Source organism: Hyla sarda, chromosome 1, assembly GCF_029499605.1.
Source record: "Hyla sarda isolate aHylSar1 chromosome 1, aHylSar1.hap1, whole genome shotgun sequence".
NCBI lineage: Eukaryota > Metazoa > Chordata > Amphibia > Anura > Hylidae > Hyla > Hyla sarda.
The window spans coordinates 223441542-223563437 of NC_079189.1; the positions used below are offsets into that span (position 1 = coordinate 223441542).

At 43.2% G+C, this 121896-nt stretch overlaps 1 protein-coding gene across 3 annotated transcripts; it reads right to left on the bottom strand.

The window, feature by feature from the left end:
* Positions 1-43401: 43401 nt before the first annotated feature.
* Positions 43402-121521, bottom strand: LOC130364845 (tyrosine-protein phosphatase non-receptor type 9-like). 3 transcript variants are annotated; one of them, XM_056568817.1, is made up of 14 exons: positions 120723-121521; positions 93912-94035; positions 93323-93463; positions 89677-89766; positions 87909-88033; positions 85563-85668; positions 75560-75670; positions 63165-63817; positions 61956-62046; positions 56239-56308; positions 51555-51633; positions 48535-48685; positions 47950-48157; positions 43402-44955 (listed from the first exon to the last, which is right to left on the bottom strand). In XM_056568817.1, the coding sequence occupies exons 2-14, from the start codon at positions 94011-94013 to the stop codon at positions 44732-44734; spliced, it is 2151 nt and encodes a 716-aa protein (XP_056424792.1). In that variant the 5' UTR covers positions 94014-94035; positions 120723-121521; the 3' UTR covers positions 43402-44731. The 3 variants fall into 3 exon arrangements, with proteins under 3 accessions (XP_056424792.1, XP_056424791.1, XP_056424793.1); XM_056568816.1 differs by lacking the exon at positions 120723-121521 and adding an exon at positions 94155-94258; XM_056568818.1 differs by lacking the exon at positions 93912-94035 and having other exon boundaries at positions 43403-44955; positions 120723-121512.
* Between the last annotated feature and the right edge of the window lie 375 nt (positions 121522-121896).

A 121896-nucleotide genomic window follows, 5' to 3' on the forward strand; every position in this document is an offset into this window, starting at 1 on the left:
GGTTCACACTACGTTTTCTCCCATACGGGAGCGCATACGGCAGGGGGGAGCTAAAATCTCGCGCTCCCATATGCCTTCATATGCGCTCCTGTATGTCATTCATTTCAATGAGCCGGCTAGAGTGAAACGTTCGGTCCGGTCGGCTCATTTTTGCGCCGTATGCTCTTTTACAACCGGACCTAAAACTGTGGTCAACCACGGTTTGAGGTCCGGTCGTAAAAGCGCATATGGCGCAAAAATGAGCCGACCGGACCGAACGTTTCACTCCGGCCGGCTCATTGAAATGAATGACATACAGGAGCGCATACGAAGGCATACGGGAGCGCAAGGTTTTAGCTCCCCCCTGCCGTATGCGCTCCCGTATGGGGAAAAACGTAGTGTGAACCCAGCCTAATTTAGCTACTGGACTCCACTCTTGTCCTACATAGTAAAACCAAAGTGAGCAGAAAGAAGCATCACTAACCGAAGTAATAACTATCTTTGTAGCTTATGCTGCCACCTGCTGTTTGCATGAAAGTATGTTATTTAGTATACAACAGACTGCAAAGAACATTAAGCCAAGAACACCGTTTTCATCTCCTGTATTCTTACCGAAGGGGGGCACAAATCATGGTGTGAACGAGGCCTAAGTGTTCCATGTTCCTTAATTGTATGATGCATTGGTACCTCTGCCACAATATGTGAACAAATAAGTTGCCTTTTGTCCCTGAATTACGCAGAATGTGCAAAGTGACGGTGAACTTTGTGCAACTGCTATGAATGAGTCTTCTGTGCAATCTAAGGATAAGTATTTTTTTTTTCTTACTTCACACTTGAAGCGTTTAGAAAGAGTCACAATCGCACAAAAGTAAACACCAAAAGGTTAATGAATCCTTCTGCTCCAAATCCTGCTCTTCTTTGCCCCTTAGTGTACAGCTTGTATCTGAAGGGGAGGTAAATTGTCTATTTCCTCTGCCCATAAATCTGATGGTTACTGTCTCCAGCCAAAAATAACTTAATCCCTATCCACAGTTTTTATAGGTACTACTTTGCTTATTTGTGACTTTTTGATTACTTTTTATTCTTTTTTTCTGGGACTTGATGTGACTGAATATCAGCAATCTTGGACTTTTTGATATTTTCTTAAGTTTACTTCGATCACTGTCCGGGATCATTAACATTATAACATTCAGACTTTATGTTGATTTGTTTAATGTTTACATATCTTTTTATTTATTGCAAAATCTGAAAAAAAGGGAAAATGTATTATTTATTGGGGGAGGGGCTTATTCACTTTTATTTTTTTTTAAAAAGTACTTTTATAAAAAAAAGTTACCTTTTTTTTTAGTCCCGAAAGGGGGCTATTAACTGTAATCTTTTGATTGCTTTTACTGTTCAGTGCTATGCATAAGCATAGCAGTGATCAGTGTTATCGGCAAACTACTTCTCTGGTCTGTCCGAAGGCAGACCAGAGGAGAAAATCGCAGCAGGCGGCTAGGAGCAGGTAAGTGAAGCTCTGACAGCCATCTTGATTAATCAGGTCCCCACAATTGCATCGGGGGGTGGTCTGATGAATCCCCCCGAGCCCCACAGATGCTTCAGATGCTGTGATCGGCATTGATCACAGCATCTGAAGGGCTAATGGAGGGCATCAGCGTGAACACTGACGTCTGACAGTCGGCGCTTACCTGCTGTGTAGCAAGCACTAGTCTTGTCAGGCTGTTGCTGCTTGATTGATATGTGGCTGATAATGAAAACATGGGGTACCCCACATTAGAGATGCAGCTAGCTCCTTAACTAGCTGCACTTTAACTTTCCCACAACAACCCATCCACCCTCCTCAGAAATTAAAAAATATTAAAAACATACTATGCCGCACCATGAATATCCGTACTCTGGAGGCTTTTTTGTTTAATTTTGAGCCTGGATTTTGTGATGTTGGTGGGCGGAGTGGGTACGCCATCATGTACCGTATATACTCGAATATAAGCCGAGTTTTTCAGCACGATTTTTCGTACTGAAAACGCCCCCCCCCCCCCCCCCCTCGGCTTATACTCGGGTGAACTCTCCGCCTGTCAATTCCTTCTCAGTGGTCTTCAACCTGCGGACCTCCAGATGTTGCAAAACTACAACTCCCAGCATGCTGGGAGTTGTAGTTTTGAAACATCTGGAGGTCCGCAGGTTGAAGACCACTGTGGCCTTCGTCATCATCCAGACCCCCCTTTTGTTTTCTACTCTCCTCCCCTCGGTGGGAAGGAAGGGTGAGCTGTTCCGGGCCATCTATGCTGCAGGGACCGTCTGGTGGGGAGGGTTAGTCGTTCCGGGCTGTCCATCTTCCCCGGGAGGCCCTCTTCTCCGCTCCGGGCCGGCCCTGGACTAGTGACGTTGCCTTGACGATGACGCACAGGGACGTCCGTGCGCAGCAGACGTCCGTGATGTCCCTGCACATGAACGTCCCTGTGTAATACATATGCGACTTTTAAATGGAGATGCAACTTTTTTTTCTTCATAAATAACGACTATCACATTTGATAAATACATGACCACTGCAAAGTAAAAAAAAAAAAAAAAAAAAAAAGAAATTACTACGTGAGCAGATTTCAGAAATGTGCTTTGGAATAAGCAAAAATCAAAAAGTAGCAGCATGAATAGAAAAATGTATGCAAAAAAAAAAATCGACTATGGAGCTTGATAAATCTCCTTTTATTCTTTTCTGGACACTCAATCCCAGTCTCTAGGCTCCTTTCCTCGTCCCACCCCGTTCAGGGCCAGATTAAGGCTGCCTGGAAGACGGAGCACTTCAGTATGATGGGGCCCCCAGTATGATGGGGCCCCCAAACAGTCCCCCTCCCCTCCCACTGAGACTTGTTGCCGGCTAGCAGGGGTGAACTGACAACTCATAGGGCCCCCCCATGCACCCACATACATATAGATGCCCTGCCCACATACAATAAATACATTTTTCAATTCATAAAGAAAGTATAGCAAAATAACGCAATTTTGGAAAGTTTTTGGGGGTGTGGTTTGTTTCTACACAATGGCCCTCATTTACTATTACAAACCCGATATGTTTTGTCGGGTTGTACGCCAGATTCTGTTGCATTGCGCAAGAAATTCTGTCTGCGCCAGAATTTGCGCCAGAATTGGAAAAACCCGATTAACTCTCCATTTTGCTACGAAAACCCGAAAAAGGGGCGTGACCGCCGGGAAAAGGGGGCATGGTCTCCGAAAAGGGGCGTGTTCCCGACATTTTCACATAAACCCAACATATTTACTAAGGGTTCCACATAAAATGTGGTGGATTTCAGCTGAGGAAAACCAGACAGATGAGAGCATGTGTAAGAAAAGCAAAGTGTAGGGAAAGTGGAAAATGTAGGGAAACCTTAGTAAATACCGTGGAAAATAAATTGTAGGGAATTAAAACCCACAAAGAAACCTACACAACACTCTTAGTAAATGAGGGCCAATGTGTAATTTTAACTGTAAAATATATTGTCCCTCATTTACTAAGAGTGGAGTGTAGGTTTCTTTGTGGGTTTTAATTCCCTACAATTTATTTTCCATGGTATTTACTAAGGGTTCCCTACATTTTCCACTTTCCCTACACTTTGCTTTTTTTACACCTGCTCTGATCTATCTGGTTTTCCTCAGCTGAAATCCACCACATTTTATGTGGAAACCTTAGTAAATATGTTGGGTTTATGTGAAAATGTCGGGAACACGCCCCTTTTCTGAGACCACGACCCCTTTTCCTGGCGGCCACGCTCCCTTTTTCGGGTTTTCGTAGCAAAATGGAGAGTTAATCGGGTTTTTCCAATTCTGACGCAACATCTGGCACAGACAGAATTTCTGGTGCAATGACACAGAATCTGTCGCACAACCTGACAAAACATGTCGGGTTTGCAATAGTAAATGAGGGCCATTATCTTCATTCTGTATGTCCACAAATTACGATACCTAATTAATGTAGGTTTTGTTATATTTTACTACTTTTTGTGAGAAAATGAACATGCATAAAATTTTCCCATTCTGAACCCTATAACACTTTTTTATTTTTCCGTATACAAGGCTATATGAGGGATCCTTTTTTGTGCCATGATCTGTAGTTTTTAGCAGTATCATTTTTGTTTAGATGGGAATTTTTTATTGCTTTTAATAAATTTTTTATGGTATATGATGTGACCAAAAAGCAAATCATCCCCCAACATCACCACTCAGATGGTGCTCAGATATCACCCCCTGACTTCACCGGTGACATCACCCCCAATATCACCACTAAGTGCTCACTGACATCAACCCCCAACAAGTAATGCAATGTATGTACACAGTGACCCTACCAGCAGAATAGTGAGTACAGCTCTGGGGTATAATACAGGATATAACTCAGGATCAGTACAGGATAAGTAATGTATTGTATGTACACAGTGACCCCACCAGCAGAATAGTGTGTACAGCTCTGGAGTGTATTTTCCCAATTACCTAAATAATTTCTAAAAGTGCGATCTTTATTGTTTTTTTCTCTGCACATTCAACTGGTTTAAAAATCACATTCGCCATATTGTCCTGATGTGATGATCCTTTGAATTTATGACAACATAGGGTGCCTGCAGACACACCCGTTTGTCTTTGATAGCAGGACAATGGCGTCTGAATAAAATCTAAACGGCCCTCCTCAACATGTTTCACTACCGAAGTAGCGTTGTCAAGAGGCTAGTGGGCACTGGTTAAAAAACGCCTTGTTGGGGGTTCTTATAACCTCCCTTCATGAGGTCACAGGAAGTGGAACCAAGACAAGATCAAATGTGCTTTAAGTATTTGAAGATTGACAGGTGAACCAGCCCATCCACCGGGGCGTGTCTGCTGTGCCTCCTGAGCTCCAGGGGATTTCCATCTGTTCCACCTGGAGCCTGCTTCCTCCTCCCCAGGGAGGGAGTGAGTTTCCAGGGATGAGTGAGGAAGGCGAGGCCCAGGCAGCAAGCGGCCTGTATGTCGGAGGATTTGGGGGTGAGGCGCTTCACCCGGAATCGCAGCAATTTGGCTCTGACTCCCCCCACTGAGGCGAAAAGCCGCAAGGTTGAATCAACCTCAGGAAAGCTGGGTTTTTCAGAGAGAAGGCAGAGTGCTCATGGAGGTGAAGCCGACCTCAGTGAGGAAGGCCGGGGAATTATGAGAGCCCGGGAGTCTATTTCCACCTATGGCTCCCGGGTAATGAGTCACCTCCGTGAGTATGAAGACACCTGTAAAGCTACCAGGAGACTCCGTGAGGAACTGCGGTGCCCGTTCCAGGGCTGATGTTACCTCTAAACGGAAAAGGGCAGAAATGCAGGCACAGATAAAGGAATTAATGTCTGAAATTGAAGCTTTGGAGGAAAGAAAAGCGGTATTAAGAGAGATGAGTGGCCCATTCAAGAAAAAACTGGAAAATGAAGACCACTTCAGGGAAATGGCTGACAACAGTGAGAAAAGCTTGATGGGGCTGCAACCTGAGAGCCACACGGAGGAGATGGACGGAGAACAACAGTCAGATCCACCTGGTAGCCTGCAGCAAGACCAGCAGGTCCCGTACAATGGGCCCCCTGCACAGCAGCCAGCAGCGTCACCTGCCGACTCAGGCGAGGACAGTGACAGCAGTGGCCAGGGAGGGGCGCCGATGGCCCAGATCAGATTGCTGGAATCCCCAGTGTGTCCTCAGAACCTGGTATTCGGAGGTGAACTTCCACATGAGGCACCTGGGGGTAAGAAGAAGAAAAAGACCAAGCCAAAGCAGCAAGAAGTGATGAGTTACATCTACACACATCTCCCTATAAACCCTGAGTCGGCCGCAGGATCAGTTCATTGTGCGAGCACCATTACCCAGCCCATCCTGTGTTCTGTGGTGGACTCGGTGCAAAGGTGCGGGCAGAGTACAGGTACTAAAAGGGTGCAGAACTCCATGCCTGTTTGTAGTAGCAGGGATGGAGCAGAGAAGGCATCGGCCAAAAGGCCAGACAGTGAGGGCGTCCCAGCGGTGGGCAGAGAGGCAGACTCCGGTGCTGTAGTTTGCTCCCCTGTGGGAGTGGGGGGTGACTCAGCCTCGAAGGTAGACGCGGTTGCCAAGGACATTGTACCAGACGCTCCTAAAAATAAAGGTAAAATATTGTTTTGCATTGGAGCCGCTGATCCCATTGATCAGCGGCGCCCTGATAGGACTGGAGAAATTTCTTATGAGGCGGAGGGCACTAATAAGAACAGGGCTGGGGCCTCCTCTAGACTGGGTAAGCATGCTGCCGGGTCCCTTAAAGGGCCAGCGGAGGTCGTTCCAGCCCTAGTGCCCTGTGATGCCGAGACAAAATGGACTGGAAATTCATCCTCATCATCATCTGCTGCCGGTTTCTGTTTCTGGTCCAGCCAGTGTGAATGAGAAGGTAAATGGGGGTGCGGGGTGTATGACTGGGGAGAGGATGGAAGGTGATATTACCAAGGAAAGTGTTTTGGGGGGAAGTGGTGGTGTTGCTCTTGTTGGGGGTGGTGGTGATGGGGCTAGAAAAAATGTTGTTGGGGACCATGTTATTGGGGTTGGTGCTGATGATGTTGTTGGGGGTGGTGGGGATGTTGTCATTAGTGGTGTAGGGTCTGGTCCAGTTTTCCCCCCCAGTGGGGACAGACTCTAGTACAGTGGTTCTTAACCTTGTTGGAGGTACTGAACCCCACCAGTTTCATATGCGCATTCACCTCTAAATTGGAAAAATAAAAAAGCCCTATCTTTTTACAAGTTGACAGGTGGTCTTTGGAGGTGACTTTTAATGCTGTCACGAGGCCCCAAGACAGGGGAGGTTCCATAGACAAGCTTACTTATGATAGCGTCGCCCTTAATAGCATAGAGGGTGAGGCTTGCCTGGTGGATATCCACATCCGGCACACCCCAGGTCATGCGGGATTCACCTATCATAGGGGTTGTTGTAGGTCCAGAATAGACAGGTTTATTTAAAGGAGGAAGCTGTCTCTTCAGCAGTGTCTTTTGTTGAGGTGGAGTTCTCCGATCACTGTTTAATTTTGTTTTCTCTGAATGTTACAGAGACCCCTCGGATGGGCTGAGGCTATTGGAAGCTCAATTCGTCTCTCTTGGAAGAAGTGGATATAAGACAGTCCTTTGAGGATTTTCTTCAGAGCCAGGTACCATTGCTGGGCCTTTGTAGCAGTAAGTTAGAGTGGTGGGAGATGCTCTCGCAGGGTTGCGAGATTCTTCTGCCAGCTCTCAGGCCTCAGAAGCCTAAATAGGTACCGCTTGTACCAGGGCCTGAGGAAGAAACTTGAGCACCTTGTCTTGACTGGAGGTAGCCGAGAGGATATCTCCAGAGTGAAGTCCTTGCTGATGAAGTGCCAGTATGACAGACACGAATCTTTGGTTTTTGAGAGGGATTACGGGAAGTACCGCTGTCTCCCAGGAGCGACTTTCCCCAGAAGGAGAGTTTGTTTCCTGGTATGAGTGAGGAGTGGAGAACCCCAACACCTGCCCCCTGAAGTAGGTCCGCGGGGGGCAGGGGGAGCTAGAGACCAGTTGCAGAGGGACCAGCCTCATGAACGGCACCAGAAGTCTCTGGGTTAAGGCGCTCTGCCAGGAGATGCAGCGAAGTGTCTCCAGCACCTCCTGAGCCCATGGGGATAAAGAGAAGCTGCAAGGCTGCTCTTAAAAGCAGAAAAGTTACAAGTGCTACAAGTTCTGGAAGTGCAGGTACTGTGAGAACAAGCCTGGATAATGTGGACTGTGATACTCCTCGTGGAGCAAAGCTAAATGCCCATGGAGATGTGGAGGAGGATTGGGGAATACCAAGGGCTTGGGAGCCTGGAGTTATCTATAGCTCCTTGGTGGCAGAATACATCCGTGGTTATGAGGAAGCAAGGAGCAGCTTGTATAGGCTCCAGGAGGAGGTACGGCAAAAGCCTTGATGGACACTGTGCCCAAATGCCAGAAAGCTGAGCTGTCAGCCAGGATTTAACTACTGAAAAATATTAGGAATCTGGAGAAGATCAATAATCATCTGCTTATAGATAGATACAAAAACTTAAACAAGCTTATTATTTCCCCACCTAATTGGAAGCAGTTTAACAAAAACTGGGGTATAGAATTATTAAAATATAGCTTTTATTAAATTGCCTTTAAAAAATTAAACACCCAAAGATAAAATGTATTACACTGACATAGACCGTCAAGGTCCTAAATAGACACACAAGATTATATATTTGCACCTGGCACAAAGAATTGCACGATCATATGAATAATAACACTCTAAATAATTAGTCACAAAAAAGATACAATAGAAATAAATGTGAGCTAATATTAGTACAACAAAGAGCACATAGGAGATATAAATAGAACAGTGGCTCCAGGAGGTGGTAAGAGCAGGATGCCGTGTGATATAATGGCTTTCCCTACGCTCCCTATTCCTCCCTATAGTGTAGTGCACGGATACCCTATAACAGTCTGTCCCTAGCTGTGCGGCACGTAGCTAGGGCACTCGCCCTAAAAAGGGCATCCCACGTGCCTCAGGAACCTGTGTGCTACACTACACAATCCCTATGTAACCACACAATAAGTGACAAAAGATATAAGTGCAATGTGCAAAGATAAGGTGCAGTCCACAACTGTGGACTTATAACCTGGGTGTTTAATTTTTTAAAGGCAATTTAATAAAAGCTATATTTTAATAATTATATACCCCAGTTTTTGTTAAACTGAATCTGGAGAAGAGAACTTGTATTTTAGAGAACAGTGGGCCATTTAAAGAAAAACTTTTAAATGATGACCGCTTTGAAACAATGGAGAGAGAAGCAGAGACAGCTGAGGGGGCTTCAGCCACGGGTGGAGGAGGAAGGAGACGCTGTGGAGGCCAATAATGTTGAGGCAAATTCACCCGGGGGTCTGCAACATCTGACCCCATACAGTGGGTTCCCTGCAGGGCAAGTGGTGATGTCATCTAGCCATGGCTCTGGCGGTTCGGGGGATGAGAGCAGCACCAGTCACTGGGGAGGGGCGCTGATGGCCCAGATCCAGCTCCTGGAGTCCCCAAGTCGCCTCCAGGACTTCACCTTTGGGAATGGGTTACCAGAGGAGGCACCTGGGGGAAGGAAAAAAAAAAAGATGCTTAAGAAGACCAAGCTCCAGGAGCAGGTAACATTTGTATATACCCCCCTCCCTGAGCCCCCCGGACTGGCCGCAGGGTCAGCTCACTATGTGAACCCTATTTCTCATCCCAGCCTGAGTTCTGTTGTGGACTCAGCGCAGGAGAGGGGGGAGAGTATGGAGTCTAGTGTGGTGGTGAGCTCCGTTGCTGTTTGCAGTCAGCCAGAGTTGGCTGCGGGAGCTCCGGTGGCTCTGAGCATTGACACTGTTGTTCCTGTGGAGCAGCGGTGTCGTCTTGAAAGAGCTGACGGGGCTAAGATGTCTTCGCCTCCCAGAAAGACTGGACTTAAACCTTTATTTTGTATTGGAGCTGCTTATCCGGATCAGCGGCTCCCAGGAGCAGAAAACTCCAGTACTGATGAGGCGGAGGGTACCAGTAGAAACAGGGCTGGGGCCGCTAATAAACAGGCTAGGAAGGCTTCCCGGTCCTTGTCTAAGGGATCGGTGACCTGTCCTGTGGCGGTGGCTCCAGCTCTGGTACCCAATGCTGACGGTACAATATCTGCACTAGAACGCTTCGGTCCAGCCAGTATGAATGAGAAGGTTAATGTTGGAGTGAATGAAGGAGCAGATGTGTTGGAAAATTCATATGTTAATAAAAATCTGTCTGGGGCTTTAAATGGTAGTATGGGCTATAGCACGGGTGGAGGTAGGGGAGGGGGGGGGGGACACATCAGCTAAAACAGGTAATAATGGTTTGAGTATGGATTATGTGGAGTAGGGTGGTGAAGGGGTACAGATTAGTGGTGGGGATGTAGGGCCTGAACTAGCCCGGCTGGCGAGACTTTGCCATTCAGGCTGGGTCTCGCAAAAACAATGTCAAGTAAGTGACAGTTTTAACCCGTAACGAATCACTCTCTTGTATTGACATCATGATGTGGCTAGGTCGGTATGGAGAGGTAGTGGAGGTCCCAAAAAAGAACAAGGATGAATATGGCATCTGGTCAGGGGACTGGATGTTTATGGTCAAGCTTAGGCATTCAGGAAACACTGTTACCCATATACCATCTGCAACCTTCCTCGGAAGAGATCGTATCCAGATTTTCTACCAAGGTCAGCTGAAGCTCTGTCACAGATGTGGCTACCCCACACATTTTTAGTGCCAGTTGCACAGTGCAGAAGTGAACTCTGTGTGGGGAAGTAGGCCATCTCGCTGCATTTTGCACGGAGATTAGGTGTCACCTTTGTGGTGACTTAGGTCACCCATTCACTCGCTGCCCTCGTTCTTTTGTCAACACGGTTGTTGCCCTGGTGGGAGTAAGCCATGAGGTGGAATCTGCTGGGGGGGGGATGGCTGGCAGGGATGATGGTGTGCAGGGGCCAGGGAAGAAAAGTAAGCAAAAGAGGCCTGCCCAACTGAGGCATCTCAAGAAGTGCCAAAGGGATAGGGAGATTCGGGAGTCACAGGAGCATCAGCCAACTGAGGTGATTTCTGATCCTGTCCATGCGGCCAGTCTTCCTGCTGAGGCCCTGGGGGATAGTGAACTGGATGAGGAGATTGGGAGGATCCACAAAGAGGAGGATGCTGTCTGCTCGCTGTCCTCCCATGGTGAGAGCACGGATGAGGACAGTGGGAGATGGGCAGAAACAAAGTGGGGTACTCGGAGGAATAAGAAAAAGGGTGATTTAAGATCATCTCCCACCCACCAGATGCCAAAGGAAGGTACAACTGACCTCCCTCTGATTAGTCTCTCCAACAGGTTCCGAGCCCTCCGTGACTTTTCTTCTTCGGGGGAGGAGGCTGGGGGGGTGAGGTTCTGGATGTTGCGGTGGAGCCCACAGGAGACACGGAGTCCTCTCTTCCTGGGGAACCTATGTCTTCAGGGGGGAAGACTGGCCCAGAGTCAAAGGACAAGGAAAATGTAAATAAAGGGAAAATGGACACATCCATCTCACTAAAAAGGGGTGAACGATTATCTGATGAGGAGGGTGGTGGGGTGAGTGGGAAGGATGGTGGGAAAAAGAAAGCTGTCTAACTCGATCACCCTCCATGGCGGCACACTCTCCATTGACTCTGGGATCCATCAATTTTGCCAGCATTAAGTCAGATACGGCTTGATTTGCTGCCTATGATTGTTTTGCCCATATTAATAATGATATTTTATTTTTGCTGGAGACCAGGCTTACAGACATGTCATCTATATATAAGGCTGAAAGAGAGTGGCGGAATGGGCCCTCCTACTGGTCTCTTGCCGCAGAGCCATATAGCGGAGTGGCGGTCCTTTTTACCGCAGCGGTAAAATGCCCACGGGTTATCGAGTTAGAAATGGGGAAGTGCCTGATCTTATGATGTCCTCATGAAGGGACAAGAACTTCGCCTTATTAACATGTACGGCCCACAGTCTACAGTGGGACCGGAAGTGATTCTTTATGGGGATCAATCCCTATCTTTTTACAAGTAGGCAGGTGGTCTTTAGAGGGGACTTTAACCCGATAACGACCATGGACGTCTATACTCGTCCAATGGCCGTTACCGAGGTATGACACGGGCTCCCGACTCGAGCCCGCGTCATACCGGCCAGCCCCCAGCTGATTCCTGTAGCTGGGGGCCGGCGTTAATAGCCGACCTGTGGCGATCGCCGCGGCCGGCTATTAACCCTTTAGATCGCCGCTGTCAAAGTTGACAGCGGCGTCTAAAGGTGCCTGTATACAGTCCCTGGTGGTCCAGTGGGGTGGATCGCTCCCCCGCAGCGCGATCGCGGGGGAGCGATCCACTGCTGAGGTAGCCTGAGGGCTTACCTCTCCTCCTGTGTCGGCTCCGGCTCTCTGAATGATAAAGCCTGGCAGGACCAGGCTTTATCAATCGAGCGCAGAGCACACAGATGAATGGGATTGTATGCAATCCCATTCATCTGTATGAGGAATCAAATGATTCCTCCTAAAAGTCCCCTAAGGGGACTAAAAGTGTAAAAAAAAAAAAGTTTAAAAACACACACATTAACCCCTTCTTTATTAAAAGTTTAAATCACCCCCCTTTTCCCAAATTCCATATTAAGAATATGTAACCATAATAAAAATAAACATATGTAGTATTGTCGCGTGCGTAAATGTCTGAACTATAAAAATATATCATTAATTAAACCGCACGGTCAATGGCGTACACGCAAAAAAATTCCAAAGTCCAAAATAGCGTATTTTTGGTCACTTTTCATACCATAAAAAAAGGAATAAAAAGCGATCAAGAAGTCCAATCAAAATAAAAATGGTACCGATTAAAACTTCAGATCACGGCGCAAAAAAATTAGCCCTCAAACCGCCCTGTACGTGGAAAAATAAAAAAGTTATAGAGGTTAGAAAAGGACAATTTTAAATGTATAAATTTTCCTGCATAGTGTTATGATTTTTTCCAGAAGTGCGACAAAATCAAACCTATATAAGTAGGGTATCATTTTAACCGTATGGACCTACAGAATAAAGATAAAGTGTAGTTTTTACCGAAAAATGTACTGCCTAGAAACAGAAGCCCCCAACATTTACAAAATGGTGTTTTTTCTTCAATTTTGTCGCACAATGATTTTTTTTCCCGTTTCGCCATAAATGTTTGTGTAAAATGACTCATGTCATTCCAAAGTAGAATTGGTGGCGCAAAAAATAAGCCCTCATATGGATTTTTAGGTGCAAAATTGAAAGGGTTATGATTTTTAAAAGGTGAGGAGGAAAAAACGAAAGTGTAAAAACAGAAAAATGCTTGGTCCTTAAGGGGTTAATGCTGTCATGAGGCCCCAAGACAGGGGAGGTTCCAGAGACAAGCTGACTTATGATAGCAATAAAATTCAAAGAGGAAAAGGATGCACTCACCCAAGCCTTTAACTTGCAGCAATCTTTATTCCGTTTTCATAAAAGTGGGTAGACGCAGAAGAGCAGCCTTGCAGTGACAGAACTGTTTCCTGCGCTCTGCGCCGCCGCCCACAGGTGAGTATTAAATAGACAACCACAGGGTTACTGTGTTAACATCTAAACAAATACAGGTAACAGCACAGATCGAAATAACAAACAGACCAGTTATAAAAATGAACTTAGATCGTTGCGATCATTCAGTCCAGTCGGCCTTAGGGCTTCTAGTCTGATGATCCAACATGCTTCACATTGAAGCAATATTTTAGGACGATCACCTCCATTTTTTGGACACTCTATTTTATCAAGACCTGCGAATTTCAATACTGATCCATCTCCTTTGTGAACTTCGTTCATGTGTGAAATGAGCCTGGGAGCACCTTTACCTGTGTGTAGAGATCACAGGTGCTCTCTGAATCGTGTGAACAGGCTCCTAATCGTTTTCCCTACATAAATGAAGTTACACGGACAGACCAGTAGGTACACAAGATATGAAGTTCTACATGTAATCTGTTGCTGTACTACATGAAGAATACCTCCAACTGTGAAATATCTTTTTGCCAAATTCTGTGCACAGTAGGAGCAATTTTTACAAGCAAAATTGCCCCTAGGTGTGCATTCCGTTAACCATCGACTTCTTTTTTGCTCATTCACGTGTGCACTATCTCTAGCGTTTTTTCTAAAAATATATCTCCTAGTGTCGTGCTTTTTCTGAAGGTGATTAGAGGCTGGTTACTAGGTACTTTTGCTAGTGTAGGGTCCCTTTGCAACATGAACCAGTTGTTTCTGATCGCAGCATTTATTACTGAATTTATGTTGCTATTGGCAAATGCAAAAGTAAATCGTTTTGTTTCTGAATTTTTTTTATTTTTTTTCATTTTACTCACTAGTAGGGTAGATCTTTCTATTTTTTCAGCCCTCTGAAAACAGTGCTCAATCATATTTTTGGGATAGCCCCTCTGCAAAAAACGATCCTTTAAATCTTCGGCTTGCTTGTAATAATTCTTTCTATTGCTGTTAATTCTTTTGAGATGAAGGAATTGACTATAAGGAATGCGACTACAAACAAGTAGCAGGTGTGAGCTCTCAAAATGAAGGATCAAATTTTTTGCAGTGGGCTTCCTGAACCCTGATGTAGATAATTTTCCGTGGACAATTTGGATTTTTACATCGTGGAAATTGATCTCCTGATCCCCGAAGACCGAAGTGAAGAGCATGTTCATATCATTAGAAGTATTTAAATATTCCACAAAACTATTGAACATCCCTCACCTCCCTCCCAGACAACCAGGATATCATCCAAGTAGCGCAACAGCAATTTAACATTATTGCAGAAGGGATTTTTATTAGTAAAGACAAACCTCCTCTCAAAAATTGGTTTGCATAAGTACAGGAGACTAGAGTCCCCATGGCTGTACCTCCTATCTGTTTGTACCACATGTTGTTAAAAGTAAAGGTGTTATTACTGAGGACCAGCCATAGGGACTCACAGATGAAATTGTTAAACTGGGGGAAATTTTCTGTGTGGGAGAGGAAATCTCTGATTGCCTGTAAACCCGCATTAATTGATGCTAGGTGGAAACCAGGTTGCCAGTCAAAATCAGAGAGGTGCTGTAGGAGATGGTTGGTGTACTTAAGATATGTGGGTACTGACTGGAGTAATGGTCTTAGAAGTCAATCTGTGTATTGGGAGAGAGCCAATACACAGATTGGCTTCTAAGACCATTACTCCAGTCAGTACCCACGTATCTTAAGGACACCAACCATCTCCTACAGCACCTCTCTGATTTTGACTGGCAGGCCATCGGCGCTCAAGGATTGCCCAAGTCGGGATCTGGAGGTTGGTTTAGGGCTTTTGAATTCTATCAGGATCCCCTTGAAGTTTGGGGACTTGACTTGGTGCTGCTTCCATGGGAAACTGTGTGTGAGGGACAATCTGAAGTGTAGGAGCTCTAAGGACTGGGGATGTCCCCCGTCAAGAGTGTGGAGGCATGCTGGAAAGCAAGCAGGATTTTCTGCTTCATTGTCCCTTTAACACAGAGGTTTACAACAGGGTGGGCACTTCCATCGGTTGGCCTAGGCTGGCCAGTCTTTCCTATGCGGAATGGGCCTATTGGGCATTCAGAAACCTTGGAGGCTGGGACCAGTGCACTTTATTCCTAGTCAGCTCAGTGGTCAGGTACTACACATGGAACGCACAGTTTTTAGTGTTGATGCAGTGCAAAATCCTCCCTGTGGATGAGGTGGTTAGGAACATACTGGGTGACCTGGTGAAGGTGCGTTCTCTGGAATACGAGAGGCTGGGTGCTGGCAGGGCTTCTTGTCTGTGGAGGGGCTCTGCCTTTAAAGTGCCTTAGTCTGTTGTCTCCCCCTGGTGGTGGGCTGATGCTGACACAGTCTTTTTGTTTTGTGCTGTAGGTATATGGTAATATAGTGCTTGCAGGTACTGAACTTGAGCTTTTTGGGTTTGTGTGGCTGAAAAGCCTCTTTCCTGTTTAGTTTTTAGTGTTATATGTATTTGTAATGGTATTTATTGTTGTAATGTATACTTATGTACTGTATGTATTGTTAGTCTGTGTATATTTTATGTACTGTATATATTTTGTGATGCCACCAGGCTTCTGGGTTTAGTTTAGGTTGGGTGGTGGGTTAAAAAGGGGAGGGGATTTCTATGGGACTTTATATATACACACGGAAAATCCTGGACTGGTTCACGGACGTCTGGTAACATGTACTGGGGGCATGGCATACGGGACCAGCTCAGGGCCAAAAAAAAAAAAAAGTGATGTATTGTTTTTGTGTATATTATTGTTGTTGATAGTATTCATTTTGGTATTCAGTTTTGCTTAATTATTTGGGTTTTGGTATTGCAACTGGGCCTGGGAATTATGGTTATCATAGGAAAATGTATTGTGAATATTTTATATATTTGTTTGTGTGGAGGAATGAGTGTGGGGTGGACCGGTGTTGTATATTATGCTATGGTGTTAGTTTTATGATTCATTATATTGATATGTTCTGTCAGATATGGTATGTTTATGTTTTGTACTTATTTAATGTTATGTTTAAAAATTTTATAAAAGATTTACAGGATATAACTCAGGATCAGTACAGGATAAGTAATGTAATGTATGTACACAGTGACCTCACCAGCAGAATAGTGAGTGCAGTTCTGGAGTATAATACAGGATATAACTCAGGACCTCACCAGCCTCCAGATGTTGCAAAACTACAACTCCCAGCATGCTTAAACACCCTTTGACAGGCTTTGGCTATCCAGGCAAGCTGGGAGTTGTAGTTTTGCAACACTTGGAGGGACTCTGGTTGGGAAACACTAATGTACACAGTGACCACACCAGCAGAATAGTGAGTGCAGCTCTGGAGCTCACATGTATATACTGTTTATTAGTGTCTTCCAACCAGGGTGCTTCTAGCATGCTAGGAGTTGTAGTTTTGCAATAGCTGAAGGCACCCTGGTTAGGAAACTCTGCTGTATACAGTGACTTCCCACCAACAGATTGCAGTAATAACTCACCACATTACTCTCCTGGCTGCTACGGGAACTTTAGCACTGCCCCCCCCCCCCCCCCTCAAAGTCACATTATCGTGACATCACCACAGGTCGTCAAAGCAATCACCATCTCCAGCATTCAGAAAGTACAAAGCAGGACCTGATCGGGCAGTCACTGCCATTATGTTCTGAGTGGAGATTCCTGTTTTTTAGTGGCTGCCGACCAGGATCTGGGCCCCCTTTCTTAACTGGCCGTACGGGGCTCGGAGCATGAGCTCTAAAAGCTCCAATGATAATCTGGCCCTGGTTCCACTACATGCACTAGTGACCCAATCCCCAGTCTCTCTTCCCCCGCTCTCACCTGTCATTTAAACATATTAAAAAAAATCTTAATCCTTCCAGTACTTTTTCGGGGCTGTATACTACAGAGGAAATGTTTTTCTTTTCTCTTATGTCACGACCACGGTGCTCTCTGGTGACCTCTGCTGTGCATTTTAGGAACTGTCCTGATCAGGAGAAAATCCCCATAGCAAACATATGCTGCTCTGGACAGTTCATAAAATGGACAAAGGTGTCAGCAGAGAGCACTGTGGTCATGACATAAGAGAAATCCAAAAGGAAAAACCTTTCCTCTGTAGTATACAGCCCCTAAAAAGTGCTGGGAGGATTAAGATTTTTTTTTTATAGAAATAATTTACAAATCTGTTCTGGCACCAGTTGATTAACCCCTTAAGGATCGGGGGTTTTTCCGTTTTTGCATTTTCGTTTTTTGCTCCTTGCCTTTAAAAAATCATAACTCTTTCAAATTTACACCTAAAAATCCATATGATGGCTTATTTTTTGCGCCACCAATTCTACTTTGTAATGACATCAGTCATTTTGCCCAAAAATCTATGGTGAAGCGGGAAAAAAAATCATTGTGCGACAAAATTGAAAAAAAAAACGCTGTTTTGTAATTTTTGGGGGCTTCCGTTTCTACGTAGTACATTTTTTGGTAAAAATGACACCTGATATGTATTCTGTAGGTCCATACAATTAAAATGATACCCTACTTATATAGGTTTGATTTTGTCGGACTTCTGGAAAAAATCATAACTACATGCAGGAAAATTAATACGTTTAAAATTGTCATCTTCTGACCCCTATAACTTTTTTATTTTTCCGTGTATGGGGCGGTATGAGGGCTCATCTTTTGCGCCGTGATCTGAAGTTTTTAACGGTACCATTTTTGCATTTATAGGACTTATTGATCACTTTTTATTCATTTTTAAATGATATAAAAAGTGACCAAAAATGCACTATTTTGGACTTTGGAATTTTTTTGCGCGCACGCCATTGACCGAGCGGTTTAATTAATGATATATTTTTATAATTCGGACATTTCCGCACGCGGTGATACCATATATGTTTATTTTTATTTTTATTTACACTTTGTTTTTTTTTTATTGGAAAAGGGGGGTGATTCAAACTTTTAATAGGGGAGGAGTTAAATGATCTTTATTCACTTTTTTTTTCCACTTTTGTTTTGCAGTGTTATAGGTCCCATAGGGACCTATAACACTGCACACACTGATCTTCTATGTTGATCACTGGTTTCTCATAAGAAACCAGTGATCAACGATTCTGCCGCATGACTGCTCATGCCTGGATCTCAGGCACTGAGCAGTCATTCGGCGATCGGACAGCGAGGAGGCAGGAAGGGGCCCTCCCGCTGTCCTGTCAGCTGTTCGGGATGCCGCGATTAGCCGCGGCTATCCAGAACAGCACGACTGAGCTAGTCGGGAACTTTCACTTTCACTTTTAGCCGCGCGGCTCAGCTCTGAGCGCGCGGCTAAAGGGTTAATAGCGCGCGGCGCCGCGATCGGCGCTGCGCGCTATTAGAGGCGGGTCCCGGCTTCACTATGACACCGGGCCCGCCGTGATATGACGCGGGGTTACTGTGTAACCCCGCGTTATATCAGAAGAGCAGGACCAAGGACGTACCGGTACGTCCTTGGTCCTTAACCCCTTAAGGACATAGGGCGTATCCATACGCCCCCGTTTCCAAGTCCTTAAGGACCGAGGGCGTATGGATACGCCCTGAGCATTTCCGGCCCCCGCCGCTAGCCGGAGGGGAGCCGGGGCCGGATGCCTGCAGAAATCGTTCAGCAGGCATCCCGGCATATCGCCCAGGGGGGTCATTATGTCCCCCCATGTCGGCGATTGCCGCAGATCGCTGGACAATTCAGTCCAGCGATCTGCGGCGGATTCCGGGTCAATCGGGTCTCCAGTGACCCGATGACCCGGAATTACTGGCTGATCAGAGACGGCCCCGAACAGCCATAGCCAGCAGGGGTGAGGTGGCACTGGTGCCACCTCACGATCGCCCTGATTCGTCGGCCGGATTCCCGGCCGACCAATCAGGGCGCCTGCTGCGGGTGTCACTCCCGCAACCCGCTCCGCCCCTCTTCCGGAGGACGTGAGCGGGTGCGGGAAGAAGACCCCAGGTGCTGGGGACCCCGATCCCCGGCGTCCCTGTTGGGATTGGGGCCCCAGAATCGACGGTGGCGGCGAGGGACTGACCTGTGCGGCGGCATCGTGGAGCAGCAGCAGGAGGTGAGTGACAGCCTCCTGCTGTTGCTTAGCAACAGCTCCCAGCATGCAAAAAGGGCATGCTGGGAGCTGTAGTTATGCAACAGCAGGAGGCAGACCACCACAACTCCCAGCATGCCCTTATGGGCATGCTGGGACTTGTAGTTTTGCAACAGCTGGAGGCACATTCTTTCTATGGAAAAGTGTACCTTCAGCTGTTGTATAACTACAACTCCCAGCTTGCACAATCAGCTAAAGTGCATGCTGGGAGTTGTAGTGGTGCATCTGGTGGTTGCATAACTACAACTCCCAGCATGCCCGTTGGCTGTCGGTGACTGCTGAGAGTTGTAGTTTTGCAACAGCTGAAGGCACACTGAGTTAAGTAGCAAACCAGTGTGTCTCCAGCTGTTGCATAACTACAATCCCCAGCCAATGTAGTATGCCTCCGGCTGTTGCATAACTACAAGACCCAGCATGCCCTTCCGCTGTCTGTACATGCTGGGGGTTGTAGCTTTTGCAACAGCTGAAGGCACACTGGTTGCAAAACACTGAGTTTGTTACCAAACTCGGTGTTTCACAACCTGTGTGTCTCCAGCTGTTGCAAAACTACAACTCCCAGCATGCACTGATAGACCGTACATGCTGGGAGTTGTAGTTTTGCAACAGCTGGAGGTATTTCCCCCCCCCCCATGTGAACATACAGGGTACACTCACATGGGCGGAGGATTATAGTAAGTATCCGGCTGCAAGTTTGAGTTGCGGCAAATTTTCTGCCGCTGCTCAAACTGCCAGCGAGAAACTACTGTGAACCCTCCGCCCGTGCGACTGTACCCTAAAAATACTACACTACACTAACACAAAATAAAATAAAAAGTAAAAAACACTACATATACACATACCCCTACACAGCCCCCTCCCCAATAAAAATGAAAAACGTCTGGTACGCCACTGTTTCCAAAACGGAGCCTCCAGCGGTTGCAAAACTACAACTCCCAGCATCCACTGATAGACCGTACATGCTGGGAGTTGCAGTTTTGCAACAGCTGGATGTTTCCCCCCCCCCCCCCAATGTGAACGTACGGGTACACTCACATGGGCGGAGGATTACAGTAAGTATCCGGCTGCAAGTTTGAGCTGCGGCAAATTTTCTGCTGCAGCTCAAGCTGCCAGCGAGAAACTACTGTGAACCCCCGCCCGTGCGACTGTACCCTAAAAACACTACACTAACACAAAATAAAAAGTAAAAAACACTACATATACACATACCCCTACACAGCCCCCCTCCCCAATAAAAATGAAAAACGTCTGGTACGCCACTGTTTCCAGAACGGAGCCTCCAGCTGTTGCAAAACAACTACTCCCAGTATTGCCAGATAGCCACTGACTGTCTAGGCATGCTGGGAGTTTTACAACAGCTGGAGGCACCCTGTTTGGGAATCACTGGCGTAGAATACCCCTATGTCCACCCCTATGCAAGTCCCTAATTTAGGCCTCAAATGCACATGGCGCTCTCACTTTGGAGCCCTGTCGTATTTCAAGGCAACAGTTTAGGGTCACATATGGGGTATCGCCGTACTCGGGAGAAATTGGGCTTCAAATTTTGAGGGGGATTTTCTGCTATTACCCTTTTTAAAAATGTAAAATTTTCTGGAAAACAAGCATTTTAGGTAAAAAAAATTTTTTTTTTTTACATATACAAAAGTCATGAAACACCTGTGGGGTATAAAGGTTCACTTAACCCCTTGTTACGTTCCCCGAGGGGTCTAGTTTCCAAAATGGTATGCCATGTGTTTTTTTTTTTTGCTGTTCTGGCACCATAGGGGCTTCCTAAATGCGGCATGCCCCCAGAGCAAAATTTGCTTTCAAAAAGCCAAATGTGACTCTTTCTCTTCTGAGACCTGTAGTGCGCCAGCAGAGCACTTTTCACCCCCATATGGGGTGTTTTCTGAATCGGGAGAAATTGGGCTTCAAATTTTAGGTAAAAAATAAAAAAATGTTTTACATATGCAAAAGTCGTGAAACACCTGTAGGGTATTAAGGTTCACTTTACCCCCTGTTACGTTCCCTGAGGGGTCTAGTTTCCAAAACGGTATGCCATGTTTTTTTTTTGCTGTCCTGGCACCATAGGGGCTTCCTAAAGGTGACATGCCCCCCAAAAACCATTTGTCGCTCCTTCCCTTCTGAGCCCTCTACTGCGCCCGCTGAACACTTTACATAGACATATGAGGTATGTGCTTACTCGAGAGAAATTGGATTTCAAATATAAGTAAAAATTTTCTCCTTTTTATCCCTTGCAAAAATTCAAAAATTGGGTCTACAAGAACATGCGAATGTAAAAAATGAAGATTTTGAATTTTCTCCTTCACTTTGCTGCTATTCCTGTGAAACACCTAAAGGGTTAATACACTTACTGAATATCATTTTGAATACTTTGGGGGGTGTAGTTTTTATAATGGGGTCTTTTATGGGGTATTTCTAATATGAAGACCCTTCAAATCCACTTCAAACCTGAACTGGTCCATGAAAAATAGCGAGTTTGAAAATTTTGTGAAAAATTGTAAAACTGCTGCTGAACTTTGAAGCCCTCTGGTGTCTTCCAAAAGTAAAAACTCCTAAATTTTATGATGCAAACATAAAGTGGACATATTGTATATGTGAACCCAAAAAAAAAATTATTTTGAATATCCATTTTCCTTACAAGCAGAGAGCTTCAAAGTTAGAAAAATGCAAAATTTTCATTTTTTTCATCAAATTTGGGGATTTTTTTTCCGCTTCCTGCGGGTCGGTGACATTGCTGCGGCCGCTGATAGGCTGAGCGCAGAGTGAAGTCACCGACCCACAGGAAGTGGAAGAGACCGGGACCGGAGAACGGGACGGCGATATCGGAACAACGGGGGATCGTAGGCAGGTAAGTGAAAGTTTATTATGTATAGTTTTACAGCCCGGGCACAGCGGGCTTAGCTTAGAGAACTCCTTTAACCTCTGAAGGACGCAGGGCGTACAGGTACGCCCTGCGCCCGGTCCCGGTATTTAAAACGGGGTCACGCCGTGACCCCGCGTCATACCGGGTCGGTCCCGGCGGCTTATGATAGCCGGACCCTGGGCTAATAGCGAATGGCACCGATCACGCCACGTCTAAGATGAAAGTAAAAGCTTCCTGGCAGCTCAGTCGGGCTGATCGGGACTATCGCAATAAAATCGTAATGTCCCGATCAGCTAGGACGCGAGCGACCTTACCTTGCTCTGTCGCGTCCGATCGGCGTTTGATTGCTCCAAGCCTGAGCTACAGGCTTGAGCAATCAACCCCCTATAACACTGATCCATGCAAAGCTGTGGCTTTGCAGGGATCAGTGTAAAAGATCAGTGTGTGCAGTGTTATAGCCCCCTATGGGAGCTATAACACTGCAAAAAAAAAAAAAAAGTGAAAAAAGAAGTTAATAAAGGTCATTTAACCCATTCCCTAATAAATATTTGAATCACCCCCCTTTTCCCATAAAAAAAACTGTGTAAATAAAAATAAACATGTGGTATCGCCGCGTGCGGAAATGTCCAAACTATCAAAATATATCATTCATTAAACTGCACGGTCAATGGCATACGCGCAAAAAAATTCCAAAGTCCAAAATAGCGTATTTTTGGTCACTTTTTATATCATGAAAAAATTAATAAAAAGCGATCAAAAAGTCCGATCAATACAAAAATGGTACCGATAACTTCAGAACATGGCACAAAAAAGGAGCCCTCATAGAAGCCCGTATATGGAAAAATGAAAAAGTTATAGGGGTCAGAAGATGAGAATCTTTAACGTATAAATTTTCCTGCATGTAGTTTTGATTTTGTCGTACTTCTGAAAAAAATCATATCTATATAAATAGGGTATCATTTTAACCGTATGGACCTACAAAATAAAGATAAGATGTCATTTTTACCGAAAAATGCACTGCGTAGAAATGGAAGCCCCCAAAATTACAAAATGAAATTTTTTCTTCAATTTTGTCGCACAATCATTTTTTTTTCCGTTTCGCCGTGGAATTTTTGGTAAAATAACTAAAGTCACAAGTAGAATTGGTGGCGCAAAAGAAAAAAGCCATCATATGGAATTTTATGTGCAAAATTGAAAGCGTTATGATTTTTTGAAGGTGATGAGGAAAAAATGAAAATGCAAAAACAGAAAAATGCGGTTAAGTGGTGGGTGGGGATCGGACCAGGGTGACTGCCGATATCGATCAGCAGGCACCCCGCGCAAATGCCCAGGGGGGGTGTCATCAGACATACCCCCCACCCCCCCAGTTTGCGGCTATTCCGGGTCATACGGGTCTATGGTGACCCAGAAAATAAGGGGGATCGGGGTTGTTCAAGACACTCACGATCCCCCTTAAGGGATAGGAGTGAGGTGGCAGGGGTGTCACCCCTCCTATCCCTTTTATTGGTCATATAGCAGCGACGACCAATGGCAGATGGGGGCGGAAGGGTTAACTTTTGTTATCCCCGTTCTGCCCACCCACAATAGATGGGGCAGAAGGGGGAAACCAACAGGGACCGGCGCCGAAGATCCACTTACCCATCGGCGGAGGCTGTGGACGGTGATCGGCTACGGTGATCGGCGGGCGGCGATATCGTGCGGCTGACTCCCTGGATCCTACGGAAGCCGGTGAGTTGCCTAGCAACATCTGGAGGGCTAAAGTTTGAGATCACTTTACAGTGGTCTCTAAACTGTAGCCCTCCGGATGTTGCAAAACTATAACTCCCAGCATGCCCAGACAGCTGTTTGGGCATGCTGGGATTTGTAGTTTTGCAACAGCTGGAGGTCTACAGTTTAGAAACCACTGCACAGTGATCTCTAAACTGTGGCCCTCTAGATCTTGCAAAACCACAGCTCCCTGGGCATGCTGGGATTTCTAGTTTTGCAACATCTGGAGGGCCACAGTTTGTGCAGTGGTCTCTAAACTGAAGCCCTGCGGATGTTGCAAAACTGCAAATCCCAGCATGCCCAAACAGCTGTGTCGGCATGCTGGGAGTTGTAGTTATGCAACAGCTGGAGGTACGCAACTAAAACTCCCAGCATGCCCTTTGGCGATCAGTACATGCTTGGAGTTGTAGTTTTGCAACAGTTGGAGGCACACTGGTTGGAAAATACTGAACCTAACTGAAGGTTTTCCAACCAGTGTGCCTCCAGCTGTTTCAAAAGTACAACTCCCAGCATGCACGGTCTGTCAGTAAATGCTGAGAGTTGTAGTTTTGAAACAGCTGGAGGTGAGTTTACAGTAAGTTTCCTGCTTGAAGTTTGAGCTGCGGCAAATTTTCACCACAGCGCTAACTCCTAACGGTAAACTCACTGTAAACCTCCGCCTGTACGAATGTACCCAAAAAACACTACACTACATTACACTACACTAACACATAATAAAGGGTAAAACACTACATATACACCCCCCTTACACTGCCCCCCCCCCCCCCCAATCAAATTGAAAAATGTATTGTATGGCAGTGTTTCCAAAACGTAGCCTCCAGCTGTTGCAAAACAATAACTCACAGCATTTCCGGACAGCCACTGAGTGTCCAGGTATGCTGGGAGTTTAGCAAGTGCTGGAGGCACCCTGTTTGGGAATCACTGGCGTAGAATACCCCTATGTTCACCCCTATGCAATCCCTAATTTAGTCCTCAAATGTGCATGGCGCTCTCTCACTTCGGAGCCCTGTCGTATTTCAAGGAAACAGTTTAGGGCCACATATGGGGTATTTTCGTACTCGGGAGAAATTGCACTGCAAATTTTTGGGGGCTTTTTTCCTTTTACCCCTTATGAAAAGGAGAAGTTGGGGGCTACACCAGCCTGTTATTGTAAAAAAAAAAAAAAAACATTTTTACACTAACATGCTGGTGTTGCCCCATCATTTTTATTTTCACAAGCGTTAAAAGGAAAAAAAAGACCCCCAAAATTTGTAGCACAATTTCTCCTGAGTACGGAAATACCCCATTTGTGGGCGTAAAATGCTCTGCGAGCACACAACAAGGCTCAGGAGTGAGAGTGCACTATGTACATTTGAGGCCTAAATTGGTGATTTGCACAGGGGTGGCTGATTTTACAGCGGTTCTGACATAAACGCAAAAAAATACATACCCACGTGTGACCGCATTTTGGAAACTACACCCCTCACGGAACGTAACAAGGGGTATAGTGAGCCTTAACACCCCACAGGTGTTACATTGCTTGAGGGGGTGTGCTTGAGGGGTGTTGCTTGAGGGGTGTTTGAGCGGTGTAGTTTCCAAAATAGTATGCCATGTGTTTTTTTTTTGCTGTTTTTAGCAGCATAAGGGCTTCCTAAATGCGACATGCCCCCCAAAAACCATTTCAGCAAAATTTGCTTTCCAAAAGCCAAATGTGACTCCTCTTCTGAGCATTGTAGTGCGCCAGCAGAGCAATTGACGTCCACACATGTGGTATTTCCATACTCAGAAGAGATGTGATTACAAATTATGGGGGGCATTTTCTCCAATTACTCCTTGTAAAAACTTGAAATTTTGAGGAAAACTAGCATTTTTGTGAAAAAAAAAATAATTTACACATCCAAATTTAACGAAAAGTTGTCAAACACCTGTGGGGTGTTATAAGGCTCACTGTACCCCTTGTTATGTTCCTTGAGGGGCGTTGTTTCCAAAATAGTATGCCATGTGTTTTTTTTAAATGTAACATGTAACATTTCTTAAATGTAACATGCCCCCAAAAAAACATTTCAGAAAAACTCACTCTCCAAAATCCCACTGTCGCTCCTTCTCTTCTGAGCCCCCCCTAGTGCACCCGCCAAACACTTGACATACACATATGAGGTATTTCCTTACTCGAGAGAAATTGGGTTACACATTTTAGGAAGATTTCTCTCCTTTTACCCCTTGTAAAAATTCAAAAATTGGGTCTACAAGAACATGCGAGTGTAAAATATGGAGATCTTGAATTTTCTCCTTCAATTTGCTGCTATGCCTGTGAAACACCTAAAGGGTTAACAAACCTTTTGAATGTCACTTTGAATACTTTGAGGGGTGCAGTTTTTATAATGCTGTATTTCAAATATGAAGACCCTTCAAATCCACTTCAAAACTGAACTGGTCCCTGAAAAATTTCGATTTTGAAAATGTTGTGAAAAATTGGAGAATTGCTGCTGAACTTTGAAGCCCTCTGATGTCTACCAAAAGTAAAAACATGTCAACTTTATGATGCAAACATAAAGTAGACATAGGGGGAGATTTATCAAAACCTATGCACAGGAAGAGTGGAGCAGTTGCCCATAGCAACCAATCAGCTTGCTTCTTTTATTTTTAAAGAGGCCTGTGAAAAATGAAAGAGGCGATCTGATTGGTTGCTATGGGCAACTGGAGAACTTTTCCTCTGGACAGGTTTTGATAAATCTTCCCCATATTGTATATGTGAATCAATATATAATTAATTTGGAATATTTATTTTCCTTATAAGCAGAGAGCTTCAAAGTAAAAAAAAAATGCAAAATTTTCTATTTTTTTTATCAAATTTTGGAATTTTTCACCAAGAAATGATGCAAGTATCAACAAAATTTTACCACTACCATAAAGTAGAATATGTCACGAAAAAACAAACTCGGAATCAGAATGAAAGATAAAAGCATCCCAGAGTTATTAATGCTTAAAGTGACAGTGGTCAGATGTGCAAAAAATGACCGTGTCCTACACTGAAAATTGACTGGGTCCTTAAGGGGTTAACCTGTTAAGGACCCAGCCAGTTTTCACTGTAGGACCCGGGTATTTTTTGCACATCTGACCACTGCGACTTTAAGCATTAATAACTCTGGGATGCTTTTACCTTTCATTCTGATTCAGAGATTGTTTTTTTTCGTGACATATTCTACTTTATGTTAGTGGTAAAATTTTGTCGATACTTGCATCATTTCTTGGTGAAAAATTAAACAATTTGATGAAAAAATTTGAAAATTTTGCTTTTTTTTTTTTTTACTTTGAAGCTCTCTGCATGTGAAGAAAATGGACATCCCAAATAAATTATATATTGATTCACATAAACAATATGTCTACTTTATTTTTCCATCATAAAGTTGACATGTTTTTACTTTTGGAAGACATCAGAGGGCTTCAAAGAAGTTCAGCAGCAATTTTCAAATTTTTCACAACCTTTTCAAAATCTAAATTTTTCAGGGACCAGTTCAATTTTTAAGTGGATTTGAAGGGCCTTCATATTAGAAATACCCCATAAAAGACCCCATTATAAAAACTGCACTCTTCAAAGTGCCATTCAAAAGATTTGTTAACCCTTTAGGTGTTCTACAGGAATAGCAGCAAATTAAAGTAGAAAATTCAAAATCTTCATTTTTTACACTGGCATGTTCTTGTAGACCCAATTTTTGCATTTTTACAAGGGGTAAAAGGAGAGAAATCTTCCTAAAATGTGTAACCCAATTCCTCTCGAGTAAGGAAATACCTCATATGTGTATGTCAGGTGCTCTGTGGGTGCACTAGAAGGATCAGAAGGGAAGGAGCGACAGTGGGATTTTGAGAGTGAGTTTTTCTGAAATGGTTTTTGGAGGCATGTCACATTTAAGAAGCCCCTATGGTGCTAGAACAGCAAAAAAAAAAACCAACAACACATGGCATACTACTTTGGACACTACACCCCTCAAGGAACATAACAAGGGGTACAGTGAGCCTTAACACCCCACAGGTGTTTGATGACTTTTTGTTAAATTTGGATGTGTAATTGATTTTTTTTTTCACTAAAATGCTAGTTTTCCCCCAAATTTTACATTTTTACAAGGGGTAATAGTAGAAAATGAACCCCAAAATTTGTAACCCCATTTCTTCTGAGTATGAAAATACCCCATGTGTGGATGTCAAGTGCTCTGCTGGCGCACTACAATGCTCAGAAGAGAAGGAGCGCCATTGAGCTTTTGAGATTTTTTTTTTTTTTTTAAATCGAAGTCAGGGGCCATGTGCGTTTACAAAGTCCCCTGTGCTGCCAGAACAGAGGACCCCCCCACATGTGACCCTATTTTGGAAACTACATCCCTCCAGTGAGTATTTACACCCCACTGGCGTTTGACAGATCTTTGGAACAGTGGGTTGTGCAAATGAAAAATGGGGGGTATAAATGCTCACTTTACCCCTTATTACATTACATGAGGGGTGTAGTTTCCAGAATGGGGTCATATGTGGGGGGGGGGGTCCATTGTTCTGGCACTATGGGGGCTTTGTAAACACATGTGGCCTTCAATTCTGGACACATTTTCTCTTCAAAAGCCCAATGGCGCTCCTTCTCTTCTGAGCATTGTAGTTTGCCTGCAGAGCACTTTACATCCACACATGGGGTATGTTCTAACTCAGAAGAAATGGGGTTACAAATTTTGGCTTTTTTCCTATTTTCCCTTGCGAAAATGAAAAATTTTGGGTAACACCAGCATTTTAGTGAAATATATATAAATATATATATATATATTTTTTTTTTCATTTTTTCATCCAATTTTCAAGAATTTTCATTAAACACCTGTGGGGTGTTAAGGTGCACTATACCCCTTGTTACGTTCCGTGAGTGGTGTAGTGTCCAAAATGGGGTCACATGTGGGTATTTCTTTTTTTTGAGTTTATGTCAGAACTGCTTTAAAATCAGCCACCCCTGTGCAAATCACCGATTTAGGCCTCAAATGTACATAGTGCACTCTCACTCCTGAGCCTTGTTGTGCGCCCGCAGAGCATTTTACGCCCACATATGGGGTTTTTCTGTACTCAGGAGAAATTGCGTTACAAATTTTGGGGGTCTTTTTTTTCCCTTTTAACGCTTGTGAAAATAAAAAGTATGGGGCAACACCAGTATGTTAGTGTAATTTTTTTTAATTTTTTTTACATTAACAGGCTGGTGTAGCCCCCAAATGTTCCTTTTCATAAGAGGTAAAAGGAGAAAAAGCCCCGCAAAATTTGTAGTGCAATTTCTCCTTAGTACGGAAATACCCCATATGTGGCCCTAAACTGTTTCCTTGAAATACGACAGGGCTCTGAAGTGAGAGAGCTCATGCACATTTGAGGACTAAATTAGGGATTGCATAGATGTGGATATTGGGAATCACTGGCGTAGAATACCCCTAACAGGGTGCCTCCAGCTGTTGCTAAACTCCCAGCATGCCTGGACAGTCAGTGGCTGTCCAGAAATGCTGGGAGTTGTTGTTTTGCAACAGCTGGAAGATCCATTTTGGAAACACTGTCATACAATATGTTTTTCATTTTTATTGGGGGGGGGGGGGGACAGAGTAAAGGGGGTGTATATGTAGTGTTTTACCCTTTATTATGTGTTAGTGCAGTGTAGTGTTTTTAGGGTACATTCGCACTGGCGGGTTACGGTGAGTTTCCTGCTAGGAGTTCGTACTGAGGCGAAAAATTAGCTGCAACTCAAAGTACAAGCAGGAAACTTACTGTAAACCTGCCCATGTGAATGTACCCTGTATGTACATTCACATGGGGGGGGGAGGGGCAAACCATCCAGCTGTTTAAAAATTACAATTCCCAGCATGTACTGACAGACCGTGCATGCTGGGAGTTGTACTTCTTGCAACAGCTGGAGGCACACTGGTTGGAAAACCTTCAGTTAGGTTCTGTTACCTAACTCAGTATTTTCCAACCAGTGTGTCTCCCCAGCTGTTGCAAAACTACAACTCCCAGCATGTACTGATTGCCGAAGGGCATGCTGGGAGATGTAGTTATGCAACATCTAGAGGTCTACAATTTAGAGACCAGTGCAAAGTGATCTCCAAACTGTGGCCCTCCAGATGTTGCAAAACTACAAATTCCAGCATGCACAGACCGAAAACTGCTGTGTGGGCATGCTAGGAGTTGTAGTTTTGCAAGATCTAGAGGGCTACAGTTTGGAGATCACTGTGCAGTGGTCTCTAAAATGTAGACCTCCAGCTGTTGCAAAACTACAACTCCCAACATGCCCAAACAGCTGTCTGGGCATGCTGGTAGTTGTAGTTTTGCAACATCTGGAGGGCTACCGTTTAGAGACCACTGTATAGTGGTCTCAAACTGTAGCCCTCCAGATGTTGCTAGACAACTCACCTGCTTCCGTAGGATCCAGGGATGTTAGCCGCATGACATCGTCGCCAGCAAATCACCGTCGCCCGCAGCCTCCGCAGATCGGTAAGTGAAATTTGGCGCCGGTCCCTGTCGGTTTCCCCATCCTGCCCCGCCTATTGTGGGTGGGCTGAACGGGGAAACCGAAAGTAACCCCCCCTCCCCCAATCTGCTATTGGTCGTCACGCCTATATGACCAATAGCAGGGATAGGAGGGGTGGCCCCCCTGCCACCTCACTCCTATCCCTTCAGGGGGGATAGTCTGTGTCTTGGACAACCGTGATCCCCCTTATATTCCGGGTCACCATAGACCCGTAATGACCCGGAATCGCGCAAGTCAAAAGTGTGAATTCACTTGCGATTTGCCGCAATCGCCGACATGACCCCCCTGGGCATTTGCACGGGGTGCCTGCTGATCGATATTAGCAGTCACCCTGGTCCGATCCCTGCCCGCTGCGCGGCAGGGACAAAATTCCCATGCCCGTACATGTACGTCATGGGTCCTTAAGTACCAGGGTCCCATGACGTACCGGTACGACATGTGTCCTGAAGAGGTTAAAAGAGGTACTCCAGTGGAAAGCTTTTTTTTTTTTTTTTTTTTTTTTTTAAATCAACCGGTGCAAGAAAGTAAAACAGATTTGTAAATTACTTCCATTAAAAAATCTCAATCCTTCCAGTACGTATCAGCTGTTGTTTACTTTAGAGAAAGCTCTTTTTTGTTTGAATTTCTTTTCTGTACTGGAAGGGTTAAGATTTTTTTATTTAGAATTTAGAAGTGATTTACATATCTTTATAACTTTCTGGCAGAAGTTGATTTAAAATAAACCGTTTTCCACCGGAGTACCCCTTCAATCCTTCCAGCACTTAGCTGCTATATGCTTCTTTTCTTTTTGAATTTCTTTTCTGTCTGACCTCAGGGCTCTCTGCTGACACCTCTGTCCATGTCAGGAACTGTCCAGAGCAGGAGAGGTTTGCTATTGGGATTTTGTCTGCTCTGGACAGTTGCTGACATGGACAGAGGTGTCAGCAGAGAGCTTCAGATATTCAAAAAGAAAATAACTTCCCGTGGAGCATACTGGAAGGATTAAGATTTTTTTTAATAGAAGTCATTTACATATCTGTTTTACTTTTTGGCACCAGTTGATTTTATATATAATTTTTTTTCCCACTGGAGCACCCCTTTAGGTTAAATTTTTACTCCTCTGGTATCTTTCCCTCCTCCTTTTAACATTCGGTCATAAACCTGAAATCACTGAAAAAAAACATATGTGGATCAGTCATATACAGCTATTGACCAATCTCTAATCTCACCTTCATCTCCAAACATTCTCCTGGAACGCTTGGTCTCTTCCCACATTATCTATCTCTCTGAAAACTTGCTCCATGACTCCTTACAGCCTAGTTTCTGCTAGAGATCAGCAAATTTACAGTAATTCAATTAGTCACAAACTTCTCGGCTCGGCAGTTGCTGACTTTATCCTGCATAAATGAGTTCAGCTTTCAGGTGCTCCAGTGGGCTGGAAAAGGTGGATACAGTCCTAGAAGAGAGTCTCCAGACCACCGGAGCACCTGAAAGCTGAACTAATTTATGCAGGATAAAGTCATCAACTGCCGAGCTGCGAAGTTTGTGACGTATTGAATCACTTTAACTTCGCTCATCTCTATATCTTACACTTTATAGAAACAGCCCTAACCAAAGTCACATATGATCTTCTGCCAAATCTAAAGGCAGTTTTCCTTTATTTATTCTTCTCGATCTCTATGCGGCTTTTGACACTAGATCAGGGCTCCTCAAACTTTTTAAACAGGGGGCCAGTTGACGGTTGGAGGGCCGGACAATAGATTTAAAAAAAAAAAAAACAACAGCCTATGAACAAATTCTTATGCACACACATATCTTATTAGTGGACTACCCCTTTAAGTATGCAGCACAGTTTTCCCCACATTAGGTAGGCAGCATAGTTCCCCCACATTAGGTTGTAGTTCCCCCACATTTAGTTGACAGTATAGTTCCCCCACATTAGGTTGTAGTTCCCCCACATTAGGTTGGCAGTATAGTCCCCCCCCCCCACACACACACATTAGGTTGTAGTTCCCCCACATTAGGTTGGCAGTATAGTTCACCCCCACATTAGGTTGTAGTTCCCCCACATTTGGTTGGCAGTATAGTTCCCCCCCACATTAGGTTGTAGTTCCCCCCAAAATTAGGTTGGCAGTATAGCTCCCCCACATTAAGTTGTAGTTCCCCTTCATTAGGTGCAGTATAGTTCCCCCCACATTAGGTTGTAGTTTCCCCACATTTAGTTGTCAGTATAGTTCCCCCACATTAGGTTGTAGTTCCCCTACATTTAGTTGGCAATATAGTTCCCCCACATTAGGCTAGCAGTATGTTCCCCCACAGACATACAGCCTCCAGCCATACAGTGCATGGCTGGAGGCTGTATGCCTGTGTACTGCCCCCCTTCAGTGCTCCGACCACCCCTCCTCCGGGATCGGAGGAGCGGTGGTCGGAACACTGAAGATGACGTACATACTGGTAACTTACCATGCGCGCGCACATCCTCCTCCTCTGCTGTTGCTATGGGCGCACACAGGGACGTCAGTGACGTCTCTTCGTGCGCTACCTCCCGGTGGCCCCTGCTTTATTAAAGTTAAAGTAGGAGCACCGAAGCTGACGTGCCGTTGGTAACACTTACTAAGCTGGCCAGCGCACGTCCTGCTCGCTGCTCCGTGCTCTGTTGCTATGGGCACACGCACGGGATGTCAGTGACATCCCGGTATGCGCTACCTCCCAGTGGTCCTTAAGTTTTTAAACGCGGGGCCGCCGAGAGCGCATCCCTGTGTCCCGAAAACATCTTTCGGGAGACAGGGATGTCCTTAGGCAACGGCGGGTCGGATAAATGCCCTCGGCGGGCCGCATGTGACCCGCAGGCTGTAGTTTGAGGACCCCTGCACTAGATCATCAACTTCTCCTCAGTAGTCTTCACTCCATTGGTCTTAAGGACTCTGCTCTCTGACCACTCCTTCAGTGTCTTTTTCCTTAGGGAATCAGTCCTGGGTCTTTCCCTCTTTCTCTGTACACAGCCCCATTGGAAAAAGATCAGTAGATTTGGTTTCCAATACCATCTCAATGCTGATGACACACAGCTCTATACCTCTTCCCATGACATCACCCCTGCACTCTCTCTAAACTGTTCCCTCTTCAGTCCATCCTAAATGCTGCAGCCAGATTCATCTTACCTTCCAGCTGTTGCACTGATGCCTCCATCACTGTGCCAGTCACTTCACTGGTTAGGGTTCGTTCACATTGCCGCCACACTCTGATTCGGATTTCCAAATCAATTGGCCAGATTGACGGGAGTTTAGCTGAGAAAAAAAAATAGTGCAAGCACTATGTTTTCTTTCTTTGCTAAATTGCTATAAAATTACCAGATCACCGATGGACCCCATGTGAGTGAATGGGGTCCATCAGGACCCATTTGCACCCGACCCGTTTCAGGGTACATTTGGCTCAAAAAAAAAAAAAAAAAAGCCGATCAGACCCTTAACGGGTCGAATGCAAATGGTAATGTGAACCTAGCCTTACCTATTCAGTCCAGAATAGAGTACAAAATCCTAACTCACACAAACTCTCCACAGTGCTCCACCTCCCTCATCTATCTACCATCTCTGCTAATGATCTAAAACAAATAGCTTTTATAATCCAAACCTCACTTCACTCTACAAGACTTTGCTTGTGCTGCAGCAGTTCTCTGGAATACGATACCTCAAATCCTTCGATGTCTACCCAACATCCAGCTTTAAACATGCCCTGAAAACACCTCTCCTGCAGGCTTATAACATTCCCTAATTGGATTTCCCTATGATCACTTTGCCCCCTTTCCTATCTTATAATCAATCATCCTACTTATAAAACATGGCTGGACCATTTAATTGGTGATTTTATATATATATATATATATATATATATATATATATATATATATATATATATATATATATATAATTTGATAGTAAACTCCTCTTTGGTAACATTAGAACAAAATTTCTTCATTCCTTGCTTGATGCTTTCGCAAAATTTACACATTACTATGCCGACATTTTAAACATCCTATTGTGTCTAGGAATATCTGTTATAATTTTTTTTTTTTTTTTTTTTACTTATTTGGTGCTAAAATATATTTTTTAGGGAACAGGCTGTAGGGAATGTTAGTTGGGATTTATCAGGCAAGCAGGGGCAGAGAAAGGGGTCTTTCATTAGGATCTTCTAGTGACCAATATGGACCTGAATTGTTTGTTGATGCAATAGGTCATAATAAATTTTAATCACCATTTTGAGTCTGTCATATTTTGGGGGGATATTTTCAGAATAAACCGCTGTTGAGTAAGGTTTGCAGCACAGCTTTGAACCTAGTATTTAATAATTTCCCCTTATGAGCATAGTCCAATTAAAAGTGCAATTGCAATCTTACAATTTGTGGTCAATATGGACATGAATTGGTTGTTGTTGCAATAGGTTGTAAAAAAACTTAGTGGCCATTTTGAGTCTGTTTTGGGATTTTCTTTTCATAAGACATTGCTGTTAAAGGAGACATCCGACAAAAATAAACCTATCCCCTATTCATAGGATATGGGATAAGTAGCTGATCAGGGGGGTCAGAGCACAGGGACCCCCTGCGATTACTGGGACAGGATTTGGCTTTAAGAGAGGTGCAGGTGCCACCTGCATTACAGCACTCGGGCATCATTGGTGCTCTCACAGAAATGAATGAAGGTGTGCCATCTACCAGTAGACGACACACACTACACAGAATAAACTTTTTGATCTATTAATGAGTATACCTTTTTTTTTTTATCCATTAGAGTCCTTTTAATACAATTAGGTATTTTTCTATATATAGCAAGTATTTTATATTTGTTAGTCTTCACTAAATTGATAGCGGATCCAGCATGTCACAGTCAGAGGCCATATGCCCAGAAGAGGTGAGCGAAATGAAAGTTAGGGTCCCATTAGAAATGAGGCCACCTCCGCGTGGTCATGTTTTGATTAAAAAGTGTGCTGAGAGCCTGCATTTTTTTGACCAAGAGTGCTGCTGCAACCTTCTTTTTGTATACCTGTATTTGCCACAACAGCGTGCACCCGTGTATTAGGTAGTTGTGCTGGCTATTTTTCTTTGTTTTTGCTGTGCAATTTCGGGGGAGTGGCCCCCTCTCTAACCGTGCACCCCTCCGTTTCACAGGAGGTTTTATAAATTGATATTGGATCCAGCATGTCACCCAGCCAGAGGCCATATGACCAGCAGAGGCGAGTGAAATGAGTGTTAGGGTCCCATCCGAAATGAGGCCACCTCCGCGTGGTGGATGGGGGGACACGTTTTGATCAAATAGTGCGCTAAGAGCCTCCATTTTTTTGATAGAGTGCCGCTGCAACCTTCTTTTTGTATATTCTTCAACCACCATTTCTATCGATCCATCTATTTATTTATATAATATACATGTACCTATTTATTTCTCCAAGGTATCCTAGCTATTAACACTTTATAAAACTGATAAACTACTAACGCTTACATTTATGATCTTCACCATCTGTTTGGATTTGATCAGTTGCAATGGTAATGGAGGGAATGTAGATGGCCAGAAATGGTGAATTATACTCACCGATAATTGGATTTCCTGGAAGTCTCCATGACAGCACCCGGAGATTGCACCTGCCTAATTGGGACAGGAAAAACACCTGAGAGAGTTTAAAACCCCACCCCTTCCTCTCCATTCCCAGTGTATTATAAAGAACACCGAGTAGAAAGGAAAAGTTATCACCAAATGACCAAACAAGAAAGAAAAACCAAAAGGGTGGGTATTATGGGTGCTGTCATGGAGACTTAGGGCTGTCAGGAAATACAATTATTGGTGAGTATAATTCACCATTTCCCAAGTCGTCTCCATGACAGCACCCGGAGATAATATTAAAGAATAGTATTCAGGGAGGGATCACAGCACTCAAGACTTTGTGTCCGAACACCATGTCCTGATTAGAAAGAACATCTAATCTATAATGCTTGGAAAACGTATGTACATTTTCCCAAGTGGCTGTACGACAAATCTGCTCCACAGAAGCAGATACTCTCTCTGCCCATGAGGACAAGACTGCGTGGGCAGAATGAGCCTTTAATTCAAGAGGGGAATTTTTCCCTTTGCCGAATAGGTGTCTGAGATGGCCATACGGACCCATCTCGCAATAGAACTCTTGGAAGCCTTTTTCCCTTTGTTAGGACCTGCAAACTGGAGAAAAATGTTTTTGTCTTTCATCCGGGGACGGGAGGATTCAACATATTGAAACACTGCTCTCCTTATATCTTAACAGTTGAATGATCTTAGGAGGTGAGCAGAAGGAAGGAATAACCATATCCTGGGATCTATGAAAAGATGCCGATACTTTTGGTACAAAATTAGGGTCTAATTTGAGAAAGATTCTATCATCTCTGACTAGGGATCGACCAATATCGTTTTTTTTTTTCAGGGCCAATACCGATAATCTGTGGAGGTTAGAGCCGATAGCCGATAATTTATACCGATATAAGTTATCGGCTATTTATCCCCCTGCGACACCGCTGCAGATCATTGATTTAAAGCGGGCACTTTAAATCAATGAACTGCAGCGGCTTTTGCGGTGCCATAGACCACCGCCGCCGCCACCCTCTTCTCTCCCCCAGCCTGATCGTGGGTCCTCCCGAGTCCTATCACCACCGCCCCAGCCCCATTGCCTCCCCCATCCCCGGTTTTATAATTACCTGTGCCCGGGGTCCACTCTACATCTGGCTCTGGTGGCGTCCTCCTAGGCTGTCACTGTGCGCACTGACGGTGACGTAGCGTCACGTCACTAGGCATTGCGCACAGCGTAGCGTAGGACGCAGCAGGAGCCAGAAGTAGTATTGAACCCCGGGAACAGGTAATTATAAAACCGGGGATGGGGGAGGCAATGGGGTCGGGGCGGAGCGGTGGGGGGTGCGGCGGGTCGGCCGCGCATTATCGGCAAGGTAATTGCCGATACCGATAATGCCCAAAATCGTGATTATCGGCCGATAATATCGGCCAAACCGATAATCGGTCGATCCCTATCTCTGACTATAAAAAAAGGCTGTAAAGTAGTGAGCCTGAATCTCACTGACTATGTGCAGATGTTATTGCTACCAAAAATACAGTTTTTAAAGTAAGTCATTTATGGACTCTATTGGCTCAAAGGGAGCTTCAGTAAGGGCCTCAAGGACTACATTAAGGTTCCACGGAGGTTAGTTTGTAATCCTAGGCCTAACTTTCTCAGAGGCTTTAATAAACCTAGACACCCAACAATCATCTCCTAATTTCATTTGGAAAAGAGCACTGAGGGCTGAAACCTGCACCTTTAACCTCTTAAGGACCCATGACGTACATGTACATCATGAGTCCGCTCCCGTTCTGTAACTCGCATCTATAGCAGGTCGGGCCCGGCCTCCAACAACGGCCGGGGCCCGTGGCTAATTAGACACGAGGAGGGTCTCCTACCTTGCCTCCTGTTGTCCGATTGCCGAATGACTGCTCAGTGCTTGAGATCAGGGAATGAACAGTCAAGCGGCAGAATCATCGATCAATGGTTTCCTATGAGAAACCATTGAACAATGTAAAAGATCAGTGTGTGCAGTGTTATAGCCCCCTATCGGAGCTATAACACTGCAAAAAAAAAAAAAAAAAATTTCAAAACAAGTGCATAAAGATCATTTAACCCCTTCCCTAATAAAAGTTTGACTCCCCTTTTCCCATTTAAAAAAAAAAAAAGTGTAAATAAAAACAAACATATATGGTATCACCGCGTGCGGAAATGTCCGAATTATAAAAATATATCATTAAACCGCACGGTTAATGTCGTACGCGCCAAAAAATTCCAAAATCCAAAATAGTGTATTTTTGGTCACTTTTTATATCATGAAAAAATGAATAAAAATCAATCAAAAAGTCTGATCAATACAAAAATGGTACTTCTAAAAACTTCAGATCACGGCGCAAAAAATGAGCCCTAATACCACCCCATACGCTGAAAAATAAAAAAGTTATAGGGGTCAGAAGACGACAATTTTAAACGTATACATTTTCCTGTATGTAGTTCTGAATTTTTCCAGAAGTACGACAAAATCAAACCTACATAAGTAGGGTATCATTTTAACCATATGGACCTACAGAATAAAGAGAAGGTCTTACTTTTACCGAAAAATGTACTGTGTAGAAACGGAAGCCCCCAAAATTTACATGGTGTTTTTTTTTTTTTCAATTTTGTCTCACAATGATTTTTTTCCCGTTTTGCCGTAAATTTTTGCGTAAAATGACTGATGTCATTACAAAGTAGAATTGGTGGCGCAAAAAATAAGCCATCATATGGATTTTTAAGTGCAAAATTGAAAGAGCTATGCTTTTTTTAAAGGTAAGGAGGACAAAACGAAAATGTAAAAATGGAAAAACCCTGGGTCCTTAAGGGTTTAAAGTGTCTGGAGAAAGACCAAGTCAAAGCCATCCGGCAGAAAATTATCTGAGGAATGTTAGGGGATTCAAGTGAAAAGGAAGAAGCACGCCAGGAAACATATTTTTCCCCAAACCTTAGAATAACTCTTACAGGTGGAAGACTTGCGACTGGCTAGTAGGGTGTTAATTACTCTTTCAGAGAAACCCTTTCTTCCTAGTAGGAGCTTCTCAGTTTCCAGGCCGCTAAGATGAGGGTATGAACCCGACTGAGCTGGACTGGAGCTTGGGTTAGTAGATCTGGAGGAGGAAACCATATTGGTTTCCTCTTCTAAAATCTATGAGTGTGGAAGAGTGGATCATCAGCTTGTGTAGTAATCTGGGTATTTAGGACTATTGGGGAAGGCATATCCCAGGCTGAAAGATCATTCCTGAACTAGAGCATCCACTGCCACTGGAGAGTCTCTGGGATTCAAAGAGAAGAAACTGCTCACTTTACGATTCTTCCTGGAGGCAAACAGGTCTATCTGGGGTAGACCCCAGGCGTTGACTATTGACGAAAATGCCCAGCCGGCTAGCGTCCATTCCCTCGGATCTATAAAGTGTGGACTTAGAAAGTCTGCTTTGATGTTCCATATCCCCCTGAGATAAACTGCTGAGATGGAAAGTACAATCTGTTCTGCCCAACAGAATATATGACCTGAGACTGACTGTAGGGCTGAGTGGCGAGGCCCCCCTGATGATGGATGAACGCCACTGCGGTTTGTGTTTTCTGAGTAAATGAGGACGTGTCTGTCTTTGCAATAAAGTTCCAAGTCCTGTAGAGCCATCCAAATGGCTAACAACTCTTTCAGATTCCCTGACCTGTTCGCTAGAGTGGGACTCCACTCAGAAAAGCTTTCGGTACAAGGGAAATGGACTCCCCAACCCTGAGCCCTGGCATCCGTGGTAATGATCCTGGGGTCTGTTTGATGCCAGTGTACACCCCTTACAAGATTTTGGAGGGAAAGCCACCATCTTAGCTGGCTCTTTAATTCTGATGGAGGCGAAATTTTTTTGTCTAAGGAGGTTTGCTTTTTGTCCCATACCCCTAGAATCCACTTCTGGAGGGGTCTGGAGTGGTACTGAGCCCAAGCCACTGTTGGGATTGAAGATGTTAACAATCCTAGGACAGACATGGCACATCTTTGAGTACAACTTTTGAGAGTAAGAAGTAGATTAATCTGATCCTGTATCTTTTCTCTGGGAAGAGAGGACTGTTGGGCTACTGAATCCAAGATGATTCCTAAAAAGACCTTCCTGTAACTTGGTAGCAAGTCAGATTTTTCTAGGTTCCAGATCCAGCCGAGATCCTGAAGGACCTGAGCCGTTCTTTTTATATGTTCTTTTAGGTAAAGACCAGAGTCCGCCACAATCGATATGTCGTATAAAAAGGTATTACCAGAATTTTCTACTTTCTGAGTACTGCCACCACCTCCGCTATCACTTTTGTGAAATGCGGGGGGCTGAGGAGAGCCCGAAGGGCAGACAAACAAGTTGAAAATGGCAGACTCTTCCGTCCCAATGGACGGCGAATCTTAGAAGGGTTGTGTTCAGATTGATAGTCCTGAATTTCCCATTTGGCTTCTTGATTAGAAACAGATGGCAATAATTACCTGAACCTCTGTTTTTTTGGGACTGCCCCTAAACTCAATAGATTCTGGACCCCCTGAATGATTAAGGCTAGGGAACCTGGGGATTTGGTTACCACAAATCTTGGGGGAAGGGGAGAACTCTACCCTGTAACCCTCTTGGATTATGTTGACTATCCAAGGGTTGGGAATCATTGATTCCCAAATGTGGGCGAAGGATGACAATCTCACCCCTACCGGAATGGCGCCATTGTTTACCTCCACTAGCGCTAGACTGGTTGGGGTTAAACAAGAAGCCTTTCCCTCCTTTTCCATAGGACCAATGGCCTATTTTGCCCTTACCTCTATAGGGCTGATTAGTTTGAGAAAAGAGGCGAAAGGGGGTCTTTTTTGGTTGAGCTTTCTCTTTGGGAAAACGTATTTATTTATTTATTTTGTCCGAGGCTTTAGCCAGGATATTATCTAAGTCAGCTCCAAAAACAAATTGTTCATGGAATGGAAGGACGGCCAATTTGTTTTTGGAGGTAACATCCCCTGTCCAGGATTTTAACCAGAGCACCCTTCTTGAAATAGTTGACAGGACAGCAGTGCAGGCAGATAATCTGACAGATTCTGCAGATGCATCTGCCAGAAAACTGGTAGCCATTTTAAGAATAGGGAGACTTGCAATTATATCTTTAGGGGTATTGCCCTGTGAGTGTAGCTGAAGTTGGTAAATCCACACACCCAAGGTTCTAGCTACACAAGTGGAAGCTAAATTAGGTCTAAGCAACGTAGCTGCTGCCTCCCAAGACTTCTTTAAGAGACTCTGTTTTTCGGTCCATTGGATCCTTTAACTGAGAGGAGTCTTCAAATTAAAAGGAGGTATTTTTGGCCACCTTAGCTATGGGAGCGTCGACTTTTGGAATAGTGTCCCAGTTAGATGAGTCAGTCTTAGCAAAGGGATAACATCTCTTAATGCCCTTAGGAATAAAGGACCCCTTATCCGGTCTAGCCCATTAGTCATTAATGATCTTATGAATGTTCGGATGAACAGGGAAGGAGGGAGATTTACGGTCACCTAGGCCTCCGAATAACCCTGAATGGTTTTAACCTCTTGTACCTCCGCAAGGTAAAGGGTGGCTCTTAACGCTTTAATAAGGTCCTCAATGTTCTTCGGATTAAACAGAAATTATTTAAAACCCGTATCCTCTTCTTCTTGTGGGCTGTCTACACATTCACCCTCCTCAATATCCTGATGAGACAAATCATCATCAGAGTCGGAGAAAGATCATTTTAGTTTTTGATTGGATCTTTTGAGATTTAGACGGGACTGCCTGACTTGAAGAAGAGTATTTAGAAGCCTGGATTTAAGACTGAATCATAGATCTAATATCTTTCATAATATCAGGAGTTTCCTCCAACTAAATTGGCAACACATTGGCAACCTTATTACAGATTACACATTTTCTACGGAAATCAAAGGAGTATCCTTTTCTCCCTAAATATAAAAGGGAGGAAAGGATCAGACAGTAATTCTGAAGATAGGCCAGGGTATAAACCCTATAGGCCCTCATTACTCACGGTTACTCTGATCTGCACGGGTTCAACCTCAGCAGCCCTGACCGGTGTAGACATCCTGGAAAAACAACTGTAGAAGCAAAAATAGCTTTGGCTGTGACAGAGAACACAATATATCCTGTGGTGGGTAACAGGACATGGCACTGCAGTGCTGTAGCTGGTCCCTGCGGCGTTGTGCTGCAGTAGCGGAGTGGTTTCTCTATAGAGCTTACTCCTTTAGAGTAAGCATCCTTTCAAATCTTCATGCTTCCAGTATACATTGGGATTTTGAAATCCCCACCTCTTACGGCCAGGCGTGATGTCAGACGCCATACACTAGGCCGGATGTGCGCTCCGGAGGACTCCTACGTCACCGGAAGCGACGTTTTACCATTGAGTCCTCCGGTTTAGCGATGCCGCCGCTCACCGGTCGGCGTGGGACCAGAAGGCAGGACCTGAGGACCGCGATCCGGCCCCTATTGCGTCTCCCCTGTATAAGCCCGCCTGGGTGCTGCAAGGGGAGACAGAAAAAATAAATCATTTCGGACATGAACCGCCGGCATAAAATAGGTATTTAGCAGAAGAGAGCTCTCCTGCACTCTCAGAGGTTCCTTCCCTAATCGGGACAGGAAAAACACTGGGAATGGAGAGGAAGGGATGGGGTTTTAAACTCAGGTGTTATGTGTATTGTATGACTATATACCAAATTGAGGAAAAGGGTTGTATCCCTCAAAACATGTCATTTCTATATGCCTGTACAGGAAATAAAAGCATGTACTACACTACCCACAGACTGTTTCAGTTTGCTTGAGGATCGGTGCCCATCTTCTAGAGGTCATGGTGAATTTACCAGTGAGTGTATAGATGGTAATAAATAACCCACTTAGGGACTTACATATTTTTTTTTTTTTTAGCACCTGACTGGAAAGTCCCTTTGAAGGAATAAGCTGTAATCCTTTTTTTATTTTTATTTATTTTTTTATTTTTTTTTTTTAAACAAGGGTACTCCAGCATCCACAAAGCCAGTGAAATTAAATTCAGATATCTATTTCCGGATAAAAACAGCATAGAACGTACCATCTATGGGTATACATCGATAGCATATACTTTTAGGTAGCAGACACTATGATACATGCTGTTTTATCATGAGAAAAATAAAAGATATCTGGATTTTATTTTACTTCTTGCATTACTTTGTTAGCTTACTAAATTTATTGTCTGGTCGGCACTATCCTGTGCATCCTAGTTAGTGGGAAAGGTAATACACCTGCACTAGAATAGTCTAGGAGTCAGCATTCACCTTTTTTTTGGGACTAAGCTGTAGTTTATCATTAGTTCAATTAAGATTTCAAATAAAAATGTAGACACTTTGAAACCATGCTATGTTATTATACATGCATGTAGTCTTACTAAAAACATTCTTCTAATCCAATCAATGTACAATTCCCTGTGTTAACAGACAACAGGAAATGCTGTGCAGTGAGACTGGGCTCCGGACACAATGGAGAAGGCGAGTGTATTTTTTTTTCTCTCATAGCAGTCTGCACATTATTATCTATAAAATACACAATCGAATAGCCTTATAACTATTGAAAGTACTATGTTTAATAATATGGTGGAATTGTTTCTGTTTATGTTACAACCACAGTACAAATTGGATAAAAAGAAAACCCACAAAACATTAAGGCTAAAGAAATATTTAATCTGACATACAAGTTCATCCTAGTTTTCCATGTATTTGCCAGCCTCGTACCAACGTGTCCTGTAACTTTAAATACAGCAATGAAATAAATGCATTCTATCTTTGCAATCCCAAAGCATATATAACATTTACAATGATTACGTAAGCTTATAAATACAGTAGCTGGGTTCATTTGTCTTTTATGCCGCCACTGTCATGTAGTTGGTCGTACCAAACTGGAGGAAAAAAGTAATACTGTTAAAGTACAAAATAATTAAATTAAAGAAACATGTTATCAATATTCAAATAATATAACTGTTAAAGAATTCTGTTCTCAAGTACATGTAAGGGACTCAAGAAAAAATAATGATTCCTTTCCCCCTAATAAACATGGAAATTAGAAAGAGGCCCCTGAGAATATAAATGCAAGCATTTGTCTTTTTAATTTGGATAAATTATGACTTTTGTGCTACACATAATACATTAAAAAGGCACATCAATGCAGGCAGTGTAATATTGTACACAAATCCATACACTACATGTAGTGTCTGGCAAAAGGAAAAAAACAACAAACAAAACAAAAAAATACTAAACAAAACAGCTTTTCATAACCATCAGTTTTAGCATCCCAAAGGAAACCAAACATAGCTTAAGGCCTTTGTCTTAACCCTCCCACTGCTGAAAGAAGGGAAAATGAGTAAGAGTTTGCATAACACTTCTAACCAGTAATTCGTTTGGACACAACCTTCAGTTCTCCCATGAGGATTTATCCAATTGTAAAACTCGTATCCTGTTAGCTATATACATCAGTGCCAAAGTGACCAGGTATGTGGACCTTTACTTTGTGGCATTGGTTGAACGTTACAGACTTTGAAGCAATCGTTCAAGGACACATTACAATTTACATACAAAATCATAAAAATGAGGACTAAACAAATCTACAAGATACTACACACTTTACAAAGGGATCTGTGACACATTGTACATAGTTCTTTCTGCACAGAACAGCAAAGGAAAAAAAAAAAAAAAGTACAATTTAGTTCAAGTCTAGAAATTGATGTGCAAGTTACTCCATTGCATTCATGCTACAATAAATTATGACACTTTCCAGTGCATTAATAGCTCAAACCAGCGGTGTACTGAAGGGACCTGCACTTTACTGCATGGCAGCAAGGGAACAGAGCCTTCCAGCACCACCTAGTTTACAATGGACCAGCTATGGCCAAGTACCATGGAGAGGGCATAATTACTCGCTATCTGTCTCAAATTCAGTGTCTGACCATTCCACAGGGGCAAGGAGGCTTTTTCTTTGTGCGTATTCAATAATTGCCATGTAACAAAAGTAATATTGATCCCATGTTTGAATACTAAAAGCGCGTTGAGTTCTCATTCTCTTCACGGTCTGTAGTACATCCACTGTTCCAATGTTTTCCAGCCTGGATAAACAAATATCCAGAGTACAAAAAGTACCTAGGTATATAAGAAAGAACCAGAATTAGTCACAACAAATCCATAGCAACTTGTTTCTACCTATATATGTGCATCATTTAACCCCTTAAGGACGCAGGACGTAAATGTACGTCCTGGTGCGGTGGTACTTAACGCACCAGGACGTACATTTACGTCCTAAGCATAACCGCGGGCATCGGAGCGATGCCCGTGTCATGCGTGGCTGATCCCGGCTGCTGATCGCAGCCAGGGACCCGCCGGCAATGGTCGACGCCCGCGATCTCGCGGGCGTCCGCCATTAACCCCTCAGGTGCCGGGATCAATACAGATCCCGGCATCTGCGGCAGTGAGCGATTTGAATGAATGATCGGATCGCCCGCAGCGCTGCTGCGGGGATCCGATCATTCAGAACGCCGCACGGAGGTCCCCTCTCCTGCCTCCGTCCGGCTCCCGGCGTCTCCTGCTCTGGTCTGTGATCGAGCAGACCAGAGCAGAAGATCGCCGATAACACTGATCTGTTCTATGTCCTATACATAGAACAGATCAGTATTAGCAATCATGGTATTGCTATGAATAGTCCCCTATGGGGACTATTCAAGTGTAAAAAAAAAAATGTAAAAAAAATGTAAAAGTAAAAAAAAAGTGAAAAATCCCCTCCCCCAATAAAAAAGTAAAACGTCAGTTTTTTCCTATTTTACCCCCAAAAAGCGTAAATTATTTTTTTATAGACATATTTGGTATCGCCGCGTGCGTAAATGTCCGAACTATTAAAATAAAATGTTAATGATCCTGTATGGTGAACGGCGTGAACGAAAAAAAAAAAAAGTCCCAAATTCCTACTTTTTTAATACATTTTATTAAAAAAAATATATATAAAAAATGTATTAAAAGTTTTTTATATGCAAATGTGGTATCAAAAAAAAGTACACTTATACAGAAAAATAAAAAAGTTAGAGGTCATCAAAATAAAGGGATTATAAACGTACTAATTTGGTTAAAAAGTTTGTGATTTTTTTTTAAGCGCAACAATAATCGAAAAGTATGTAATAATGGGTATCATTTTAATCTTATTGACCCTCGGAATAAAGAACACGTCATTTTTACCATAAATTGTACGGCGTGAAAACGAAACCTTCCAAAATTAGCAAAATTGCGTTTTTCGTTTTAATTTCCCCACAAAAATAGTGTTTTTTGGTTGCGCCATACATTTTATGATATAATGAGTTATGTCATTACAAAGGACAACTGGTCGCGCAAAAAACAAGCCCTCATACTAGTCTGTGGATGAAAATATAAAAGATTTTTAGAAGGTGAGGAGGAAAAAATGAAAACGTAAAAATTTAATTGTCTGAGTCCTTAAGGCCAAAATGGGCTGAGTCCTTAAGGGGTTAAAGGAGAACTGCAGTCTTATACACTTATTCCCTATCCTGCAGATAGGGGAGAAGCATCTGATTGCGGGGGGTCCGACCGCTGGGACTCCCCGCAATCTCCTGTACGGGTACCCAGCATTGTCGCGGCTAATGAGAGTGTCGTCGACCTCATGAAGGTCAATGACATGCCCTCTCTATACAGCTCGTTGGAATGCAGGGATGCAGCATCTCTGCCTCTCCCATAGAGAAACATGAAAGGGGTGTTTTGGCTTATATAAACATTTACAAAGATTATGAAAGCCTATAAATACAGTAGCTGGGTTCATTTTTTTTATTTTTTTAAGCAGCCACCGTCATGTAGTTGGTCGTACCAAACTGGAGGAAAAAAGTTATACTGTTAGGGTACGTTCACACGTATAGTATCCTGCGCAGGATCTTCTACTGCAGATCTCAATGTAAACTAAATGACTGAACACTTCTAATCTGCAGTTACAAATCCTGCACATCAAATCTGCGCAGGATACTGTATGTGTGAATAAACCCTTAAAGACCATTGACATAAATGTACGTCATGGTACTTACCGCACCATGACGTACATTTACGCACCGCCATGACCATGATTACTGGAGCGGTGCTCGCGTCATGTCCCTGCTGCCATCAGCAGCCAGGGACCCGCCGGTAATGGCGGATATCCGCAATCGCGCGGATGTCCGACATTAACGCCTCAGATGCCGTGATCAATACAGATCACAACATCTGCGGCAGTGTGGTACTTTAAATGGATGATCGGATCGCCCGCAGCACTATAATGGCGGACGGAGGTCCTCACCTGCCTCCATCAGTCTCCTTGGATCACCGATAACACTGATCAGTGCTATGCACTATGCATAGCACTGAACAGTATTAGCAATAAAAAATAAAAAGAAAAATCCACTCCCCTAATAAAAAATTTTAATAATCCGTTTTTCCCATTTTACCGCCAAAAAAGCGTAAAAAGAGAATATAATAAACATCTGAACTATCAAAGGAAAACCTAAGCAAACTTGGTACCAAAAAAAATTACAGATCACGGCGCAAAAAAATTAGCCCTCATATCGCCCCGTATACGGAAAAATTAGAAAGTTATAGGTGGTCAAAATAGGGCAATTTCAAACATACTAGAGAAAAGTATATAACATGGGTATCAATTTAATCGTATTGACCCACAGAATAAAGAAAACATGTAATTCCAAAAACCTTCCAAAATGTGCTAAATTGCGGTTTTCTTTTCAATTTTCCTACATAAATAATATATACATTTTATGGTAAAATAAGTGATGTCATTACAAAGTAAAATTGGTGACGCAAAAAACTAGCCCTCATATGGGTCTGTGGATGGGAATATAAAAAAGAGTTATGATTTTTAGAAGGCGAGAAGGAAAAAATGAAAATGCAAAAATAAAATTGGGCTGGTCCTAAAGGCCAAAATGGGCCTGGTCCTTAAGGGGTTAAAGTACAACATAATTAAAAATAAACATGTTAATATTTAAATAATATAACTGTTAAAGAATTCTGTTCTCAAGTACATGTAAGGGACTCAAGAAAAAATAGTATATGGTGAGGCACCATCTGAGTAATCTAGGTAATGTCTACAGTAGTGGTCACCTGTTCTCCCAATGCCTGCACTGCAGTGAATCACTATGGGTGGCCCTGCAGGATGTCCAGTCCACTCAGACCCCAATGCTTCAACAGCCATGGCTTGATGTTGCTTTACTTGGGCTCTAAAGTCCAACATGGCAGAAGCAGATTTAGGCACGCCAAAATCAGGCCAACTCATGTACTGGTAATGGGCAACACTTCGGCTTTCATTGGTCTAGAAAAACAAAAAATAACAGACATGGAAGATGGTCAAGTGGAAAAAGTACAAACCTAAAATAAAATATGCGATCTAAAGCTGCCTATTTGTTCAAGACTTCACTTGTTATGTACCAAACAAATGACAAAGTCAAAGATTGGTTTTGACTATACTTGTTTCTAACTTCATATTTCACCTCTCAGACACTGGACAGTCATTTTCACACACCACAAAGCCTAAAAAGACTTTTTCTGACATAGTTTTGGTAAACCAATTCACACATACAGTAGTAATACAGCCTATTTATGTACTGCACAACTTGTCCTCGATTGTGTCTGAATTACAAATCTGGGACCACAGTGCCACATCAAACACATGGAATATTCATTAGGTACCTGTTTATTATAGAGATCCAGATGGGTTAATTTGAAGTCTTGGAAGAGATCTATATGAATGTTCCTAATAATAAAGTGCCCAGAATCTTCACTTCTTCCAGCTTCAAGAGGCCAGTACTGTCCACATTTTATACGACCTCTTTCTATTACCCTTGCAAAAGAAAAAATATATATCATACATTAGAGTACACGGCAGTAGGTCATTTTCTAATAATAGAAAAAATATATAAATAAGTGCAGCTCACAATCTATCAGCCAAGGTATAATGATTTTACACCTACACCCAGGTGTGACATAAATACAAGAAAAATGAAAAAATATAAATCATCGCCTCAAGGCTAATACCAGGCAACCTGATACATGATATCAACATAAGAAACATACAGTAACTACCCGACATGCGATGACCCCGACATATGATCAAATCGACATACGATGCTTTTATATGTTGGGGCCATCGCATTAACTGCTATTTGACAGCGCAAAATGTTTAAGCTGCTGTCGGATAGCAGTTTAAGCATCCCGGACAGGTTCACTTACCTATACGCGCTGCTCCGGGTCCACTTCGCGATCCTCCGCTGTCTTCTGCATCTTCTCCGGGGTCGGGGCCTTGCTTTACGGCGTCGTTATTACGTCTCTGCGCACGCCGTGCGTAATAATGGCACCAGAAAGCGAGGCCCGGACCCTGGAGAAGATGCGGAAGAAGCCAGAGGATCCCGAAGACGACGCCGGAACAGCGAGACAGCATCGGGAGCCCCTGGGACAGCATCGGGAGCGGTGAGGACGCGGTCCGGAGCGGCGGGGACAGGTGAGTATTAAAGGGGTACTCCAGGGAAAACCTTTTTTCTTTTAAATCAACTGGTGGCAGAAAGTTAAACATATTTGTAAATTACTTCTATTAAAAAATCTTAATCCTTCCAGTACTTATTAGCTGCTGAATGCTACAGAGGAAATTCCTTTCTTTTTGTAACACTGATGACATCACAAGCACAGTGCTCTCTGCTGACATCTCTGTCCATTTTAGCAACCATGCATAGCAGATGTATGCTAAGGGCAGCATGGTGGCTCAGTGGTTAGCACTGCTGCCTTGCAGTGTTGGGGACTTGGGTTCAAATCCCACTAAGGACAACAATAAATAAAGAGTTATTACTATTATTATTATTATAATAACGTCAGCAGAGAGAACTGTGCTCGTGATGTAATCAGAGTGCATTCCAAAAAGAAAAGAATTTCCTCTGTAGTATTCAGCAGCTAATAAGTACAGGAAGGATTAAGATGTTTTATTAGAAGTAATTTACAAATATGTTTAACTTTCTGTCACCAGTGGATTCGACAAACAATGGGTCGTTTGGAACGAATTACCATCGTATGTTGAAGGACCACTGTATAGGAATAAAAAGGAGAAGAAAATCGTGCTTCAATTTTAAGAAAAAGAATTGCAAAATGTATTTAAAATACATAAACTTAATAAAATTATGCAAATACAATATACTATATTAGACCTACTTCCACAGGGCCCTTGTGGAAGCTGGTTGGGATAATAACTTAAGCTGGTAACTATACATTCAACTTTATATACTTATTTGTATGGACTGGGATACACTAACCAATACATATGGTATTGTGAACTGTAATTACATTATTCCGAACCATCAAATGCCGGACTATAGAACATATCAGTGAAATTTCACATTTAAAGTGCGGGACAATACTACTATTCCACAAGGGCACTGTGGAAGTAGGTCTAATATAGTACCGTATATACTAGAGTATAAGCCGACCCGAATTTAAGCCGAGGCACCTAATTTCCCACCAAAAACCCAGTAAACGTTATTGACTCGACTATAAGCCTAGGGTGGGAAATACATCATCCCCGACCCCTCCATCTCCACCGCCTGTCAATCCCTTCAGTGGTCTTCAACATGCAGACCTTCAGATGTTGCAAAACTACAACTCCAAGCATGCCCGGACAGCCATCAGCTGTCCGGGCATGCTGGGGGTTGTAGTTTTGAAACATCTGGAGGTCTGCAGGTTGAAGACCCCTGCGGCCTTCGTCATCATCCCCCCCTTTTAGTTTTCTACTCATCTCCCCTCAGTTGAAGGAAGGGTGAGCTGGTCCGGGCCATCTATGCTGCAGGGACAGTCCGGTGGGGAGGGTTAGTCGTTCCGGGGTGTCCATTTTCACCAGGAGGCCCTCATCTCCACTCCTGGCCCGGCCCCGGACTAGTGACGTTGCCTTGACGACGACGCACAGGGAGATTCATGCGCAGGGACATCCCTGTGCGCCGTCATCAAGGCAACATCACTAGGCCGGGGCTGGCCCAGAGCGGAGAAGAGGGCCTCCCGGTGAAAATGGACACCCCGGAACGACTAACTCTCCCCACCAGACGGTCCCTGCAGCATAGATGGCCCGGACCAGCTCACCCTTACTTCCCACCGAGGGGAGGAGAGTAGGAAACTAAAGGGGGGGGGGGGGTCTGGATGATGAGGAAGGCCGCAGTGGTCTTCAACCTGCGGACCTCCAGAGGTTTCAAAACTACAACTCTCCCAGCATGCCCGGACAGCCGATGGCTGGCTGGGAGTTGTAGTTTTGCAACATCTGGAGGTCCACAGGTTGAAGACCACTGAAGGGATTGACAGGCGAAGAGTTCACTCGCGTATAAGCCGAGAGGGGGCGTTTTCAGCATGAAAAATCGTGCTGAAAAACACGGCTTATACTCGAGTATATACGGTATATTGTATTTGCATAATTTTATTAGTTTATGTATTTTAAATACATTTTGCAATTCTTTATCATAAAATTGTAGCCCGATTTTCTTTTCATTTTTATTCCTATATATTTCTTATGCTGATATCATGTATCAGGTTGCCTGGTATGAGCCTTGAGGTGATGATTTCTATTTTTTCATTTTCTAATTATACATGCCATGTAAACAGACAAGTCATGTCCAAGGTGAAAGCTAGCATCTCCTAGAACATGCTATACTATATATTGTGGACTGCTATACACGTGTATTTACCTTGTCGTCATAACAATTATTAAAACTCTCTGTTCCCACACCATCCGCCAGAAATCATCAAAGGTTTTTGGCAAGGGACCTGGTTAGAGGAAAAAAACAACTTATGGTTACTTGTGCTCATAACTGTAACAAATCCAAAAGAACAAAAACAGCTGTTTTATGCAGTGAGCATGCTCCCTACAAATGACCAGCAAGAGTTGGTTGGGGAGTTCACACATGGCAGATATGCTGCAGAAATTGTGGAGAATCACATTCAGTTACATTCATCTAACTGGGTATATTTCAGATGAATAGGACAATTGCAACAAATAGGACAACAGAGATGTGTCTGAACAACCTAATGTAAGTTCAATAGGTACCTTTACTTATGTGTCCTATCCCATATGCCTCCTCTAATGGCAAACATCTTTTCTGTAGGATTCTGTATGGTATAAAACCGGTACATTCAATTTTATCCAGTTTTCTTTAGCTTCCTTTTTTTCTTTGAGGGTCACACTTACAGGGGGCAATACAAGGAAATTTAATGTGGATAAATGTAAGGATATGCACTTGGGCCGTAAAAACAAAATCCGGGATTTATCAAACCGTGTGAGAGAAAGTGGAGAGACTTTTCCACAGTAGCCAATCACAGCTCAGCTAACGAGCTCTGGTAAAGTGAAAGCGGAGCTGTGATTGGTTACTGTGCACTTTTTCTCTCACACAGTTTGATAAATCTAGGTGAAAATGTACAAGTATGTGCTTAATAATAGGACATGGGGGTACTAGTGGACAGTTAGCTCAACTTTAGTGATCAGCGCCAGGCAGCTGCTGCCAAGGTTAACAAAGTCATGGGATGTATCAAGAAAGGCATAGAGGCACGTGACAAGGACATCATTTTTGCTGACTTTGGTCTATATCATTAGTCAGACCACATATGGAGTATTAAGTCCAATTTTGGCACCTACATATAAAAAGGACATGGCAGAACTGAAGAAGGTGTAGAGGAGGACAACAAAGATAATGAATGGTATGGGAGGATTACATTACTAAGACAGGTTATCAAGCTGGGAGTTATACAGTTTGGATAAAAGACCTCTTAGGGGGGATATGATCACAATATACAAATATATGAATGGACAGCACAGAGATCTTTCTAGTGAACTTTTTATACCTAGGCTGGTAACCATGACAAGTGGGCATCCTCTACATCTAGAAGAAAGAAGGTTTTACCATCAAAGATGGGCATTCTTTACTGTAAGAGCAGTGAGGCTATGGAACTCTCTGCCATATGATGGTGTGAGGTCTGACACAAAACAAGTTCAAGGGGGACCTGGATGTAAATCATGCATATTAACCCCATAACGACCAAGGACGTATATTTACGTCCTTGGCTGGCTCCCACAATTTAACGCGGCCCGTGTCCTATCGGGTCGGTCCCGTCATATAACTGAAGTCGGGACCCGTTCAAAGTTAAACACTGCATCTAAAACGAAAGTAAAAGCTTCCCGGCTGCTCAGTGGGGCTGATCGGGACCAACGCAGTGAAAATGCGGTGTCCCGATCAGCTAGGACGCGAGCGGAGGTCCTCTTACCTTCCTCCGGCACGTCCGTTTGGCGATTGATTGCTCCAAGCCTGAGATGCAAGCTTGAGCAATCGACCGCCGATAACACTGATCAATGCAAAGCTATGGCTTTGCAGTGATCAGTGTAAAAGATCAGTGTGTGCAGTGTTATAGCCCCCTATGGGAGCTATAACACTGCAAAAAAAAAAAAAAAAAAGTTAATAAATGTGATTTAACCCTTTCCCTAATAAAAGTCCAAATCACCCCCCTTTTCCCCATAAAAAACAAACCTGTAAATAAAAACATATAAACATATGTGGTATCGCCGTGTGCGTAAATGTCCGAACTCTAAAAATATATAATGAATTAAACCGCACGGTCAATGGCGTGCGCGCAAAAAAAAGTCCAAAGTCCAAAATAACTTATTTTTTGGTCACTTGTTATACCATGAAAAAATTTATAAAAAGCAATCAAAAAGTCCAATCAATACAAAAATGGTACCGCTAAAAACATCAGATCACAGTGCAAAAAATGAGCCCTCGTAGCGCCCCATACGCGGTAAAATAAAAAAATAGGGGTCAGAAGATAATTTTAAATGTATACATTTTCCTGCATGTAGTTATGATTTTTTTCATAAGTACGACAAAATCAAACCTATATAAGTAGGGTATCATTTTAATCGTATGGACCTACAGAATAAAGATAAGGTGTCATTTTTACCGAAAAATTTTACTGCGTAGAAAAGGAAGCCCCCAAAATTACAAAATGGCGTTTTCTCTTCAATTTCGTCGCACAATGATTTTTTTTTTCCGTTTCGCCGGAAAAATTTTGGTGTAAAATTACTGATATCACTGAAAAAGTAGAATTGGTGGTGCAAAAAATAAGCCATCATATGGATTTTTAGGTGCAAAATTGAAAGGGACAATTTTGTATTGTTCTATTTTGTTAAAAATTTTTCGTTTAAAGGGGTACTCCACTGGAAAAACTGTTGCCAGAAAGTTAAATAGATTAGTAAATTACTTCTATTAAAAGATCTTAACCCTTCCCGTACTTATCAGCTGCTGTTATGATCCATATAAAGTTCTTTTTTTTAAATTTCCTTTCTGCCTGACCACATTGCTCTCTGCTGACACCTCTGTCCATTTTAGAAACTGTCCAGGGTAGGAGAGGTTTTCTATGGGGATTTGCTTCTACTCAGAAGTAGACAGTTCCTAAAATGGACAGAGGTGTCAGCAGAGAGCACTGTGGTCAGGCAGAAAGGAAATTCAAAGAGAGAAGAACTTCCTGTGGATCATAACAGCAGCTGATAAGTACTGGAAGGATTAAGATTTTTTTTAATAGAAGTAATTTACTAAGCTGTTTAACTTTCTGGCACCAGTTGTTTTTTTGTTTTTTTTTTAACAGGCAGCAAACTGATCTTCCCATGACATGTCCTTTAATATTTAGCTCCCACTTGTGGGTAACTTGAGCAAAAGGAGTGAAAAAGTCCTTCAGTACTTTAATACAAAACATTCAGCTGGTCACTACGAGGCATATGACAAAGTAGTATTTTACCTTTTTGTCTACTCTCAAATAGAAAACAATTTTAGGGTATTTGCTGCTGTGTATTTTCCTACCCAGTGAAGTCAATGGGTAGCAAAATCAGTTGCAGGAAATACGCAGCAAAATGAATGGCATGTGACCTTACCCTAAGGAACAAAAAGCATGACAATTCCATACATAGATCATTATAGAACTACTTTTATGTTCGTTACATCAGAGATCTCTTTCAATAATACAGTTTTTTAGCTGACCCCAGCAGGACACATTACATCCAACAAAGACATAGTGACAGGTAAATTTGGCTTAACACTTTCTTTCCTCATGTTCATTGTGTATGTTGGGAAAGGTCACAATGGATGTTTTTCTGGAAAAATATAATATAACAGGTTATGGATAATAGATTTAAGGGCATAGAACATTGATCCAGGGATTTGTTCTGATCGCCATATTGGGATTGGGTAGGAATTTTTCATCTGTCATGAGGTAATTTGCATCAGCCTAATTGGGTGTTTTTGCCATCCTCTGGATCAACACAACAGGGTTTTAGGTTGAACTCTATGTACTTTTTTCAATCTTACAAACTATGCCACATGTACACAGGATAAAGGCTTTTCTAAAGTGATTAAGAATCGACAGTTCACATTTCTCAGCTGCAATGCTTTTTGACTAGCTAATATGCCATCTTTATGATTTCCAAACAATGCAATGGACAGGCCAATGGGCAGTTTTGGCTTATTGGTACAACTCTTGCTGCCTTTCCCATCTATATTCTTAGTTAAAAAGGGAAAATGACAGCAGGGTCACTCACAATAACCTGAATACACAGGTAGATAATGTGGGAAAACCCTGTTTCTAGTGCTTCTTATCTGGTAAAAATGGGTGCAGACATTCAGGAGATATTCCATCTTCTTGCTTAAATCCCACAATTTTTGCAATTAATTCTATCTTGTTGCTAACCCTGGCAATTTCTTCTTAAACGCACTGAAGGCGGCTGCTTTCTACCGCACACTCAGGTGATATTTCCACCATCTTCACGGACATGCCGAGGTAGAGGGGATGAATATTATCGAGGGGGCGGAGTTATCAGCTATTGGCTGGATGGAAGAAAGCATTGCACATACAGCAGCAGCCCTACCTCAAGTGCACTTAAGAAGAAATTACCATATTAGCAACATGATGAATATCTCCTGAACTGCTGCATCGATTTACAATTGGTAAGTACTAGAAACAGTTTCCTCCACACTATCTACCTGGATATTCAGGTTGGTGCGGGTGACCCTGCTGTCCGTTTTCCCTTAATATAAATAAAACAAAAAGGTTTAAAGCGGCTCAAGTGCCCGCAGGCCATTCCAATGCAGCAGGAGTCCAGGGTTAGTAAGCCCATCTCTTCCTACAACTCCGTGCCCACTGTCAATCAAAGACAAGGTAGATGCATGCAATTGGGCAAGGAGGTGATGATTAAGAAGAGACGGGCTGGCTATCCCTTGGCTCTTGTAATGCTGGGGAATGCACCCTGGGCACTTGAGCCTTAGTTACATATTAAAACACAGGCTGCCCGTTTTAATCACAAAAAAAAATATATATATATATATATAATAATACCTTGAGTAGCTATATAGGCATTTTTTCTTTTGTATCCATCCATAAAACTGGCATTAATGTAGTCAGTGGTCTATAAACGCAAGATCAAATAAAAGGTTACTGCTTATAACATTACAATTCTAATTACATTATACATTTATATATGGTAGATTTTTATCACACACACACACACACACACATTTATATATGGTATATTTATATTACACACACACATTTATATATGGTATATTTATATTACACACACACATTTATATATGGTATATTTATATTACACACACACACATTTATATATGGTATATTTATATTACACACACACATTTATATATGGTATATTTATATTACACACACACACACATTTATAGATGGTATATTTATATTACACACACACACACATTTATATATGGTATATTTATATTACACACACACATGTATATATGGTATATTTATATTACACACACACATTTATATATGGTATATTTATATTACACACACACACACATTTATAGATGGTATATTTATATTACACACACACACACACACATTTATAGATGGTATATTTATATTACACACACACACACATTTATAGATGGTATATTTATATTACACACACACACACACACACACATTTATATATGGTATATTTATATTACACACACATTTATATATGGTATATTTACATTACACACACATTTATATATGGTATATTTATATTACACACACATTTATATATGGTATATTTACATTACACACACATTTATATATGGTATATTTATATTACACACACACACACACATTTATAGATGGTATATTTATATTACACACACACATTTATATATGGTATATTTACATTACACACACATTTATATATGGTATATTTATATTACACACACACACATTTATATATGTTATATTTATATTACACACACACATTTATATATGGTATATTTACATTACACACACACACATTTATATATGGTATATTTATATTACACACACATTTATATATGGTATATTTATATTACACACACACATTTATATATGGCATATTTATATTACACACACACACATTTATATATGGTATATTTACATTACACACACACATTTATATATGGTATATTTACATTACACACACACATTTATATATGGTATATTTATATTACACACACACATTTATATATGGTATATTTACATTACACACACACACTTATATATGGTATATTTATATTACACACACATTTATATATGGTATATTTATATTACACACACATTTATAGATGGTATATTTATATTACACACACACATTTATATATGGTATATTTACATTACACACACACACACACACATTTATATATGGTATATTTATATTACACACACACATTTATATATGGTATATTTATATTACACACACACATTTATATATGGTATATTTATATTACACACACACACATTTATATATGGTATATTTACATTACACACACACATTTATATATGGTATATTTACATTACACACACACACACACACACACACATTTATAGATGGTATATTTATATTACACACACACACATATATGGTATATTTATATTACACACACATTTATATATGGTATATTTATATTACACACACATTTATAGATGGTATATTTATATTACACACAAAGGCAAAAGAAAAGCTGCAAGGACTAAACAGACTGCTAATAGTTCATAGAGTGGTATGTTTGACAGTATCACACTTACAGGGGGGCAATACAAGGAGAGTGGTCAGACCACTAAGAAGCAGAGAAACTGATCATACATACATGACAGGACATTCTGGATCGCAATATAAATTTTTAGGGGTGCAGCCAGCTGCAAATGGAGGCATTTCTACCTCTGAACATACAGAAGCCTGCAATGCAGTTGGGGATAATGCTGCTTAAAAATGTTCTCTAAAACAAACATTGATGGCCTAAAGTATAATACAGTGACCCCCCCCTCCCCCGACCTACGATGGCCCCGACATACAATCATTTCAACATATGATGGCCTCTCAGAGGTCATCACATGTTGAAGGCAGTATCAACATACAATGCTTTTGTATGTCGGGCCATTGCATAAACGGCTATCCGGCAGCGCAGACTGCTTTAGCTGCCACCGGATAGCAGCTTACGGTGCCCCGTGTGCTCCGGTGATGGTCTCCTACCTGTCCTCGGTGCTCCGGACCGTCCTCTTCGGGATCCCCTACATAGACGGCGCTCTCCATCGTAGTCATCACGTCGCCGCGCACGCCATCCCGTCATCCAATAGGAGCGGCGTGCGTAGAGACGTGTTGGCGGCGACGCGAGAGCGACGATCCCTGGGAAGCAGAGACGCCCGGAGCGTCGGGGACGCCGCAACAGCGATGGAGGGCGACATCCAGTGCAGCGGTGATGGGTCCGGAGCGGCGGGGACAGGAGAGTACTACTTTCTATTCTTTACATTGCATGGATCCCTCAACATACGATGGTTTCAACAAACAATGGTTTGGAACGGATTACCATCGTATGTTGAGGGACCACTGTAATGAGATAAAATGAAGAGGGCATCTCCTTCATTGTTTACACAGGCACAATGGCTCACACACAGGGGAGTCTTTGTCTGGTACTGTAGCTCATCTTATAGTTTTATATGCACTGAACACTTCAGTGAACACAGTGTTTTCACATGTGGAAAATTGGAGCAGACTCCTGCAGTAGGTCAGGTGATTGACATAAGTCATGCATACTATAAAAAATAAACACGATTTTATATTGCTCTATTTTGTTATATATTTTTTTGTTTAACCCCTTAACGACCACAGACGTATATTTACGTCCTGTGGCCGGCTCCCGATCTGTGAAGTGCGCTAAGAAGCTGTGCTCGCTTCGTGTCTGCGGGGTCCAAGTTGCTATCAGCAATCAGGACCTGCGGCTTATACCGGACATCGCCGATCGGGCTGATGTCCGGTATTAACCCTTTAGACGCCGCAATCAAAGTTGATCGCAGGGTCTAAAACGGGAGAATACACTGCTGGTTAGCTCAGCGGAGCTGTTCAGGACCGCAGCGGTGATATAGCAGCATCCTGAACAGCTGAGAGGACAGCTGGAGGTGTTTTACATTCTTTCTGGCTGTCCTATCGGCGTTTGATTGCTCGAAGCCTAAAATGCAGGCTTGAGCAATGAAGTGCAGAAAACACTGATCAATGCATTCCTATGGCATAGCATTGATTAATGCCTGAAATCAGTATATACAATGTTACAACCCCTAGAGGGAGCTATAACACTGCATAAAAAAAAAGTAAAAAAAATTAATAAAAATAAAGTTAAATGTGATATAACACCTTCCCTTTTCCCATTTAAAAAAAAAGAGTGTAAATAAAAACAAACATATGTGGTATCGCCGCGTGCATAAATGTCTGAACCATAAAAATATATTGTTAATTAAACATTCAATGGCGTATGCGCAAAAAAATTCCAAGGTCGAAAATAGAGCATTTTTGGTCACTTTTTATACCATAAAAAAATGAATAAAAAGCGATCAAAAAGTTTGATCAAAACAAAAATAGTACCAATATAAACTTCAGATCATGGCGCAAAAAATGAGCCCTCATAGCGCCCTGTTCATGGAAAAATAAAAAAAGGTTATAGGGGTCAGAAGACGACAATTTTAAACATATTAATTTTCGTGCATGTAGTTATGATTTTTTCCAGAAGTACGACAAAATCAAACCTATATATGTAGGGTATCATTTTAATTGTATGGACCTACAGAATAAAGATAAGGTGTCATTTTTACTGACAAGTGTACTGCGTAGAAACGGAAGCCCCCAAAAGTTACAAAATTGTGTTTTTTCTTAAATTTGTCTCACAATGATTTTTTTTTTTCTGTTTCACCGTAGATTATTGGTTAAAATAACTGATGTCATTACAAATTGGAATTGGTGTCGCAAAAAAAAAAGCCATCATATGGATTTTTAGGTGCAAAATTGAAAGGGTAATGATTTTTAAAATGTAAGGAGGAAAAAACTAAAGTGCAAGGGCTCATGGCTTTGTTCTTTTTTCTCTTAACCAGCAAACTGATTTCCCTGTCCTTTAATATTTAACTCCCACTTGTGGGTAACTTGAGCAAAATGAGTGAAAAAGTCCTTCAGTACTTTAATAAAAAACATTCAGCTGGTCACTACGAGGCATATGACTCAAAGTAGTATTTTACCTTTGTCTACTCTCAAATAGAAAACAATTTTAGGGTATTTGCTGCTGTGTATTTTCCTACCCAGTAAAGTCAATGGGTAGCAAAATCAGTTGCAGGAAATACGCAGCAAAATGGCATGTGACCTTACCCTAAGGAACAAAAAGCATGCCAATTCCATACATAGATCATTATAGAAAGAAAGGTTTCCATATAACTACTTTTATTTTAGTTACATCAGAGATCTCTTTCAGTAATACAGTTTTTTTAGCCGACCCCAGCAGGACACATTACATCCAACACAGACATAGTGACAGGTAAATTTGGCTTAACACTTTCTTTCCTTATGTTCATTGTTTATGTTGGGAAAGGTCCAAATGTATATGCTACATGTCTCTATAGGGGGTCAATAAGTCAGACAGGAGCTGTAGGTGTGTCGTCCTGGTTGGCATGTATCAGTGCTCTGTAAAAATGAAGTATGGAATGTGTAGACCATGCTACTTCCAGAGATGGGATCAATAAGGAAACCCCATTCAAGTAGGTACCGTATTAGCCTATAGGTGATGGATACCACTACAGCCGTCACAGACATAGCATCATCTTTTTACAACATATTCCTTAAAAATATGTCATTATAGTCTATGGGTGATGCCTTTGTTAAGTAAATACCCAATAATGGCATTTGTCACCCACAGGCTATATTGGCATCTACTTAAAGGATACGAAGCTCACAAAGTATTTTTTGAATGGATCTCATTCGTTAATGGGTGACAGATGACACAGTTAGGCATCTGTCACAGCCTTCATTTAACATATACACTGAGATTCTGTTACACAGAATCACTGCTGTACTCCGGTAGGCTCATTTTTAACCAGACCATGGTTTTTAGTCCGGAAACAAAACGGGACACGGTCCAAAAATGAGCCGACCAGTCAATATCTGACTCCATTCAAATGAGTGGGGTGCAGCACGGGTCCGGCGGAGATACGGCAGTGTTCGGTTTTTAAATTCCCCTGACTGGATTCTGGCGAGCATACTGCACAATTCCTTTGACCGTATTGCACAAACATGGTCTGAATGTACCCTAAACCTCGAGAAAGCTCTGCATTCCCACTACTATAGCCTAAGGGTACAAATTCTTCCCAACAAAATCTGAAAGCATAGGAAAAATTTTTTTGTGTGACTATTATACAAAAGCATAGTTGACTATGTCTCTACATACAGCAAAATGAATGTGATGTAGGAGAAACTGAAATCGCGAGAAAAACACGGTATGAACACAACTGATAAGAATAGCACATTGGCACTTCCTGGACCATTCCATAAAATGCAGGAGAGGAAACCAGAGGAGAGAACAAGAGCTTTAGTCTGTTTCCTATTAATTTACCTTGGAGGCACAGACAGAGGCTCCTGACAGTATGGATGCCCATGAGATAGATAAAAAATAAAATTAAAATAAATTGCAATAGATAACATATAAAAGAAAAGGCATATAGTATGTTTCATGTTCTAGTAATCATTAGTTGAAGGTTACCTCATCTGTGCCAATAAGTCCCAGCTTAACTCTGGACTGGTCTAAGCACAGGACATCACTGTATCTGTTCTTGGCTTGATTGTAAGGCTTCCTGTGGGAAGAGGGGATATATCAAAATGTAAAGTAATTTCTTCATGAATAATATTTCAGGAACACTATTAATTTTAATGAATATGGAAAAGTTGAAAGAAACCCCAAACACAAGACCATAAAATTCATCCTGTGAGCTTCTGAAATCAGCAGTCTTGTAGCCACCTTGAAGAGTAACTGATTTATTTATATTTAGTTACACCTTATTGACTATTTTATAGCCCCCATAGGGGACTAATACCTGCAATCTTCAGACTGCAAACACTGGTCAATGATGTTCCATAGAACAACATTGATCAGTGTTATCAGTGCTCCATTGCTATAGTCCGCTGTGGCTGGCTGGATGGAAGGGAAGCAGGTAACATACTTCCTCGTGCCTTACAGGTTATTGGGATGCTACGAGTGTACCCACCAGCTACAGGCACTACATTATGCCACTTTTAGACAATGCAAACTTTGATTGTGATGTCTAAAGGGTTAATGCCAAACATCAGCCTGATCGGCTATGTCCGGCATTACCCACGGGTCCCCGGTTGCTGATAGCAGCCGGGACGAAGTGGGTATGAAGTCGGCTCAGCTCTGCTGCTGTGCCATTTAAAGAGAGCATTTTGTGGCAGTCATAAATTAAATACCTGATGTGAAAGTATGAATTTAACCTTGCTTTAATTTACATTTCTTACAATTCTCCATTAGGCTGTGTTCACACGGCAGAATGTGTGTGTGAAATTCCGCAGAAGAATTCTACACAGAAAATCCACTGGAATTTATGGCTTTACTTCAATATGATTCTGCTGTCCCATTCACAGCGAAATTTCTGTGGCAGAATCTCACTGATGTCAATGAGGCTTTGAATTTCAGCAGAATTTTGTGTTTTGAGAACACAGAAATTCAGCTGCAATCTTTGTAGTATGGAATTTGAGCAGAAATCTGCCATGTGAACATAGCCCAAGATGAAAACCTAGTTCTGTCTACATCCCTAAGGGTTTATCACACTGCAGCCAGTACATTATTTAGCTCTTTAGTGCCATTTTCAAGAAATCAAGCCCTGACATGTTCTCTCTCTGTGTTATTTGTCCAATTCATGGCCTGCCTCCCTCTTATCTGGAAGTTCCAACTTACTTTGATAAATCGAAAGAACTGACTGGTGGCTCTTTTCTAATTTCTTCATACTCCTGAAAAATTCCCCTCTTTTTCATCCTCTTGACGTGCTGTACCAAAGCTAGTACGGTCATTCCTCCTTCTTCAGGCATATGTATGGATTGCTCCATGTCTGCAGGCAGTGGTCGAGATTTCTGGGGTAAAGGTGGGATGGAAGGATTGTCAGCAGGCTGTTTATACAATGGAGTGTCCGGAGGAGTCTCCGATTGGGGAGGCGGCCTCCTGCAGTTTGTATTTGCGCTGGAGCTTTTATCACAACAATCGTAGTTGCCACTAACAGCAGAACCATTCCAGTGCACACAGCCACTTACTCTGTGTGTCTCGGCATAATTCTTAGTCCTGTTTTCATGGTAATGATTGTGAAGAAGTCTGGTATTGTCAGTCACATTCTGCTGGGTGCAATTCGAGTTTAGTCTATCACTAACAGGATTTTGCTCAGTTGAGTATATAACAAAGAGGTGGTCCATGCAGTCTCCATTTTCTTGGCCTTGTCTAGAATTGACACATGCCTGTATCCAAGCAACGTGGCTTATTTTGGATGTTCCTCCCAAATGCTCTGGTAAAGATTCCTTCGGTATGTGGTTTACCAACTCATGGGCTTTTACTGTGCGCACCTGCAGTGGAAACATAAAAAAATGCCAAGAATTACTTGTATGGGGTCAGGTGAGCTTCAATCCAGTTTTAGGCAATAAAAACATAAAACATTGCTACTTGTTGACTTCCGGAACACATTAAGCCTAACTTTACACAATGCAATTGATTGGGGTCTTTTGACTGCCTAAACAAACAGGTTTGGAAACAAGACAATACACAGACTATTCTAATAGTTCTGTTCTCTGCACATATCTGATAGGGTGGGTAATTGCTTCAGAAAATAGACTACTCTAATAAACATTTCATCATTGCAAGTCTGTTTATATATTATCACCTTTAAAAGAACTCCAGTTATGAAAAACCTATCACCATCTCCCAGCCAGAAGGGACTCCTTGGAATCTCCAGAAAGGGCCCTGTATTTTACTGGTCAGCCCTCCAGCCTCCACCTTCTGAGAGGAACTGGTCTCAGCATTGACAGGCTGCTCAGTTAATCGCTGGCCACAGTGATATCACACCTTAGCTGGCGATTGCCCAAGTGGATCATCACAAGAGACACCAGTTAGTCTTAGAAGCAGGGCTGTGGAGTCGGTAGATAAATGTTCCGACTCCTACGTTTTTTGTACTTCCGACTCCTCTGTATTACTATGCAAATGTATTTTATACATTTCTTGAAGGAAAGAAAGGCAACATACATGTCATTACCACAGGACTACTGTCTAGGAAGCTAACAGTCTACTGTATTGAACAGTTTGTGTGCTGATCTGCTGCTGAAGTTAGGGCAGTGGGAGGATCCAGGAAGGGGCATTTATTATAAAACATGATTTCCCTAGTAGAATCCCATAGTCATGTTTAAAGGGGTACTCCGCCCCTAGACATCTTATCCTCTATCCAAAGGATAGGGGATAAGATGTCAGATCGCCGGGGTCCCGCTGCTGGGGACCCCCGGGATTGCCACTGCGGCACCACGATATCATTATTGCAGAGCGAGTTCGCTCTGTGCGTAATGACTGGCGTTACAGGGGACGGAGCAGCGTGACGTCATGGCTTCACCACTCGTGACATCACGACCCGCCCCCTTAATGCAAGTCTATGGCAGGGGGCGTGACAACCACCACGCCCCCTCCCATAGACTTGTATTGAGGGGGCGGGCCGTGATGTCATGAGGGGCGGAACCGCGATGTCCCGATACTCCGGCCCCTGTATTGCCAGTCATTTAGTGCAGAGCGAACTCGCTCTGTGCAGTAATGATAGCGCGGTGCCGCAGCGGCGATCCCGGGGGTCCCCAGCAGCGGGACCCCGGCGACCTGACATCTTATGCCCTATCCTTTGGATAGGGGATAAGAGGTCTAGGGGCGGAGTAGCCCTTTAAGCTAACAATCGAGTTTACAAGTTTTTATAGCCTTAGCAGAATGGCAGCAGTTTTTCCAATGATTTACAGCTTCAGTCTTGAACTATTGACCCTTCATTCCCTTCACTTATACAAGTGTCTTTAGTCCTGCAAAAAACATTATCGGTGAGAGGCTAGGTTACCCATGGGTTCCCTGTAACAGCAGAACACAACACTACGGAAAGTATAAGTATTGCCGCTCCTAATTGTGCAATACGTGCCATATAGTGAAGCACATGAAAAGTATGCTTCTCCACGGTCACTTAACGTGTTCGGTTTGCGGTTACATGAGGCACTACATGCATTGGTCTTTATTCTTAAAGTAGAGAAGTCATTAATTATAACTTTTTATGAATTGGGACATTTAAACTTGCTTTTTTAATTTTTTTTATTCCAATCTAAATTTAGTAGGAGTCAGAGTATTGTTTGCAGACTCCAGGTACCCAAAATTTCGTCCGACTCCGAAGCTCTGCTTAGAAGGGGGCGCCAGAGCGCTTCGTGGCAAGAGACAGGCCCCTTCCTGGAGTCCGTAATGGGTCACACGCAGATCGAGGATACATTTTTCATAACTGTTTAGAATATATAACCAAAAATGTGTAATACCACACACCAACTGAGGACAACTTTTGGAAGAAATTAGCTCACAGTTTTTCTGCTCTTGGATAACCCTTTTAACCCCTTAACGACGCAGGACGTATATTTACGTCCTGCGCCGGCTCCCGCGATATGAAGCGGGATCGCGATGCGATCCTGCATCATATCGCGTCGGTCCCGGCGCTCATCAACGGCCGGGACCCGCGGCTAATACCACACATCGCCAATCGTGGCGATGTGCGGTATTAACCCTTTAGAAGCGGAGGTCAAAGCTGACCGTCGCTTGTAAAGTGAAAGTGAAAGTGACCCGGCTGCTCAGTCGGGCTGTTCGGGACCACCGCGGTGAAATCGCGGCGTCCCGAACAGCTGATCGGACACCGGGAGGGCCCTTACCTGCCTCCTCGGTGTCCGATCGACGAATGACTGCTCCGTGCCTGAGATCCAGGCAGGAGCAGTCAAGTGCAGATAACCCTGATCGCAGGCATGTTAATACACGCCTGTGATCAGGATGAGAGATCAGTGTGTGCAGTGTTATAGGTCCCTATGGGACCTATAACACTGCAAAAAAAAAGTAAAAAAAAAAGTGTTAATAAAGGTCACTTAACCCCTTCCCTAATAAAAGTTTGAATCACCCCCCTTTTCCCATAAAAAAAATAAAACAGTGTAAAAAAATAAATAAACATATGTGGTATCGCCGCGTGCGTAAATGTCCGAACTATAAAAATATATCATTAATTAAACCGCACGGTCAATGGCGTACGCGCAAAAAAATTCCAAAGTCCAAAAAAGCGTCTTTTTGGTCACTTTTTATACCATTAAAAAAATGAATAAAAGGTGATCAAAAAGTCCGATCAAAACTAAAATCATACCGATAAAAACTTCAGATCACGGCGCAAAAAATTAGTCCTCAGACCACCCCGTACGTGAAAAAATAAAAAAGTTATAGGGGTCAGAAGAGGACATTTTTAAACATATAAATTTTCCTGCATGTAGTTATGATTTTTTCCAGAAGTGCGACAAAATCAAACCTATATAAGTAGGGTATCATTTTAACCGTATGGACCTACAGAATAATGATAAGGTGTAATTTTTACCGAAATATGCACTGTGTAGAAACGGAAGCCCCCAAAAGTTACAAAATGGCATTTTTTTCGATTTTGTCGCACAATGATTTTTTTTTCCGTTTCGCCGTGCATTTTTGGGTAAAATGACTAATGTCACTGCAAAGTAGAATTGGCGACGCAAAAAATAAGCCATAATATGGATTTTTAGGTGGAAAATTGAAAGGGTTATGATTTTTAAAAGGTAATGAGGAAAAAACGAAAGTGCAAAAACGGAAAAACCCTGAGTCCTTAAGGGGTTAAGCATAAAGCGGGTTTTGGCCTTCGAAACACAGTAAATTTTCAATATTGAGTGCTTGTTTTTTATGTGATCAGTTGAACTTTGTAATGACATGTTTCATGTATAGCAATATAATGTATAGCAAAACAAAAAAATTAAGATTAGTTGTGGGTGAAAATCTGCAATTTTGCAACTCTAAATGGCCACTATCACAAACATTAGTGGTCATTTAGAGCACTATAAAATATGAATATTTGTAAATGCATTCAATAATTTTTTTTCATTGATTTAACTTAAATCGCATTTATAAAAGTGTCCACTAGGGGTCCTCACAAAAGAGCCCCACGCTGATCTCTGGCCGTCGCTATATGAAAACAGATGGTGGCAACGGTTCTGGCCCGTCGGAATACAGGAAGTGAGGGCAGGCTTTAGAAGGCTCTGTGCTCGCTCCTGGTCTGTCACTCAGCACAAGGAGAAACAGAGGCATGTATTCCCATGCCGCGCACCGTGCTGCAGCTGCTCATCCATCCACCCACCCATCCATCCATCCCAGGTACTGCCTGGGGCTATAGCTCTATCCCAGTCAGAGTACAAGACTGGTTGGGATTTGTAGTCCCATTATGCAATATGTAAGAGGAGCAGAGGATTATATATATTATCCTCTGCTCCTCTTTCATATTGCATAAAATATTGTGTGTAGGGGACTACAAATCCCAGCCAGTCGTGCATTGCATTTTTTATAATATATATACATATATACACATACATACATATACATACATACATACACACACACACACACACCGTATTTATCGGGGTATACCACGCACCGGCCTATAACACGCACCCTCATTTTACCAAGGATATTTGGGTAAAAAAAAGTTTACCCAAATATCCATGGTAAAATGAGGGTGCGTGTGTATACCCTGATACACCCCCAGGAAAGGCAGGGGGAGAGAGGCCGTCACTGCCCGCTTCTCTCCCCCTGCCTTTCCCGGGGTCTAGAGGCCTGCTGCCGGTCCTTCTCTCCCCCTGGCTATCGGCGCCGCTGCCCCTTCTGTCCCCCTGACTCCGGCGTGCGTCCCCTGCGTCGTTGCTATGCACGGCGCACTGACGTCATGCGCCGCGTCGTGCAGCGCATAGCAACGGCGCAGGGTACGCACGCCGGAGGCCTGCAGCAGCGCGGACCCGACCCCAGCAAGAGGTAATTATGCCACCGGGGATGGGGGGAGGCAACGGGGCAGCGGCGCCGGCAATGGGTGCCGCTGCCCCTTCTCTCCCCCTGGCTGTCGGCGCCAGCACCGATAGTCAGGGGGACAGAACGGGCAGCGGCGCTGATAGCCAGGGGGAGAGAAAGGCCGGCAGCAGGGCTCTAGATACCCGGGAAAAGCAGGGGGAGAGAAGCGGGCAGCGACGGCCTCTCTCCCCCTGCCTTTCCTGGGGGTGTATCGGCGTATAACACGCACATAGACTTTAGGCTAAAAATCTTAGCCTAAAAAGTGCGTGTTATACGCCGATGAATACGGTGTGTATGTATATGTGTATGTATATGTATATATATACACATACACATATATACATACACACACACACACACAAACAAAAAGAAAAATAACCAGCACAACTACCTAATACACGGGTGCACGCTGCTGTGGCAAATACAGAGTATACAAAAAAAAAGAAGGTTGCAGCAGCACACTTGGGTCAAAAAACGGAGGCTCGCATCTTAGTGCACTTTTTGATCAAAATTTTATTTAAATTTATAATGGATCCAGCATGTCACCGAGTCAGAGGCTATATACCCAGCAGAGGTGAGTGGATATGAGTGTTAGGCTCAGAATGTGTGTTAGTGTCCCATCCTAAATGAGGCCATCTCCGCATGGTGGATGGGGGGGGGGGGGGGGGGAGATCCTCTGCTCCTCTTTCATATTGCATAAGATAGTGTTTAGGGGACTATAAATCCCAGCCAGTCATGCAATATGTAAGAGGAGCAGAGGATCATACTATATATATATATATATATATATATATATATATATATATCTATCTCTCTATATATATAATCATCTGCTCCACTTAATAATGTGTGTTGGGGACTACAAATCCCAGCCATTCGTGCATTGCATTATAAACACACACACACCGCTATCCCAGTCAGAGTCACTGCACATAATGGATGAATGAAAAAGACCTCCGAGTGGCGCTGCTGGTTCCGTGGATAGTAGTAATAAGCCGAAGTCCGGAGAAGAGTAGGTATAAAGCTGGGAGGTTTATTGCAAATTCATAAAACAATAAAAAACAGTACAGAATAGGATTAAGCATTTCGAGGGAGCCATACAGAGCCACACTGTATGATAATACTACAACAGTGTAGAGACAGGGTCCTGAGGCATGGGTGTCATCCTTATTATGACGAGTGCCCCAGTTACATGCCGCACAGTGAGGGGAAGGTGTGAATAGGGGTTTCATTGCACCACACTATAGGGACTGATAGGGAGTGTAGGGACAGCACACATCAGTCTTCAGATTTACTGTTATCTCCCATTATCCCGTGCAATGAAAGGGCCCGGTATTTGTGCAATAATAAATATATCCACCTCAACTGACTAAAAGGTGGTATGTAATTTTTGTGCAATAATCACTAAATTGAGTACTGAAGTGAAAATTATATATGTGCAATAAATTTAGGAGGTGGATACAATTATATGTTTGCTATTCTCTGTGAATTATAAATTTTCCCTTTGCGGTCACAGGAGAATATCTGTTTCTGTGTGTAGGGGTATGTGTGTTTTATCAGTATATACAAAATAAATTGCAATTTTTTATTTGTAAGTCATACCCCAGTTTATTTGGGTTTTTTTTATTTATTGTGATGGGGCAATAAGGCTAGCCCATATCTGACTATTTGAGCTATTTATCTTGTGTTAGAACAGACAACAGGTGGAAATTATAGGCAATTAGCAAGATACCCCCAATAAAGGAGTGGTTCTGCAGGTGGTGACCACAGACCACTTATCAGTTCCTATGCTTCCTGGCTGATGTTTTGGTCACTTTTGAATGCTGGCGGTGGTTTCACTCTAGTGGTGTCATGAGTCTAAAAACCCACACAAGTCTCAGGTAGCGCAGCTCATACAGGATGGCACATCAATGCAAGCTGTGGCAAGAAGATTTTCTGTGTGTCAGCGCGTGAGAGTCTGGAGATGCCGTGGAGAACGTTCTGCTGCCTGCAAAATCCTCCAGCATGACCGGTTTGGCAGCCCAGAGCATGGATGTGCTACCAGGAGACAGGCCAGTACATCAGGAGACCGTAGGAGGGCAACAACCCAGCAGCAGGACCGCTACCTCAGTCTTTGTGCAAGGAGGAACCTCCGTCTTTGTGCAAGGAGGAACAGGAGGAGCACTGCCAGAGCCATGCAAAATGACCTCCAGCAGGCCACCAATGTGCATGTGTCCACTGAGTCAGAAACAGACTCCATGAGGGTGGATATCCAGATATCCACTAGGTCCTGAAGGAGAGTCCCCGACGATCACAGGTGGGGGGTTGTGCTTACAGCCCAATACCGTACAGGATGTTTGGCATTTGCCAGAGAACACCAAGATTAGCTAATTCGTCTGGAGATGCCGTGGAGAACGTTCTACTGCCTGCAAAATCCACCAGCATGACCGGTTTGGCAGTGGGTCAGTAATGGTGTGGGGTGGCATTTCTTTTGGGGGTCGCACAGCATTCCATGTGCTTGCCAGAGGAAGCCTGACTGCCATTAGGTACAGAGATGAGATCTTCAGACCCCTTGTGAGACCATATGCTGGTGCGGTTGGCCCTGGGTTCCTCCTAATGCAAGACAATGTTAGATCTTATGTGGCTGGAGTGTGTAAGCAGTTCCTGCAAGAGGAAAGCATTAATGCTATGGACTGGCCCACCCGTTCCCCACACCTGAATCCGACTTAGCACATCTGGGACATCATGTCTCACTCCATCCACCTCAGACTGTCCAGGAGTTGGCAGATGCTTTAGTCCAGGTCTGGGAAGACATCCCTCAGGAGACCACCTCATCAGGAGCATGCCCATGCATTGTAGGGAGGTCATACAGGCACATGGAGGACACACACTATTGAGCCTCATTTTGTCTTGTTTTAAGGACAGTACATCAAAGTTGGATCAGCCTGTAGTGTGGTTTTCCACTTTGATTTTGAGTGTGACTCCATATCCAGACCTCCATGGGTTGATAAATTTGATTTCCATTGATAATTTGTGTGTGATTTTGTTGTCAGCACATTCAATTATGTAAAGACGAAAACATTTCATACGATTAATTCATTCAGATCTAGGATGTGTTCTCAGTGTTCCCTTTATTTTTTGAGCAGTGTATGAACATTATATTTTTATAGTTTGGACATTTACACATATGACTATTCCCCTTATAAGGGAAGCAGTTAATTCACATTTATAAACTTTTTTTTTTTACATCCTTGGATTGCATACACTGTTCAAGGCTATGCCATAGCATAGCATTGATTAGTGTTATCGGTGCTCGATTGCTCTGGTATTTGCCGCAAGTCACTGGCATTTGTTTATTTATTTTCAAACTCTATTCATACAGAAACAGTGAATTTTACAGTTTTTCCAAAAATAAATAAAACACGAGTGAGGTAGAACTCAAACGGGATAAATTGTCCATTAATAAGAAAACAAAAGCTACGCCATTTTTTAAAAACGTTTATGAGGTTTATTGTGAAGGATAAAACAAAATGTTTATAATTCGGACAATTCCACACATAGCAATACCAATTTTTTTTGTAAAATGTGAAAGGGGAGGGAAGTAATTGACATTTATTACAGGGAGATTGATGCTCTATTGATACAGCTTCTGCTCTGGCAGATTATCAGAGGAGTGACAATTGGGGGTATGCAGAGAAGGGCAAGAGACCTTTAGCCACTATTTTTTATTTATTTTTATACTGTAAGCAGCCATCATTCACCACCTATGAAGCAAGCACAGCTCCCAAGCTTGCTTTATAGACAGTAAACACTTCATTAAGCATATGTACATCCTTTGCGTTAGGACCAGACAACCTGAGCGTACAGGTATACTGTGTTGTCTAGGGGTTAAAAGCCACAACTTCTTTTCCCATCTACAGACCCATGAAAGCTTGTTTTTTTGCTGGACCAAAAGTACTTTGTAATGGCACCCTTTATTGTTCCCAAAATATTTGCTGCAAAACCGGAAAAAAAAAAGAGTGAAACTGAAAAACAAAATTTTGCTACTCTTTTTTTTTAGGCCAGTATAATTACAACAATATCCAATCTGTGCTGTACGGCTTTGTATCTTCTTATGATTATTTTTTTTTCCTTTTTTTTTTAAAATGACTATGCCAAAAACTGCCCTGTTAGTCTATAACTAACCTCCCCCTCCTGGAGCTGTGGTGGGGCTAATCATTTGCCCAGCATCTGGAGTTCTTATCGGTACCAATTCAGAGTAGATTAGACTGTTATTTAAGTTTTTTTTTTTTGGGGGGGGGGGGGGGGGATGTAAGTCATAACAGAAAAAATAAATAAATAAAACCCCTGAAAAAAATACCTGCAATGGCATAATTTGGATTTTTTTCTCTCCATTTACCATATGGGATTAATAAGGTTATATTTTAATCGTTTGGACAATGCTGTACGCAGTAACACCAAATAGGTTTTTTGTTTATAATTTTTTTTATTTACATTTTTTATGGGGGATGGTTTTTTAGTTTTTGATGACAATCATTTGACTGCTATAGCATTACATTGATACATTCAATAGGTGATCTGCTTATACAGTCTGCCTATGTCAGTCTATAGCAGTAGATCAGACTGCATGTAAAGAGGCATTCAGATTGCCTTGGCTGCCATTTCAATTAATTGGCTTCCTGCGATTGAAATGTGTGGAGCCGATCCATTCTTTTAACTACCAATTATTTGTACCAAGTACTGTTAACCCCTTAAGAACCAGGCCCATATTTTCCTCCTTACCTTCTAAAAATCATAACTCAAAAACTAATTTTTATATACAGACCCATATGAGGGCTTGTTTTTTGCATAACCAATTTTACTTTGTAATGACATCACTTATTTTACTATAAAATGTATGGCGCAATAAATAAATAAAAACACACATTTATGTGGGGAAATTGAAAAGAAAACCACAATTTATGAAAGTTTGGAAGGTTTTGTTTTCATGCTGTACACTTTACGGTAAAAATGACATGTTTTCTTTATTCTGTGGGACAATACAATTAAAATGATACCCATGATATATGCTTTTCTATTATTGTACCACTTAAAAAAAAATATCTCAAACTATTTTAACAAAATTAGTATGTTTAAAACTGCCCTATTTTGACCACCTATAACCTTCTCATTTTTTCCTATAAGGGGCGGTATGAGGGCTCATTTTTTGCGCCGTTATCTGAAGTTTTTATTGGTACCACTTTTGTTTCTAATTTTCCTTTTTATTCACTAAATTTTTTTGGAATAAAATGTGACTAAAAAGCAGCAATTTTTGACTCTTTATTTTAGGTTTATGCCGTTCACCATACGGTATGATTAGAATTATATTTTGATAGCTCGGACATTTACACATGTGGAAATACCAAATATGTTTATTCATTTATTTTTTTACGCTTTTTGGGGGTAAAATGAGAAAAATGGACGATTTTTATTGGGGGAGGGGATTCTTCAAATTTTTATTTTTTTTATTTTACACTTATGTCCCCATAGGGGACTATTTATAGCAATCAGTTGATTGCTAATACTGTTCAGTGCTATGTGATGTCATGTGATGTTAAGGGGTCATGCAATTAAAAATGCAATGCAACGTGTGAACCATAACAGAAACTGATGGCAGTTTTACTATTTCAGGATTATGTACAGTAAAAATAGTGTTGAAACAAGCACCAATGAGTAATGTTTGGTTGGGTCCAAAATGCGTTGGTTGATGATCATGTTTTTCCAGTGCTTTATGTGTGTGCACAGAAGGTTGCTGTAACCATCTATACGTTTTAAGGAAAAAAATGTATGTACTGCTACATGAGTGCTAGCCATAGATTCTTTTGGGTGACTATATACTGTGGGGGTTTAGGCTATGCTCTATTTAGCCCACATAAGCTTTATATTGAAATGATTATGTATGCAAGGCCATGCAAAGGATTGCTGTATTGTTCACGAGTCCTGTTACTTCGAACATTGTCATCTGCACATCCCCTACTACATGAGGAGATGTGAGGCTAGTGAACATTTTATTTTACTGCTTGAAAGATGTGATCAGATGAAAAACAAGGGTTAGCTCAGTTGTCCGCTGATGACTGGGACCATTACACAGGGCAATATCAGCTTATCTGGAAGATAATTGCCCCACATAATAGTGACTTATGGAGTTTACAATCAAGGGGGGGGGGGGGGAGATTGCAACCAATCAGATCGCTTCTTTCATTTTTGAAAAGGCCTCTAAAAAATGAAAGAAGCAATCTGATTGGTTGCTATGGGCAACTCAGCAACTTTTCCTCTGGACAGGTTTTGATAAATCTCCCCCACGGTGTTTGGAGTCTACAAGGATTCTCATTAACAAAAAAAAGACAATGGGGGAGATTTATCAAAACCTGTCAAGAGCAAAATTTGCTGAGTTGCCCATAGCAACCAGATAGCTTCTTTCATTTTTGAAAAATCCTCTGAAAAAATGAAAGTAGTGATCTGATGTGCAACGCAGCTACTTTTCCTGGACAGGTTTTGATAAATCTCCCCCAATATGACTGTCAAATTGGAAGCACGCTGGCTCAGTGGTCAGTACTGTTGCCTTGTAGCGCAATTGGGTCCTAAGTTTAAATCTCAAAGGACAATATCTGCAACGTTTTAATGTTCTCTCTGTGTTTGCGTGGATTTCCTCAAGGTACTCCGTTTTTCTCTCACACTCCAAAAACATACTGATAGGTGAATTTAGATTGTGAGCCCTAACAGGGACAGAGGCCAATCTGAGTGGACAGTGTTGTGTAATGTGTGCTGTGCTGTGTAATGATGCTCTCATGCATTAACAATGTGGACAGCATCAAGATTAAAGACATTAAAGTAAACACTACAGAGGAGATTTATCAAAACAGCTGCTCATAGCAACCAGATAACTTATTTTTAAAAAGGCCTCCAAAAAATTTAAGAAGCAATCTGGTTGCTTTGGGCAACTGCACCATTCTTTTTATAGAGAGGTTTCGATAAATTTCTTCCTATGTATTTCATAAATAATCCAATCATTTGGTTAAATAGAAGCTGTAATAAAGGTTTCAATAATACTTTTTTGAGCCCCTCAATGGAAAACCAAACAAAAATGATATATTTAAAAAACAAAAATACCCAAAACACTGCATAACAAAAAACAAAAAGGAGCAAGCAAGCAAATCAAAACGTATAAAAATATAATACGCTACCCGTTCTCTCAGCTTTTCTCTGACGAAAAGACGTAAAACAGCAAATGGTGCTCGAAACCAAAGAGGAGAGGATACAATAAAAACACATTTTAACCGTGCAGGAAAAGCACCCTAGGGACAAAAGAAAGGAATAACAAATTGAACGTACATAAAAAGAATACGGTAAATATATATCCTTCAAAATATTTCGTTGTAACTCAATATCAAATCAAGTCATAAAACATTTTTATATACATTAGAATGAGATAGTTTGTAATATGGGCAAGAGATCACTAAAAATTCTACCGTCATATTTTCTTGATAAATCCTTCCATACCTATATTATGAATCATATGAAATACATATGACAAACATTTCTAGCACTATATGCAAAATGGTATAATGGGCAAGAAACTAGACATCCTAAAACAGCATTCCAGAGAAGGACCTGACAACTAAAGGTTGAAAGTCTCCCAACATAACGAGAAAACACTTGCCACAGCAACTAATACCCCAAGGGAAAGATATCTAAGGCCGGGTTCACATGGACGGCTCCGCAGCGTATTTTACGTTGCGGATCCGCCGCCATTGGACTACATTGTGACATCTGCGCCTGCTTGTAGCGGCAGTCTGCTGCTACGAGCAGATACTCGCACACATCGTGGCTGCTTTCGACCTATGAATGAGAGCAGCGACTCACACATCGCAGCATGTCTGAGCAGGCACAGATGGAGGCACAATAGCCCACATTTATCATTGCAGTGCAAGTGAAGCATTTTCTTTTTTTTTTTTTTACACTTTTTTTGTGTGCTGATAATGTGTAGGAGCACCAAATTTATTAAAAGGTAAAAGAGCTTTGATAAATTTTGTGCCGGTCACATTTTCTGAAATTTCTGTCTACACATACACCAAAAAGCTACATCATGTCTGGGCTGGTGTAGTTTTAGAGACACTGCAGTGGCTTTGCGCCTTTTTTTGCTCCTTTTTACAAAAAGGGGCAATGATAAATCCCTTCCATATCATGTCTATTGCCAAAATCAGTGGATTGCAACTCAAAATCAGCAGAAATGTGTAAACAAAAAGGCGCAAGCAAACTCTGCTTGTGCCTTTTTTGCCGCTTTTTTAGACACAAAAAAACAGTCTAAAGACAATGATAAATGTGGGCCAATGTAGGGAGGGATCTATTGTCGGCGGATCCGCAGCATAAATACGCTGCAGATCCATCCGAGTGAACGTGGCCTAACAGTGAGATTTACATTCAGTGATAATTGAAAGTTTTGGCACCACTGTGGTACTTTAGGACAGTTTAATATCTATCAAATGTAGTAAAGGGGTTAAATCTCATTTACTACACACAGCCCTTTCTGGCCTTGAGAACACAGCCAATTTTTATCTAAGGTATTTTTTTTTTATTTGTTTATTTACAAAAATCAGTATGCTTATAACTGCTATATTCTGGCCGCTATAAAACTTTTACATTTTTCCGTATACAGGGCTGTAGTTTTTAGTGGTACCATTTTTGTTTTGATGGGACTTTTTGTTCTCTATAATTTTTTTCTGATACGACATGAATAAAAATCCGCATTTCTAGTGTGTGGTAGTTTTGCACATTTTCAACATTCAGCGTACAGGATCATAAACATTTTAATAGTCCAGACAATTCAGCACATCGAAATAATAAAAATATTTATTTGTAAAATGCTGGAAGGGGGGGGGGTCATTTTTAATTTTTATTAAGAGAGGAGCTTTTACATATTTTTTTAAAACATTCTATTTTACACTTTTAAGTCCCCATAGTAGACTATTATATGCAATCACTAGATTGCATTCCCAGTACAATGTTATGCATATTGCATAGCATTGTCCAGTGTGATCAATGCTCTACTAAGAGAGTCTGGCACTGCCAAACTGAATCATTGGAGCAATGATCCTGCCTGCAGAAGAAGGGTAAAGGGATCTACTCGATCACATTGCGGGTGTCCAATGAGCAGTACATAACCACCTGTACCTGTTATTCTTTTAGGCGCAGTTATTGGCATTGATCACAGTGGCTAAAGGGTTATATAGTTCATAAGGTTGAAAAAAAAAAAACACAAAGAGTCCATCAAGTTCAACATATATCCCTATTGTGTCCCTACTGTGTTGATCGAGAAGAAGGCAAAAACCCCTTAGGAGGCTAATACCAACTGCCCCATACCAGGGAAAAAGTCCTTCTAGATTTCAATGACAATCAGAATAAATCCCTGGATTACAGTTCAGACTCTATTAATCTAGTATTCATAACCTGTAATGTTAGTACTCTCCAGAATAACCTCCAGGCCTCTTTTGAACTCTTATTTTGTTCACTATGACCACTTCCTCTGGGAGAGAGTTCCATAGACTCACTGCTTTTACAGTTAAGAACCCCCCATCTATGCTAACATAGAAACCTTCTTTCCTCTAGAGCATGCCCCTTTGTTATAGATACAGTCCTGGGTATAAAAATAGGCCATTGGAAAGATCTCTGTACTACTACCAGATACAAAAGATATTAGGTTGTCCCCAAGCCATTTTTCTAAACTAAATAACCCCTCATTCTGATAACATCTCTGGGTATCATTTCCTGTATTACTCCGATTGCCCATCTTTAAAACCCTCTCCAGTGCCACTATATCTTTGTTATACACTGGTGCCAACAACTGTGCACAGTATTTCACGTGTTGCCTGACAAGTGATTTGTATAGTGGCAGAATCATTTTTTTCATTAGTTTTTTTTAATCTATGCCTCTTTTGATGCACCCCATTATTTTATTTGCCCTGGCAGCAGCTGCGTGACTGGTTGCTCCAGTGAATTTTACTGTTGACTTAATCCTAAATTACCAATGCCCATAATTAGTAGAGAGTGCTTGGCTACTGATCCTACCAGTCATTCAAACTATAAAGCGACTGCAGCTCCTGTGTACAGTTGTGTCTATGGTTTTAGCAAAAAATAAAAAAATAAATAATAATCAAAAATAAATAAATAGTCTTTGCCTGTAAGTGTTTATTGTAGGGCTGCATGATATGGGAAAAATGTGAGATTGTGATTATAGAGGTAAATATTGCGATTTCGATATGCGATCGCGATATAATAAACAAATTGGGAAATCCCCCCTATTTAATGTCCAATCCCTCTATTTCATTAAACCAACTTGCCAAATTTCATGTTCATTGACTGAACATAAAATAGAGGGGTTGGATATGAAATGGGGAGAAATTAGCTTAATTCCTCCTCCGCATTTCATGTGCCTGGCCTCGTATAGTGTAGTCCGCACACACTCTCCTGGCCTGGTATAGTGTAATCCGCGTACTCTACTGGTATAGTGTAGTGTAGTCTGCACACACTCTCCTGGCCTGGTATAGTGTAATCCGCGCACTCTACTGGTATAGTGTAGTGTAGTCTGCACACACACTCCTGGCCTCGTATGGTGTAGTCCGCGTACTCTACTGGTATAGTGTAGTCCGCACACACTCTCCTGGCCTGGTATAGTGTAATCCGCGTACTCTACTGGTATAGTGTAGTCCGCACACACTCTCCTGGCCTGGTATAGTGTAATCCGCGTACTCTACTGGTATAGTGTAGTCCGCACACACTCTCCTGGCCTGGTATAGTGTAATCCGCGTACTCTACTGGTATAGTGTAGTCCGCACACACTCTCCTGGCCTGGTATAGTGTAATCCGCGTACTCTACTGGTATAGTGTAGTCCGCACACACTCTCCTGGCCTGGTATAGTGTAATCCGCGTACTCTACTGGTATAGTGTAGTCTGCACACACTCTCCTGGCCTGGTATAGTGTAGTCCGCGTACTCTACTGGTATAGTGTAGTCCGCACACACTCTCCTGGCCTGGTTTTTTTTCCTTCCTATGATTAAAATAGTCCTCTTCTGACCCCTCTCTCATTTTTCCATATACCAGGCTGTAGGAGGCTAATTTTTTTTCCACTGTGATCTGTAGTTTTTAATCGGTACCATTATTGTTTTGACTTTTTGGTCACTTTAATACATACAATAATATTTTCTGGTATACGAAGTGATCAAAAATTTGCAATCCTATTAATTTACGCCACTGACCGTGCAGTTTCATTTAGTTATATTTTAATAGTTCTGACATTTACAAATGCGGCAATACCACTTATGGTTATGTTTATTTTGTTTACATTAATTTATTTCAAAATGAGGAAAAAGGGGGGACAATTAAAACTTGTATTAGGGGAGGGGCTTATTAACATTTAATACATTTTTCTTTTTACTTTTTTTTCCTCACAATTTTATTAGTCCCCATAGGGCAGTGTTTTCCAAACTGTCTCTCCAGTTGTTGCATAACTACAACTCCCAGCATGCCAGGACAGCCAAAGGCTGTCCAGGCATGCTGGGAGTTGTAGTTTTGCTACAGGTGAAGGCACACTGTTTGGAAAACACTGCCATGGGGACTATTCGATGCAATCATGTGATTGCAGACACTGAACAATGTTGTGCCATAGGAGCCCATAGCACAGCATTGATCAGTGTTATCGGCGCTCCATTACTACTGGCTAATGACATTGCCAGCATTATTAGAGCGCAGATCGGACGAGCCAGAGGCAGGTAGGGAACCTCAGCCTGTCCTCTTAGCTGATTGGGACCCCACAGGTGTCCCAATCAGCTTCGCTTCATTTACCTGCTGCACAGCTTTTATTTATGGTGGCCGGGCGTAGTGAGGTTAACCTCCTAACCTAATGTACGCTGCCAATCCTCGCCGCTAATGAAGGTACGGGAGTGCAGTGAGGTGCTTCTGCTGCGACTACCCTCGCCGCCACCACAGGAGCCCATGCTGCCGTCAAATGAGCCCCTGCTGCTGTCACCAGAGCTCCTGTTGTTGGGCCGCCGTTACCGGAGCAGAATTTTTTTTTTAGAAATGGCCAAATTGCAATTGGCAAAAATAGAGATATATTGTGCAGGCCTAGTTTATTGGCATGCCTAAGCAAACTGGAGATAAACTCCATAGTTTTGGCTTCATAATTTTTTTTGTCAACTACCAAATGTCTTTTATGGCCCCGGCATGGACTTGTGTCCTTAGGAACCATTGCACTACTTGAATGTACATCATTGTTATTTGTTCTGTTCCTCTTCTATAAAGTGTCATATTACTTTACTGGCAGTGTAGACTGGTTAAATGCATTTTTAAAATTAAAATGTATTGTCCAGAATTTATACTTTAAATATGCTGCTGATACTGCACAGAAAACAACAAAGATAGATATTTCACGCAGCATAATATTAAAATATAAAATTACAGGAAAATACCCTTGAAATACAATGCATTCGGAAAGTCTTTCACACAACAGCACATAGTATAAAAACAGAATAAATAAAAATATATGGAAAATAATTAAACTTTTTGGCCTCAACTCTAAATCTAATGTCTGGAGGAAACCAGGCACTGCTCATTACCTGCCCAATGCCACTCATACAGTGAAGCATAGCGGTGGCAGCATCATGCTGTGTATTTTTTACAAACCATGCATAGCACTATTGCTTTAACATGAAGCATTTAACAATAAAAAAAATTCAAGCACTATATACAACATTTTTTATTCGTACGGACAAAGGAGAACAATAATCTTATATGGAAAATGTATGATTAAAGATGGCATAAACAACTACTTACCTTGATCGATTAGATATTTTATCACTTACTATATTTTTTGCACTTTTTAGGTTATTTTGCAAGACCATGTTATATGATCTTATTTTTTATTTTTCTGGTTTGTGTATAATTGTGTATAATTCCAACATAGGATGTTTTTATCTATACCTCACTACATAGATTAACAAATTTTTAAGAATATTTAATACTAATTTTTTATTTTATTCTTACTAAAGTACACTTCTAGGACCGCTCTCTTTTATAATTATCAGATTTTTCGCACATTTGGACATTCAAAGATGCTCCATTAACCCCTTAACAAAAATGTACGTAAATGTATGTCATGGTGCGGTGGTACTTCGCGCACCATGACGTACATTTACACCATGTACATGACGCGAGCACCGGACCGATGCTGGCATCATGCATAGCAGGTCCCAGCTGCTGTCAGCAGCCAGGGACCCACCAGTAATGAACAACATCAACGATCAATACAGATCACGGCATCTGCGGCACTTAAAACAGATGACTGGATTGGGTCTTCTGCTCTGGTCAGGGCAGAAAATCGCAGATAACACTGATCAGTGCTATGCCTATACATAGTACTGTACAGTATAAGCAATCAAATGATTGCTTTAAATAGTCCCCTATGGGGGCATAAAAAAAAAAAATAAATAAATAATAAAAGTTAAATGGGAAAAATCCCCTCCCTCAAAAATGTAAATCGTCCCTTTTCCCCCCGAAAAAGCGTACAAAAAACTAAATAAAAAAATTTATAAACATATTTGGTATTGCCGCGTGCACAAATGTCCGAACTATTAAAATGTAATGTTAAAGGGATACTCCCGTGGAAAACTTTTTTTTTTTTTTTTTTTTTAAATCAACTGGTGCCAGAAAGTTAAGCAGATAAATTACTTCTATTAAAAAATCTTAATCTTTCCAGTACTTTTTAGGGTCTGAATACTACAGAGGAAATGGTTTTCTTTTTGGAACACAGAGCTCTCTGTTGACCTCATGACCACAGTGCTCTCTGCTGACATCTCTGTCCATTTTAGGAACTGTCCAGAGAAGCATATGTTTGCTATGGGGATTTTCTCCTAGTCTGGACAGTTCTTAAGATGGACAGAGATGTCAGCAGAGAGCACTGTGGTCATGATGTCAGCAGAAAGCTCTGTGTTCCAAAAAGAAAACCGTTTCCTCTGTAGTATTCAGCAGCTAATAAGTACTGGAAGGTAGGGATCGACCGATTATCGGTATGGCCGATATTATCGGCCGATAATCACGATTTTGGGCATTATCGGTATCGGCAATTATCTTGCCGATAAGCCGATAATGCCCCGCCCCCACCGCACCGCGACCGCCACCCCCTCGACCCGCCGCACCGCACGCCCGACCCACCGCACCGCGTCGCACCCCCCACCGTGATGCTAGGCGGTATACCGGTATGGATTTTTGACCATACCGCTATACCGGTCGGGCCCCACCCTCCGAGTCAATAAAAAAAATTATACTTACCCGTAATGGGGGTGGTCCGGGCCATCCATCCTTCCTTCCTGTAGTGTCCGGGGGCATTCCGGGTGAAGAGTGAACCGGTCCGGGCTGTCCTTCTCCCACGGTTTTCTTCTCCACTCCGGGCAGGCTCCGGCCTAGTACGCTGGATAGACCCCGCTACGCCGTGACATCAGGTGCGTCGCTGCGCAGCGGCGTCTATGCAGCGTACTAGGCCGGAGCCTGCCCGGAGTGGAGAAGAAGACCGTGGGAGAAGAAGGACAGCCCAGACCGGACCACCCTCCAGCCGGAACGCCCGCGGACACTACATGAACGATGGATGGATGGATGGCCTGGACCACCCTGACAGGTAGGGGAGAGAAGCGGGTGGTGGCGGCGGCGGCCTATGGCCCCGCAAAAGCCACTGCAGATCATTGATTTAAAGCGCCTGCTTTAAATCAATGATCTGCAGCGGTGTCGCAGGGGGTTAAATAGCCGATAACTTATACCGGAATATCGGTATAAGTTATCGGCCCTAACCTGCACCGATTATCGGTATCGGCCCTAAAAAACGATATCGGTCGATCCCTACTGGAAGGATTACGTTTTTAAATAGAAGTAGTTTACAAATCTTTAACTTTCTGGCACCAGTTGCTTTAAAAAAAATATATAAAAAAAAATAAAAAATAAAGTTTTCCACGGGAGTACCCCTTTAATTATACCATATGGTGTACGGCGAAAATAATTAAAAAAAATAAATAAATAAAAAAGGCCAAAATATTTTTATTTTTTTTTACTTTCGGTTTCCCTGTTCTGCCCACCCACAGTAGGCCGGGCAGAATGGGGAAACCGACTAGGACCGGCGCCGAAGTCCACTTACCCATCAGTGGCGGCAGCGGGCGGTGGCAGCAGAGGACGGCGATGCAGCTCCCTGGATCCTACGGAAGCCGGTGAGTTGCCTAGCAAAATCTGGAGGGCTACAGTTTGAGACCACTATACAGTGGTCTCTAACCTGTAGCTCTCCAGATGTTGCAAAACTACAACTCCCAGCATGCACAGACAGCAAACAGCTGTCTTGGCATGCTGAGAGTTGTAGTTGCGTACTTCCAGCTGTTGCATAACTACATCTCCCAGCATGCCCTTTGGCGATCAGTACATGCTGGGGGTTGTAGTTTTGCAACAGCTGGAGGCACACTGGTTGGAAAATACTGAGTTAGGTAATAGAACCTAACTGAAGGTTTTCCAACCAGTGTGCCTCCAGCCGTTGCAAAAGTACAACTCCCAGCATGCACGGTCTGTCAGTACATGCTGGCAGTCGTAGTTTTGAAACAGCTGGAGGTTTGCCCCCCATGTAAATTTTCAGGGTACATTCACACGGGCGGGTTTACAGTAAGTTTCCTGCTTGAAGTTTGAGATGCTGCAAAGTTTTTGCCACAGCGCAAACTCCTATCGGAGAAACTCACCGTAAACCCTAAAAACACTACACTACGACATAATAAAGGGTAAAACACTACATATACACCCCCTTACACTGTCCCCCCCTAATAAAAATCAAAACGTATTGTACGGCAGTGTTTCCAAAACGGAGCTTCCAGCTGTTGCAAAACAACTCCCCCCAGCATTTCCGGACAGCCACTGACTGTCCAGGCATGTTGGGAGTTTGGCAACAGTTGGAGGCACCCTGTTTGAGAATCACTGGTGTGGAATAACCCTTTATACACCCCTATGCAATCCCTAATTTAGTCTTCAAATGCGCATGGCACTCTCTCACTTCGGAGCCCTGTCTTATTTCAAGGAAACAGTTTAGGGCCACATTTGGGGTATTTCTGTACTCAGGAGAAATTGCACTACAAATTTAAAAATGAAGATCTTGAATTTTCTCCTTCAATTTTCTGCTATTCCTGTGAATCACCTAAAGGGTTAACAAACTTTTTGAATGTCATTTTGAATACTTTGAGGGGTGCAGTTTTTATAATGGGGTATTTCTAATAAGAAGGCCCTTCAAATCCACTTCAAAACTGAACTGGTCCCTGAAAAATTTCGATTTTGAAAATTTTGGGAAAAACTGGAAAATTGCTGCTGAACTTTGAAGCCCTCTGATGTCTTCCAAAAGTAAAAACATGTCAAACAAAGTAGTCATATTGTATATGTGAATCAATATATAATTTATTTGGAATATCCATTTTCCTTATAAGCAGAGCGCTTCAAAGTAAAAAATAAATAAAATGCTAAATTTTCAATTTTTTCATCAAATTTTGGAATTTTTCACCAAGAAATGATGTAAGTATCGACAAAATTTTACCACTAACATAAGAGTAGACTATGGCACAAAAAAAAACTCTCGGAATTAGAATGAAAAGTATAAGCATCCCAGAGTTATTAATGGTTAAAGTGACAGAGGTCAGATGTGCAAAAAATGGCCAGGTTCTACAGAGAAAATTGGCTGGGTCCTTATGGGGTTAATCCCAGTCTCCCTCTCTGCACCAGGTAACATCCATCTGTTATACGATAAATGGATGAATAAGGCCTGTCTGTCTACGTATACAAATAAGGCTGGTGAGTGCAGGAGGTCTCTTTTTCGACTATTCGACTAGAGGCTGTAATAGCTGCCAAAAAGTAATTCAAGTACAAATTGCTGCCAAAGCTGCGTAAAATGTCAGAATAATGTATGTCAATACAATATTTTCCTTTTCAATAAATTAGCAAAGATATATACAATTCTGATTTCATATTTTCACTATGGGGGATTTTATTTATTTTAGCACAAGGCTGCAACATAAAGCTTGAGAAAAGTAAAAAGGGCTGAGGACTTTCTGAAGGCATTGTATGTACCTGGACAATTTAAACAAGCCTGTAATATAAAAAAAAAAAAAAAAAAAGTCCTAACTTACCTTTAAAAGGTTCAATATCTTTACACAGAGTTCATAATCAAAGTTTCCATAAGTGGAATTTATCATATCATAAATAAAAATTAGCCCATTCCTCTGTGTCTCTACCCTGTAAACAAAAAACATTAAATTAAGACTAAAATTTTAAGAAAGTTACCATCAACAATTTACAAAATACATGCATAAAAAATAACTTCTTTTAAACACTGTACCAGTAGCAACAAAACTTTGAACTAAAGATATATTTTAATGCTGGTCAAAAATGTCTACATGCTTTGCACGAACAACAGTTTTATTCATATTGCAACATATACACAGATCAGCCAGATCATTAAAATCTCCTTATTAACATGGTTTGTGTTTTCTGTCCCCCAAAACAGCTTGTAACATCATGGCATATAGACTCCACAAAACCTTTGACCTCTCCTTTAAAAAGGGGTACTCAACCCCAAGATATTGCTTGTCGGCCTTTTGGCTAAGATAAAGTGTAGCATCTTTTCTTATCAGTTAGGGGATAATATGTCTGACCCCCTGCGATCTCTGGGCAGGCCGCACAATGTTTAGAACACGGAAGCTTGGAGCTTCTGTGTTCATGACATCGGGCAACACCCCCTTCATTTATGTCTTTTGGAGAGGGCGTGACGGCTTGTACATAGCCACCTCCCATAGTCATAAATGGAGGGTGCGTGGCGGCTGTGGTCGCCCATCACCCGACAGGGGGGCGCAGTTTGCTCCGTGCACCTGATGACTGGGGTGCCGGAAATCACAGGGGTCCCAGTAGCGACTCCCCCACCCCCGGCACACATCTTATCCCCTATGCTTTGGATAGGTGATAAGATGTCTAGGGTGGGGTCTCTCTAAAATACTTGTTTCTCCAGCACATCCATCCAATTCACGACAAGACTGAGATCTGGGGAAACTCTATGCAAAAATGTATTCAGGAATGGTTAAAGGAACATGGCAGTGTGGCAAGGTTATTCTAAGGCTGGGTTCACACCACGTTTCGTTAAATACGGTTCCCGTATACGACTGGGAGGAAGGGTGGAGGGGCTTAATCGCGGCGCCCGCACTCAGCCGTATTGGGCAACCGTATTTAATGCATGTCTATGAGCCGACCAGAGTGAACCGCAGCCTCCGATCGGCATCGTTTTCGGCCGTATGCGGTTTCCCGACCGCAGGCAAAAACGTGGTCGACAGCCTTTTTGCCTACGGTCGGCTCATAGACATGCATTAAATACGGTTGCCGAATACGGCTGAGTGCGGGCGCCGCGATTAATCCCCGCCCCCTACCAGCCAAATACGGGAACCGTATTTAACGAAACGTGGTGTGAACCCAGCCTAAAAGTTCACTGATATTAGGAATTACTTTTGCCATGAAGGCTGTACTTGGTTTACAACAATCTTAACTAGATGGAAACTGTCAGAGTAAAATCTAAATGAATGTTAAGACCCAACATTTCCCAGCAGAACATTGCCACTGCCATTTAGCCTCCTTTCTAGTGCATACTAGTAACATCTATTACCTAAGCGAAGCACATGTACCAGGCCATCCAACATGATGTAAAGGAAAACATGATTCATCAGACCAGACCACCTTCTTTTATTACATTTATTCAGGGATATAGTTCTAATGTGCCTATTTTAGATGCTAGATCACCTAGTCCTGCTGTTCCAGCTGTAGTCATGCCCCCTCAGTGTGATCGACAGCCTCGTCACCGCTCTGCTCTCTAAGCAGACGGTACAGAGCGATGAGGCAGGCCGTGCCTGGGCTGTCAATTACCCTGAAGGGGCATGATTGCAGCACAGACTGGGAGGGTAGAGCTACCCGCACAGGGGACATTTTTAAACATAATTTCCTCACCATTCCTGACGGCAGGAATGTCTCCCAAGTATGGTGAGGAAGAAGATTTTACATGTTGCATGCAGTTACATGTTGCAACGCATTATTTATGGTAAAAATCTGATTTAATGTTTTGGCTGTGCAATGGGTCCCGGGGAATAGAGCTTGTATCTACTTTAACAAAATAATCTTTCATTTATGTGATTGCAAATGTCTTATTCATTCATATGGTTTTTAACGGAGAAGCTTTCTTCCAGAGAGTAATGTTAGCACAGAACAGGCAGGAATACAAAATCAATAAGGTAATAAGAGATCCGCATACCAGCAAATGTCATTCAGTGAAATATAATATCATTCCAAATCATAATCAAACTCCACATACAAATAAAACATTTGCCTGAAACAGATTACTTATTTCTCTCTAACAGATTATCACAAAGCTTCCCCTTTTATGTCATCTTGCTCTGATGGGAAGAAAAGAATTAAGTGATCACTCATCAATAAATTACCTCTCAATGGCTTTATCTAGCTGGTAGATAATAGCCTGGAGAACTGCCTTATGTGTGGTTACATCCGGCCGATGAAGTCTAGCAGTGAACAAGGCTAGTGCTGCTCCATTTGCATCTCTTCCGGGCTGTAATTGAGAAGGACAAACTATCATTATGATACCCTAGGAAAAGGAATGTATTCATTTTACAGCTTTTATCTAACCTATACTAACACTTGAAAGCCTTAGACCCAAAGAACACACTTTTTTTTATAGGCAAAAGAATGAATGACTAAATACACACATTACATTATTTTATCTAACCCATAAATTTCAAGCATTAAAATCGGTTTTCCCACAAATGATATGTTCCTATACACAGAATTGGTAATAAACATCTAAATCATGGGTAACTCACCAATTACTAGTACGCGGCTCTTGAATCACACCTCCAGAATTAATCAAGATGACATTTTATAAAACCAATAATTTATATATTAATATGTCACTCTTGTCAGAGGACCACATATCCAATTCCTCAAGAACTAGCACAGATGACAGACTAAGGGCCTCTTAACACTGTTAAATTTCCGGCAGGAGATATTCGGCGCTGCACAAATCACTGGGTGCTAGGACCCTGAGGACATGCACAGTTACCATTGACACCAATACAGTTTAGGCAGAATGCCGCCCAAAAAAAAAAAATCAATAAATATAGATGAATATGTTCATCCTTTTGGCAGGTCTGAAATCCTGAATTTCCTCAGTGTGAACAGTGCAGCAGAATCTCATTGAAAACAAGCTGCAAGCGGAAGAATTTTTCGAGCAGGAATTCAGCAGTGTGGACTGGCCTTACTCTCTCAGTTTGTTTACAGAGAAAGTCTAGTTTTTGGCTAAAGATGTACATATGGAACAATGACCATGAATACAGCTATTAATAAGCTGTGAGCACACCCTAGGCGTGGAAAGCTAGCATCTTCATAATAGTGCTAGATGCCAGCCACAATAAAGCTAACATCTCCTGTGCCCTACCATCCAATGAACACAGGCTACAACCAGCTCTTGGGTTACCAGTTTTGCCTCTCTATCATAAATAAAACATGCAGTCTCCTACACTAACATAACACAGCAGTAGCTCCTTTAGTAATTCCTAAAAGTAGGAGTACCAAAGAAAGAAAGAGACCAGAAATATACAATAGCAAACATAAGTAAAAAAAAAAAAAAAAAAAAAAAAAGCCAAAAAAGGATCCGGTGAGAGACAGCAGGATGAATGGAAAAGGTATGAGTTGTATAGACACATCTGGGGTGGCCAACCCAGGAATTCAATGCTATTTTGAAAAACCAACCAACTACTATGAGTTAGTCCCAAAAATGTCATAAAAGTTAATCAATGAAAGAAATCAAAATTGATTAAAACGCAACTCCAGCAACACAGTGCCACAAGCTCTCCCCAGTCTGACTTGGAGAGACGCAGTGGTTGAGAAAACTGTACCATGCATATCTCAAACTTTGGCGAGCATGTGGCACCATGTGATGCTTTAAGTTCTAGAATACCCACCTCAACCCCTGATAAAACATAAGTGACTGAGGTAATCTCGATCAGATATCAGCATTCATGGCCTAACCTGCTGTCTCATTAGCTCTTCTTGCCACAAGATTTTAATTAGAGTATATTAAGAGTGAAGGTTGCATGACAGTAAAGCCAAGTGTATTCCGCCATTACTAAACCCCTTTAAATTTGTTTTAGTAGCGACAACATAGAACTTCTTTAGAATAACTGCAATACTTACTAAAACCGTAAATTTACCACTAAGTAGCTCAGAGCGTAAAGGTTCTTCATCAGGATTTATGTTGTAAATCCCTTCCTTAAGTCTGGTGTTCTGTTAAAGAGAAACCACAGAAAAAGCACATGAGTATAGGACTTTCTTATTTTACCTGTACCGTTCAAGCCATCGGCGATCACTACTGTAAATAAGCCATGATCTCTCTCAATTATACATATTTATATGTTTCTTATATTCAGTTGTAAACAGCTGACTCATTTCATTACATGACAAATCATAGGTCATAAAAATTCACCGGATGACTGACAGAATGAATGATTCATTTCAGGCTACGTTCACACACAATTTTGGGCTTTATTGACAGCCCCAAAAAAAAAAAAAAAAATGCTTAAAGAGTGCTTCCCACAAAAACATACAAGAATTTCAGAAAATGTACTGTTTGAGATATTTACTAATTCCCCATGGACTTTTTGGTTTTGCCCTGTTCCCCTTTGCTACGTCCATCTTATGGCATCCCATGAAACGGTCAGGAATGCTTAGTTCAACTGCATATGGCTCAATAGCTTCAGTAAATGCAAGCAATGAGAATTGTGGGAGCACGTGTGCTTTGTTACAATGCAACAGCAGCACCACAGTTCAGCAAGTGATCAGATCCATTGGGGAGAAGAAGAGTACAGGGATGTAAGTTACTTTATTAAAAAAAATGGCACAAATGTGCTCATTTAAATATACAGTACACAACTAATTTTACCAACTTTGTCTCTAGAAAAGCTTAAAAAATAAAACAATAAATTATGTGGGAAGATAACTTCAATAAATAGTGACTAACTAGAAAGGGATATAGGTACTATGGGGAGATTTATTAAAACCTTTGTAAAGGGTGGTGCAGAAGGTATTGACTAAAATTTACCACTAACAAAGTACAATTGGGGTCATTTATAAGAATCTGTGCAGAGGAAAAGTCGACCAGTTGCCCATAGCAACCAGATTGCTTCTTTTATTTTTCAGAAGCCTTTTTAAAAATTAAAGAAGCGATCTGATTGGTTGCTATGGGCAACTGCATCACACTTCCTTTACCCAGTGTTTGATAAATCTTCCCCATAGTACATGGGGAGAGAGTCCACCCAATGCTACCCTTTTTAAGGGAGGTTTGCCAAAAGGTGCCTATGCTACCAAGGCACTGTCCATCAAGCACGTCACCCAGATTATTAGGTCAAAGATGGGTTGAGCAGATGCATTTCATGGCGCTATACAAGGATAAAGACAACTCTTAAAGGGGTTATGTAGCATTAGAAAAAAAACAAAAAAAAACGATCTGTTCAAAACAACTGTAACATTTGTCTGTAGGTTGGGTGTGGTTTTGCATATTAGTTCCATTAAAAGAAAATGAGCTAAGTTGTAATACCACACACAACCTGAAGAAAATGTTGGTGTTTTAGGAAGAAATAAGCTTTGTTTTTCAATTCCTGGAAAACTCCTTATAGATGGGCTGATGACCTCCTAAAACAGATTAACAATCTTTTACTAAGCTTTCACAAGGCTCAAATAGAAAGGCTCATTCACCCAAAATCAGCCTGTGTAAAAAGGCTTTTAGTCAGCAACCTGGGAGGTGCAGTGTAAGTAAATGTCTACCGGCTCCAGGTTAGTCAACATTCACAGGACACTTGTTGGTGTTGTCTGACTTACATGCCACCACCAAGAATGACAGCATTTCCTCGTAAATTGTGTTCGTATAGAAAGACGTAAAATTCTGAAGTTAACCCTTGAAGAAAATCTCGGAAATAACCGTGGCTTAAGAACTTCTTCCTCATGATATCACATAACTTTTAAAAAACAAACGAGAGAGAACCAAAGGATGGCTCTGCTGCTCTGGAATGAGAGGCTTATAGCCAGCAGCTCTTTTTATCTTCATGGGAAAACACTTCTGCAGCAGAAATTTTGCTGTGTGCACTGTGTAGCAGAATCACATTGAAAACAATGGGACTTTGCTGCAAGGGAATTTAAACTGAATCTTTACGTCCGATTCCGCTCAGAAAATCCATTGTGTGAACATGGCCTCAAACTCTCAACATAGTAACCTTAAATTGAAGGCTAATTTTCAGTCAAGAACAGCACACTGCTATATCTGTTTACATACATAAAGATTATTAGCTGGTCATAAAATAAATCTTAAAAATACCGTATATACTCGAGTATAAGCCGAGTTTTTCAGCACGATTTTTCGTGCTGAAAACACCCCCCTCGGCTTATACTCGAGTGAACTCTCCACCCGCAGTGGTCTTCAACCTGGGGACCTCCAGAGGTTTCAAAACTACAACTCCCAGCAAGCCCGGGCAGCCATCGGCTGTCCGGGCTTGCTGGGAGTTGTAGTTTTGAAACCTCTGGAGGTCCGCAGGTTGAAGACCACTGCGACCTTCGACTTCATCCAGCCCCCCCTCACCCCCTTTAGTTCTGTACATTACTCGCCTCCGCTCGGCGCTGGTCCGGTGCTGCAGGACTGTCCGGAGAGGAGGTCGTCCGGTGGGATAGTGGTTCCGGGCTGCTATCTTCACCGGGGAGGCCTCTTCTAAGCGCTTCGGGCCCAGCCCCAGAATAGTCACGTTGCCTTGACGACGACGCAGAGGTACGTTCATTACCAACGTACTTCTGCGTCATCGTCAAGGCAACGCCTCTATTCTGGGCCCGAAGCGCGGAGAAGAGGCGCCCCCGGTGAAGATAACAGCCCAGAACCACTATCCCACCGGACGACCTCCCCACCGGACAGTCCTGCAGCACCGGACCAGCGCCGAGCGGAGGCGAGTACTGTACAGAACTAAAGGGGGTGAGAGGGGGCTGGATGATGTCGAAGGCCGCAGTGGTCTTCAACCTGCGGACCTCCAGAGGTTTCAAAACTACAACTCCCAGCAAGCCCGGACAGCCTATGGCTGCCCAGGCTTGCTGGGAGTTGTAGTTTTGAAACCTCTGGAGGTCCACAGGTTGAAGACCACTGAGGGCAGATGATGACAAGAGGATGATGATGACAAGGGGATGATGAAGGGGGGTGGGGATGATGACAAGGGGATGAGGGATGATGACAAGGGGATGATGACAAGGGGATGATGAAGGGGGGTGGGGATGATGACAAGGGGATGAGGGATGATGACAAGGGGATGATGAAGGGGGGGTGGGATGATGACAAGAGGATGATGATGACAAGGGGATGATGAAGGGGGGTGGGGATGATGACAAGGGGATGAGGGATGATGACAAGGGGATGATGACAAGGGGATGATGAAGGGGGGGTGGGATGATGACAAGGGGATGATGAAGGGGGGTGGGATGATGACAAGGGGATGATGAAGGGGGGTGGGGATGATGACAAGGGGATGATGAAGGGGGGGTGTGGGATGATGACAAGGGGATGATGACAGGTGATGATGATAGGGTGATGATGATGAAGATGTTAATGACGTGGGTCTGGATGAGGACAGGGGGGGATGATGTATTTCCCACCCTAGGCTTATACTCGAGTCAATAACTTTTCCTGGGATTTTGGGTTGAAATTAGGGGCCTCGGCTTATACTCGGGTCGGCTTATACTCAAGTATATACGGTACTTGACAGGAAACAATTCTTCCTGACCGGTAAGAATGAAGAACTAAACCTGGACTTACTCTGTAAGCCTGAAATAAATCAACTGCTCTAGAAACATCAAACTTCCGAGCCATTAAAAATTTCACAGCAGTGTTAGGAGGCACTGTAACCACTTGCGGTTGTTCCTGGTTCTTCAGTTCGGAAATAAATTCCTCAATTGCCTGTGGGATGAGAAGAAATTATTAAAACGATGAACCCATCAATACATTTATTTTATCTACTAAAAGTCTAACAATTTTGCCTTTAAAGGAGTAGTGCAGTGAAAGATAACTTGTCCCCTATCCAAAGGATAGTGGATAAGTTTAGATTGCGGGGGCGGGGGGGGGTTGGTGTCCGTCCGATGGTATTCCCGCAATCTCCTGAATGGAAGGAGGCGTGCCGCCCCCCCCGCACCGAGCGGCAGCCGACACGCCCCCTCATAGAGATACATGGAGGGGGCATGTTGGCTGCGGCCTCCTGCAGGGTTCGGAACGGCTGCTTTCAGCCCCAGCGGTCTGACCCCCCGCAATCTATAACTTATCTGCTGTCCTTTGGATAGGGGATAAGTTATCTTTCACTGCACTACTCCTTTAAGCAGCCAAAAACAACATGCTGTTCCGGGAAACCCACCGGAATATGTCTGTGTTCTTGAATATGCAGCTCATAACTGAAAAGGACTGGATGCACTACTTTCATGGTCTGTCTCAGATCACTTTGCTCTTGGTTTTGCATAATCCAACCTTGGTCTGAAGAACTAAGTAGGGGCAAGGAGGATGGGTATCACTGAAACCACATAATTTGTCTATACTGTTCAGCTCAGATAAAAAAAATACATTTTTGCTAGAGAAAGGAGAAGAGAGGTCATGAACGTACACTGAGCTCTTTTTATCTACGTGTACATACATCCATGCTGCAACTTCTCAGACACAGAAATCTCCCATGGGTCCCACAGAAAAATAGAAAGTAGCATGAGCAGCTATAGAAAGCAGAATTGATTCAGTCATTTCTGCAACAGAAACAATAAGACTAGTTAGTCAATAACCAATTTACTTACTAAAATAAAGAATTTCTGGTTCTCATAGCTAGGTCTGCTCTCATAGCTAGGTCTCATAGCTAGGTCTGCTCTATAGATCAGCCTTATTTTTAGGGCACCTACTCACAGTCATCTATGGGGTTCGAATGTAAATCATATCCATATACTTTACATGTAAAATGGCATGCAGCACCAGATAACTGATTACGCATCTATCATCCCATAAAAGAGCAGCTATGTTGTGTACAAGATAGGTGTTATGCAAAGTTTATCCGCTGTATCACTGAAGAGCCCGCAACTTCCAAAGACCATAGGGGAAATTTATGCGCAATGGGTCTAGTAGTTGAAGACTTTAGCAATGCATTTGAACTCATTCAAGAAAACACCTGGATGTAGTGTGGCATGTTTGGTTTTTGCAGAAGTCAGGGATTTATTAATTGCGACTTAATAAATTATCACAAGCACTCACAATTGCATGAACCTCACTTGTCTACATCTAAGCTACTTTGCTACTGATGAAGAATGCACAGATTTGATAAACGTGGGGAGAGTGAATAAACAACATTTGCCCAGCCAAAAAGGGGGTGAAAATAACTTACACATAACGATAAATTCCCCCCTTGGTGTTTCAATTCCTCCCCATTTGTTTTATAGAAATAAAGTGACAGTATTAAAGTTTTACTGAACACAAATCCCCAGGTAAGTCTGGGATTCTACTAATAACTCAACACAATTACCCCGTAGGCAGTATTGCCCGGGGTACAAAATCCCTATATAAGTGGACTACCTAAAACTTACCTTACATGTCCCCAATGGTATACTAATATGCGTGGCCACCCACTGATAGAGTCAAACGCAGGACACGGTTATGTGCGCTTTTAACCGGGATTATATATGGTTTAAGTGATTAATTAATACGTTAACAATAAAAGTTAAGTTTTAGGTAGTCCACTTATATAGGGATTTTGTACCCCGGGCAAAACTGCCTACGGGGTAATTGTGTTGAGTTATTAAAGTTTTAGTCAAATTTAATTAAAATCTAAAATATTCTAACAAATTGTTATTGATAACAAGACAAGGTATGCAAAGAGACAATATCATTATGTGCTGAAAACAAATGCCCTATTCTTAGTCTCTCAGTATACTGCCTGGGGAAAGAATCAATGAACGATCTTCGGGAGAAGAAGGAAGTCATCTTACAATACAAGGAATAAAAGTCTATTTATTGGGTCATTTGGTTCCCCATGAGAGTGGTCGGAAATATTTCAATATGCAGACACAGAGACAGATGAGAGCTGTCAATAGAAAGGGGAAGCCAGTTATAAATGATAAAAGCCTGACTGTGGCCTAAAAATCAATATGGTAGGTCCAGCAGCAGTCTATGTGAAATCCACTGTGCCTGACAATAAAGTAGCTCTCTATCGCAGCCATTTATTGTATAGGATGTGCTTCAGGGTCTGCTGGTGAAGTCTTATGTTCACATTTCTGCAGCGTTCTACTTAAAACATTCCGGCAGTCCCAGGCTGACCTTGTTTAGGGCTATGACCATAAGTACAAGTGTAGATTAAAAATGTAAAGTAAAAGCAGCGAAGAAAAACCAAACACCAAACTTATGTGGTGTGAACATATGTCATTTGAGCATGTTACAAGAAAAATATTCTTATGAATAAACCAAAATGTAAAAAAAAAAGTGATATGTCTGAGATCGAGACAGAATTGCAGAGATGAGAAATGTTTCCTACAGACAATATGTGGTTTCATGGTGGTTGAGGAATCACTGATCCAAGTCTAACCACAGCTGTATCACTATATGTCACATACAAAATACCAAATAAAGTAGGTTTACACACAGATTTCATATAAAAGACTTAGGGGGAGATTTATCAAAACCTGTGCAGAGAAAAGATGCCCAGTTGCCCATAGCAACCAATCAGCTTGCTTCATTCATTTTTAAAGAGACTTCTGAAAAATGAAAGAAGCAATCCGATTGGTTGCTATGGGCAACTGGACAATTTTTCCTCTGCAGTTTTTTTTTTTAAATAAATTTCCCCCTTAGTGGTTTCTTGCTGTGTGACTGATCTGAACTGAACCCTCCTCATGGCTTCCACTACAACGAAAATAATTAAGGCAGTGCTGGACCAGTCGAATGACAGACAACTACTGTGCCCAACAGACTCTATTGACTTATAATGGGGTCAGTGCTGTTTTGTTATGGTATCTGTCACTGTAACAGAAAGAAGATTGTAGCATGCTGCACTTTGTTCTCTTCAAATCTAAAAGAACTACTTAAAAAGGCTCCAAACAGAGATAGGGTGGACGAGTAGTCAGTAACCATGAAGAAACAAAGCTATGCATAGAAGCAGTATATAAAACACACAAAAGTGGTAGGACATGATCAAAACTACTTGCAAAGCTGATTTATTCCTTTATTTAGGTGCATTTAGAGTAATAAAAAGGCACACAACTCAGGAACCTAGGAGAGGAAGTAGTTAAAGGGTAGCTCCCACCATCCTATTTTTTTTGTTGCTAGCCCGTTCCCCCCGCTACGGCACTAGCCCGTTCACTCCAACACCCCCCCCCCCCCCGCCCCGCATACCCCCTTCCCTCATTACACTTGCAGTTACTGCAGAGTCTGGCAGCGGGCGTGCATGGACAGCGACGTCCGGCCGGGGAGCCAATGCGCTCGCTCCCGCCTGCCTGATTCAGGCAGGCAGGGAGCGAGTGCAGCCTAACTGAAAAAGGACTGATTGCCACTCCAAAATCAGTCCTTTTTCAGTGGCCGGTTTTTAAATGTAAATTAAACCTTTTTTAATGAAAAAATAATAATAATAAAAGTATATTCGAGATATGTTGTAGTACAAAAGTACTACAACATATCAAAAAATAAAAGTTGGTGACCGTGCCCATTTAAGTGTAATACTAAGAAGGTAAAACTCAACCAGTGAGTAAGTATATAAAAAGGCAGAAGCTTGCCAGCTATGCTCCTAATACAGTCATATCATCTAAATGCAGGATGTAGATGTACAGGCAATGACCATGCCAATTACCTACTAATGACCCAAAGAATGGGACATATGCAGAGAGTGACAACCATCAATGGCATGTAAGCCGATAATTCTGCTTCATTACATTAGCTATCCGACAGGACAGGTCTGGGAAACAATAGTCAGATTATAAAACTAAATTGTGTCCAAAGAATTTGGACCAAATCTAAAACCTGCCCAAACAAATAAGAATAATATCCACAATTTATCAAGAGTAGTGTAGATGACCATCTTTTACCCCTTGTGTGGTGGAAACTGTGCACGTGCGCCAAATTTATTACATGGTGATGGGCAGGTGATAAATATGGTATTGGTAAAAAATTTTTACTTCTGTACTCCACTTTGTATGGTGTCTCCTCTGCGGCTTTTTAAAGGGGTATGGAACTGTTGCGAACACTGGAGCCGGTGCTGGGAGCTCGTGACATCATAGCCCCACCCCCTCATGACTTCACGGCCCGCCCTCTCAATGCAAGTTTATAGGAGGGGACATGAAGGCAGGGTGTGACGTCATGAGGGGGCGGGGATATGATGTCACAAGCTCACGTCGCAGAACAGTTTGTTCCAAACGCTGAGCAGCTGAGTACCCCTTTAACATGCGCACCAATACGTGCAGCTTTTTAAAACTGATGATATTTACAGTCAGATTTGTAAGCCAGGTAAGGGCTGGTGTAGATCTGCAACAAATTGAGGGCTTTGCGACAAATCACCATGATAAATTCGTGACCACTGCAAATACAGTGGTCCCTCAACATACGATGGTAATCCGTTCCAAATGGACCATCGTTTGTTGAAACCATCGTATGTTGAGGGATCCGTGCAATGTAAAGTATAGGACAGTGGTCTACAACCTGCGGACCTCCAGATGTTGCAAAACTACAACACACAGCCGTTGGCTGTCCAGGCATGCTGGGAGTTGTAGTTTTGCAACATCTGGAGGTCCGCAGGTTGTAGACCACTGTTAGAGAAAGTTGTACTCACCTGTCCCCGCCGCTCCGGACCATCACCGCTGCCCGGGATGTCGCCGTCCATCGCTGTCGCCGCGTCACCGACGCTCCGGCAAGGCCTCTGCTTCCCCGGCAACTGCGCTCTCCGTCGCCGCCATCACGTCGCTACGCTCGCTGCTCCTATTGGATGACGGGACGGCGTGCGCAGCGACGTGATGACGTCGATGGAGAGCGCCGATTAATCAGAGGATCCCGAAAAGGACGCGCCGGAGCCCCGAGGACAGGTGAGTGACCATCACCGGAGCACACGGGGCACCGTAAACTGCTATCCGGTGGCAGCTGAAGAAGTCAGCGCTGCTGGATAGCCGTTTATGCGATGGCCCCGACAAAAAAAAAGCATCGTATGTTGATGCTACCTTCAACATGCGATGGCCTCTGAGAGGCCATTGCATGTTAAAATGATCGTATGTCGGGGCCATCGTAGGTCGGGGGGGGGGGGGGGGGGGGGGGGTCACTGTAGTTAACCAGACTATAACACAGCTACACAAACTTTAGTGTATAAACAAAAACTGAGAAAGCTACACGGCAAAAACAGGGTAAAACCAATAATAAATTCCCCCCAATGACCTTAAATTTAGGTCATGCTGCCAGCTATATTAGAAGCCAGCCAAAGTCCACACAAAGTGTCCTCTGCTGGTGAACAAACGTTGCGACTATTCCTATAACTATTTTGCTTTGCGCGCACACACATAGTTGACTTGGTACGAAGCATTACAATACAGATTTAACCTACAAAATCCCTGTAATGAGGCAGAACTGGAAGAGCCAGCAGCAGCAGCTTCCATTAGTCATTCAGCCCTCTATTACTTTACTTCTCCTCCTCTTGGCAAACACATGGCACACTTAAGATGTAATTACTCTTACTTGTGTTTAAAGCTGAGAAATTCTATTAAGTGAAGGAAAAAATAACAATCCATACAAACATCTGCTATATTGTAAAAGAAATATGACAGACGGCTATATTAAGCATTTACCAGTTAGTAGAATAAACATCCACGGAGTCTACAGACGTCAATATAAAGAGCAGTATAAAAGAGGACAATAGAATGAAAAGATTTAGTCCTGCAGAGATCTCCTTACTGCACTCCTGACACCATTCTTATTTGGGTTGATTCTAATTAGAATGTGGGGTCACATTTGTCGTAACAAAACTATCTTGGTAGGGGTGAAGGGGTATCGGCTCTTTGTAGAGCCCCATTACTTGCCAAGTTGTACGAGGAGACAATGGACTCACTTAGACCAGAGGGAACATTGGAGGAGGAGAACTGGATAGAGCACAAGCAGAGGGAGATACTGCAGACAGTTGTGCTCAAAAGTTTGCATACACTTGGAAAATTGTAATACAAGTACAAAAAGAGGAGTGAAAAAGCAAGACATTTGTTATGGGATTCATATTTAACTGTAGGATAATAAAATTGCCAACTTTGCCAAAATGAAGAAAAAAAATTACCATTTCATAAGTCTGCATACCCTTATTATTGCCCCCATTAGTATCAGTAACATCATGCAGTTTTCTATGAGGCCCCAAATGCAGGCACCCTGGCAGGTGGTATAGCTGACCATTTTTCTTGGCAAAATGCCTCTAGGTCTTGCAAAATCTTTGGTCATCTTGCATGAACTGCCCATTTCAGATCTCCCCAGAGCAGCTAGATGATATTAAAGGCAATATTAAGGTTATGATATAAACAAGGACAATGGGGAGATTTACCAAAGGATTTAGACTGTTTTTTCCTGTCTAAAATTGTCGCACAGAAAGTTGCAGTCTAAATACGTGCAACTTTTTTGCGACTTTTGCTTTAATCCCTTAAGGACATAGTGTTTTTCCTCCTTACATTTTAAAAATCATAATCCTTTCAATTTTGCACCTAAAAATCCATATGATTGCTTATTTTTTGCGCCACCGATTCTACTTTGTAATGGCATCAGTAATTTTACCCAAAAATCTACAGCCAAACTGGGGGCTTCCGTTTCTACGCAGTAAATTTTTCGGTAAAAATGACACCTTATCATTATTCTGTAGGTCCATACGGTTAAAATGATACCCTACTTATATAGGTTTAATTTTTTCGTACTTCTGGAAAAAAATCATAACTACATGCAGGAAAATTAATGTTTAAAATTGTCATCTTCTGACCCCTATAACTTTTTTATTTTTCCGCGTATGGGGCGGTATGAGAGCTCATTTGTTGCGCCATGATCTGAAGTTTTTATCAGTACCATTTTTGTTTTGATCAGACTTTTTGATCACTTTTTAATTTGTTCAATTTTATGGTATAAAAAGTGACCAAAAAGACGCTATTTTGGACTTTGGAATTTTTTTGCATGTACGCCATTGACCGTGCGGTTTAACTAACAATATATTTTTATAGTTCGGACATTTACACATGCGGCGATACCACATAATTTTATTTTTTTATTTACACTTTTTTTTATGGGAAAAGGTGGGTGATTCAAACTTTTATTAGGGAAGGGGTTAAATGATAACTTTTTTTAAATTTTTTTTTGCAATGTTATATCTCCCATAGGGGCTATAACATGCAGTACTTTGATTCAATACACTGAACAATGCCTTTGCATTGCAATACATTGATTGCTCAAGCCTGGATTTCAGGCTTGGAGCAATCAATCGCCGATCGGACACGCAGGAGGAAGGTAAGGCACCCTCCTGCTGCGTCCTAGCTGATCGGGACATCTCGATTTTAACCGCAATGGTCCCGATCAGCCCGCCTGAGCAGCCGGGAAGCTTTCACTTCAGACCCGGCAATCAACTTTGATCGACGCGTCTAAAGAGTTAATGCCGGACATCTGCCGAAACGGCAATGTCCGGCATTAGCCACGGGTCCTGGCTGCTGATAGCAGCTGGGACTGTGCAGGTATGATGCGAGCTCAGCTCCTGAGCTCACTTCATAACCCTCCCGTGCCGCAGCACCCTATAAACCCGGCGTTTTGCGGCAAGGGGTTAAAGGATTTTTAGTACATGATGCATTCTAGGCTATTTTAGACAGAAAAATGCATTGGTGCTGAATTTATCAATAGCGACTTTTCGGTGAAAACTTGCATCGGGCGAAAGTACGCTGAAGTGTCAGACCATGCTGGAGTAGATTTAAATAAAGTCTAAACCGTAGATCCCGTAGTCTATGTGCAGAATTTATCAAGAGCCGTGCGCCTTTTGATATATTAGGAACACAATAGACCGGCCTAACCATCTGTAGGTTGGTCTATATTGATGCGGGAAATAGACAACTTTGATAAATCTCCCCCAAAGTGTTGGCAACTCTAGAACCTTCAACTTTTCCAGCCATAACCATTGCAGGGTCAACTTGGCAATGTGCTTAGGGTCATTGGGGGAGATTTATCAAAACCTGTCCAGAGGCCAGATTGCTTCTTTCACTTTTCAGAAATTAAAGAAGGGATCTGATTGGTTGCCATGGGCAACTCATCAACTTTTCCTTTGGACAGGTTTTGATAAATCTCCCCCATTGTCAAGCTGGAAAGTCCAAGAGCATCCCATGCGCAGCTTTCCTGAAGAATGCAAATTGTCGGCCAGAATTTTCTGATAACATGCAGCATTTTCACAAGATTCCCTGTGCCTTTGGAGCTCTCATCCACTAAAAGCCATCAGAGAGCCACCACCAGGCTTTACAGTGGGGATGGGATTCTTTTTGCTACTGGCCTTGGTTCTTATGGTTGTGACCATAAAGCTCTATTTTGGTCTTGTCGCTCCAAATTACAATGTACCAAAAGCTGTTAGGCGTGTCAAAGGGTCCTCTGGCATATTGTGGCAGGGCTTTTTTGTGGTGTTTCCAGCAACGACAATGAACTTCATTTTTGTCCATGTATTGTCGTATTGTGACGCTTGAAAACCAACCATACCATCTTTTTCCAAAAGCAGCCTGTGTTTCTTTAACCCCTTAACGACCAAGGACGTATATTCACGTCCTTGGCCGGCTCCCGTGGTATAGCGCGGGGTCACGTGGTGACCCCACGTCATATTGGGTCGGTCCCGGCATGTATCTGAAGCCGGGACCCGGGGCTAATAGAGCGCAGCAGCGATCGCGGTGCCGCGCGCTATTAACCCTTTAGATGCGGCGTTCAAAGTTGAACACTGCGTCTAATACAAAAGTGAAAGCTGCCCGGCTGCTCAATGGGGCTGATCGGGACCACCGCAGTGAAAATGCGGTGTCCCGATCAGCTGGGATACGAGCGGAGGTTCTCTTACCTTCCTCTGGCGTGTCAATTCAGCGATTGATTGCTCAAGATTGCATCTCAGGCTTGGAGCAATCGACCGCCGATAACACTGATCAATGCAAAGCTATGGCTTTGCAGTGAACAGTGTTGGCAATCAGTGTATGCAGTGTTATAGCCCCCTATGGGAGCTATAACACTGCAAAAAAAAAAAAAGTGTAAAAAAAAAATTTGTGTAAATGTCCAAACTATAAAAATATATCATTAATTAAACCGCACGGTCAATGGCGTATGCGCCAAAAAATTCCAAAGTTCAAAATAAACGTATTTTTGTTGCTTTTTAGATAATTAAAGAATGAATAAAAAGCGATCAAAAAGTCCTATCAATACAAAAATGGTACAGCTAAAAACATCAGATCACGGCGCTAAAAATGAGCCCTCATACCGCCCCATACGCAGAAAAATAAAAAAAAGTTATAAGGGTCAGAAAATGACAATTTTAAACGTATACATTTCCGTGCATGTAGTTATGATTTTTTCCAGAAGTACGACAAAATCAAACCTATATAAGTAGGGTAACATTTTAATCGTATGGACCTACACAATAAAGAAAAGGTGTAATTTTTACCGAAAAATGTACTGCGTAGAAACGGAAGCCCCCAAAAGCTACAAAATGGTGTTTTTTCTTCAATTTCGTCGCACAATGATTTTTTTCCCGTTTCGCTGTAGAATTTTGGGTAAAATGACTGATGTCACTGCAAAGTAGAATTGGTGGCGCAAAAAAGCCATCATATGGAATTTTAGGTGCAAAATTGAAAGGGTTATGATTTTTAAAAGGTGAGGAGGAAAAAATGAAAGTGCAAAAAACGAAAAACCCTGCATCCTTAAGGGGTTAAAGGTTACCTGTCGGTTTTTCTTTGTATCCCAAATAATTTTTCTGGCAGTTGTAGCGATTTAACAGCACTGCCCGGCATGTTAAAAGCTTCGGATATATTTCGAAATAGGACAATAGGCAATAGGACCCAGGCAAATTTTACCATTTCTAGGAGCAAGCCTAACAAATGTTCAGTTAATAAGTAATAGGAAACTACATACACATTATAATTATAAAAAAATAAATGCACAACTTTTTCTTTGCACTACAACACCACCATGGCCGGATACTTACTGAAATCTATGGCCCGCTATGTGAAAATGTCAAACCCCTTAGGTGCTGAAGAACTTGATTTACCCTTTGTTACTGATAAATGGGGAGTCCTGATAACCCGCCTTTCAACATAATGCAATCGGCACTATCTGCCACTATACAGAAAACACAAAATAAGAAACTTAATCCACAGAACAAAAGTACATGTGGTGTCCCGGTACCGCATCCTATCCGGTACCTGTGTATATAGGTCCCCATAGCCAGAGCCCCTAGGACGTCGGGTCCTTATTGCCTAGTCCACCCCTAGTCACCTCTCATCTAGGTATTAGTTATCTAGTAATTATTTAGGATTTATATGTAAAGGATTGTATAAATGTATATAAATAGTTAATTACCTGTCCGGAGTGTAGCAGGACCTCGGATCACGTGATCAGGTAAACTCTATGGTTTTTGCTTAAGGACCTTTGGAGGTCCCTGTGACGTATTGCGCCCACCATGCTTTGTGACTGTGATTGACAGATATTCGGAGCAATCAAAACAACCCCGCCCCTGCCCATATAAGGGAGCGGCAGTCATTGTTTGCTCTCTTTCCTCGTGGGCTGTTGACAGGGAAGAATCTGCGCTGCTGTCATCAGTGAGTTTAGGCCCGAGCCTTGCGGCGACGGCTGATCTCTTCTTAACCGTGAGTGTATCAATCCCTAAGCACTCTGCAAGATCACCGGACCTTATCTATCCCCTAAATCCGGACGGATCTTCAAAATTAACCCTAAATTCAGAGACTTATAATACTATTCAAGGTCCGCAACAACTGTCAGTCACTGAACTATATAGAGACTGTTTGCATGAGACTGTTACTGTTCATTGGATGTACCGCAAGCATTTAAGTAAAGTTATCCAAGTTCAAGTTCAACTACCTTGTGGACCTTCAGTCATTTTATGCATGCACCTATCCTTACTGTGAAGGGCGGCGATAGGCCGGAGAGTTACCTCAGCATACTAGCCCTCAGCCTGGTGTCACGAACTATAGGGTTAACCTTAACCCCTCATCTACCGAAACACCCCCCCCCCACTACCATACACCCCCCAAGGGCTACCACATACATGTAGTTTCAGAACAAAAATCTTGTTATCCCACAAAAGACAGACAGGCAACCCAAGAGCTAGTAAAAAGTAGATGAGAATGCCAGGCTTTAAACCAGAAAACTTCTACTAGTAAATTTGAATAAAGGAGCCGAACATGCCTGTACAGTATAGAAAATAGGCCTAAAACTGTAGTGCAAAACTTGGAAGCTGTGTCACAGACGTGAACAAAGATGTATTTTTTACAAATTATATTTTTTTTACCCTCATTTTATAGGCACTAACCTATACAGCCAGACGTGGCTCCTTTTTGTAGCATTTGCTGTAAATCTTATGTATGACCAGCACAGCTATGAAATAGTCTGCAGATCTCACTATGGATCTGCCAATGGTATGTAGATATCTCGTCTGTACATAGCCAACTCTAAAAAGACATTTCTCCTGACTCCTACACTCCCATGCACAACTTGCCAAGCCTGCACAGGTTCACAATTAAGAAAGACAAACAAGCCGCTGCCAGACATTTCTCCTATGGGAACACAGGATTGGAAATGTGGAGAAGTAACATGTCAGATCCTTCCTCCATTCAAAGGAAATGTTCACCTGGTCCTACAAAATTCAGTCTCAGCAACTGGAAGTATGTTGCAGGGATGTGGAAATTGTATATGCATGTCCCAGGCATCGGGCAGGTGAAGTCTTCAGGCATTTAGCTCTGCTTCGGGCAAGCATGGCTAAATATCTGAGGAATTCACATATCGGGGCAATCATTCTCGCCCCCTCACTAAACTCCTAGAGACTGCAGCTGTATGCTGCAGCCTATAGTGAGCCACGCAGTAAGTCTGTTTCCTGACGTAGGAGTGTGTGATGACGTCACTCATTGCGCGCACCTCCGACAGGACCGAGGATGTGGTCCAGCAACATAACTGCCAACCCCCCTGAGTCTGCCAGAGCACACATGGGGACAGAGGACAGGCAAAAGCAGGGGGAGGGGATTTGGTGAATCAGTGAATGATGTGATGATGTGTCAAAGGAGGGGAGGGTGTAATATAATGGCACGGGGGGGGGGGGGGCGCTGAAATATAATGGCACTTGGGGGGGGGGGCTAAAATATAATGGCATGGGGGGGGAGGGGCTAAAATATAATGGCACAGCGAGCATCAGAGAAGGGGGCGTATAATGGCACAGGGGAATGATATGGCACAAGGTGTGATAAAGGGGGGGGGGGTGAACTGGCACAGGATGGTAGCAGCTTTTCTAATGCTAATACTGGTACTACATTGTGCATTGTCAACGCACAACGCGATGCATGCAATTGGCAGTATAGCAAGCAGTGTGTCATCAAACTATGTAAGGGCATCACCATGAAAAGTTTGGAAAGCTTTGACTTAGGGAGTATAATTGTTTAAATGGGAGCCCTACCTGATGGGGGTCATATCTATCTGGGGCCTGTCTACCTACTGGGGGAGCTCTACCTAATGGGGGTCATTTCTATCTGGGGCTCTGTCTGGGAGCTCTACCTTTTTTTTACCAACTGGGGGACATATATATATATCTAGGGCCCTATTTACATACTAGGGGAGCCCTTTGTGCCTGCCTGAAGGGGGGACTACCTATTTAATGGGGCAGACTTATCAGGCGCCCTATCTACCAAATGTGGTGACATACTGGTCTGCCTATTAAGTTTCTATTAATAAAGACCTTATTTATGTACTATTTTGGTTGAAATTATTTTGTGTATCAGGACAAGTGGATCGTCATGAGGGACAAGTAGATTGCGTTCCGTTTTAGTCCCTTGGACAAGTAGTTTATTTTTTAATTTCCACACCCCTGATGTTGTATTTCGTTATTTCACATCCCCTTGCTGGGTGTCATATTTGCGCAACCCAACCACCCAGTATCAGTGGCATCTCTCCACACCAAACTGTAAAGAGCGTGTGGGACTGAAGCACTCTTCACTATTGTCAAGAATTTGTGCAAACTGATGAATGATAATGTTAATCTCACCAAGCTAAAGGGGCCATACACAGATGAACATTAACTACAGTAGAATTTATATTAGGGCAGCACAATTTTAAATATTGCAATCTAACATTGTGAAATCCACCCATTTTATATAGCTATTCCCCTCATTTAATAAATGCTCTGGTAGAAGACCGTTTTAGGCAGTTAAATCTGGACCAAGAAGTATAAACTTGTTGACTATTTTACACTTTATGGCAATTTGAAGACAAATGTAGGATGATGAGCTTCCTTACTGCTCCTGCTAAGATGCTTGATGGAAAAAGAAAAACCTGACAAATAGTGCAATAAAGTCAGATACACTGAACACTGGTAGAAGGGGATATGAATACACCCAAAATACTCATTTTAGAAAGAGGACATAGAGTAAAAGGGAAATGAAAGCCTGAAGTTAATGTAGTGGTCTTGAAAAAGACATTCACATGAAGCTTTTCTATTAACATGGAAAACATTACATGTATTGCCTTGCATTTACTAATACTTGTGTGAGAAATACACCCTGCTCGGAACATGCACTAAGGGAACAACAATCCCCTTAAATAATCAGTGAAACATCATGTCAAAGAAATGAGACCTAGTCCCCTAGTGTATTCATACAGTTTTTCAAAAAGTAGAACATTAAATATTATCAAATGTTCATCTGAAGTAATAAAACTCTTGCCAGCACTTACTAATCCCTGCTGTACAGCTTACATTGTGAGGACGTGGGTGTGAGAGACAACTCTGCAGCAGTTTTTTGACCACTGGGACTCCACCGCGATCTCCAGAATAAGGCTCCGGCTCTCAGACTCGTGATGGAGACGACCTGTGCTCCATTCATTTATATGGGAGCGCCGATAGGGGATAAGTTGTTTTCCACCGGGCAAGCACGTTAACCCCTTAACCAGGCGTATATTTACGTCGGTGGCTGGCTCCCGTAATGCAACCGGGACCTACGGCTAATACTGGACATCGCCGATCGAGCTGATGTTCGGTATTAACCCTTTAGACACTGCGATCAAAGCTGATCGTGGAGTCTAAGATGGGAGAATACATTGCCGGTTACCTCAGCCTAAGCGGCGTCCCATACATGTCCTGGGAGTCGGGCGATAGGATTTCCACATCCCTGATGTAGTTATAATTTTTTTAAAGCAGTAAAATAAAGAAAAACCTATATAAATTGGCTATCATGGACCTACAGAATAGATACATGGTGTCATTTTTACCGAAAATTGCACTGTGTAGAATCGGAAGTTACAGAATGGCGCTTTTTTCCAAAATTTGCCCCACAAATATTTTTTTCTGGGTTTGCCGTAACTTTTGGGGCTTGAGCAATCAAGCACAGATAATCAATGCAATGCATTACACTGATTGCAGGCACTGTTCAATGCATTGCCATAGCATTGATCAGTGCTATCTGCGCTTGATTGCTCAAGCCTGGATCTCAGGCTTTGAGCAATCAAATTTCAATCGGACACCGTGGAGCCAGGAAGGGAGCCTCCCCGCTGTCCTCTCAGTTGTATCGGCATTTCACCGCGGCAGTCCCGAGCAGCTCCGCTGAGCTAACCGGCAGCAAATTCTCCCGTTTTAGATGCCACAATCAACTTACAGCGGTAGCCGGAGGGCTTACCTCCGCTTCCCTGGATTCCCGTGGCTCTGGCACTGATAGATCCTGGCTGGACTAGGCTCTATCAATGGATCGCAGAGCACCCATATCAATGGAGTTCAAGAGAACTCTATTGATCTGTATCAGGAATCTAATGATTCCTCCTAAAAGTCTAATAAAGTGAAAAAAAAGTTTTAATAAAAGTTTTAAGACACACATCAACTCCTTCCATGTTAAAAGTTCAAATCACCCCCTTTTCCTATATAAAAATTTGTAAACATAATAAAAATAAACATTTAGTATTGCTGTGTGCGTAATTGTACGTACTGTTAAAATATAACATTATGTATCCCGTACGGTAAATGTGGTAAATGTAAAAAAAAATAATAATTAAAATACTAAACCAAAGAATTGCGATTTTTATAATATCCCAGAAAAAAAAAAAAAAGTTTAAAAGTGATTAAAATGTCAGATCAATACAAAAATGGTACTGATACAAAAACAGATTATGGCGCAAAAAAATAGCCCTCATACAGCCTGGTATGCGAAAAAAAAATTAAGAAAGCTACAGGGGTCAAAAAATGGCAATTAAAAAAATTCTAAAAAGTTCAGAATTTTTTTTTTAATTAGTAAAACATGATGGAAACTATACAAATCTGGTATTGCTGTAATCAGGCCGGCCTAAAGTATCAAAACATGTTAGTTCATCCACAAGGTAAAGGGCGTAGAAATTTGCGAAATTATCTTTTACTATTCCAATTGTAGCATATATATGATATATAGATAGAGCAGGAAAGCAGCACACCAGGGTAAAAAGGTGCACATGTGCCTACTGTGTCAGGTCCAGGTTGGGAACCCCTCCAAGACACAGAAAAATTGAATAAACAGTGGCACACCAAGTGTCAGCAAAAAAAAGGTGATTTATTCAAAAAAACGTGTTAGGCAACGTTTCAGCTGGCTCACCCAGCCATTTGAAAATGGCTGGGTGAGCCAGCTGAAACGTTGCCTAACACGTTTTTTTGAATAAATCACCTTTTTTTGCTGACACTTGGTGTGCCACTGTTTATTCAATGTGTGTGTGTGTGTGTGTGTATGTGTGTATGTGTGTATATATATATATATATATATATATACACACACACACACACACACACACACACACACACACACACACACACATGCAGTGGTCCCTCAACATACGATGGTAATCCGTTCCAAATGGACCATCGTTTGTTGAAACCATTGTATGTTGAGGGATCCGTGCAATGTAAAGTATAGGACAGTGGTCTACAACCTGCGGACCTCCAGCTGTTGCAAAACTACAACACCCAGCATGCCCGGACAACAAATGGCTGTTCGGGCATGCTGGGAGTTGCAGTTTTGCAACATCTGGAGGTCCGCAGGTTGAAGGCCACTGGTATTGGAGGTTGTTTCTCACGTGTCCCCGCCACTCTGGACCATCACCGCTGCCCTGGATGTCGCCCACCATCGCTGTCGCCGCGTCCCCGGGGTGTCCCGATGCTCCGGCAAGGCCTCTGCTTCCCGGGCATCCTCAGTCTCCGTCGCCGCCATCACGTTGCTACGCACGCCGCTCCTATTGGATGACGGGACGGCGTGCGTAGCGACGTGATGACAACGATGGAGAGCGATGACGATGCAGGGGACCCTGAAGAGGATGCCCCGGAGCCCCGAGGACAGGTAAGTGATCTTCAGCGGATCACACGGGGCACCGTAAACGGCTATCCGGTGGCAGCTGAAGCAGTCAGCACTGCCGGGTTGCCGTTTATGCGATGGCCCCGACATACAAAAGCATCGTACTGGGATATTCTCCTGCTGGATCAGGATCTCACTCGTGTACTTACACCTTATCCGCAAATTAGGTATAAGAGGGGGAAAAAATTGGGGGGTATGTTAGTCAACAGTCATCTAACTCCAGAAATTAGTCCACGGACGTGGCTGAATAGGACACCTATGAAAGGGAAATTTAAATGTGGGTGGTGTAAAGCCTGTAGTTTTATGGTGAAAACTGATACCTTTTCATCTACATTGACGGCCATACATATCACATTCTAGATTTTATTAATTGTGTAACGAAAGGAGTAGGGTACATGGTGACTTGTACCTGCCCCTTAATTTTTATTGGTAAAACCATCCGCAAATTTTGTCGTAGGATTTTGGAATATGTTGGGGGACATCCTACATGAGAGGGACACCTCGGTGGCGAGACACGTACATCAAGCACATGGGGGGGGTGATCCCAATGTCTCACTTTTAGGGCCATGGATTTTCCAGTTAAGATCCATGTCATCCCATGGACTGAACAAACAAACAAATACGGTACATTTTACCCCATTCTTCTAACAGATGTCTACACTGTTAGGCACTTACATCTCCTAGTCATTATACATGTGTAACCTCATCCTGTAAAAGACACATAGTATGTCATTCAGATCCTTCATACTCTGTATATACAGGAAATATTTTACAACTAGCGTTCTTCCATGTAATATAATTTAACCAATGCATTGATTGAGCTAATTACACAATTAGCTTTTGAGTCATATTTCCCAATTCCGGTCATTAATGTAGAATTATGTCTTGTCAATAAGTCTCCTTACTACAAGATTGCCCTATTGTCCCTGAATTTGTCTGGTCTTCGGTAATAATCACAAATGGGTTAACATAGAATGCTGTTAAGCATGCTCCACCACTAGATGGAGCCGCTGAAAACGCGAGGATCCGATGCTTGCACAGCACAGCAGCCGCATACCCGGATGTGAGGTCACATGAAGGAGAGCACTCTTTAGCCGGAGTGGAAGCTCCGAACCTACCCACGCTGCCGGCAACCACTGTGCAGATACAGCCGGAGATCCCGTTACGAATGCACCACTGTGCTGTTTCATTTGTACACCTTTTATACAGCGGAGTCAGGTAAATATAATGTATAATATGTAACAGTTATAGGGCGGTATAGGCAAGTGGGATTTTTGACTTTTCATAAGGTAGACGTATACCATTAATATGAGCACCTATAACATCTTCACTTGTACTTACCTTAACAGATGCACATGCCTGATCTGACTCCTGCAGATGCCAAGAACTATGGGGTTGTGAGTAGCCCTTGTGGCCTTTTCTACCTATACGAGTGTCCTTGTACAACAATTATAGGGATATTCCTATGTATTAGAGATGCCCTAGGACACCTATGTTAATTATGGGATCTAATTATATGTACTGATCTTAAAACACACTAAGGCCCCTTTCACACTACAAAATTACTCTGTTTTGCACATTCTGTGGGCCAATACGATTAAAATCATACCCATGATTACATATTATACCGCTGGAAAAAAAATATTTTTTAACCAAATTAGTGCATTTAAAATCCCTCTATTTTGCTGACCTATAACTTTTTCATTTTTCTGTATAGGCGGCGGTAAGGGGGCTCATTTTTTGCATCGTGATCTGTAATTTTTTTTATACCACATTTGCATATATAAATCTTTTAATACATTTATCATCAATTTTTTGGGGAACAACATGTTATTTAAAAAAAGCAGCAATTTTGGACTTTTTTTTACGTTCACCATATGGGATAATTAACATAAAATTTTAATAGATAGATATTTACGCTCGCGGCGATATCAAATATGTTTATTAAAGGGGTACTCCGCTGGAAAACATCTTTTCTTTAAATCAACTGGTGCCAGAAAGTTAGAAGTAATTTACAAATTTGTTTATTAAAAAATCTTAATCCTTACAGTATTTATCAGCTGCTATTTGCTCCACAGGAAGTTTTCTTCTTTTGAATTTCCTTTCTGTCTGACCACAGTGCTCTCTGCTGACACCTCTTGTCCATGTCAGGGACTGTCCAGAGTACAAGCAAATCCCCATAGCAAACCTCTCCTGCTCTGGACAGAGGTGTCAGCAAAAAGCACTGTGCTCAGACTGAAAAGAACTCCAGAACACTGTGGTCAGACAGAAAGGTCATTTTAACCCCTTAAGGACCAATGCAAATAAACCTGTACGCCCCTGAAAGACCAGGCCTGTTTTTTCAAATCGGGGATGTCTGTCTTTATTAGAGAATAACTCTGGTAATGTTTTGCCAATCACGATAATTCTGACATCGTTTTTTTGTCACAAGTTGTCCTTCATGTACATAGTAAAAGTAAGCCGATATCATTTGTAGTTTTTTTTTTACAATGCAAAAAATCATGAAATTTTTACAAAAAATTAAGATTTTTTGCTATTTTAACACTACTTGGTTGCGTATATTTATACTTACTGACCAAATAGTTTATGAAACTTATACTTTCAGATGTCTACTTTATTTTGACGTCATTTTTTAGTTTTTAATTAACATTTTAAATTAGTTAGAACCCTAACAATTTAACTTGAAATTTAGAAAATTTGAAAAGTACATCTTTTTTTAAGTGCTATGCAAGGTTTGCAGAAATTTAATGACCCCATTTTAAAAACTAGACCCCTCAAGGTATTCGCTAGGGGGTACAGTGAGTATTTTAACACCATAGTTTTTTGGCAGGAATTATTACAAAGTCAGTGTTAAAAATTCGAAAATTGCAACTTTTCACAAATGCATCATTTGGGGGGCATATTTTTTGTACATCACTTCTGATATTGAAAGAAATGCACCCTATATTTTATTTAGCTGCTTGTCCCATGTTCGGAAATACCCCCACTTTGGCCATATATGGTTCCTTGGCCGCGTGGTAGGACTCAGAAGGAGAGGAGCGCCATTTGGCTTTCAGGGCAGAACAGTACCCCCACCCCCACAAGTGACCCCATTTATATACCGCACCCCTACAAGTTATTGGCTGGACCAGGGACCTCTCTGATTGGTCCTTGGTCGGCTGGCAGTATAACGCGTCTGTCTGTGACAGTTAAGGCTCCTGATGGATATATCCGCCATGTTGTGGGAATAAGCACCCGCTCATGGCGAATATATCCATTACTGCTGCGGCTGGGTAGCTCAGTGTGTCCGCTCATGACTGCTGGCGGGAAATCCGCCGCTATGAGTGGACGCACAAAGCTACCCAGCCGCAGCAGCGAGCTCATTACCGTGACTGCTGCATTATGTGTGGGATCACATGGTGGACATCCGCAGCATATTACATGCTGGGGATGTCCGCCAATGCGATCCTAAACATTATGCTTTTTTTTATTATTAGATTCATTTAATAAATGTATTTTTAATATAGATTTTTTTTTACACTTTTTACATTTTTATTTATTTTTACACTTTTATTTTATTTATTTATTTATTTTTACACTTTTTAATGCTTTGGAATACTTAGTATTCCAAAGCATTGCAGTTATATGCTGCCTGGCAGTTTTCACTAGCAGGCAGCATATCAGGGACAGGCAATACCCAGGGCAGACCTGGGGGTCTTTGTAGGACCCCCGGCTGCCCAGGTATGCAGCAGCACCCCGCGATGCTCCGGGGTGCTGCAGGAGAGACAGAGGGAGCCCCCTCCCTCTGTCAGAAGTCCTTACAGCACGCGGTCACTTCTGACCGCGGCTGTAAGGGTTAAACTGCCGGGAGTGAAGTGAACTTCACTCCCGGCAGTGCGGCAGGCCCCGGCCAGCCGCGTATTACACGCAGCACTCCGCGATCGCGATGCAGGGTGCTGCAGAGGAGACAGAGGGAGCTCCCTCCCTCTGTCATAACACTTACAGCCTGCGGTCACTTCCGACCGCGGCTGTAAGGGTTAAAACTGCCGGGAACGAAGTTTACTTCGGTCCTGGCAGTGCAGCAGGGTCCCGGCTGTGTGTTACAGCCGAGTCCCTGCCACGATCTCGTGGGTGCACTGAGCAGCACCCACGAGAATAATGGACGAGTATAGACGTCCAGGTGCGGGAACGGCCGCCAACCTGGAAGTTTATACTCGTCCTTGGTCGTTATCGGGTTAAAAGAAAATTACTTCCTCTGGAGCAAATACCAGCTGATAAGTACTGGAAGGATTAAGATTTTTAAATAGAAGTATTTTACAAATCTGTTATTTATCAGTTGATAAAAAAAATGTTTTCCAGCGGAGTACCCCTTTAACCCCTTAAGGACGCAGGTTTTTTTCAGTTTTTGCACTTTCGTTTTTTCCTCCTTACCTTTTAAAAAACATAACCCTTTCAATTTTCCACCTAAAAATACATATTATGGCTTATTTTGTGTCACCAATTCTACTTTGCAGTGACAGTCATTTTACCCAAAAATGCACGGCGAAACGGAAAAAAAAAATCATTGTGCGACAAAATCGAAGAAAAAACGCCATTTTGTAACTTTTGGGGGCTTCCATTTCTACGCAGTGCATATTTCGGTAAAAATGACAAATTATTCTGTAGGTCCATACGGTTAAAATGATCCCCTACTTATATAGGTTTCATTTTGTCGTACTTTTGGAAAAAATCATAACTACATGCAGGAAAATGTAAACGTTTAAAAATGTCATCTTCTGACCCCTATAACCTTTTTATTTTTTCCACGTACAGGGAGGTATGAGGACTCATTTTTTGCGCCGTGATCTGAAGTTTTTATCAGTACGATTTTTGTTTTGATTGGACTTTTTGATCCCTTTTTATTCATTTTTTAATGGTATAAAAAGTGACCAAAAATACACTATTTTGGACTTTGGAATTGTTTTGTGCGTACGCCATTGACCGTGCGGTTTAATTAATGATATATTTTTATAGTTCGGACATTTACGCACGCGGCGATACCACATAGGTTTATTTTTTTGGGGGATTTACACGGTTTTATTTTTTTTATGGGAAAAGGGGGGTGATTCAAACTTTTATTAGGGAAGGGGTTAAATGACCTTTATTAACACTTTTTTTTTGCAGTGTTATAGGTCCCATAGTGACCTATAACACTGCACACACTGATCTCCTATGCTGATCACTGGCGTGTATTAACACGCCTGTTATCAGTGTTATCTGCGCTTGACTGCTCCTGCCTGGATCTCAGGCACGGAGCAGTCATTCGTCGATCTGACACCGAGGAGGCAGGTAAGGGCCCTCCCGGTGTCCTGTAAGCTGTTCAGGACACCGCGATTTCACCGCGGCGGTCCAGAACAGCCCGACTGACTTGTCGGGATATTTTCACTTTCACTTTAGAAGCGGCAGTCAGCTTTGACCGCCGCTTCTAAAGGGTTAATACCGCACATTGCCGCGATTGGCGATGTGTGGTATTAGCCGCGGGTCCCGGCCGTTGATGAGCGCCGGGACCGACGCGATGCGGGGGTCGCAGCGCGACCCCGCTTCATATCGCGGGAGCCGGCGCAGGACGTAAATATACGTCCTGCGTTGTTAAGGGGTTAAAAAAAATTATTTCCTTTACCACCCTTTTTGGGGGTAAAATGGGGGGAAAAAAACGGGTAATTTAAATTTTTATTGGGGGAGAGGATTTTTCACATTTTTAAACTTTTTTTTTTTTTAAACACTTTAATAGTCCCCATAGGGGACTATTTATAGCAATCATTTGATTGCTTATACTGTTTAGTGCTATGAAGAGGACATAGCACTAATCAGTGTTATCGGCTATCTTCTGCTCTGTTCTGCTCGATCTTACGTATAGGACGTAAATGTACATTTACGTCCTGCATTGTTAATGGGTTAAAAGGGTGCTCTGCTGCACAGCCTTTGGAACAAACTGTTCCGAATGCTGGAGCTGGCGCCAGGAGCTTGTGACGTCATATCCCCGACACCTCATGACATCTCGCCCCGCCCCCTAAATGCAAGTCTATGGGAGGGGTGTAGGAACAGAGAAAAGACAGAAGCCGCACTCATCAGGATGGTCTTTATTGCATTCCGGTCATGCTGACGATGACAACAGGCGGGGGAGGTGAGTGGAGGACGGGGAACCGGAACAAGTTGTTTAGTGCGACCAAGCGCTATGGGAGGGGTGTGCTGACATGTCATACTGCCCTCAGCAACATCGTGCCTTGGCCAGTGATAGACTGAGCACCAGTTGTGATGTAACAGGCCTGAGCTTCTTAGTGGTGCCCGGGCCCATTACATTACACTGCTGCTTAGTCCACCAAATGTGAAAAGTCAGTCACCAAAAGCAGGAAGAAGGCCGGGGCCAGAAGAGCAATTGCAGCGGCTCTGGCGGAAGGTAAGTTAAGGGTTATTTTTCAAGTTGTGGCCGGCCTGGCCAAACAAACATTTTTACTGGAGTTCTAGAAGTATCAGAACAGTTTTAGAAGTATTCGTCCTGTACAGGCTTCTTTTGCCTCAGATGGGTACCAACTAAATGACAGCAAGCAAATGTTGACAATGATGAAGACTTGAAAACAATCAATACAAACCCTTTTAGGATATAATTTACAAAAAACAAGCACACAAATAATAAAGGAGCTACAGAAATGGGGGGGGGGGGGTTATAAAAACTTGTGTACAGGAAAAGGGACGCCATTGACCATAGCAATCAGATAGCTTCATTTATTTAAAAAATAATGAAAGTAGTAATCTGATAGGTTGATATGGGCAACTGCACCACTCTTCCTCTACACGGGATTCCATAAATCTCCCCCATGGAGTACAAAACTTCCGTATGGGGAGCCAACCACTTGTCCCTGGAGCTGAACAACTACAGATTCTTAGCTATTGATATGGATATGTACAAGCATAGCAGTAAAGTGATGAAGTCTCTGGGTCACCCCCTCTGGTAGGCCTCAGTCAGACAAATGATGGACATGACAGTAGGCGACTATACTAAATAATCCATTCCATATTGTGGTGGTGACAGGTATTGGTATGTGCCACCAGCACTTTGTCCCACAATTGTCCAGGGTGCTCACGGGCTGTGGGTAGAGATGTATTACGATGGGCATAGTATATTATAGTATATGCCATTGTCCCCATTTATCAATCAGCCCAAAATCCCAATTGTCCGTTTTTTCCCAAAACAACCAATCACAGCTTAACTTTCATATCTTTACGAGCTCTTGTAAAATGAAAGTTAAGCTGTGATTGGCTACTATGGGAAAAAGCAGACAACTAGGGTTTCAGGCTGATTGATAAATATGGGCCAATGTCTTCTTCAGCAGGTGCACAGTACATAGCAGTGCCCGGCTATATTCAACATGGTTTACTGCCTCTTTCTAAAGAGAATGGTAGAAATCTTTAATAACTGGGAACAGACACAATAATCCATAAAGGTATCAGGAAGGCAGCGCAGCTTTGGTCCATTCATCTCACTGGCACAGAGGGTAAAACTGGGTTGTAGGGGCAGCACTGTACCAACAGTCCCTGGAGCGTGTCACCTGGAGGGCTTGGTCCATTTGGAGGGATGGTTTGGAGACAGGCTTCAAACAATGCTAAAGGCTGTACAGCAGAAAAGTAGGATGTGGAAATAAACACATGAAAAGGGCTTTGCTACTGGTCTGTATGCTGTCACCATACCTTTTCCTCTGTTGCCTATTGTCAGAGGGGTCACTGATAAGCGACCAGTCATTATATGGTTAATTATTATTTTCACTATGTCTAGGCAGAAATGTGGACTTCTGGCGATATAGGAGCAGCTTATTATCCATGAACCAGCAAGACAGGGTCTCCATAGAGTGGGGGAAGAGCCCAGGGTACTAGACTGCCAGGCAGTGGAGTCCGAACTACACACAGGAGCCAAGGGCACATAATAGCACCCAAGGGAACCACAGGAGGCAGCAGCAACCGGCAGGGGAGCCCGGACCCCACACAGGAGGCAGCAGCAACCGGCAGGGGAGCCCGGACCCCGCACAGAAGGCAGCAGCAACCGGCAGGGGAGCCCGAACCCCGCACAGGAGGCAGCAGCAACCGGCAGGGGAGCCCGGACCCCACACAGGAGGCAGCAGCAACCGGCAGGGGAGCCCGGACCCCACACAGGAGGCAGCAGCAACCGGCAGGGGAGCCCGGACCCCGCACAGGAGGCAGCAGCAACCGGCAGGGGAGCCCGGACCCCGCACAGGAGGCAGCAGCAACCGGCAGGGGAGCCCGGACCCCACACAGGAGGCAGCAGCAACCGGCAGGGGAGCCCGGACCCCACACAGGAGGCAGCAGCAACCGGCAGGGGAGCCCGGACCCCACACAGGAGGCAGCAGCAACCGGCAGGGGAGCCCGGACCCCACACAGGAGGCAGCAGCAACCGGCAGGGGAGCCCGGACCCCACACAGGAGGCAGCAGCAACCGGCAGGGGAGCCCGGACCCCACACAGGAGGCAGCAGCAACCGGCAGGGGAGCCCGGACCCCACACAGGAGGCAGCAGCAACCGGCAGGGGAGCCCGGACCCCACACAGGAGGCAGCAGCAACCGGCAGGGGAGCCCGGACCCCACACAGGAGGCAGCAGCAACCGGCAGGGGAGCCCGGACCCCACACAGGAGGCAGCAGCAACCGGCAGGGGAGCCCGGACCCCACACAGGAGGCAGCAGCAACCGGCAGGGGAGCCCGGACCCCACACAGGAGGCAGCAGCAACCGGCAGGGGAGCCCGGACCCCACACAGGAGGCAGCAGCAACCGGCAGGGGAGCCCGGACCCCACACTGGAGGCAGCAGCAACCGGCAGGGGAGCCCGGACCCCACACTGGAGGCAGCAGCAACCGGCAGGGGAGCCCGGACCCCACACTGGAGGCAGCAGCAACCGGCAGGGGAGCCCGGACCCCACACTGGAGGCAGCAGCAACCGGCAGGGGAGCCCGGACCCCACACTGGAGGCAGCAGCAACCGGCAGGGGAGCCCGGACCCCACACTGGAGGCAGCAGCAACCGGCAGGGGAGCCCGGACCCCACACTGGAGGCAGCAGCAACCGGCAGGGGAGCCCGGACCCCACACTGGAGGCAGCAGCAACCGGCAGGGGAGCCCGGACCCCACACTGGAGGCAGCAGCAACCGGCAGGGGAGCCCGGACCCCACACTGGAGGCAGCAGCAACCGGCAGGGGAGCCCGGACCCCACACTGGAGGCAGCAGCAACCGGCAGGGGAGCCCGGACCCCACACTGGAGGCAGCAGCAACCGGCAGGGGAGCCCGGACCCCACACTGGAGGCAGCAGCAACCGGCAGGGGAGCCCGGACCCCACACTGGAGGCAGCAGCAACCGGCAGGGGAGCCCGGACCCCACACTGGAGGCAGCAGCAACCGGCAGGGGAGCCCGGACCCCACACTGGAGGCAGCAGCAACCGGCAGGGGAGCCCGGACCCCACACTGGAGGCAGCAGCAACCGGCAGGGGAGCCCGGACCCCACACTGGAGGCAGCAGCAACCGGCAGGGGAGCCCGGACCCCACACTGGAGGCAGCAGCAACCGGCAGGGGAGCCCGGACCCCACACTGGAGGCAGCAGCAACCGGCAGGGGAGCCCGGACCCCACACTGGAGGCAGCAGCAACCGGCAGGGGAGCCCGGACCCCACACTGGAGGCAGCAGCAACCGGCAGGGGAGCCCGGACCCCACACTGGAGGCAGCAGCAACCGGCAGGGGAGCCCGGACCCCACACTGGAGGCAGCAGCAACCGGCAGGGGAGCCCGGACTCCACACTGGAGGCAGCAGCAACCGGCAGGGGAGCCCGGACTCCACACTGGAGGCAGCAGCAACCGGCAGGGGAGCCCGGACTCCACACTGGAGGCAGCAGCAACCGGCAGGGGAGCCCGGACTCCACACTGGAGGCAGCAGCAACCGGCAGGGGAGCCCGGACTCCACACTGGAGGCAGCAGCAGCAACCGGCAGGGGAGCCCGGACTCCACACTGGAGGCAGCAGCAGCAACCGGCAGGGGAGCCCGGACTCCACACTGGAGGCAGCAGCAGCAACCGGCAGGGGAGCCCGGACTCCACACTGGAGGCAGCAGCAGCAACCGGCAGGGGAGCCCGGACTCCACACTGGAGGCAGCAGCAGCAACCGGCAGGGGAGCCCGGACTCCACACTGGAGGCAGCAGCAGCAACCGGCAGGGGAGCCCGGACTCCACACTGGAGGCAGCAGCAGCAACCGGCAGGGGAGCCCGGACTCCACACTGGAGGCAGCAGCAGGCAGGGGAGCCCGGACTCCACACTGGAGGCAGCAGCAGCAGGCAGGGGAGCCCGGACTCCACACTGGAGGCAGCAGCAGCAGGCAGGGGAGCCCGGACTCCACACTGGAGGCAGCAGCAGCAGGCAGGGGAGCCCGGACTCCACACTGGAGGCAGCAGGCAGGGAGGGGTCGCAGATCAATCAGCAGCTGGAATGAGGAGCGCTGCGGCTGTATATGCTCTGTTCACACATGGCCTCCCTCAGGCACACACCACAGCCTTGCTCCACACAGTCATAGGACTCCATATACACTCTGTACCCTGCCCCTAAGGGTTCCCTTCAGCCTACCCGTCCCCCAGCTCACCCGTTCTTCTTGGGCCGTTAGATGTTTCTCCGCCATGTTGCTTCACGGCTTCGGTTCTCCGGCACATCCGGGCACCTCCCGTGGCTCCAAGCTCGGTACAGAGACGGCGCGGGCAGAGGATGGGACTCTGCGTCTCTCCGGCCCTGCACAGCAACACACCGAGCTCCCGCACCGACGTCACAGGGGCCGCCGAGCGGGACGCCTCTCCTCCTCCCTTTGGACCAGGAGAGAGGCGAGGCCGTGACGAAGCAGGGATGGAGCTACCCATGGAGCAAGGGAGGGGTGTTCGCCGCCATCTTTGATTTGGGAAGAGGGCTGACATAGTACAGTACTGCATGGTTGCTTTAGAGAGAGAAGAAAATGTTACGTGTAAGATACCGGCTGGTAAGAACAGCAGAGCCAGGCCGTCATAATCAGCCGGAGCTGCGGAAAGTGTCTGCAGACCTGTTCCTGGTGGATAAGGAGGGTCCTCTCACAGGCCAGAACTAGGGGATGTGTCTCCTCTATGGTAAATTTCCCAGGCCACAGGGCTCCTCTCGTTCCTTAGGTCACATTCTCCCCTAGAAGCAATGCGATAGTAATGGTCTCATGTTGGCCAGGTAAATCTATCGGGCGGGATTCACATAGAATGAATTGACAAATCCAATTTCATGCACATTTAGAAAATCGTCATCAAACATTCTTGCAAAAGCTGAATTTTGTCTGACTGCTGGGACCCCGGCTCTAAGCGATCGTCTACCAGTAGACAGCACGCACTCCATTCATTTCTATGGGAGAGATGATCGGGAGATTTATCAAAACCTGTTGCCCATAGCAATTAATCAGATCGTTTCTTTCATTTTTCAGAGGACTTGTTAAGAATGTAAGAAGTAATCTGATTGGCTGCTATAGGCAACTGGGTAACTTTGACTCTCCACAGGTTTTGAGTCTTGTACTTGGGTCTTTTCGGTACTCCCATAGAAATGAATGGAGCACTGCTGCCTGCAGCACGTTGTCGGGTCCCATTGCAAAGATTTTGTGTGAGGGGGGGGGGATCAGCTACTTATCCCCTATACTGGGGGGGGGGATCAGCTACTTATCCCCTATACTGGGGGGGGGATCAGCTACTTATTCCCTATACTGTGGGGGGATCAGCTACTTATCCCCTATCCTGTGGGGGGGGGGGGGGGGGGGG

What these genes read in the sequence shown, in the direction of transcription:
- LOC130364845 (XM_056568816.1), bottom strand. Translation starts at nt 94,186, where the DNA reads ATGTATGTACACGTAGATAAAAAGAGCTCAGT. An exon ending in ATTTATTTCAGGCTTACAGA is followed by an intron (nt 89,767 to 93,322) that starts GTAAGTCCAGGT and finishes TCTCTTTAACAG; the next exon opens with AACACCAGACTTAAGGAAGG. An exon ending in CTAGATAAAGCCATTGAGAG is followed by an intron (nt 85,669 to 87,908) that starts GTAATTTATTGA and finishes TTTTGTTTACAG; the next exon opens with GGTAGAGACACAGAGGAATG.